The sequence below is a fragment of the Panicum hallii genome, chromosome 9, assembly GCF_002211085.1.
Source record: "Panicum hallii strain FIL2 chromosome 9, PHallii_v3.1, whole genome shotgun sequence".
In the NCBI taxonomy this organism is placed as follows: domain Eukaryota; kingdom Viridiplantae; phylum Streptophyta; class Magnoliopsida; order Poales; family Poaceae; genus Panicum; species Panicum hallii.
In genome coordinates, this window is record NC_038050.1 from 13963062 (window position 1) to 14103886 (window position 140825).

The 140825-nt window shown below is 47.0% G+C and overlaps 11 protein-coding genes and 1 pseudogene across 26 annotated transcripts; 6 read left to right on the forward strand and 6 right to left on the reverse strand.

Moving 5' to 3' along the window:
• Positions 1-1078: 1078 nt before the first annotated feature.
• LOC112874105 lies at positions 1079-4111 on the reverse strand. The gene is made up of 6 exons (XM_025937279.1): positions 3974-4111; positions 3838-3893; positions 3330-3643; positions 2649-3295; positions 1580-2547; positions 1079-1500 (listed from the first exon to the last, which is right to left on the reverse strand). The coding sequence occupies exons 2-5, from the start codon at positions 3861-3863 to the stop codon at positions 2383-2385; spliced, it is 1152 nt and encodes a 383-aa protein (XP_025793064.1). The 5' UTR covers positions 3864-3893; positions 3974-4111; the 3' UTR covers positions 1079-1500; positions 1580-2382.
• Positions 4112-19702: 15591 nt separating this feature from the next.
• Positions 19703-22699, forward strand: LOC112874102. Of its 2 annotated transcripts, none has more exons than XM_025937276.1 (3): positions 19703-19841; positions 20037-21351; positions 22432-22699. In XM_025937276.1, exons 2-3 carry the CDS (start codon positions 20407-20409, stop codon positions 22465-22467), a joined length of 981 nt encoding a protein of 326 aa, XP_025793061.1. In that variant the 5' UTR covers positions 19703-19841; positions 20037-20406; the 3' UTR covers positions 22468-22699. The 2 variants fall into 2 exon arrangements, with proteins under 2 accessions (XP_025793061.1, XP_025793062.1); XM_025937277.1 differs by having other exon boundaries at positions 20046-21351.
• Positions 22700-23440: 741 nt separating this feature from the next.
• Positions 23441-26769, forward strand: LOC112874099 (pentatricopeptide repeat-containing protein At1g09820-like). 11 transcript variants are annotated; one of them, XR_003224889.1, is made up of 4 exons: positions 23441-25327; positions 25605-25727; positions 25867-25950; positions 26120-26769. XR_003224889.1 is itself a non-coding variant. In XM_025937271.1 (2 exons), exon 1 carries the CDS (start codon positions 23588-23590, stop codon positions 25322-25324), a length of 1737 nt encoding a protein of 578 aa, XP_025793056.1. In that variant the 5' UTR covers positions 23441-23587; the 3' UTR covers positions 25325-25327; positions 25605-26769. The 11 variants fall into 11 exon arrangements, 2 of the variants coding, with proteins under 2 accessions (XP_025793056.1, XP_025793058.1); XR_003224888.1 differs by having other exon boundaries at positions 23441-25727; positions 26088-26769; XR_003224887.1 differs by having other exon boundaries at positions 23441-25727.
• Positions 26770-28829: 2060 nt separating this feature from the next.
• On the reverse strand, positions 28830-29786 carry LOC112875520. Its single transcript, XM_025939396.1, has one exon. It carries the CDS (start codon positions 29640-29642, stop codon positions 29082-29084), a length of 561 nt encoding a protein of 186 aa, XP_025795181.1. The 5' UTR covers positions 29643-29786; the 3' UTR covers positions 28830-29081.
• A 3093-nt stretch (positions 29787-32879) lies between these two features.
• On the reverse strand, positions 32880-34525 carry LOC112875501 (mitochondrial import inner membrane translocase subunit Tim9). Its single transcript, XM_025939377.1, has 2 exons — positions 34353-34525; positions 32880-33323 (listed from the first exon to the last, which is right to left on the reverse strand). The coding sequence occupies exons 1-2, from the start codon at positions 34445-34447 to the stop codon at positions 33137-33139; spliced, it is 282 nt and encodes a 93-aa protein (XP_025795162.1). The 5' UTR covers positions 34448-34525; the 3' UTR covers positions 32880-33136.
• Positions 34526-43169: 8644 nt separating this feature from the next.
• Positions 43170-51802, reverse strand: LOC112877933 (cytokinin dehydrogenase 3). Its single transcript, XM_025942310.1, has 7 exons — positions 51671-51802; positions 50329-50426; positions 46360-50233; positions 46104-46231; positions 45745-46005; positions 45405-45667; positions 43170-43850 (listed from the first exon to the last, which is right to left on the reverse strand). Exons 3-7 carry the CDS (start codon positions 46931-46933, stop codon positions 43505-43507), a joined length of 1572 nt encoding a protein of 523 aa, XP_025798095.1. The 5' UTR covers positions 46934-50233; positions 50329-50426; positions 51671-51802; the 3' UTR covers positions 43170-43504.
• Positions 51803-51935: 133 nt separating this feature from the next.
• On the reverse strand, positions 51936-66939 carry LOC112877932 (cold-responsive protein kinase 1-like). Its single transcript, XM_025942309.1, has 9 exons — positions 65993-66939; positions 65201-65326; positions 64002-64129; positions 63684-63897; positions 63345-63369; positions 58150-58356; positions 57922-58072; positions 57186-57493; positions 51936-52071 (listed from the first exon to the last, which is right to left on the reverse strand). The coding sequence occupies exons 1-9, from the start codon at positions 66768-66770 to the stop codon at positions 52044-52046; spliced, it is 1965 nt and encodes a 654-aa protein (XP_025798094.1). The 5' UTR covers positions 66771-66939; the 3' UTR covers positions 51936-52043.
• A 10329-nt stretch (positions 66940-77268) lies between these two features.
• On the reverse strand, positions 77269-86151 carry LOC112876941 (cold-responsive protein kinase 1-like). 4 transcript variants are annotated; one of them, XM_025941121.1, is made up of 8 exons: positions 85222-86151; positions 83283-83408; positions 82996-83120; positions 82602-82815; positions 82069-82300; positions 81841-81991; positions 81106-81413; positions 77269-78300 (listed from the first exon to the last, which is right to left on the reverse strand). In XM_025941121.1, the coding sequence occupies exons 1-8, from the start codon at positions 86060-86062 to the stop codon at positions 78144-78146; spliced, it is 2154 nt and encodes a 717-aa protein (XP_025796906.1). In that variant the 5' UTR covers positions 86063-86151; the 3' UTR covers positions 77269-78143. The 4 variants fall into 4 exon arrangements, with proteins under 4 accessions (XP_025796906.1, XP_025796905.1, XP_025796907.1 ...); XM_025941120.1 differs by having other exon boundaries at positions 77272-78300; positions 82996-83123; positions 85222-86150; XM_025941122.1 differs by lacking the exon at positions 77269-78300 and adding an exon at positions 80148-80993 and having other exon boundaries at positions 82996-83123; positions 85222-86149.
• An 11602-nt stretch (positions 86152-97753) lies between these two features.
• On the forward strand, positions 97754-100899 carry LOC112877924. Of its 2 annotated transcripts, none has more exons than XM_025942297.1 (3): positions 97754-97933; positions 98428-98943; positions 100049-100899. In XM_025942297.1, exons 2-3 carry the CDS (start codon positions 98476-98478, stop codon positions 100601-100603), a joined length of 1023 nt encoding a protein of 340 aa, XP_025798082.1. In that variant the 5' UTR covers positions 97754-97933; positions 98428-98475; the 3' UTR covers positions 100604-100899. The 2 variants fall into 2 exon arrangements, with proteins under 2 accessions (XP_025798082.1, XP_025798081.1); XM_025942296.1 differs by having other exon boundaries at positions 97755-97933; positions 98349-98943.
• Positions 100900-114052: 13153 nt separating this feature from the next.
• On the forward strand, positions 114053-118993 carry LOC112872823 (annotated as a pseudogene).
• A 3508-nt stretch (positions 118994-122501) lies between these two features.
• LOC112877434 (nascent polypeptide-associated complex subunit beta-like) lies at positions 122502-125605 on the forward strand. Its single transcript, XM_025941747.1, has 6 exons — positions 122502-122644; positions 123769-123836; positions 124215-124363; positions 124458-124514; positions 124762-124800; positions 125250-125605. Exons 2-6 carry the CDS (start codon positions 123769-123771, stop codon positions 125432-125434), a joined length of 498 nt encoding a protein of 165 aa, XP_025797532.1. The 5' UTR covers positions 122502-122644; the 3' UTR covers positions 125435-125605.
• A 3202-nt stretch (positions 125606-128807) lies between these two features.
• LOC112877493 lies at positions 128808-134407 on the forward strand. Its single transcript, XM_025941810.1, has 6 exons — positions 128808-130141; positions 132562-132617; positions 132728-132961; positions 133081-133369; positions 133476-133672; positions 133778-134407. Exons 1-6 carry the CDS (start codon positions 128963-128965, stop codon positions 133929-133931), a joined length of 2109 nt encoding a protein of 702 aa, XP_025797595.1. The 5' UTR covers positions 128808-128962; the 3' UTR covers positions 133932-134407.
• Positions 134408-140825: the final 6418 nt, after the last annotated feature.

Consider the following 140825-nt stretch of genomic DNA (forward strand, 5'->3'; position numbering starts at 1 on the left):
TCAAGATCTAGGGTCAGGGAATAGGAAGTAGTACCTACGCAGCCGGAGCCTGGAGCCGGAGAGCGACGAGAGAGCAACGCCATGACGGCGAGACGGCAAAGACGACCGCCAACGAAGGAGACATGGCAACTGGGCATCAGAGGATGAGGCGGGGTCACGAGGAGCCGAGGCGAGGAGTCGAGGTTGAGGATGAGAGGAGAGGAGAGGAGGATAGTTGTCCAGATACAGCAGCAGAGATCTCACCGGAGCCAGGGATCACTCACCGAAGACGGTGGTGGAGACGAGAAGGCGGCGGTGGAGGAGGAGTCGAGGAAAGAGGCGAGGAGAGAAGAAATGAGAGGCTATAGGGTTTGGGCGGCCGCCGGCCGGCGGGGTGCCGGATTTTATATAGGCCCCCCGCTCCCCCAACCGTTGGGCTGCCGGGCCGGCCTGCTAACTTCGTGCCAGGCCGGGCCGCCCGGCGTGCTGGGGTGGCGGTCACGCCCGGGCACGGGCACGATGGCCACCGTGCCAGGCCGTGCTAGAAAAACGTGCTTCGGGTCGGGCTGTCGAGCTGCGGACCATCTGGAAATCTATAGTTACGGTTGCTTCTTGCCCGCTCTAAGCTTACACCAGAGCACCAACAAAATCGTTCGACCTTTCATAAAAAAACAGAATCGTTCGATTACCACACTTCCGCGAACACGCAGCATTTATTTCACTGCGAGGCGAGGTTACGACAGCACAACCATACAATCAAGCTAAGCAACAACTAAACCCCAACACATACACGAGAACGCTTATTAAAAGGCAAAATTGGATCCATACCATCAAAAGAACCAACCTTTAGATATATACCATCAAAAGATCCCACTATAGATTTATACCATTAAACGAAGACACTTCTTGGCAGCCTACCATTTTTGTTAACTCCCAAGTTAACTGTGACCATTGTACCCTTACTAAGAAAAGGACTGTATGGCTACAATCAATCTCTGATTCCAGCAGTAATACAATGGCCCTTCAACCCCCATTTTTGCAGCATTAAGGCAGGATGTAAGAGAACATAAATTTCAGCACGATGTAACACAAGATTCCAGCACATATAACACAACTCTGTTGTCATTTTAGTACCATAATTGCATCAAGAAACAAGTTGTGACAAGATCACAATAGAAGTACCACAATCTGGCATAGTGTTGCATAGCGGTAAAATAGCTATACCACATAGAGTTGCACAAAAGCCCCCACTTGCACGGCCATGCTCACAAAATAGAGAATGCCAAGTAATTCACTCACAAAATAGAGAATGACAGCTAATAAATCTAGCAAATAATGAGCCTTCGATTAATTCCTCCAGGGGAGATGGATGTCATCCTCCTTGTTGTAGGACATGGGCTGGTTGGAGAAAGAGAAGACATGCTTCTTGTTGTTACACCTGGACTGGATATCACTTTTGGATCAGCGGCATTTTGGGATGGCTCAGCATCAACTACTTCAACAACTTCAGATTTGGATTTCCTATGTGGCACACCATGTGTTAGGCAGAGAAAATGTAGCATTATATATGGATGAATATGAATGAGGCATCAAGTATTACCTTTGCTTTTTTGGTTTTTTGGACGCGGTGGCGGAAGCTCTTGTTCTAATTCAGCTTGAGTAGCATTGCAACCTTTTTCTATGTGTCCAAACTGAAAGCACCTTTTGCATTGATATGGGCCTCTTTTCCCTGCCTCTCCACTAGCCTTTATTCTTTTCTTCCTTGGTCTACCAGGAGGCTTTTCCAACTTTGGAGGAATCATTTTAAACCCAGGGTTAAATTTTGGCCAATGACTCTTGTCACCCATTGGAGTGACCACAAACTGATAAGCTGCTTTGAACCTCTCTACGGAATAGTAGTCATCTACAAAGTTCTCAATGTTAAGTTTTTCTAGTTTCCCAAACAGAGCTATTGCATGAGTGCATGGTTTTCCAGAAATCTGCCATAATCCACATCCACATGTTCTTTTCTCAATGTCAACAGGAACTCTCCAATTCTTCCCTTCTTCGTTATTCCTGATATCTCAGCTGACATTGCACCAGTCCTCAAGATTTCATAATGCAGCCCTCGGCTCTTCATGTTTAACTCATGTAACACACTCGCCAGGATACGCCCTTCCATTCTATTAGCTATCTCTTGCCTTGTGTAAATTTTCTCTGTGATCTTCTCCCTAATCTTATCCATCAGATCAGCAACCGGAAGGTCCTTGTAATCTTTAATCCAATTGTTGAAGCATTCTGAAATATTGTTGTTCGCATGATCAACCTTGCATTCTTTAGAGAATTTAGATCTGCTCCATTTCAGCTTGTGATGCCTATCTAAAAAGGGAATTGCTTTAGGACTAGCTGCTGCAATTTTCTCCATTAGTGTTTCTCCAATCTCTTTTGTAACTTCTTTGCACCCAAAGTAGGATCCTCTTTTACAACATCTTTCACCTTTTGAGATATCCAAGCTATGGAAGCCTCTCGTCCCTTCATCTTGCTTGTGCTGGAACAAGTGTGCACATCCAATTCTGAGAGTTTGACCACCTAAAAAATAAAAGTAACAAAAGCTAGTAAAAAATTGCATTTCTCCATGAACAAATTGATAGTTAGAAGCAATATGGAAGTTAAAAAGAACGAGGAATAACCATGAATGTGTTGCCACCATGTAGTTTCTTTGCAAATACTCTCCAATCACAACTTTCATCTGCACACCTTGTCCTGTACCTTTCTTTGTCACTATGTTCAATCCTAGTCTCAAATTCATTTCTGATGGCATACTGTCTGATAGTATGGACAAAAGCATTCTTGTCTGCAAATGTATCTCCCTCCTTAATGACTGGATTCTCTTTATCATGTGATGTGTTAGACACAATAAAATCATCAAGCACAGTAGCCTCATCATCAGGAACAACTTCAGTATCAAAGTCTCTGATTTCTGGAACAGGCATTGCCCTCTTTCTTTTCTGCACCTGAACTGTAAGGTTTTCGACTGGATCAATAACTACATGATCAACATTTTTAAAATACCTCCACTCCTCATCTACTCCAGCAGGCTCATCTCCATTAGGATCGTACCCAATAGTGATGAAGTGGTCCTTCTCTTCCTCATCGACCATTGGTGGCCCTCCAGTTGTTTCCCCGTATTCAGGTACTTCTGACCATGCAAATTCTACATCTAGTACCTCCAAATTATTGTTCATTGCAGCAGGCATAACCTCATCTCCCATGTTCAGTGCAATAGGTATCTCCTCCTCTCCTATGCTCATTGCTGCAGGCATCTCCCCTCCTCCTATGTTCATTGCTGCAGGCATCTCCCCCCTCTCTAACATTGTGCTCACGTCTACCCACTACCATGAGCAACTTCACTACTCTAGATGTCCTTAACAAGTCAAGAAACTGCGCATCTGAAACCAACTTGCATGTCAAACTACCCTCTGTTAGAACCCAGAAATTTGCCTGTTGGTCACTTCCACATTTAAATTCTGAATTAATATCTTTCTCCAGGTCAATGATCGAGTATTCTTCTGAATCAACAATGAATCTTACTAGCCTGCCCCGATTATACTCCTTTCTACTATCCCGCACGGTGAAGTAAGAATTAACAGTGATCTCTAATCTACACGCACTCCTTGGATCAATCCTGCGACAGCAGCAATGAAAAATACAAGAAACCGAAGACATATGTAAGAACCAATCGACAACAATTCCAGGTCCTAGTCCACTCATTTACTCCCTCCACAAGGCCATGTTCGATCCCCTCCCCACAAAATAGCAAACTAGGTATGAATTGCAAATCAAATTGCGAAGATTCAGAACAAAGGAAAAGATTATTACCCCGTGGGAACTTCAGCAGGATCCATTCGGCTCAATTTTGGATTGATTGCCCAGCACTGTGAGACGGAGAGGAAAACCCTAGGGTTGAGAACCAAGAAAGAAAGGGAGAAACAAGAGAAAGATGGGGGATACGCACTGTGGAGGGGAGGACGGAGGAGGCGACCACTGCCGGGGGAGCGCGCCGCTGGGGAGAGGCGCCGCCGGGGAGGTCGCCGGTCGCCTGCCCCTTCGTGCGGGGGCGAGTCGATGAGAGGCCGAGTGTTTTTGTCGGGCTGCTGTGCGTTGCTTTGTTTTTGATAGAAGGGCAAAGCTGTAACTTCGTAACAATGTATTGGCATGTAAAAAAAAGAGTAACGATGAATGTAACGGAAAAGCAAAATAGCTATATCGTTCAATTTTTTGATGCTATATATCTATTATAGAACCTTTTGACGGTATATATCTAAAATTTGGTTCTTTTAATGCTATAGATCCAATTTTACCTTATTAAAAATACACACATACACGAGCGAGAAAACCAAACGAAGAAAACAGAGGGAGAGGAGGTACAGACACATTCACCACTAGCGGCCGAACGATGCATTATTACACGAATGCCTACCTGCTAACATCAGCAACAGAGAGAGAGAGAGGAGGGACTCGACCAAACAAGGGTGATCCAGCACTGGGCCAAGTGCTTCATTATACTTCTTGCTGGTCTTCTCGTCTTTCTTTTTCTTTTTCTTCTTGTTGTCTACATGGTTCGTGACGTTAACGATCACTTCTGAATCCCATGAAGGAGAAGAGACCACAGTCCGTTCCGACAAGCATACAAAAATAAAATAAGTTGTAGTTTAGAGACGAGTCCTCCTACCACCACGCGCTCTTTACTCTTCAGTTAGGCGCATGTTATAGTCCGCAAAGAAGTCGTAGGAGAACTCGGTTGCAACGAAAGTAGCAATACCTTTTGTTAAGATGTTGAGAATGAATACACCCTAAAAAAACAGATGCTATGAGAATACAAGTGATACTCTACTGAGGCTTGCTCCCTGCTAGACACGTACCTTCGCTTTCGCCCTTCTCCGATTCACCTCCCTTCTCTGCACCTTTCCTCCTTCCCCATCCATCCTTCCCTTCCTACCAGAGGAGTAGCGCACGGTGCAGATCTTGGAGTGGGGAGTAGTGGAGGCTGGAGAGTGATAGCACGACAGCATTCAGCTGATATCCTTTTTATAGCCTGGACCACCTTGGTGCGCCGTACAACACCGTACAATAATTGATCCTCCTTCCCCACCAGTTCAGCCGCTGGGGCTGGGTAGTTGGATTGGAAGAAGCTCTTACAGGCTTAACTGACGGCGAGAAGGACAGTTTGGTTGGTTATGCAAAACTTTGATGGTGATTTTAAGGTAATGGTGAGCTTGGTTTAAGAAGGTGATGGCAGTGATAGAGAAGGAATAGGGGAAAACATGAGAACGGATTTAAGTCCTTATGTAGTACTACTTGAGAGGATGAAGAAAAATGGAACATAGTATAGAAGTGGATGTTTAGATTAGTTGTCCCTGTGAGCAGTATTAGCTTCAATCACCATGCTCCATTCTCTTCCAATTATGGCTGTTAGAACTTAGAACAATGGTACTACGCCTCAGGTTCATTTTTTGAATGACGTTCCATGATACAGGAGCGTAGAGCAGACAAATAGTGATTAGAAAAATATCAGTATAGGGGAGAGCAGAGCTAGGTTGCGGCTAAACCATTCACTAAGGTGCATATGGAGAAAGTTTCTAAAAGAACTTATTCAAATACAAGTTTGTGCCTTGTGATGGATTACTAATTTTTCTAAAAGGACAGTTTGAATTGAGATGTTATACGACTTCCGTTTTAGATATAACTTAGGGTATGAGAGTACCTAATATGGTGATGAACCAGTTACACCTTCTATACGGTTGGGATCCAATCTTTTGTCACAGGGCAAATTTTGCTTTGGAACATTCTTCAAAAGTAGCTTTTGCCACAAACCACTAAAATTACGTGTCTTTGCCAAAAGATACTATAAAACATGAATAATTTGCTATGGGACACTATCGCTATTATTATACTTTACTTTAATGAAAAGCTATGTGAAATACTACTTTACCCTTGCTTCCTTGTCTGCCGACAATGGAACTCATCAACGGAAAAAACAAATCGGCCGGCTCAATAGCGGCAGCCGCGAAGCTCCTTCTCGGCCACACGCATGCCCGCTCGATTCCAGCGGCAGGGCTCGCTCCAGAATGCCGCAGCCCACGGCGCCTGATATCGAAGGCGCGCGGCGCACGAGGCACTCGATCCCGGCAACGACGGCGGCCCTCCAAGCGCTTGGCCTACTGAAGCGTCCCCCCATCAGGGAAGACTTAAAAGTGTTAATTTATCAGTTCAAGGAGGCTGATAACACTTTTATTACATCAGATGGTACATCACCGTACAACTCTACGCGGTAATGGGCAGTGAAGCGCCACTATCGCGAGGATTACAACCAGAACCCACACAACTACACTAGCTACGAACAAAGGGTCATCAGAGTCTTGCGCCATGCGGAATCCAACGGTGGCCTCAACCACAGGCAAGACTGGGTGCAGGACGAAACCCTACTCGTTGTCTTCGGGGATGTAGTCTGGGTCTTCCACTGTAAAAGTAAGAGAGGGGTGAGTACAAACGTACTCAGCAAGTCCAATCACACCCACGGAGGGGGGTATAACAGTAATCATATGCACAGGACAATCCAAGGATAGGTTATGGTTCATTTGTGAAAAACTCAACTGTATGCAAGGGTTCGTTTAAAAACGATTTCCAAAACGAGTTTTCTGGCACCAAAAACACACGATGTTGATCCACACAGGATCCAAGTTTTAAACTGCTACCGGACTCCCCGTCCGCCGTAGCACACGGCACAACTGCCGGACACTTTCCAAACAACTCACACCGGCTTAACCATTCCCAGAGAGAAACACTAGTTATGTGACCACACCATAACTTGCCCAATACCGTGGGCACGGCTATTCGAATAGATTTTAACTCTGCAGAGGTGTGCAACTTTACCCACAGGTGGGGTACCACAGCACGAACACCTTAGTGCCGGTGCAGATCCCAACAAAGCCATTACCCACCTTAGCTAGACCTGACTGGCCATCACGGGATCCATCAAGGGGTCATTCGACCTATCTCCGAGGTTTAACCGGGGCATAAGTCACACAGAGCTTATCCCTTCTCCTTGATCACCCGTTGCTCTCAGCTCTCCTGATGGCTATCAGGCCAACTAGTGGGATTTATGCTAAGCCGTTGCCCATACAACGGTCAAGTGGTTCGCACGACAAGAAGCTAGGTGAGATGTCACATCAACTCGGTCCTTAGGGGTGACAAGATGGATATCTTCCTTCCTCGCTCAACCACACAGGTACGAGCACACCAACGGCAATTCACACAGAAATGCCATCCATCCCGTCTAACTCACTTTTCAAAACCACATTTTATCCCTTCCCACACACACACATTTTCTTTATAAAATCAGGTGGTCAAAGTATGGTTGTCTCAAGCAAGGGTGGCTATCCTACCATGTTTTCAACACGCAAAACCATGCAATTTTATAAAACAGGCCACTGGGTTGTGTTTATAAAAACTAGGACAGAAACATGCATCAAAGGGCGGGATTGAACTTGCCATCGTCAAACTCTTGCGGGAGATCCTGATCGTAGCACTGTCCCTCAGGCTCGGGGTCACGGAACTGGTCCTCGTTCGCTTGGTCACAGTCGGGACCTCCCTCGTTCACTCCGTGTCCTACGACGCAAACAAACAGGCACACAATCAAGCACAAGAACTAAAAGCTTTTATCGTCGAGCTTGAATCGGAAATAATTTAGTTACGGAGGTAGGGTTAATATTTTTGGGTGGTTTCTTAATGGCATAGCTAAAACTATACTAGAAACGGAGTGGTAAAGTTTTGGGTCAATCGGAGGTCGTTTCGCACATAAAATGACACGCTAAAGGTGGTTTCAGGGCTTAAACGGGGGTCCAGGGGCTTGGTCGTAATTATCTAAAGAGGGCAGGGGTTTATTTGCGAACCCTAGAAATATCCAGAGTATGCAAAAAGGGTGACAGGCGTAATTGGGTTTACGTAATAAAGGACTTGGTTTGAAATATCAAAAAGAGTAAGGTTTATTTAGTAAAAAGGAGTAACTAAGTGAGGGGGGGTTTCTTTGGGGTAATACAGGAAAAGGGGAGGGGGCTTTGGGCAAAAGCCCTCCTTCTTCCTCCTCTTGCCAGAGGAAAACAGAGAGGAGGAAGGGAGCTCGGCGCCGGCCCCAATCCGGCGGCCGAGGCCCGGGGCGGTTCGGGCGCATGGGGGAAAAGGGAGAGGGGGCCAAGGGGACTTGATTCCCCCGCTCACCTTGAGCCGAGGTGGAGCGAGGGGGCCGGGCGACGGTGGCTTGCGGCGGCTGGTGGTGCGGCTCGGGCGGCCGGGATGGGGGCGCGGGGAGAGGCAGGTGGCGGCGGTGGGAGTTGTGGGGGAGACGAGGGATGGCGCAGGGCCGATTTATAGGCCGGGGAAAGCAACGGAGAGGCCGGGGTAGGTGGAAGCCGGCGAGCGGCGCGGGGCGGCACTAATGGCGCTCGGCTGCGGGCTTTCGTCGCGACGCGGTGGTGCAGGACGGCGGCGGTGTGCGGCAGCAGCGTGCGGCGCGGCCAATCGACGGGCGGTGCGGCACGCGCGGGGGTAGGCGCACGCGGGCGCCGTGCGGCGCGGCGGGCGATGCGGCGTCGCGGCGCCGAGCGCGGGCGTGTGCGCGCACGGCACGCGTGGCGCGGGCCAGGGGCGAGGCGCGGCGCGGCGTGGCGCGCAGCTACGCGGCGCGTGCGCGCGTGCGGCACGGCCAGGCGGGGCCAGCGCACAGCGGCGCTCGGGCGCTCGGGAGCAGAGGCAGGGGAAAGAGAGAAGAGGGAAGGGAAAAGGAAGAAGAAAGGAAAAAGAAAGGGAAAAGGAAAAGGGAAGAAAGAAAAGAGAGAGAGATTGGAAGAAGAGAAAAGGAAGAAATGGGAGGGAGAGAAAGGAGAGAGAGGGGGAAGGGCGTGTCGGCGCCGGTCGCGGCGGCGACCGCGGCCGGTCGGCCACGCGCGCGCGGGGGTTCGCGCGCGGCACGAGGAGCGCCGGCGCAATTTGCGGCAGCGGTCGCGGCCGGTCGGCCACGCGCGCGGTATTCGCGCGAGGAGAGAAAGAAAGGGAAGGGAGTCGCGTCTGCGTTAATCACGGCGGACGGTCGCGCGTGGGCGGGCGATGCGGAACGGAACAGTACTCCGGTTAGGGTTAGGGTTTTGACGTCGAACCGTTTTTACGAATTACTCTAGCGCATGATTTTATTAAGTGAATTTTCAGGGCGTCACAAACCTACCCCACTTAAATGAATCTCGTCCTCGAGATTCGGCTGGCTCCTAAACAGATGGGGAAATTCTTTCTTTAGAGCCTCCTCGCGTTCCCAGGTGGCTTCCTCTTCTCCGTGTCTGCTCCATTGAACTCTGCATATCCGTACTTCGGAGTTTCGTGTCCTCCTAGTGACAGTGTCCAGGATTTTGACCGGTACTTCCTGGTACCGCAGATCCGGTTGTAGGTCTATTGTTTCCACCGGCACGTGTTCTCCCTCGGGTACTCTCAAACACCTTCTTAATTGCGAGACATGAAATACTGGGTGTATATCCGACATTTCTTCTGGTAACTCCAGTTGGTACGCTACTGCCCCGACTTTCTTCAGAACTTGATATGGCCCAATATATCGAGGGGCTAATTTTCCTTGTACCTGAAATCTTCGTGTCCCTCGAATGGGTGAAACTTTGAGATAGACAAATTCTCCCGGATTAAAACTTATTTCTCGCCTTCTCTTATCTGCATAGCTCTTTTGTCGGGATTGAGCCGCCTTCAACTTCTCGCGGATTTCCGCTACTTTTTCCTCTGCCTCTTTTATGAGTGCGGGTCCAACTAGGGTACGTTCTCCAACTTCCGACCACATCAAGGGAGTTTTGCACTTTCTTCCATAGAGAGCTTCGAATGGTGACATGCCCAAGCTGGCTTGGTAGCTATTATTGTATGAAAATTCTGCATAAGGCAGACTCTGCTCCCAATCCTGTCCATAGGTCAGGACGCATGCTCTCAGCATATCTTCCACAATCTGATTCACCCCTTTCGGTTTGACCATCCGTCTGCGGGTGATATGCGGAGCTGAAATCTAACTTAGTGCCCATGGCTTTATGCAGGCTTTTCCAAAACCTAGATGTAAATTGGGTCCCTCTATCCGAGACAATCCTGCTAGGCACTCCGTGTAACTTTACTATGTCTTCTACATAAAGCTTTGCTAACTTTTCCCCGCCGTAAGTGGTTCGTACGGGTATGAAATGTGCCGATTTAGTGAGTCGATCCACTATTACCCATATGGAATCGTGTCCTTTCCGTGTTCTGGGCAGTCCCACTACAAAGTCCATTCCTATTTCATCCCATTTCCAGACCGGGATAGGCAAGGGTTGCAATAATCCTGCCGGCTTTTGATGTTCGGCCTTGATCTTTTGGCAGGTATCACAATGTGCCACAAATCGTGCAATATCCGCTTTCATTCCATTCCACCAGTACTTTTGCCTTATGTCCATATACATTTTGGTGGATCCTGGGTGGATGGAGTAGGCCGAGTTATGGGCTTCGTCCATAATTTTCTGCCGGAAGTCTCCATTCTGGGGTACACAAATCCTATTCTCGTACCATAATGTTCCCTTATCGTCCACCCTAAAACCTGGTGCTTTGTTTTCTCCAGTTTGCTTGCAGACCTTTACTAACTCCTGATCCGAGCTCTGAGCCTCTCTAATTCTATCCTCTAGGGTTGATTGGACACTTAGTACATGGCTGGAACCCCGAGGAACAATGTGCACATTTAATCGTGCCATTTCCTCGCGCAGGTTGTCGTCCTTGGGTCCATAAGTCTTCCGGCTTAGGGCGTCGGCCACCACATTCGCTTTTCCGGGGTGATAATGGATTTCCAAATTATAGTCCTTGACTAACTCTAACCACCTTCTTTGTCTTAGGTTCAAATCTGGCTGGGTGAAGATATACTTCAGACTCTTATGGTCAGTGTAAATCTCACACTTATTCCCGATCAAGTAATGCCTCCAAATCTTGAGGGCATGCACTACGGCTGCTAATTCCAAGTCATGGGTCGGATAGTTCTGCTCGTGGGTCCGGAGTTGACGGGAAGCATATGCAACGACTTTCCCATCTTGCATCAGCACACACCCTAATCCTTGTCGGGATGCATCACAATAAATGACAAAATCCCGATGGATGTCCGGTAAGGTCAGCACTGGGGCGGTCGTCAGCCTTTGTTTCAACTCTTGAAAACTTCTTTCACAACTTTCTGTCCAGGCGAACTTCCTCTCTTTCTTAAGAAGTTCCGTCATGGGTCGGGCTATTTTGGAGAATCCCTCAATAAATCTCCGATAGTACCCAGCTAATCCAAGGAAGCTCCTGATTTCACTAACGTTAGTTGGCTGCTGCCAATTGGAAACGGCTTCGACCTTCTCTGGGTCCACTGCTACGCCTTCCGCGGTCAGGATGTGACCAAGGAAAGCCACTCTTTCCAGCCAGAATTCACACTTGCTAAACTTGGCATATAGCCTATGTGCCCTCAGCTTTTCCAATACTACCCGCAGGTGTTGCTCATGTTCCTGAATACTCTTGGAGTAGATAAGTATGTCGTCGATAAAGACCACGACAAACTTATCTAGCTCGTCCATGAATATCTTATTCATGAGGTTCATAAAATAGGCAGGGGCATTGGTTAGCCCAAAGGACATTACGGTGAACTCAAATTGTCCGTAGCGGGTGACAAAAGCTGTCTTAGGTATGTCACTTTCCCTAATCTTGAGCTGAAAATATCCTGACCTCAGGTCGATCTTAGAAAAGTACTTGGCTCCTTTTAGCTGATCGAAAAGGTCATCAATCCTGGGGAGAGGGTACTTATTCTTAATGGTAACCTCATTCAGTGCCCGGTAATCTACACACAACCTCATAGATCCATCTTTCTTTCTGACAAACAGAACCGGGGCTCCCCACGGCGACGAGCTTGGTCTGATGAAGCCGATCCGTTGTAGTTCTTCTAGTTGCTTCTTTAATTCTGTCAATTCCGAGGCTGCCATTCTGTAGGGTCTTTTGGCTATAGGGGAGGTTCCAGGGATGAGGTCAATGACGAATTCTATATCCCTATCCGGTGGCATACCGGGAAGCTCTTCTGGGAATACGTCTGGGTATTCGTTTACTACCGGGACTTCTTTTAAGGTTTGGCTTCCATGCTAAACACCATTGGGTCAAACTTACTATCGCGGGTATGACAGATCACTTGTATTCCTTCGGGGTTTGTTAGGTGTACCACCTTGTCGGTACATCCTATGAGACCATTGTGCCGGCTTAACCAGTCCATTCCAAGGATTACGTCTATTCCCCCAGACTTAAGTACTACCAAATCTGCTAGAAATTCTACCCCACTTAAATTGATCCTTACCCATGGACAGCCTAATCGACAATTGATGTCGCCCCCAGGCGTCCGGGTTAATAGGGGTGTTTTTAATAGTACTGTGGGTATTTTGTGTCTCTCTACAAAGCTTGAGGATATGAATGAGTGCGATGCTCCAGAATCAAATAGTACTATTGCCAGAACTGAGTTGACTAGATACTCACCGAGCACTACTCCCTGAGCTTCTTGAGCCTCCTGCGCAATAATGTGGTTGACGCGGGCTCGTCCAAACGATTGCTGGGGCTGCTTTGCCTGCTGGCTGTTGTCGTTGTTGCAGACAGGCACTCGGTTGGCGCCGGTCAAGGATGGTCTGGGTCCATTTGCCGAGTTGGAGAAAGCTGATGTGGCCGGTTTGTTCTTGGCATAAGGGCAATTGGCGATGTAATGCCCTATTTCACGGCAGTTGAAACAGGCCCTAACATTGTTGTTGTCGGGGGCGACCTGGCTTGCATTGCTCTGCGGGGCCCTCGTGGTATTCTGGCTCCTGGGCGGGGCCTGTGGTCCTGTCACTTGAGACTGAGTTCTATACTGCATCGGGGCCTGAGATCCTGGTGCAGTGTAGTTGGAGTTCCTCGGCTTCTGGTAGCGGTCTTGTTGGCGGGCCTTACTCTCCAGGAATTTGCGTTTGTTCTCCTTCCGTTCTTCGGCTTTGGCCCTTTCCGTAAGGATAGCCTTGTTCATCAAGGTGTTGAAGTCAGGGTAAATCTGAGGGGTGAGTAGGGTTCGGAGCTCTGGGCTTAGCCCCTTCTTGAACATGTCTTGTTTCTTGTCGTCGTCGTTCACTTCCTCCGGTGCATAACGGGCCAACTCAATGAACCGGTGGGTGTACTCTTCAACCGTCATGCTTCCTTGTTGCAGTGCGCGGAACTCATCCGCCTTGCGCTTCATGGTGGCCGAAGGAATGTGATAGCGGCGGAACTCCCTCATGAATTCCTCCCAAGTGATAGTAGAGGCATCTTCGGCCGCGGCACAATAATTTTCCCACCAGGATAATGCTGTTCCGGTGAGTTGGTGGGCTGCCAGAAGAACCTTGTCTCTGTCCTGGCATTCGAACGGCTCGAGCTTCCTCTGAATCACTCGTAGCCAGTCGTCTGCATCCAAAGGGTTGCATGATCCAGCAAAGGTGGGCGGCTTGGTCCTCAGAAAGGCTGTCAGCTTGTCGTTCATGTTCTGCCCTCGGGGTTGCCGGTTAACGAGGGCATTGGCCAGCGTCTCCAGTATGAGGGTCTGGTTGTGGATTATCTGCGCTAAGTCTCCGAGGGGTGGGGGTGGTGGCAGTTGCTCTCCTTCTTGATTTTCCCCTCGGTTCTGGCTTACTTCCTGTTCTGCCTGAGGGGGATTTCGTCCAGCAGGCTGTGCTCCGGCACCAGCGGCTGCGGGGTTCCGGCCACGGGAGGCCCTCGTGACGCTCCGAGGAACCATCTGTTGACCGGGTAGAGTGGGGTTACTATTATGTGATGTTTGAGTTGTTTAATTCGTATATAAGGCAGAATCTACCTCCTGCCAGTAATTATATAGCACGTAGCACACAACAAAACAGCACACAACATTACAAACAACAAGCACATGCAACTTTATTACTGCAACGGGGTACAGCTGGTAAGGCTAGGTCTCGTACCACTCGTCCGGGATCAGGCACGATTTAAACAAAAACGGCTGGGGACACATCACTAGGGTGGCGTCGATCATTCTACTCGCGGGGCAGGCCTTCTTCTGGGGCGGCGAGCGTGAGTGATCCTTGCTCGTCGTCCTCTGGATTTCCATTGGTCGAGGGTTGCGCTGCAGCGTCTCTCTCGACGGCGGCAGCAGAGCTTTCAGGGTTCTCGGGTGGTGCTGGTGTGCTTCCAAAGAGCGTTCCCCATCCTATGACGGGTGTCCCGAGTAAAACATGGTCTTCTCCAATTGCCGGGACTGGCGTTCCGCTTCGGGTCCAATCTTGCATACGCCGGTCTCGAGCTTGCCTGAGGCTCTCTTGGGCTACGGCTTCGCTGCTAACCGCGGCTGCGGCTCTTGCCTCAGCATGGGCGGCTCGGATCTGCTGCAGTCTTACTGCGAGCTCTGCTTGCTCGGCTCGATGGGTCTGCTCCCTCAGAAGGTTGGCTTGCTCATCAAAAAGTTGGTCCAGGGCGGCTAGGTAAGTAGCCACTTGGTACAGGGGGCCTTCTTCGTGGCGGCGTCGTTCCAGGTTTCTCATGCGTGCTTCCCAAACTGGGGTTCTGATGGCCGGCGGGAAGAACTTTGCTGGTGTGGGGGCGAGGTGTTCTTCAAAAATCCGGCACAAATAACGGAGCGTTTTCCTGATGGCCAAGGGATAGGTGTCCTGGTGTCGAAACCCCGTGGCAGTCACTCGCCAAGGCTGGATGTCGGGGTAGCGGTTGCTCCTGGCAATGATCAGGATCACCCTGCAGCGGAGGGTACCATGGTGCTCGTACTCTCGGCTGTAGTACCTTGGGCGCTCCGTAACGCCAAGGTCTTCCAGGGTGTTGATCAAAAGGCTGGGGAATCCAGGTGCAGCTTGGCAGTCGCCCTGGGTCCATCCTTCCTCAGCCATCTGAAACAGAAACAGGGTAAACAATCTGGTACAGGTGCAAAAGGGAGTAGATGTTATTTATTATTACAACAAGGGTGGTACAGTTTTCATGGATACGTGATCATTAGGGTAGGGTTCCAGCTCAGGGTGCTAATCCTATCATGGGGATTCTTCCTCGGTCCTGATAGAGCGCTTCTTTATTGGAAGGAACCGATCCATCTCGTTTTCGGTCTGCGTACCCTTATCCCAATGGGTCTCCATGGGCTCTTCTTCTTCTTCTTCTTCTTCTATCCATCCACCTATTCCGTTGCGACTCTCGTACTCTTGCATCTGGGCTTGGAGGGCTGCTAAGGAATATTCGGCGCTTGCGGCTCTGGTTCGTTGCTCCTCCAGCTCCTGGGTTATCTTTTCAATCCCATGGATTAGCTGCTTCAGTTGTGCCACCTGTTCGCGGTAGAGTGCATCCAAGCCAGTGAGGTAGATGGACAGGTGGGAAACCGTGTCTTCCAGGTCTTCTTCTTCTCGTCCAAGTCCCCTCATTCGGGCAATCCAAGTGCGCCCTCTTCCCTCAGCGGGTGGGAAAAATCCCATAGGAGTCCGCTGAAGGTGGTGCCTGTAGAGCACACGCAGTCGTCGCAAGGCTTTACGAGCGGCCTTTCGATAGGTGTCGGGGAAGCGGAAACCAGTGGTGGAGACGAACCAAGGGTCCACATCAGGGTAGCGGGTGCTTTTCTCCACAAAAACCATTACGTCGCACCGAAGGGTGCCTCCGGCGATGTACTCACGGTAGGCATACTCCGGTGGTTCCATAATCCCCGACGCGTTCCAGGCTGAGCAATAGCAACTTGGGGAGGCCGGGCTCTGCGTGGCAGATTCCGCTAACCCATCCGTTGCCAGCCATCTGGAACAAGGCAAAGACCAGTGGTGAGTGTTTGTGCAGAAAATTTCTGAATCGGGACAAGTTCTAGGGCCTGAAAAGGGGTCTCGCTCCTAGGGTCACGTCCTACGGCCAACCTACGGCTCTGATACCACCTGAAGCGTCCCCCCATCAGGGAAGACTTAAAAGTGTTGATTTATCAGTCCCAGGAGGCTGATAACACTTTTATTACATCAGATGGTACATCACCGTACAACTCTACGCGGTAATGGGCAGTGAAGCGCCACTATCGCGAGGATTACAACCAGAACCCACACAACTACACTAGCTACGAACAAAGGGTCATCAGAGTCTTGCGCCATGCGGAATCCAACGGTGGCCTCAACCACAGGCAAGACTGGGTGCAGGACGAAACCCTACTCGTTGTCTTCGGGGATGTAGTCTGGGTCTTCCACTGTAAAAGTAAGAGAGGGGTGAGTACAAACGTACTCAGCAAGTCCAATCACACCCACGGAGGGGGGTATAACAGTAATCATATGCACAGGACAATCCAAGGATAGGTTATGGTTCATTTGTGAAAAACTCAACTGTATGCAAGGGTTCGTTTAAAAACGATTTCCAAAACGAGTTTTCTGGCACCAAAAACACACGATGTTGATCCACACAGGATCCAAGTTTTAAACTGCTACCGGACTCCCCGTCCGCCGTAGCACACGGCACAACTGCCGGACACTTTCCAAACAACTCACACCGGCTTAACCATTCCCAGAGAGAAACACTAGTTATGTGACCACACCATAACTTGCCCAATACCGTGGGCACGGCTATTCGAATAGATTTTAACTCTGCAGAGGTGTGCAACTTTACCCACAGGTGGGGTACCACAGCACGAACACCTTAGTGCCGGTGCAGATCCCAACAAAGCCATTACCCACCTTAGCTAGACCTGACTGGCCATCACGGGATCCATCAAGGGGTCATTCGACCTATCTCCGAGGTTTAACCGGGGCATAAGTCACACAGAGCTTATCCCTTCTCCTTGATCACCCGTTGCTCTCAGCTCTCCTGATGGCTATCAGGCCAACTAGTGGGATTTATGCTAAGCCGTTGCCCATACAACGGTCAAGTGGTTCGCACGACAAGAAGCTAGGTGAGATGTCACATCAACTCGGTCCTTAGGGGTGACAAGATGGATATCTTCCTTCCTCGCTCAACCACACAGGTACGAGCACACCAACGGCAATTCACACAGAAATGCCATCCATCCCGTCTAACTCACTTTTCAAAACCACATTTTATCCCTTCCCACACACACACATTTTCTTTATAAAATCAGGTGGTCAAAGTATGGTTGTCTCAAGCAAGGGTGGCTATCCTACCATGTTTTCAACACGCAAAACCATGCAATTTTATAAAACAGGCCACTGGGTTGTGTTTATAAAAACTAGGACAGAAACATGCATCAAAGGGCGGGATTGAACTTGCCATCGTCAAACTCTTGCGGGAGATCCTGATCGTAGCACTGTCCCTCAGGCTCGGGGTCGCGGAACTGGTCCTCGTTCGCTTGGTCACAGTCGGGACCTCCCTCGTTCACTCCGTGTCCTACGACGCAAACAAACAGGCACACAATCAAGCACAAGAACTAAAAGCTTTTATCGTCGAGCTTGAATCGGAAATAATTTAGTTACGGAGGTAGGGTTAATATTTTTGGGTGGTTTCTTAATGGCATAGCTAAAACTATACTAGAAACGGAGTGGTAAAGTTTTGGGTCAATCGGAGGTCGTTTCGCACATAAAATGACACGCTAAAGGTGGTTTCAGGGCTTAAACGGGGGTCCAGGGGCTTGGTCGTAATTATCTAAAGAGGGCAGGGGTTTATTTGCGAACCCTAGAAATATCCAGAGTATGCAAAAAGGGTGACAGGCGTAATTGGGTTTACGTAATAAAGGACTTGGTTTGAAATATCAAAAAGAGTAAGGTTTATTTAGTAAAAAGGAGTAACTAAGTGAGGGGGGGTTTCTTTGGGGTAATACAGGAAAAGGGGAGGGGGCTTTGGGCAAAAGCCCTCCTTCTTCCTCCTCTTGCCAGAGGAAAACAGAGAGGAGGAAGGGAGCTCGGCGCCGGCCCCAATCCGGCGGCCGAGGCCCGGGGCGGTTCGGGCGCATGGGGGAAAAGGGAGAGGGGGCCAAGGGGACTTGATTCCCCCGCTCACCTTGAGCCGAGGTGGAGCGAGGGGGCCGGGCGACGGTGGCTTGCGGCGGCTGGTGGTGCGGCTCGGGCGGCCGGCGATGGGGGCGCGGGGAGAGGCAGGTGGCGGCGGTGGGAGTTGTGGGGGAGACGAGGGATGGCGCAGGGCCGATTTATAGGCCGGGGAAAGCAACGGAGAGGCCGGGGTAGGTGGAAGCCGGCGAGCGGCGCGGGGCGGCACTAATGGCGCTCGGCTGCGGGCTTTCGTCGCGATGCGGTGGTGCAGGACGGCGGCGGTGTGCGGCAGCAGCGTGCGGCGCGGCCAATCGACGGGCGGTGCGGCACGCGCGGGGGTAGGCGCACGCGGGCGCCGTGCGGCGCGGCGGGCGATGCGGCGTCGCGGCGCCGAGCGCGGGCGTGTGCGCGCACGGCACGCGTGGCGCGGGCCAGGGGCGAGGCGCGGCGCGGCGTGGCGCGCAGCTACGCGGCGCGTGCGCGCGTGCGGCACGGCCAGGCGGGGCCAGCGCACAGCGGCGCTCGGGCGCTCGGGAGCAGAGGCAGGGGAAAGAGAGAAGAGGGAAGGGAAAAGGAAGAAGAAAGGAAAAAGAAAGGGAAAAGGAAAAGGGAAGAAAGAAAAGAGAGAGAGATTGGAAGAAGAGAAAAGGAAGAAATGGGAGGGAGAGAAAGGAGAGAGAGGGGGAAGGGCGTGTCGGCGCCGGTCGCGGCGGCGACCGCGGCCGGTCGGCCACGCGCGCGCGGGGGTTCGCGCGCGGCACGAGGAGCGCCGGCGCAATTTGCGGCAGCGGTCGCGGCCGGTCGGCCACGCGCGCGGTATTCGCGCGAGGAGAGAAAGAAAGGGAAGGGAGTCGCGTCTGCGTTAATCACGGCGGACGGTCGCGCGTGGGCGGGCGATGCGGAACGGAACAGTACTCTGGTTAGGGTTAGGGTTTTGACGTCGAACCGTTTTTACGAATTACTCTAGCGCATGATTTTATTAAGTGAATTTTCAGGGCGTCACACCTACACGCCCCCTTACCCTCCCACGCTGATGGCTCGCCGGCGCAAGCCCACCTCACGGCTTCCTCTCCAGGAAAGGGGATGGAGGAGTCGGCGAGCGTGGAGAAGCTGGGCCATGGCTAGCAATGGTGGCGCCAGCGTAGGAAAGGCTGGGGTGGCCTTGCAGGCGGCGCGGGGTGGGTAGCAGCGCGACTTGTTGGCTCGGCCATGACGCACGGCGTGCAGGCAGCTCGGAGCTCGCCAGGGAATTGAAGGGGGCGTTGGCCAACGCGACCGATGGTGCTGCATCGGAGTCGCGCGGTTCCGAAAAGAGGGGAAGCGCTCGGAGGTCGGAGCTTGAGTGAATGAGAGAGGGAGGGAAGCGGCACTTGGCCGGAGGAATGGAAGATCGAGAGAGGAGGTGGAGGAGTCGACGAGCGGCGGCCGGCGGGCGGGGAACAGCGGGAGCGGTCGAGCAAAGGACGGGCATCAGTAACATGAAGAGGCAGGGGGTATATTTTGAAATAAACCTGACACGTTCAGCTAGGATAGTTTGTTACTTCCTTTTATTTTGTTTCTGTTATGAGCCCGATCCATGGGCGCGTCCTGTACGTTCGATGTGTGCATGTTCACACGGGGATTTCGTCAAGGGAGCGAGTTGCGCGGCACATTTTGGAGCTGGGGGATGGCGCCGCGCGCGCGTCGTGGCCACTGGCCTGCATGTTCTTAGCTTCCATAAATAGAGATCAACAACAGAAAAGCCGTGATTTTTGGCAGCACCAATTTTCCACTGTCTTCGCGTGCGTGTGTTTCTGGAGCTCCGTCGTCTTCCTCGACGCCGGCGAACTATCCAACTCTGGCGTGAGTTGGAGCAGTATACTTGTTCCTTATCAATATTTTATGATCTATCTAAGTAGAAAATATTATTATATTTGTTATAGTGTCCTACAGCAAATTGATATGCTTGAAGAGTGTCTTCTAGCAAAGATATAATTTTTTAGTAGCCTGTAGCCAAAACCTGAAGAGTGTCACACGGCTAATTTTGCCTTACTCAAGTCAATGCAGATCAGAGCCCACCGCCGGACGAACACGCGCAGGCTCCTCTAGCGCCAATCCCCAAACGTTGCGCGGCAAGAGAGGATTAGCAGCTGCGGGCGGCGTCACGGCAGCAGGGTAGGGCGGGCGGCGGACCTCGGTTGGTTCCCTTCCCGGGAGGCGCCCCTCCGCAGTCCCCTCCAACTCAAGCTGCTCTGCTCCGCGCACAGCACTGAGCGGCGCCGGCGTGGCGGCGCCGAGGGTTAGCTATTACCTCAGGAACCCATTGGTCTCTAGCGTCTGGGCACACCTATTAACTACTCGTAGTTGAGGAGCCAGCAGAAGGGCCTCAAGAGGACAGTACCAGCTCGCACGCAAGGTGTTTGTGGGAATGCTCCTCCGGCAGCTGCATCTCCAAGCGCGGCGGCAGTGCGCACCCCACCCGCCTCTGGAGCTTCCCAGCCTCCTTTACCTCTTCCGCTCGCTGTCCATCTTACCTCCTGAAGCCTCGACTATGCTGCCGCGCCGGTCTCCACCTGTGCGAGTCCAGCTGCCGCAAGGCTCGCCTTGCTCAAGTTCTGGCCCCCTTGGCTCCGGCTTTCGCATCGACGTGGTCGACTCCGACCAATGGCCCGCGTCCCTGGGATTCTTGGCGGAGCCTGTACGCGGCAGCGAGTTCACAGATGACTTTCAGCAACACGAAGGTGATGAGGTACATGATTCGGATGATGAGATCGATGACATGAGGCACCGAAAGAAGCTGTTCTACAAGCTGGACAGGGGCTCGCGGGAGTTTGAGGAGAATAACGTGCCCTTGCGTCGCAGCAGAAAGAGGGAGAAAGCCAACGCCAAGAACTCAAAGGAATGCAAGAATGTGGAGCCCATAAAGTCTGTTTCTGCCAATGTTCCAAAGCTGAAGGCAAAACGTGCAGCACGCGAGGACGACATGGTTGAGGTGAAGCGGGAACGGGTGCCAACGTTCAACCAGATGACTGATCCTTACCATCACCCTTTTTGCCTTGATATACATGTCACCAAAGGGTCAGTGCGTGCTTGCTTCGTGCACCGAGTGACCAGCAGGGTGGTGGCTGTTGCACACTCCATATCAAAAGATATGAAGTTTGATCTGGGTTCAAGGAAGGGTAAGGGTATGAAGGCCTGTGCGGCTGTTGGCGCAGTGCTTGCGAAGCGTGCCTTAGAGGATGATATTCACAATGCAGTGTATACACCAAGGAAAGGGGATAGGGTTGAAGGAAAAATTGAGGTTGTGTTGCATGCAATAATTGATAATGGGGTTGATGTGAAGGTGAAACTGAAGCAAAGAAAGCTGATAAAGGTATTCCATAATTGCTTATTGTTGCGCTTATTTTATATGGTGTTGAACTTGAGTAGAGGCTGCTGTGAGTTTCTCTAATAATTATTTTTTCTGTCAGATGTTACATATAGGTATAGTGTATTGCAGTACTTTAAAAGACTCTTTGCTGATGCTCATGAGTGTTACTCTACACAACTGAAATTTGGACCAAGCTGGGGTTAGACCATGAAAATGCAAAAATGAACAGAAGCAGTTCCATAGTGAAATAGTTCCATGTTTTTGTGGAACTGCATCGAAATATTTGTTTATATGCTTTTGTGTTATAGATCCGTTTTCTATTTTTCTGTAATAAAATACATTCAGCTTTGCTAAATAGAAGAAAAAGGGCAAAGCTTAGATGCCGGCAGTATTTTGACACTGGTAATTATTGCTTTGGCTAAAATTACAATAAGCTATCATGAAGTAAACTTTTCAATGGTGAATAGAATTGGCCTTTAATCTATATCATGAACATCCACCTCAGTTTATCTTTTTTTATTTTATTTTGACGTGAACACCTGAATTTTATCTTGTAAAACTATCTCATGTATTTGTCTTCGTGGCTATCAAAGTCTGGGCCCTCGTCGTCTTTTGTATTTCGGCAAACTTCCATTAGGGAAGTTTGCAGCATGACAGTAGAAAGCCTGCAAAACTCTTGCCAACCTGTATAGAGCGTGGGCTTCTGAGTGGTGCCACCTTCAAACTTATTTATAACCTGTCTGCTGCTTTTCTGCTCAAGCTTTTGGAACAAAAGACATTTTAGTTTAATTGTTGCTAAGTTTACAAGTTAACTATGACGTACCATATTGAGAAGCAAAAATCTTCAGAATGCTGTTCTAGTAAACCAATTTCTCTTGTCTTCATCCAACATTGCAGTGCTGAGGTCTTTGGTTTTCAGTACATTACACTGCTCACATGGTCAGCTACAACTTTAAAGCAACAGACAAATACCAATCTGTCCCTTTGCAGTGGGAGTCATCAATGTTACAATTGCTATGGCACGGCCACCACTAAAAACCCACAATACTTGATCTCACTGTTTTCTCATACCTTTACTTGCAGAATACACTGGTGGTGCAGCAAGATCAGCCCCCCTGAAAGCTCAACAATTGTTCTGCACCATGAGCCCAAATGCTTCAAAATTCATGAATTTTATCTAGAAAACTGATGACTGAAAGAGGAACAGGCAGCTGATGGAAATGCGTGCAGTTCTCCTAGATGGCCCTAACGTTCTTGTTCCATGTACCCACAAATCACCTGCTTCAGTGCTTCACAAACTCAACATTCAGCCTGTGCTACACACATAAACTGAGCATGGTTAAAGTCTGCAGTATGTACTGAAGGGTTATGATTGCCACTTGTGCCAGTTTGTTGCTGACGACTCAAGCTCCTGTGCGTAATTCATATCCCTGAATTGGTGCACGCAACTTACAGCATGTATGGGCAGTTGAGCACTCACAGCCACAGTTATAGCGCTACTTGTGCAGTGGAAACAAGCCTCTGCTTGTGCCCGAGAATCAGAAATGTTAACTGTCAAGTGCCATCATAATTCCCCTTCGAAAAAGTGCCATCAGAAAGACAGAATCTTGCCTGCACTGCACTTGTGTTCTTCAGATTGCTTCCGTCTCAATGATGGCGCAGCCTTCAACACGCTTCACAATAAGCACAGCACGGTGCCATTGCGATGCTATGTGATGTCCACATTGGTGTTTCTGATGGCCATTTGTGCCAAGTCCGTTGCTGCTCACCAAAAGCTTGAGCTGTGTAATTTTGGCTCCTGAACTGATGCACAGAACACGAAAGCACGCATAGTCTTGCTTCTGGAACGAAAAGCAAAAACTCTTGAATCGTTTACGGCTTTGTGTAAAATGTTTGCTTTTTTTCTTTTGAAAAACTTAAATGCTTGCTTCCTTTTCTTTTCTTTTCCTTTTTTTTTGGAAATGTTTACTTCTTCTGTTGTGGCGATAACGATAGCGAACCTATCTGCCTCTCTGCAGTTCGTCTTGCTGGCCGGGGCCCGCCAGGCGCCTCGCCTCCGTCCGCACGGGCCGAACGCTCCGTTTCTTTGTGTTCTCCCCCGCTTCGGCGATCGCCGCCTCCATCTCCACCCACCCTGCTGGAGAGCCTTCGCCTCCCCTCCACGCGGACGGGGTGAAATCGAGCAAATCCACCCAGCCCCCCGTGTGCAAATCCCTCCCAAAACCCCTCTTCGCCCCCCATGCCGCTCGCCACGCTGCTCGCCCACCTCGCGGCCGGCCGCTTCGGCCGCGTGGTGGAGCTCACGGGCGGCGGCGCGTCCACCGCGGCGGCCGCGCACCGCGCCCTGCACCTCCTCCTCCGGACCGCGCCGCTGCCCCCTCTCCCGCACCTCGTCTCCCTCGCGCGGTGGTCGCGGGCCCACTTCCGCGCGCCGCTCCCGCTCCCGCTCCACGCCCTCCTCCTCGCCCGCCTCGCCTCCCGCGGCGGCGGCGGACACTACTCGCTCCTCCGCGCCGAGCTCGACGCCCTCGCGGCCGCGCGTCTCCACTCCCCGGCCTCCATCCTCCGCGCCCTCCCCGCCTCGTCCCCCTCCGCGCCGCTCATCGCCGACATGCTCGTCCTCGCGCTCGCCCGGGACCCCCAGCCGCTGGCCGCATACGAGGCATTCCTCCTCGCGGGCGCCGAATACCCGCGCCACCGCCCCTCGGCCTTCACCGTCAACGCCCTGCTGGCCGCCCTCGTCCGCGCCGACCGGGTCGACCTCGCCGAGAGGGCGTTCAGGGCGGCGCTGCGGCGGCGCGTGTCGCCGGACCTGATCACCTTCAACACCGTCATCTCCGGGCTCTGCAAGACCGGTCAGCTCCGCAAGGCCGGCGACGTCGTCAAGGACATCAGGGGGTGGGGGCTGGCGCCCTCGGTGGTCACGTACAACACTCTCATCGACGGGTACTTCAAGTCCCGCCGAGCGGGGAAGATGTACCATGTTGATGTGCTGTTGAAAGAGATGATCGATGCCGGCCTTTCTCTGAATGTGGTTACATTCAATGTGCTGATTAATGGGTATTGTAAGGAATCCAACATTATAGCTGCAGTGAAGGTCTTCGAGGAGATGAAGCAGCACGGGATTGCCGCGAATGTAGTGACATACAGTTCACTTGTTTCCGGGCTCTGCAGTGAGGGGAAGGTGGAGGAAGGCGTGAAGCTGGTGAAAGAGATGGAGGATCTGGGGTTGGCATGCCCTGTGGCTATCCTGAACTGTGTGCTGAATGGGTTTTGCAAGAATGGCATGATGGTGGAAGCTGAGGACTGGATTGGTGGTATGGCACAGGGTGACATGAAACCCAATGTGGTTACTTACAATGCCTTGGTCCATGGATACTGCCATCTTGGAAAGATGGAGGAGGCGGTGGCGGTGAAGGAGGCAATGTCAGGGAAAGGGATTAGTCCAAATGTTAGAACATATAATTGCTTGTTAGCAGGGTTTACCAGTAGTAGGGATTGGAGCAGTGTTTCAGGCCTTCTAGATGAGATGAAGGAGAAAGGCGTGAAAGCAGATGTTGTCACTTATAATGTGCTTATTGGTGCACTTTGTTGCAAAGGTGAGGTCTGGAAAGCAGTAAAGCTCTTGGATGAGATGTTAGAAGTTGGTTTGGAGCCAAAACATCTGACCTACAATACCATTATAAAAGGGTTTTGTGAGAAGGGGAACTTTAAGGCTGCCCATGAAATTAGGAGTAGGATGAACAAATGTAAGAAACTGGCGAATGTGGCCACATACAATGTGTTTCTCAAGTACTTCTGCAAGATGGGGAAGATGGAGGAGGCTAATGAGCTCCTGAATGAAATGTTGGAGAAAGATCTAGTTCCAAATAGGGTCACTTATGAAATAATCAATGCAGGCATGGTAGAAAAAGGCTTTGTGCCTGATATAAGAGGATTTGCAGCAGATATTTCTAAGAGCTTGACATCTTCCTGAAAGGTATGTTCTTGCAGTGTAGTAATATAGTTTGTTAGAACTTGTTGTAATGTAGGTGTGACGTGTGACTCTGATTTCTGCTAGGTCATGTTTGCCTCGTCTAGGTTTGGGTTTGATTATGATTACTTCTTGAGATAGGAGTTGCAATCCTTATTTCCTTTTTTTTCTCAAATGTGCAATCCTTATTTCTGCTAGGTCATTTTGCCTTGTTTAGATTGGATGTGGAATTGTGATTCCCTGTTGGAGCTTGGGATAGCAATATCAATCCTTATTTCTGCAGGTCATGTTTTGCCATGTCTAGGCTGTATGTGATCATTTCATTTGTCTGAGGTGTAATGTGGGAGCAAATCTGTCCATTAGGCAGCTCAGTTGCCAATCAATCATCCTCTCCAACGACCATATGGTTAGTTAACTGTTATGAGTCCACCAATGTCTATGTGTGCATGAGTATTAGTATAGAAAGATTTGCTCAGCTAGTATTTATATTGCCATATCATAATATAATTTATTTGAGATGTTCAAGTACTATTTCTAAACATCAGACAGAATGCTGAGAACGTGAGGATTGGATGCAAGCATTTCTCCTACTTCATTTACAGACCTGTGGATCTGAGAATGGCAGCCCAGTATGTCTCCTGGTCACTATGCTTCTTAGTTACCAGTTTACCACAAGATTTGCATTGTTAAGTTTCTAAGAATAGTGACATTACAAGTGTATAACTGCTGCATCTTGGTTACTGACCTATTTTGTTTGGTTTACAAGGGACATGAATAATCTGCTGAAATTATTCTCAGGTGCTGGGTTAAAGTCTAGAAGATTGATCATGTTTTGAGGACTGGAGATGAAGGCATTTAAAAGACCATCTGCCATTTCTTTTCACTGGGTACTGCAAAGCTGCATGTTTATGTTCATCAGTAAAGAACATTTTGCTTATCATCGTATCAAGGCTGGCACACCCCTTTCTGTTGATTGTTACAATGTGGGTCAGTCGATGGCAATCTCATGAGAAAATGGGGTACTGGAGAGTGCCTTGTGGTTATCATCATCAAAATCCAACTCCTGCGGTTGCTTGATCAAATGTCACGTGATTGATTATTCCATGTTCAAGGCAATAATCTTCATGAGAAATGGAGCTTTTGACAATTCCTTTGAGAAAGTTACCACTGGTATTGCAGTATCTGTCATGTAAGTAGACCCATCCCAGCAGTATGACGATTGACGCCTCATGAATTAGATGTTTTGAAGGGTTTATTCCGACTTCAGCTTCACCTGTTTTGCGCAAATCGAGGTACTGAAGCGTGAACTCGTTTTGTAAGCCCGTCCTAAAATGAACTAAAAGCTGGATGAAGCTAGTTTTTTTGCTTCACCGGCTTTGGCTTCACTAGTGAAGCCGTTTTGAGAGGAATCCTCCCAAACGGCCCCTCCTAAGCAAGCCCTTTGTACAGTCCTGGCTTATGTACTTTACTATGGGTGTGTTCGTTTCACAGGGTCTAAATTTTAGAGGGGTTACATCAAAGAGAATCTTATCATTTAGAAGTATTAAATAAAGTCTAATTATAAAACTAATTGCAGAACCCCAGGTCTAATTCGCGAGACGAATCTAATGAGGTATATTAGACCATGATTAGCGGATAATTACTGTAGCATCACTGTGGCAAATTATGGATTAATTAGGCTCATTAAATTTGTCTCGCGAATTAGCACCCATCTGTGTAAAAAGTTTTATAAACAGATTTTATTTAATACTTCTAAATGATAAGATTCTCTTTGATGTGACGGGGTCTAAACTTTAGAGGGAGGAAACGAACACACCCTATGTGTGCTATAGTTGTCGATTGACAGATACTGTGATGAGCATCTGATCTTTTACGATTTGACTGTACAAGAAAAATATACTTGTGACAATAGAGTTAAATTTTGATCATCTACTGCTCTTTGTGTATTTCTTTTGGCGAAAAATATGTTTTGACAAAGCATGGTCTTGTTCTACATCACGAGTTCAAAATTTGAAGCTGTACTCTTTTCTATGATCATGGCTTGGGTGCTACTCAATTCAAGGGGGTGTCAAACAGAAACAGCTCGGTTTGTTTAGTAGGCTGCGGTGCCACTGCGGAAATGCAGCTAGTCCATGGAGCCTGTTTTACTGTCGTTGCCAATTGAGCTGGCTTTAAGAAATTTGCTGAGGAGCACACATGAACGTGAGCTAGCGACCACAGGTAACTCTTGCGCAGAACACTAGTAATTTACCTGCAATGCAACTCTTGGTTTCGATTCGTGTTTGCCGATTACTGAGGAATATGACTTAAAGCTGTTGACTCTACTATGCCCAGTCGCAATCATGTGCTTGCTATTTTCAGCACTAACGAATCTTCCAACCGTACAGCGTCAGATCCAGAGTGCTTATTTCGTACACACCTCTGAGTCCAACAGCAGGGACAACGACCAACCAGAAAATGAATCACGGCCAAGCATCCAAAATAAACTTTTTTCTAAAACAATATGATAATGTACCTGATAGGCACATCTTACTGCCAATTTGTCATTCATAGACCGTCTAGTTCAGAACAAACAAGCTGGATGCAGCCAGGGGCAATCAATAAGATCAAATTGAACTCAGAAGTTAAGTAACTACTAGCTAACAGTAATATCTCCTGAACAATTATACAAAGTAGATGACCCAAGTAGTTACATTACCATCATAAGGTATCCATTTTAAGCGACAGACAAGCACATAACACTCAATAAGCCAAAGCAAATCAAATCCAGCCACAACCTAATAGTATCAATCCACATTGCCAAAATGATAATCAGTTATAAAACTACAGCAGTAGCAGTTGAAGTGACTATCATCTGCACATTTCAATACTAATTCAGATTAATCTGTCTTATGCAGAGATTTTAAGCTCATGACCCTAAGCAATACATATACGAATGTTAGGTCATGCAAATTAACATGCAAGTACATGCCCTGTTTTGAACATGGTGGCAATGCTATAACCGGCACCTTACTACTCGCTCCATTACAAAATATAGTTGGTTTTAAATTTTTTTTAGGTTCATAGATTTTGATACGCACCGAGACATACATTATATCTAGATGCATAGCAAATAGCCAAATACTGTGAATCTAGAAAATCCAAAACGGAACGAAAGGAGTATTAGACAAACACCAACAAATATTCACAAATCACAACGAGGTGCACACAGAAACCATTAGATAGCTGGTGCCAATACCATTTAGCAAAAGAAATTGATCATCAACACATTTCATAACTACCTGTCAGCTAGTGCAACCGCTAGCACTTCAGTCCAAATAACCATTAATTCACATAGAAGCAAAGAATAATAGGCCAACTAAAATGATCCTCGAATGGCTGATCAAACATGCCATGGTGTATCAGGGAAGAGCAGTAATTAAAACGTCTTGAATTGGGACACAAATCTGTCAAAAATAAATAACCACAACCATGCTATCGAAGCTGGGCCACAATACATGAGACAGCAGAACAAAGAACATTGTTTCCGAAGAACATTTCGCAATGCATAACATTGATTGATAAGTCCATCAGAAACAAGCACAATTCATAGCTTAGGCGCGCTTCAGGAGCGTATTCACAAGGAGGGCAAACCCCTAGTACTTCCAACCACACATCACATACAGACATTACGAATCACTCAACTCATAATTATATGGTCATAGATCATCCCACTGCACGAATTTGCCTTCCCTCCCGGGAGCACCACCAAACCCTACCCCTAGTTCTTACCGCCGTCGTGGACCTCGAGCTCCTGGATGACGACGTAGCCGACCTTCTTAGGGCTCTCGGTGTCGGACGCCTCGTCCCCGTCGTCGTAGAGCTCTTCGTACGGGGAGGCCGCGGCGGCGCCGGCGACCATGGACCAGACGAGGTACACGGACGCGGCGGTGAGCGCGCCGCAGGCGACGCCGAAGAGGAGCCCAACGACGACCACGAGGATGTCCCTGGCGCGCTCCTGGGGCCCGGCGGCCGCCGCGTGGGCGGGGTGCGGGAGCTCGGGGCGGCGGATCTGGACGTTGGCGGGGATGGAGTGGAGGTGGGGGTGGTTGCGGTGGCCGTGGCGGAGGTGCGGGCCGAGGCGGCGGACGCGGAACACGGTGACGACCGTGGCGACGTGGGGGACGCCGCGGTAGTGGTGGGCGGCGCCGTCGCCGTCGCTGGGGTTGGGGTTGGGGTCGGCCGGGAAGGCGACGAGGAAGGTGCGGCACGGGCGCGCGTCGGCGGCGAGGAGGGACGCGGCGGCGACGGCGAGCAGCAGCAGGAGGCGGCGAGCGGCCATGGCGGGCAGGCGGCGGCGGAGAGCCTGATTCGTGTCCGGGGAAAGGGAAGGTTCGCTCGGAGAAAATGGAGCTCGCAGTCGACTCTTCAGCCGGGGTGCGAGGGGAATCCGAGGGGGACGGACTTTTTGCAGTGTAGCCCCTTGTTTGCTCCGCACTGTCCGATTTAGGCTTACGGTTAAGACGTGGAGTCCGCTGTCTGCACACCTAGCGAGTCTTTTTTCTCGAGATATAATCCATGAGTCTTTCTTTGAAAGTTAATATATACATAAACGGCAGCACTATTTTAAATCTTAGAAGGAGCGGCTATTCTACAGCTAACAATCAAATTATTTATTAAATTAACTAAAAGTTACTGAATTTAATTATTGTATTACTGAATCGTCAAAAGATCTTAATAAATATTTACTAGTTATTACTAAAAATTTATTAATTAGTAAGATGTAGCTACACCTTAAGTTTAGTATAGCACATGGATATACACGAAATTGCATTTGGAGAAACATTAGCATACTACTCTAAGAAGACTTTTTTACAAAAAAATATAAACTACACAACAATTTTTATGAATATATACGCACCCAATCTTAACTACGTGAGTACGTTCGAAAGATTCGGTAAATCCTGAAATGAACAAAGCTACCATGTATGTCTTGTATTATCGATACACACATCGCCAACAATAATATTATTAAATCATAAATAAGTCTGAAAAAACCTAGCAAGCAACAGAACCTAAGTGGCGGGTTCCGCTATAAAAAAAACTAACCAATTTAGTAGTGCGCACGCTCAATCTAATATTCATGTTTAAATCTCTAAGATGAAAATTAGTAAATGAATTGTAAGATATTGGATATATGTGCAATTAAGTTGTACTTGAGTGGTTATACTCAAAAGCATATCGGAGCTCTAAAATGACAATTAAGTTCTTGCGTTAAATAAGTTCCAAGTAATTCCTCTGGCTCGATTTCTCAGGGTGCGTTCGTTTCCTGGGTCTAAAGTTTAGAGGGGTCACATCAAAGAGAATCTTGTCATTTAGAAGTATTAAATAAAATCTAATTATAAAACTAATTGTAGAATCCCAGTGCTAATTCGCGAGACGAATCTAATGAGGTATATTAGTCCATGATTAGCGGATGATTACTGTAGCATCACTGTGGCAAATTATGGATTAATTAGGCTCATTAAATTTATCTCGCGAATTAGCACCCAGCTGTGCAAAAAATTTTATAAACAGATTTTATTTAATACTTCTAAATAGTAAGATTTTTTTACGTGATGGGTCTAAACTTAGAGACTAGGAAACGAACAGCCCCTCACTCATGGCTTTTCTACCTACACTGTACATTGGTTCTTGCGTTTGTACTCTTGTTCATTCGGGGCTTGACTGGAACACGGGCCCACGCGGACACGCCGCACCGACAATCTCCAGGCCGCAATTGTTGGGCACCGAGGCACGTGGCCACGAAGCCATGCGCCCAGGCCCCATGCCCGTTCATTTTGGATTAGACCCGATCATCCGTCGGACCAGGTCGGGTTTAGGTTCGGGTCGGGTAAAACCTGATTTAATTTTTAGGTCGGGTGGGGTCGGGTTGGGTTGGATTTTTTCGGATTTTAGGTTAAAAATTTTGGCCCAAGCCCGGCCCATACATTGGTCAGTTCAAATGTTGAATGAGCCTTTAAGCGGATCTTTGTGGGCTTTACAGATGAATTCCTTAACCAACTTCCGGTAGGTATATAGGAGCCCCGCAGCAAGGCCCGGGCTGGAGCGGAGATTTTATAAGCAAGGGTCTGCTAGCAGGCAGGCAGCAGCCGTCTTCAGTCTTCACAGGGAGAGCCACGACGTCGCGCACTCACTCATCCTCTCGCCGGTGAGGAAAAGCGAGGGTAAAGATGTCACTGCGGTGTGAGATCATGTACTCGGGACAGTGGACACGCCTTCCCGTCGAACGAACGTGCATCCGAGTGTGCAGTGCTCGTAAAATTAGTAAGCCAAGTTATCCACCCATCAGCTAACTACAGCTCCTCACCAGATCAGAGCTTGGACCGACGAAGTAAGCCTGCTGCTCTCGTTGCTGAATGCTGATGCTCTCTCATATGCAAATTGAAATGGTGGGGTATATGAAGGCGATCGCCTCTTTCTAGCTAGCTGGTCGGTGCCGTGCGACAGTGCTTGCTTTCTGTTTCGTGCTCCCTCTCTTTTCTTTTCTGTGTAAGCGCCCGATCGCATGCTAGAAATGCCACGGCGGACGCTCCCGGGGCGGTGCACGAAACGCCACGGCGGGAAGCACGCACGCCGGCCGGGCAGGAACAGCACCGCAGTACTCATTCTGGTTCAGAACGGACACGTAGGACGAACAAGCAGAGGGTTCAGAGAAGACAGACGAACGAACAGCAGGCGGGGATCGGAGGGGGTTCGGGTTCCCAGTTTGCTTTCATCTCCGGTCCGACGATGCCTGCTCGCCAGCCGTGTTAACCGACGCAACAACCCAACACGCTACAGGCCTCCCTCCGGCTTTCTCCTCAGAATGCTCCAGCGCTCGTTGCTCACGTTTCTTCAGCTGATGCGGTGATGCCGGGACATGAACACGCCCCTGGCTGCGATTTCCACCCCGAAGCTGCTGGTACGAGACCCACCCACAGTTAGCATTCCTTTTTTCCGGCCTTCAGGTTGGAAATGAGATGTTGATCCTTGGTGTTATTGTTTCAGTCGAAGAGATGGATGGATATCTCTAGTTTTCATGCTGCGGTGAGTAATGTGGTCTGCACTGCGGTGCGTGGACTACAGTCCTGGCTCACGCCTACTTGGACGGCAGCACACCAGGTGCTGGGCACAAGGTGGCCAACAGGCCAAGCTTCAAACAGTTTAACCATGACATGCCAAAGGTGACCACGTCCAAACCATTGTGAACATCCAATGGCAACTGGGCTGGGCAGCTTGGTCTAAGCCATTGGCAGCGTGATCTCTGATGGTCAGAAACTTATACCGCCCCAGAACGCAATACATGTTCCGGATCCTGCTTTTGGTCTTTCAAATTCCAATCCCAAGCGCATCAGTTCATGACATGATGAGCTCATGTGCATGGTCTTCTTTGCTGTGAAAGAAGGTAGATGTTTTGAGAGGGCAAGAAGAAAGATGCCTCTGCAGATCTTGCACCATGCTGTCTATACGACAAACAGTACCTGATATAGCAACGACAATATGCACTTCTGTGGCTCAAAATCTGCTGATTCAAGAATGAAACGAGAATCCAAACTCTTCCCGGCAGCTATCAGGTATCAATGGATACAGCATTAACCACAATATGGAGAATGTACCGTTGGATACAATGATTCTAGGTAATTTTATTCAATGTCATACCCAGCAGTTGGTTCAAGAGGCAACCTTACCGACTTGCATATCTCAAGGAGTGCTAAAATCTTTTTAGGATTACAAATCGATGCTGACAAAATCCCCAAGGTTAGGAACTTGGCAAGGGCAACAAAACCAGAATGTTTAGTCAGGTGTGGCCACACCCTGGTTAAGCTCAGCAAATCTCATGCCAACCCTCATGGAGTGCTTCAGAAACTTCTCAGCGCAGCGGCGGACACATGACTCCTCTTGCTTGTCCAGGGTCTTGCGGCGGAATGTGTCCACGCAGTCCGTGAAGCATCTCTCCACCAGGGAATTGTACATTCTCAGACTGCAGAGTGATAGAGCAAAGATGTGAGGGTTCTAGATATGCAGTTTCACAGATGCAAAAGGTAAAGGATTCAATGAGCTACCCACGAGTTTTGGGTTAGACAAAAGCGTAAAAAATATGTGGAAACACCACTTCAAATTAAAGTCAAGTATTACATAATTTGCAGATACATTACTACAATAGAGGACCATTAATTAATTTAACAGGGAAATATTATTCTGTTCCATCATCACATCCTTATTTCTCCACACTTTCGAGTAACCTCACACTATCACACCTAGGACTAGCCACGAGCAGCAATATAACACCAACACTTGCATTTCTGCCTCCAGCATCTACACCTTGAACAAAGTTTATCCCTTTCCAGGTATCTAAAATGCTGTAAACTAGAATTAATCAATGAGCAATTCTAATGCAACAGCCGTGAATTATCCAGAAGGATGACATACTCTTACCCAATAGGACTATAAAACAATCCATGCTCTATCAAAACTATAAAAATACAGGAACCTACAATTATGACAGTTTTGGATATAGCCTGAAACCAGGGACCAGCAAATTCTAGTTACCACCAGAAAGGCTAGCCAGCAGTTAAATTTTTCAAGGCTAGAAACACTGGGTTCTAGTTCACCTGATAGTTTGGCAGCTTCTGAATACAACCAAGGACTAACTAATAACCTTCCGTTTCCCAACCACGATTTTCTGCTCCTATACCACTCGGACAAACTAAACTATTTATCACTGACGTCAGCAGCCAAACGCTAGGAAATCCGAGCCTGACTCGCTAAACTTATACTAATCGGCATGATTTGGGACGTACAAGGTGCAAAATCCCAAATCCAGAGGATACCCACAATCAAAACCCTTCTATCCCAGACAACGATGCACTGCACAAGCAATCCAATCACCATTTCTCGGAAACTAACGGCAATACCACAGAAATCAATTTGTTACGGTTTTTCCAAAATTACGCTTCCAAACCAACAACCGGTGTCACCAGAGAGAGGGGCATGGGCATGGTCCTCGAACCTGTCACGGATCTGGATCTGCTCGATCATGACGGCCATGCGCATCTTGTCCTCCTCGGGGAGGCCGTCCAGGTCGCCGAGCATGCTCTTGTCCATGGCCGCCGCCGCCGCCGCCCGAGGAAGAGGAGAGCTAGGTTTTGGAGCCTTGGGGAGGAATGGGAGAGAAGACAGGACCCTATCCCGGAAAGAAGCGAAGCAAATATGTCGCATGGCCCATTGCGGCCCACATCTCTGTCCCGTCGTCCAATCGTGCTCGTCCACGACGGGGGACTGGGCTGGGCTCCGGAAACTGTAGAGCGGGCCAAGATTTGTTCTTCTTTGTGCGCCGCCGCGCGCAGCCGCCCCCCGCCGCCCGACCCCACACCCCCCCCCCCCCCCCGGGGGCCGCGCCGCCGCCGCCTGGGGAATCAGGGAATGGATGTTGGGCGCTGCTGGGAGTAACGCGCGTGACTGCGCGCGGCTCCATGGCAGCAGAAGGCCTACTGCGGCACGTGCAGGGGCCCACGGCCCATGTAAACGGAGATAAGCAGCCCATATGCAGTTCATTTTTTTAAAAAAATAGTTTACCAACTGAGCATTTAAATTAAATACTAATTGTAGTATTATGCTGATTCTAGTAAAATCTTTAAAATAAGATTAAAATTTAATATATTTGGATGATTTTCTAGTTAGAATAATTTGAGGGTGAACGGTTCCTTGAGTGGAACAATTGTTCCAACTTCAAAAACTAAAAATTGTTCTGGAAACAATGTTTCAAAAAGCTGCTGTAAATAAAAGGAAAAATCTATTTTACTCCCCTTAATAATTCACTTTATCCGGTTAACCCCCTATACAAAATTTAGACTCAAACTACTACCGCAAACTAATTGGTTCAATCTACCCCTAATAAGAATTCTATTTTTTATTTCTCCACTTACAAGTGGAATTTGAACTTTAAATTTTGCAATGTAACTTATAATATGATGCCCTATGCTAAAAAATATATTATAATTTTCTATAAATATTTTTCATGCAGAATTATATTTTGTGATAATTTTCGTACTAAATATTTCCAAATTATGAAAATAACCATAAAAAAATTTAATATATTTTTTAACATATGACATGTTCTCTATCCACTCATAAAATTTTAACTTAAAATTTAATTCGTACGCGAAGAAAAAAAGAGAAATATTATTAAAGAGTAGATTGGACTAATTGGAATAGTTGATGGAGTAAATTGAGTCTAAATTTTATTCAAGAGGTTAAGTGGGCAAAGTGAATGGTTGCAGGGAGTCAAATAGATTTTTTCCGAAACATACAAATTTTCTATTAAAAAATAAATTATTTAAAAAATAAATAAAATGTTTGAAATAATAATTGTTCTAGAACAGAATACACTAGAACCAAATAAAATGGTTCCAGAAAAAAAATCATCTAAATATAGTGTGATCTAGTTTTGGAGATCTCATTATAAGAAATATAATAGTGAAATTGGAATTTAATTTGGATCATTAGTTTGCTAGTTTTTTATTTAAACCAATACTTACACGAAGTTCCATGCACGACAGGCTCCTGGCTGCTGGCTTGGTGCATGCGCGTCAGGCTCCTGGACCGCTAGCTTTCCGTGCGCGTGCGTCGTGCGTTGGGTCTTGTGTGATGAAACGAATGCCAGTCGCGCGCGCGACCTGTATTATTCCCGATGGATGTCTCTTACCAGTTACCAGTTACCAGGGACGAAGTAAATTAAATTTTGAGAAGTATGAATATCAATAACTTTTAAGTGTTTTATTTTAATTCTAAAATACGAAGTTCATGCGTGATGTACTTTCAGTCAACTACGTTTTTGACAAAAGCATGGACAACTTTTCAAAAGATTGGGTATTGATAATTTAAATATATTGTAGTTTTGTGTCATTATGTTCCAAACATCAAGATTTTTATGAGAAAGAATACCCTTTTTCTAAGAAATTATCGCCTCCGATGTCAAGTATAAGTTGGTTAAGACACTAACTTGTTTCCAACGTGACACTCTGAGCAATAGCATCTATATGAATACATTGTTTTAAGTAAAAATAGTCACACGGGACGAAACATTTAGTATCAACTCGTTGTGCCATCTATGCAAGCTTTTACACATCTACTGATAGTTCAAACTTAATATAGACTTATTTCAATAGGTTGTACAATAACACAACAAAGCGAACTAAGTGTAAGTTAGCTAATTTGGTTCATTAATGTGAAACTTACCTACATATGGGTCCTAGTCTTAAGATCCGGTATGCATGCTCTTATTTTTCTAATTTATTTTACAAATTAATGATATTAATTATTTTTTTCAGTGGTTGCCAATATTCATGGCGATAGCAAGACTCTCAGCGATAGTTTTATCAATTTTAAGATCTGTTGGGCTGCTTTTTTTCCAAGACATGGTAGGGCGGTAGCAAATTACTGTGGTATGTAAACTACACATCGAGAAAATAAAAAAACGAAAAAAAGGATCCTAGGGTTAATCTATTTCTGCTAGGTGAACGGAAAAATACGAATGCCACCATCTATGGCAGTGGCGTGCGCAGTGGCGGAGGACGTGGCAAAATCAAGGTATGGCTCAACTTATGGCTGAGTGCTACGGTAGAAATTTGACACCGCAATATATAGCAAATGATATCATGAAAGTCGAAACATGTACAACAAAAATAGAAAATACCTTATCATTAGTCATCATGATCACCATACATTGAGACTTGAGAGCCAAATGTCATATATAGATTAAAACCTGAGAAAAAATAAAAAAACTTAATAATGACATATTTGAGTAAAGAATGTTAAACAAGTGAAATAAGAATGTACCTCTAGTTACGTCTAGGTCTAGGAGATCTAGGCAATTGCATTTGTCTAGTTTTCTTATTTTGAAATACCTTTTTAATTTGTTGAAGATCAAGTCCTTTGAATATTTCTCTTTCTATGTAGCACACCATCAAGTCATTCAACCATCCATCGGCCATCTTGTTGCGCAATTCAGTCTTAATAATTTTCATAGCCGAGAAGGCCGTTTCAACCGTTGCGGTTGCCACTGGTAACAACAATGCCAACTCAATGAGACGATAGACCAATGGAAACACAATATGTCTCTCAAGTTGAACCATTGTTTTTGATAGACTCGCAAGATCATAACAAGCCTTGAATTCTTCAACTCTTCGCACATGAATAATAAAAGTTCTTAGTTGATCTTTTATAATCTTGCGGTCATCAAAAGAGAAATCCTCATGATAGATATCTGCAATCCGAGCAAGCTTCTCCACATCAAACTTAGAGAATGAATTTCTTGGATCAAGGCAAGCAAAACATACAAGCAACTCTGAAGATAACTCATTAAAGCGATGATCAAACTCTGTGGTGATAGAATCTATAGCAGCATAGAAGGTATCCACACGATAAAAATATTCTTGAGTGATATTATTTCTCCCACCTTTCCTTGATCGGCCAAACCGTGGCACAGCATCACACATATTTGGTATTGGGATATCATTTGCAAGGCAAAATGCTTTAGTTTCTTCCAACAATGGCTCCCAACCCTCACTTCTCAAATTAATCAAACGTGTTCTCACATCCACAACCAACGACATAGCTTGGACAACATTTTGATCCTTCCTCTGCAAGAGAAGAGAGAGCTCATTTGTGATACGAAGGATTTGCAACATCATCTTCATCATAAACACAAAGCTGAAACACTCCATTTTTCCAACAAAGCCACCTGCACCAGATGGATTGCGCTCATCTTGATGCACAATTTCTAAAACTTCTATTACTGAATCCCGTATTGATTCAATATGAAGCAAAGTCTTATAACGAGATCCCCATCTTGTATCTCCGGGTCTTGACAATGTTGTTGCTTGTTGTTGGCCTCTCCCTGATGAAATTTCTCCACTCTCCAACTTAGATAAGAGATTCAAGCGATGCTTATGCAACAATAAATCCTTCCTTTTGCAAGAAGCACTAGTGCTATTCACAATCAATGTTACATACTCAAAGAAATCATCAAAGGATGAGCAACATTTTGAGACAGCAACAACTACTAATTGCAATTGATGAGCAAAGCAATGGATATAGAAAGCATATGGATTCTCATCTCGAATTAATTTTTGAAGACCATTAAATTCACCTCTTATATTAGAAGCACCATCATACCCCTGCCCTCGAAGTTTTGCAACAACTAATCCATGATCACTTAACATCTCAACTAATGCTTTCTTCAATGACTCTGATGTTGTGTCCTTCACATGCTTGATACCCAAAAATCTTTCTATTACTTCTCCTTTTTTGTTGACAAATCTCACAACTATAGCCATTTGTTCTTTGACTGATATATCACGGGATTCATCAACAAGAACGGAGAATAGATTTCTTTTTTTATTACCTGTGTGACTGCTTCAGCACAACAGTTTGCAAGTTCTTTTTGAATCGTTCCGGAAGTCATTTTGGCATTTTTCGGACACAACTCATCAAAAACTTTTCTAACCTCCTCATTTCTTTGTTTGTACCAATCAAGAAATTCTAAAAAATTGCCCTTATTTAAGGAAGTGTTAGTCTCATCATGCCCCCGAAATGGTTCACCTTGCAATGCAAGATAACTTACAATATCTAAGGAAGTTTCCAACCGGGTCTTATATTTGACCAATGCATCTTGACTGTAACTTGACATTCTATAACTTACACTTGACCTTTGGTTACGAAAATCATGGAATGCTGTTGTTGCAATATTATATATGCTATTAGGCCCACCAACATGTTTTGGAAATGCCGTGTACACATTCCTCTACTGTGAGAAGCCAACTTTTGTAAATGCATCATGACAAAACTTCTCCTCCATCCGATCATGTTTGAAAAGATAACAATAAAAGCAATAAGCTTTATTCTTCTCCAAACTATATTCCAACCAACTATAATTTCTAAACCAATATTTTTGAAAACTCCTCTTATCATATGATTGTGGAAATATATGACCAATTGGTTGAGTCGGACCTTTAGCTATGAAAGCTCTTCTAACTTCATCTCTAATATTAGGTGCAAAACGATCAATCGGAATACGAAGTCCCGGATCAGAAATAATGTGATCCGGGTTGAATTCAGTTATACCTTCCATTTCTTCACCATTAATTTCTTCATCATTGCCTTGATCATGTGCATTTTCTTCGATATTATCCTCTTCAACATCAACATGTACATCCTCTTCAACTTGTGCAAGTGGAGGAGCAATGTTTTCTTCCACTTCTTTAGATTCGTGATAAACACCACTACCATGAGTGCTTGGTCCACTAGCATGGGTGCTTGGTCCACCTTGACTACTGGAAGTAAAATAGCTGTAAATCCCTGTAATCAAACAACAATATGTATTAGACATTACAGCAAATCCGAAATCAAACTCATGGAATCAACAATTGCTGTCAAATGGCAAATATACCTCTGGTTCTTTGCCCAATTCCCCTCCCCCTACCCCTCCCCCTCCCCTGGTTCTGGTTGTTTCCGGACATGGGAACGGCCAAACGGGGGATTGCTGTCAGTCTGTCACTGCTGGATTCAAGAACCAAAGCCAGATAGGAAATGCATATCAGAGCATATGGTAAGTTTTCCTCTGGAAACCAAAATCATTTTTGAAATGAGAAATGACCTGGCACGGGCGGCGGCGGCCTGGCGCCCTGGCGCGGTGGCGGCGTGCGTGCGGGCGCACGGGCGCACGCGCGCGCGGCGGCCTGGCGGCTGGCGGCATGCGGGCCTGGCGCGTGGCTGCGTGGGCGCGTCAGCGCGTGGCGGCGTGCGGCCTGGGGGCCTGGCGCCTGGCGGTGGCGGGTGGCGGCCTGGCGCCCTGGCGCGTGGGCGCGTCCGCGGGTGGCGCAGCCGCGCAGGGGCGGCAGCGGCCTGGCCACGGGCGGCGGCGGCCTGGCGCCCTGCGGCGTGCGGGCGGACGGGGGCACTGCCGCACGGGCGACGGCGGCCTGGGCGGCTGGGCGCGTGGCGCGGTGGTGGCGTGCGGGACTGCGGGCGGATGGCGGCGTGCGGGGTGCGGCCGTGCGGGCGACGGGGGCGGCGTGCGACTGTGCGAGCAGGTAAGACCTAATTGCTATCCTTCTTGGGCTGGGCCAAGATATTGCCCAAGCAATACCGGGCCACATTGGGCGCGCCCATGGGCGTGCGTAGTGCGTTTTGAAAAAAAAAATACCGCCCACAAGGCCACAACATAGCAAATTGTGCATGCAACGGGCCGTAGCCCGTACTACAGCAGCCCACTCTATCTCTGCATGCATGGATCAGTGAGGCAGCAGCTGGCGCGAAGCCAGGTTAGGTGGCTAGGCTACCGTATGAATGCAAGATGGTAGGATTGGGCCCGAGCGACACAGGTCCTGACGCGGATCAGTGAGGCAGCAGCTCGCGCGAAGATCTTGCCGGCGGTGACGATGGCGAGGAGGCCGACCGCTTCCGGGGTTTGGCGTGGCGGCGCGGTAGCCGAGCCCAGCGTAGGGCGGCGATGCGCATGGAGTGCAGGTTGGAGGTGGTGCGGTCTCACGGGCAGCGGCAACGACAGGCCATTGGTGGGTGGGACAGGCCGCGTCCGAGGAGCGGCAGGGGTGACAGCTGGTGGTGGAAACACTGCCTGCTAGATGCTGCCTCGGCCGGACTCGCGCAGCAGCACACGTGGCGGTGATCGTCTGTGCTGTGACCGCCGGCGTCCCGTCCGTGCTGGTGCTGGATGCTCGGTGCTCCAGTATCCAACCATGGCACAGCAGACTCGCAGATTGTCCAGTGGATGCAAAACTAACCTGCAAACCCAGTGTCAACCTAGGCAACCCACCAAATACGAAGATTCGATCTTTACAAGTGTGCGCAAGTTAAAGGAGTGGACAAAACGCAAGCACCAATCAAATAATATTCCAGCTGCAGCTTTTTTACACTGCCAAACATATGGAACATACATTGTCTATTCAATTCGCTCGAGACACGACCGACGCTATCGCGCAGGATTCACCAGGCGCAGCCGATGCGCTGCCCCCTCGCCCTCCAGTCCTCACTGCCGCCCCCACTTGGGCGGAATAAGTTTCGGGCAAGGAAACGAAACACGAGATCTTCCAAGGTGCGGCCTCGATCTCAAGAGCATCTCCGCTGCCCGCCGTCCCCCGCCGCTTTTCGATTACTCTCTCCCTGCCCCTGCCGCTCCTGTCCATTCTCGTTTCGAGAACAGCAGCCGCTAGCGTCGCTAGGCAAAGCCCCCCTCTTTCCCCCCTCCTGCGCCGCGCCGCTTGCTTTACGGATCTCGCATCCCTTTCGAAATCCATCCATGAAGATCTTAGCGTCGAGCGTAGCCCGGGCAAAAGGCTACGAGTAATTAAGTCTCACGAGGTGAGATTAAACAAATCGAGGAAGGGGCAAGGTTAAGGAGGGAACTGCAGCTCGGGCAGCGCAAAGAGCTCAATTAGGCTAATCACAGTGGAGTTTTATATCCTTTTTTTAAGAATACCACATCAGTTTTAGGGATGAATGAAATACTATGCCTCAATGGAGAGTTTCATTTCACTGTTTACAAAACTAACCAGTGTAATTAAATGCTAGTTGATCTAGCGTGGTACGTGATCCCCTATGAAACAACGGCGGTCACAGTGGTCGTTTTTCCAACATCTCGGAAACGAGTTAGCAAAGTGTCGTATGGATGAAATTGATTTATTCTCTTCCCTCATTAAATCAGTGCCAAATCATCAGAAATGCTGATGTGTCATGATAATTAATGCCACGAAACTCGTCATGAAACCTCAATTGTGATTAGTCTTAGAGGATTAGGCTTTGATTAGAATTAGACGCTAGGTGATGGAAAGGCTGGGGGGGTTGGGATTTGTCGTACTAGCTTCCGTAGGGAGAAGAATTTGGGGGGTGTTTTTGTATGCACCACGCAGTGCTACGTGTTGATCGGCCCTGACGCCCTGGATCGAGTGCCCCGATCCGCTGTGATCATGTTGGATTGTTGCAAAGTTGGATGCTTCCGCTGAAGTCAAGCGGTTTTTTAAAGGGCGAGGAATGATGCAGTTAGAACTAACCGGATTGTATTTTGTAGTCTTGTACTATATGAATATATGGTCTATGGAGCGTATTATTTTTTAGGTAGAGTTATGTACCACATGTTCCTAGCGCATAGGGAAAGTCCGCAAGTAAGGTGGTTACTGGTTGCTTTTTAGAATTCTTTTTTAGAAGAAACGAGGATGCGAGACCTATGCATCTTTGCATTAAAATGGTTATGACAAGTTCAAACATGAAATTTAAAACTAGTACAAGTTTTTCCTTCAAAAAAACAAGTGAAAGAAGGAAAACAACACTGGCTGCAGGTCAAAATGTAGGCAGAAAACTAGAGACTCAATCCAACGCGTATCTCTACTTCTCATCCTGAAAAAACGAAACTAATTTTCATATGCTAGAATAACTTTTATAGAATTCTCTATGGTTCGAATGATTGAAATGGCATCTTTTTAAGAAAAAATCTGCATTTTTTCAACTGATAATCTGGAAGTTCACATTACGATGCATTATGCGGATATAAACCGCGGTCTACATAGCTTTTTGGCAGAGTTTGATAACTAAAACATGGCAACATGGGTGTGGAAAATTACTGAAAATCCAACAACCAACCATGTCATCAAAGATGCTGATTTTGATGACCGGGGCCGTAGGGCTGGTTAGCCACAAATCATATTGTCACCATTTCTCCAAAAAGAAGATCACTGACACAAAGCGCTGTCCCAGGTACAAGTGCAAAGAATTTCTGTGTCTAGAAACGAAAGTGAGAACAAGTGAACAACAGTAAGTCAATAATAACCCTACAGCAAGTGAACAACAGTAAGTCAATAATAACCCTACTAATGGCCACATCGAACAAGGAATACAGATCGAATAGAATCACTATCTCTATCCCTAGAGCGCTTGTGCTTCCTCAGCCTGTACAAAGTTCCAAAATTCCCTGTGATATTCACCACCGGGTCCTCTCAAACTCAAAGTGCCCCCCAACCCCCACAGAATAACCCAACCGGTGCCTCAAAATGCCGAGGAAACTCAAGAGAAGATCCAGAAAAAGAAAGAACAAGATCGCATCGTCCTAGTCAGCTGCCTATATCCCTTGTTCACTTTCTGCCGGCTAAGCTAGCTCCCAAACGCAGCATTGTCGTCTCTCCTGGGGAATATGCCCTGGCCCGGCCCCAGGATGCGTAGCGGGTCGAACCGGTTCTTGCGCTCCGCGAACCGCTCCCACCGCCGCCCAAAGTGCTGGTGCCAACCGGACGGAGTCGGGTGGTGAGCCAAGTACTGTTTGGCACCGAGGTGTACTCCGGCGGTGTAGGCGATGCGGCGGTGGCGGCGGAGGAGCTCTTGGAGGCAGTGGTGGGAGCAGCCACCTTCAGGGTTTGCGGACCTGAGGATGCCCACCACGTACATCACCCGGTCCGTGGATCCGGAATCTGGTAGCACGACCGATGTGTTGGTGTCCCACCTGTCGGAAGGATAACAGAGCAACAATTAAACCATAATACTTCAGACCTACCCAGACATCATGAGTTTAAAATAGGAAGAGAAAATTATACAGCTGACCTTCTGCAGTTCAGTGTATCCTGACTTTAGTTTTAGTGTTTTCTGGAGAGAGGTCTACGTTGGGGCTATAAACTAGTCCGGTGCAATGAACATGGATCTTGGGTCACACCTTCGATCTTTTGTTAAACATTTATCAGCTCAGAGTTGACACTGGGATGCAATCTAGCATATTTAAACACTTCTGCAGGTGCTTGTCTACTCTTTTTTTTTGGGGGGGGGGGGGTGGGGTGGGGAAGATGAACATTAACAAATATTTGCATTTGGGGTCAATGAAATCATGGAAACCTTTTTTTTTTGGGGTAGCACACAGAACTTGGGCCTTTAAAAATGTGAGCAACGTTTTGCATCTTCCGAAAAGAATAGCCTGTACTAAGTCAAATATAGGTTTCTGATGTTCCACCTGGACACATGTAACTATTTATCGTGCAACTCGGGATAAGCAAATCTTATCTTCACATAAACAATACACAAACAAAGCTCCTTTTAATTGAAGTCAAGAATCAAGATTTCAAAAGATCAGCTGCTATGTTTATATATTTCCCTATTGCTACCGAATAGTTCAAGGTTTCACTTAATAAAAGAAGATGCCACTGATTGAGCTGAGCTATAATCGCAGTTGAATCATACAATGCTGATGACAGATGTGATCCTATTTGAGGGACTACACATAAAAGCCTGTTATAATCACTCCTAGAAATGCAAGGATCGGCTAGTATGAAGTCACTATAGCTGTGGACTTTGTAACAAAAATATTGTGGGCATATGCAGAACTTTCAACAAAAAGGTACCGATGCAGTAAATAGCTGATCTCATATTCTCATTCTTGTGTCCAATCTGTTCTGGAAGCAAGGCTGCAGCATGTCTGCAATACTGCATGCCTCAGCAAAAGGAAAGTGAAAGGTGGATGGAGTGCCTCTACACCCAACCCACAGCAACTTTTATTTATTACCACAAGAACAGAGTTGGGACCAGCAAGGGGAATACTGATGAATAACTTTAGATCTTAAGTGGGGTACTGCAAAACGATACATCAGACTACATTTATGAAACTATGTTCTCTTCCTGAGAACCTTGCAGAGCTGAATAGAGCGAGAAGGCAAATGATAAATGCCATTCCAAAGAAGACCACAAATGGTGCCCCCACATTGAAATATGGCCATTGCTGGTTGTAGAAAAAATAGCAGTAAGCAAAAAGGAATTACCCCTAGTGCACGATGAGCCCACGCTGATCACTTTTCTTCTTTATCTAAAATAACGTTACTACTATAGCACAAGGACGCAACTTGTTTGGATAAGGCAAAGAAATATTTGTCCAACTTGGACTTCTTGGAAGGTAATGAAGTGATCACAAAAGAGGGATTAATTAATAGATAGCTTTTTCACAAATAATGGTTTCATGAAAGCAGGTGTATCTTGATGAATGCATATTTTTTTTGTTATTAATGGTGATGCTTACTTGTCTATGAGGAGTGGGTAGATGAGGATCAGGCCCTCAAAGCTATCTGGTGAAACGTTGTCCATGAGCAGGTCCCTGAAGTCATTGATCCCCGCCTTTGGCACAAACATGTTGAGCCATGGGTGGTGTACCTCCCACAGCCCGATGCTCCTTAGGCTCATCTCTTCCATCCTGACCCGATTGAGAAAATCGAAGTAGGACACCTCCACACTGTACAACTGGGACACCATGTGGCTCATCTGCCTTGAGATAACTTCCACAACCTGAAAAGAATGCCCATTAAGAATATCCCTAATCCTTGACAAGTTCCAAAAAACGAAATAATAATTTTAGCGCTTACCTGTTCCACATTAGTGTTCTTGTGCTGGTAATCATGGACTGCAAACTCTATGCAGTAGTAAATGTTAGGGCTGTTCTTGGTGCCAAAATCTGGGTTGAAGTCCACATTTGCAGGGAAGGCGATGGAGGAGCTGTGAAGGGATTGTTCATTCAAGACTATGAAACCTTCCACATAGTCCACCAAATCCGGCATGGATACCAGCAACTCCTGGTCCTTGGTGAAGATGCTGAAATCATCATAAAAGGCTCTCACCCACTTCACCTAAACTTATTCGAAAATTGTTCAGTTATTGTACAGAGCTGATGAAATAATAATATGATATACCAAGATGTTCAGGACAGTTGTAAGAAGCAGCATACTTTCTGTGGAGCTTCCTGCAGCAGGATCCTGGCCCTAGTTATGATGCCAAACTGGCCAAGACCTCCCAGAACTGCATTGAACAAATCCGCATCCTTGCTGGGTGAGCATGTCACAATCTCCCCTCGTCCTGTGAAACAGAGAGTTACAGAAAATCTACTGCCCATCAGTTAAAAAGAGGTTGGCCAAGAAAGACACAGCCAAAAAGGCAAAATAAGATCTTATCTTTTTGTTTGATTCATCATGCATGTATCTCACCTGTGACTACCTCCAGCTGTAGAACATTACTAATCTGAGGCCCGTGCTTAAATGTCTGCCCACTGATGCCAGCATTGGACAGCGTTCCGCCAACGGTGAGATAGAGGTAGTCAGTCCATGACCTTGGAGCTAGCCCAAGCTTCAAGCTCTGCTCCAGGAGGTCTATCCACATAACCCCACCACTCACATCAGCATACGAAATTTCTCCTTCTCCTCCTTTGTAGAATTCTATCTCGGCAGGCAAAGAGCTCATCTCCACTACAATGCCATCTAGAGCCTGGGCCTGGCCATGAATGGAGTGACCTGCTCCCCTGGCCGCCACCGTGACCTTGCTCAGAGACGAGCCAGATAGGAAGCTGAGAAGTAGGGAGATATCCCTTGAGGACTGGGGCTTCAGCACTGCGGCTGGAGAGTGGAAAAGTATCCTACCGAAATCGCTGGACGCAGTGGTGGTGGTGGGGAGCAGGTTCAAGGGGCCGAAGTCCATGGGACTCTGTATGAACTTGTATGGAGAGCAGAGGGAGAGAATGAGGATGAGCAGGCTAACTCTTGTGCAGAGCATGGCAACCTCCATGGCGTGAGCAATTCCTGGAGCTGCTTCTTGTAATACGGAGGGTAGTAAAAGCAGAGGGGTTGTGTATTATCTTGGTGCGTCACCACAATGTGTAGGATTGCGATGGCGGTCGGCGAAGCGATCAGAGCATCATATTGCTTTGTTCTTGTCTTTTGGGCAAAGGTGAGGGATGAAGAAAAATGAGGGCAGGGAAGAGGGTTCTTAAAGGAGCAGGAGAAGGCAATCACTGATCAGCCGATGAGGTGGTGATTTGAGGTTTTGAAAGGGGTTTCATGAAGAGGAGATAAAAGGAAGCACTAAAAGACTAAAAGCAGAAGCTGTCACATACCCAAAAAAAGGCCACCATGTGATCCTCAGCCCTCTGTCTCTCTCCCCTCGACCCCTGTGACAAAGAATGCCTGAGGCAGCGGAGCTCTCTCTCTCGCTCTCTCTCTCTCTCTCTGAGCTCTGAAGTAGGCAAGCAGCTGAAACAAATTGGCACAATATAAATGAGGGTAGAGTAGAGAAGAGGACAAGCCCGAGGCTCCCCTGCCAAATAAAAGGAAGCAAAGACAATACAGACCACACTAGTAGTCACTGCACTCTCTTTTCTGTTTCGGAAGACCGTCCTCAATGGAGGTCCATGTGATCAGCTGTCACCTGTCTCTCTCTCAGTCTCTCTCCCTATCTCTCTCCCCCCCTCCCTAGCAGCTCTAAAGAATGGAGCTCAACGGGAAGAAAAAAACCTCAAACATGTATTCAACAATATTAATATCCACTTATCACGCATATAGGCAATGGAGCAAAAGATCGTTCTCAGATTTATGGACCTGGCGAACACAGAGGAAAGCAGAACCAACCATTTCTTTTTCGCAGCCCGCTGCTCTGATCCATCTGAACAGTCTTTTAAGGAGAGCCTATACCCCCCCCACCCCCCACCCCTATGGCTCCTCCTGTTGCCCTTGACCACATCCAACGCTAGCTGGGTACAATGGGGCTCAGCTCTAGATACCAAATCTTTTGCAGGGTTACAGTTGTGTAATACTGTTCTGAGGGCCCTAGAATTATTTATGTTGATTGGCCACCACTCAGGCTAAGAAGGAGCCCATGGATTGTGTGGCTGGAAACCATGAGCTCTCATGCAACTAACAGGCAAGTGCGAGGACCTACTCCATTTGTTTCAGGAACGAAAACAGAGACAAAAAAAAATCTGGACCAAAACCAAATTCCTTTTTTCTTTCTGAAGGACACCGAGACAATTAATTAAGACCTAAACAACTCAATCAATAATAAAGTATATTGAGGTCTAGCTGTTCAGAAAATAAAACGAAAACAGAAAGGTTTGCTGACCTTGGGATGACACGACAAATTTAATTGACTCATCCAAGTTCTGTTTGAATTCAACCTATAAGTTCTGTTTGAATTCAGAATAGGTTGGCTGATATTATATGTTCATAATGCATATCAATGAATTTCCTAAGCTCATAAATGATTTTATTTATTGAGCTCTAGATACTGGACAACACTAGATATTATCCATTCAATAACTAATTTTAAGATAGGTTGACATCCACATATCTGAAATCATACTCTCACATTTTATTCAAACAAATGTAGAACCAGAATATCGTTTGTTATGCTCAGGAAATGCACTTGTACTGCTGTTTGCAAAAGAAAATGTTGGGGTTTCTTTGTTTGGAAGCAATAGGACGCAAGGGAATGTAATCTAGGCAGGTCAGTACCAATGTCAAGAATAGAATCCAAGAACAGTATAGGATATCCGAAAATTTTCCACAGATGGATGCAATATCAACAGCGATATATTCCAATATACAGATGGATGCAATATCAACAAAGATATATTCCAATATGCTGCCTAGGTACACCACCACAGGCTTCAAACCACGAGATTGCACAAACACAAAGTCAGTATCTAGTGAATTGCTCCACTACAACACTAAAATTTCTTTTGTGAAATCCTTAAATAATGACATCCTTGTTACATGTTTCCGCATAAAATATGCAATGATCTCGATTTTGACATAAACCCTAATGTCTATTAGGTGGCTCAGAACAAGTTCCTTGATTGGACAGGCATATGAAAATATGAAATGGGGTTGCATCGCTCTGCAATATACCTTAAAACTCACAAACAGGAACCAAATATAACCTGCAACGCTAACTGAAAACTCAAAGAAACAAATAAAACAATAAACCCACAAGCCTCACGACATCCATATCCTAATGACAAAACTTTTGGCCTCTGCACGAGCATGGTCAGGGGATGCCATCATGCAATAACAAAATGCCTCATTTGCTGATCCAGTGGAGAGTACACAGTGTGATCTTGGCCAAGATTTGAGACCGATTCAGAATCACTTTCCTACTCCAATCCATGAGCTCGTCCTTGTGGGAAAAGAGGGAAAAGGTGGGCCACTAAGTCTTTCCTAGATCTCCCTTTTCCTCCCCACTTGCAAGAGCCCGATGACCTCATGAGATCCCCTCTGCCATTGATGAACGCAAATCTGTATGGAAAAGAGCAGGCACACCCTTTCCACTGAGCCCCCCCTTTTGTTTTTGGAACTACTTGGTATTGGGGGGATGGAAAGCCATGGCCTGGCTGGGCCCAATGAGATTCGGGCTTTATAGCCTCACGACACTCACCGAGCACATTATCTTATATATGGCTGGTAGAGTACAGTGGTGGTCCTGACCTATTTCGGCTCTATAGGTTTTTATGCCAAGAAAGAACAATCCTTGCTCTGTTTCTCCTCCCTCCAGTCCTCCACAGTGGGCAGTGTGCACCACTCACCGATGCAATTTGGTTTTGATAAGGGACAAATTTATTGATTCTCCAAGAAATTGGTGGTCAAAGATTTACTCTCCATATGTAAATGTGTGTCATGTCTAAACTTTGACAGCTAGTATGAGCAAATATATTTCAATGGACCAAGTGAAACTAATACTAATATGTTTCACACAGAAATATTTTTTATTTTTGTAATATTTTGATAGTGTTTACCAACATCCCGTGGAGGAAATTTTGCAATTAATGTTGTATTCTGGAGACAGTGGCATGTTCAGAATACAGAAAGTTTTCTGTTTATATGCCAAGGTAGGGATAATCCTTCAAGGCATATGATATACTTCTACCACGCTGTTTATGAAGATAAAAAAACATGTGCTTTGGGCTTTCTTAGCAGGCAAAAACACGGCAGGAAACTATGCTTGAAAAACAGACATCATTGTGGGCTGTAAATGGATCAAACCTGTTTATGTCCTTTTGCAATGCATTTGGGCTGGGGCATCTGCCAAGGAACTCTAAAAAAAAGACATCATATGAATGATAAGTACAAATGGACTGGAACTATATTATGAAATGGAAATATGTAACAGTCTGATAAACAGCTCCGTACCTGAAGTCCATCCAAATTTCCAAATGCAGATGATTTCGCTGTCAGAGCATAAGTTTTGGACAGATCCTTATATCATACCTCATAAGGAAGCAAATTCCCTGGCAAAGATGTGCCAATGATGTCACAGAAAAGTAGGCATACGATTTCTCAATTTTAGTGATCGGTAAGTTATGGGACCATCACAGAACTACTCGGGAATAGGAACACAAAGGGGCACATAAAGTTGGGAAAAAGGCGCTTTTGCCTTGTGATGACTGGAGTTGATCAGCATGCAAATCTTAGAATCAGATCAGTTAGAAAAGTTGTGTTAGCGGCGATTGCATTTACTAAAGCTAATTGCAGATCAGAACACACATCTGCCATATGCTATATATCTAATCAGGAAAGAAAGTTCCCCTTTATTTCCTATAGGTATTCTGAAACAGAGGATAGGGCAAATCCCTTTCCATGCAAGCACAACTCCTAGACATGTACAGAGCAGAACAACAATTACAGAGATGGTGCAGTTCCAAATGGCCACGCTTCTTTTGGCGACATGTTCACCACTTGCATGATTAAACAACAGATGCTGTCGCATACTTAATCTGATGGTCCTGTCCTCTCTTATTAGCTTTTGATTTATTCATTTAGGATTAGTTGGCGTCTTATCATGCTTAGCTGTATGTGTTTCCTCTATTTCCTTTTCATGTTTGGACACTTCTCAGCATACCAATTTGTCCAGGCTTTACATTCTCATAGGAAACGAGCCATCCAGACTTTACCAATCAAGCTAGAGCCACCATTTTTCTGGAACACAAGAGCCACCCTTGTTTCTTGCATGCTGTTTTCTCACTAAATTATTTGATATTTGTTTATCCCCCCTTAAACTGAAAGGTCAGTCTTTGGGGCACTGCTAATAATGCACACTAAAATATTGACAGGATACATGTTGTTCTCAACCATGCATGTTGCAGAGTGTAGCATATTACTACACTTACACGCTCGTGTCCTTGCTCTTATAAAGCACACAAAGTACAAAGACAGAAGAAAGACAAAGATTGTCTTCAGATGGACATGGAATGGCTGTTTTCAACTGTTTTTAAACCATATTCTGGAGCATAAACTAGTTGTTACCTTCTCAGACTAAATTCATAAACAATGAGTGCTAGAAGGCAATGCATAGTTTGTTTCCATCGCATATATGATATGAAACACTTTGAACTAATTTGTAGCATGGTACACTTGTTGTACTTGATTGACTTTATGATGCCAACCTGTGATTACAAGCTTAGCACAGGGTTGTCTTGAATAAAGGTTCTATCATGGTCATATCATATCTTAAATATTGCAACTGATAGCTTACTCTGAAAGTAAAGGCAACATGTGAAGGCTCCAGTCTCCGTGGCTTATTATAAGCAGAACTGCTAGCACATAGGAACATCGTAATTGATCCAATCTCAGATGTAAATACCAGCAAGTAGTAGTAACAGTAAAGTCTGAAATCTAAAAAAAGATACATTACTCTAAAGGTGTATATTTAATTAGAACTACCATTTCTTAAGCATAAAAGCTACTGTAACATAGGATGCCTTATACCTATAACTGTTCTAGTTTACCTCCTGTTAATATTCCATATCATAGATGATAGATAATCCAGTGTGCGGCTCAGCTAAACTCCTTACGCATGACTCTGTGCCAGACTGCCATGCCCCAGCTTGGTCACCTCAAATTACTGATCACCAAAATGAGCAATTTCTTTCTATGCTGCATGAGGACGAGAACATCAGAAACACATGCTGAGAATCTGCATTGTCAGAAACTGTCAGATCTGTATGTAAGATAAGAACGGATCTTGTAGAGAGAGAAGTACATTATGCCCCTTTGTCCCAGCTTATCTTCCATGTACATTCTCTATAAGTTGTATTTTCCAGTAAAAGAAAATTCAGATCAAAAGCTGTTCCAATCAGCCTAAATTTAAGTAATCTGGTTTCAACATCACAGTGCAAATCATTCAGCTTCCTGCGTGCACAAACAATTATGTGGAGGTGCTGCAATATGATCCTAAATTTTTATCTGCATATGCAAGATTGGAACAAAAGGGCAGAAAAATCGGTTGCAAAAGAAATTTGTTCGGTGAGATCTTAATATTATTGCACAAAAGAGCCATGTGATCAGTAACTAACAGGTCCCAGGTGATCAGCCCTGCATGAGCATCACCAATCATTGTGGTCCAGGTTGCTGTCAAATACTTACTAGTGGCCAATTCTTATGCAAGCATTACTTCAGCGCCCCAAACCTGTCACCTATGGTGGTAGTGATGTCTGATAACTCACTACGATCTTCCTAGATTACTAATTCACTTACAGTCAAGTGAATAGTGTCGGGAAACATTGAGATATTAATTGATAACATGTTTCCCTTCTTTTCAAAAACATATGCTCTTTGTTTTAGGAAAGCTCCCTGCGGAGTGCTTTTTCTATCCAAAATTAAAGAGATAACGATGATATCTTACTGTTACTAACTGGGGGCTCCTTTTGGAGTCTCCATATTAATCCTCACCAGATGCAATAGAAAAATATATAGGTCCTAGAAATTCTCACAAAAATCAGAAACATCCAGCCATTGATCCGGCAGACTCTAATCATCATAACCATTTGATCTATTATGTTTTTTAAAAAACTGCTCAGTCTGCCATTATGAAAATAGTCTAAAGAAACCCCCTAATATTCATCTAAATTACCCACCTATGCTAGTATAAAGAAAAAATAATCTAAAGTAACTCACCCGCTACCCCCAGCCCACCCAACTCACATCTGCCATTATTAAAACTAACCTAAAGCAATCCCTAAATCTGCTTGGAAATTAACCACACACGTCATTATAGAAAAGTATCTCAAAGTACACCAATATATGATTCTAAATTACATATTTAAATTACATATTCCTTCCATTGGTGACATAGAAAATACTAACTTAAGGTATACAGGCATTATGTGTGTATCACCACAAAGACCATGTATACACATATAGGAGAAGCGGTGAGAACACCGAATTCCATGTTAAACACATAGCTCAAACTAAACACATGTCAAACACATGGAGGTGTGATGCAAAGTGAAAAAAAATATGAATGTGTATGAAAAAGTGTATAGAGTAATAGCTAACTAAAGTCAATCACAACCGGATAAAGATAAGTATGTATCTATATGAGTATTGCTCTAGAATATTTAATATATGAGAGAGAGAGAGAGCAAGCTAAGCAGTTTTGATTATTAGCTATGGGCCCTAGTTGTTTCATGAATTCTAGTACTTGTGTCTCTCAAAATTACTAACCAATTAAACAGGTAGTCTTACTCTTACATGTCCATCTTTTGGCCTCATTCATTCAAGTTCAAGGGCAAACCTTGGAAATCATTTCGCTGTCCACTTATTTCAAGTGAAAATATCTATAATATGCATCTTTCTGTTACAAGTGCATACTATACTATCTCTACAGAACTCAAGGGTCTAAAATGCATGCTTGAAATAAGATAATAGAAGCAGGAATCATATGCACGTTCATTAACTCCGGTGTATTCAAGCTGAGTATATGGAAGATAAGTACAAAATTCCAAAACTTGGTTGCAGTAGCTGAGTGGTTATGCTCAATTTCTCTTGGCTTGGTTTGCACAATAAACCGAACTAGGATTGCTGGATTCAGCACAAAAAGAGGAAACAGATAGCTCAGAAGCAACTCAAAAGAATCAGCAAGTCTGCCTGAACTATATCCTACCAAACTATCCAAGAAGTAACTACTGTTCCTTATGTTTGACTAGAATTGATGTCCGAGCTGTTGGCAAGGCAGTTTGCACTTCATAGTATTGAGTTGCTTGCACCAACCAATTCAACCCAAAAGCTTAAGCTAGGGAGGGTGAGGGGGGCAATTCACTTATACTCCAATACTCCCCCTCACGTGCAGGCTTCCTTAGGCCTCAAACGTGGAAAATAGGAGTCGGCTGCAATTATTTTATTTAATTGCGGCTGCCAGGATTCGAACTCGAGACCTCTAGCCTTGATACCATATTGAATTGCATGCACCAACCAATTCAACCCAAAAGCTTAAGCTAATGGGGAGAGGTGGGCAATTCACTTATACTCCAATACATAGTATGATTAACAGAATGGCCACTAAATAAAAAATACAGATAGACCTAGTTCAAAGCAGAGCTTTGGTGTTAATATGTGGCATCATGCTGGGTAAACAGACGTGAAGGACAGGCAAGTTGAGCAAAAAAACCTTTTAGAACTTGTTTTGCTATGTAGCACCAGAATTTGCCTATTAAACTTTACCTAGAAATTCACCTAATAGCAAATGCCGAGACTATCAAAGGAGTCAAAATTTTCAAATGTGTTCCATATACTATATGTGGGGAGCATTTTAATTCGTGGTACTTCAAAAGAACAATGAGTCAATAATAAATCATAAACAATAGATAGCAATATAGCGACATTCCACTACACAACCTTGTCATGAGATTAACTACCAGATCAGTTGCGTATTTTCTCGAGAATACAAAAGAGAAACATATCATTCGTTAAGAAAAAAACAAAAGGCCAGCAAAACTAGGAAAGATGATAGGCTCAATCAGATTATCTTAACTTTGACCAATGATATTTTATGAATGCTTGGATCGACCATATGACTAGATTCATCGTGAAAGGTAGTAAAGTGCTTCATAATACTAGTAGTTTTTGTTATTAAGTAATGCTCTTGAGGCTGTCAAAGTTTGTCCAAAGCAGCACTTGTGACTGGACAGAGTATGTGCCAACTGTAATACAGATACATTTTAATCTGTGATACATCATCTTCAGAAATGCAAAACATGCAATAGAAGGTAAAGCACTATAAACAATATGTTTTCCAATACAAAGAACCTAGAAAAGTATATAACAGCAGGTTAAGTTCCATATCTCGGTACCCCAAGATTTACAACATAGACTGTCTAAATGACAGGCAAGACAACACTCTCATCTGAAATTATAGATCAGAACAAGAGTGAGCTTAAGTTTATTCCTCAACAACCTAGTACAAAACTAGAATAAAAACCGAGCTTTCAATCATTGTGGTTGCAGTATCCTCTTTCCTATAATGTTCAACAGGAGATTCCACATATGTTGCTGTTTTATATCTCAAATAAGAATGGGATTTGTAGAATAGATCAGAATAAATTGCGTTGTAGTTGTCTTATGCTGCAATTTGTTTTATACAATAGAAGGGAATTAGTACGAGAGCTGGTGATCTGTCCACATCAAAGCTACAATGTGAAAACAGCCACGGTTGACGAATTGTCTCTATCAAGCAACAATGTAAAACCAATTATATTGATGTGCGACAAGTTGGACGGAGCCATCCGATTATTGTCTTTTTGTTGTCCGGTAAAGTCAGCTTATGTGGCATCCACTAATGCATGGAAGCAAACAAGATAAGTGAACTAATCCATAGTGTTACACCATTTTTCAGGATAAAATATGGCATGATAGATTATAAGGGGTCAACAGACATCCACCAGTACATATAAAAAAAAATATCCTTGCTAAATGTGTGATCTTCAGGACAAGCAATTTATTCTGAATATGCTAATAAATAAAGGCTTACTTAGATGTCAGGATAATTTCATCAATCAGTTCATAGGATGCATCGTTTTCAACATTCAGACAAATCCTAAATATGCATACAAAGTGTGATTCATGCCAATGAGAGTCACTCAGAGTCTCTGTGAGACCAACATAACCTATCTATTAGTTTTCTCAGCTGACCTCCTGCTTTGCTGTTTCCATTTTCAGGTCTCGGCATACCCACCCTAATTTATTAGGAACAATACTGTTCCATTTTCCCAAACAAATTACAGTAATAGTGTTATGTTTAATGTTTGCCAATTCAAGAAACAAGATATGATGTTATCTGGGCATATATTTCTGGCATTTAAACTGGATTTTATAACGCAATACATTATGAGAAAAAAAACGATTACTTCAGAGTTGAAAGCACAGCTTACTTTCTGGTAGCCAACAAGACACAAATGAAAACTTAACTGCATAATATACATTTGCCTAGGCTGGTGAATAATCCCCAAGGGCTTCCTGAAGGTATAGGATAGGGCTGTAGATAAAAGGCGCAGTTTTCTTATAGACTTTTCTTTGTAAATTTTAACACAGAAAGGGCTTGTCAGAATCAGGAGAACTGAACTATAATGAACCCCACAAAAGGGTGCCCTTGTAAAAGGGAAGATGTACATTTAAGATAGGAAGGACTTGCGTCATGGAGGTACAGGGTTCCAATCAGCCTTCTCATACATAAGAAATATGGATAAGCTGCCGAGAAATTCCCTTCCCCAGACACCAGAATGTGCATTTCTGCCAGGTGGATAAGTTTCAGATGTTCATTTGCCTTTTTCTAACTAGTTGAGCAGCTCACTGAACCAATTACAAGGCTGTTTTCAGTGTACTGCAACTCAGAACTCAGAATTCATTTTACAGCGTATGGGCTATGATAACTTAAGTACTTAACTAGATGTCAATACACTTTGTAATTCTTGCTAAAATGTGGTTGCTACAATGCAGACAACTGGGACACACATAATACTCTCAGATAGACAACAATTTATAGAAAGCACATAAATAAAACATGCATGTGAGCCACATACTCATATGGATATAGTTACATCTTACAGGAACAAAAGGTGGCATTTCAAAGGATTTACACCTTCTCATCTATACTGACACACCACCACTCCTTGCTATATAGATATATATCATATATATATATATATATATATATGTACAGATACAAATGTTGTGGTTACATAAAAAGAAGTAAATTCGTATACAACACTTTTTACCTGGCTGAAAACTGAGAAACTGATATAGTGGCCTTGGAGGCAGAAGATGAACTAGAAGATGATGTTTCGCCTCGCACTCTACTTGTTGCATCAATAAAAGTGGGCCTTGTGGGCTGGAGCTCTGGATCATTTCTCGTCAACAACAACACAACTACTTCTGACATCATTGGCCTTGCAGCAACGGTAGATTGAGTGCAGAGAAGAGCTATCTCCATGATTTTTTTTACCTCTTCTGGCTTATATTCTTCTGGATTTAGTGATTCGTCCACCAAGGCCATTAGGTTGTCACTTTCATATAGCTTCCAGGCCTGTGCAACCACAGGGGATGATTAAAAGGGCATCTAGCATCATTAAGTGTCGGTACATAACAACAAATTAGTACATCTGATACATGATGGTCGTAGAACCATGAGCAATACTGCTATGGCTTTTTTTTGTTAAATAAGAAAAAAATAACTGGTCAAATTATCCAGGCCAGATCCTTATGAAGACTAATAATAAACACTACGATATGCAGTGCTGGAATTTCGTTCATTGGCTATTAAATCTTCAGAATAATGCATATAGTGAAACCCAACAAAGGAATGCTCATTTCACACAGCTAGGAAAAAATTAAAATAAAATTATAAGCATAGATTACAGATTTATAAAATTGTGCATGAAAAACAAGAGATGACAGCAATATGGGGTAACGTATGCACCAATAAGAGGGAAGTTTTAGAACAATGATGGATACCCATTCGAGCAGGTACTGTGTTTCAGGCTCAAGCCGTGTATCATTGCTCTTCCGACCACTTAATATTTCCAAAACAACAACACCGAAGCTGTATGTGTCAACCTTCTCTGACAGTTGGCCATGGATTGCATATTCTGGAGCAGTGTAGCCCCTGTTCAATAGAAAAAATATAATTAAAAATAACTCAAGTGCCAATACCTAATGATATATTTGCTTGTTTAAACTTACAATGTTCCTGCGAATTTTGTGCTCAAATGACTATGATCATCAGGAAGGAGCCTCGCCAAGCCAAAATCAGCAATTTTTGCCTGAAACTCATCATCAAGAAGAACATTGCTAGATTTAATATCACGGTGTATGATACAGACATGAAACTCCTGATGAAGATAGGCAAGACCACGAGCCATGCCAACAATGATGTTAAATCGCTGCCTCAGCTGTGGCAGAACCAACCTGAATTATACCGGCTCAAGTACGCGAGTCCAATCCTGAGGGCTCCAACGTGCTTCAAACGGTATAATCCCTTGGCCTGTCGGGTAACGTCCCGATAAACCACCGATACACAGGATCAAATAAGGCTACCTCACACGAAGGTGAGTCCAGAGATACATTCACCATCACATTTTACATCACAGGGAATTACATTACAAGGGTTTCCAAAAGAGGTACGATAATTTAAATTCAGAGAAAAGATTACAAATTGTTAAAAACTATGGTTATTAGCAGCGGAAAACATACGCGATGATTACCATACGACGTTAAGACGAATGTAATGTCATGCTAAGCCCGAGCACGACATCGCTCGATATCACCAGTGCTGGCCGGGGACGGGTCCCATTCCACGGACCAACCTTCTGGGAGAGCACAGGGCCAAGGCAAGGGAAGAGTAGGGTCTTCAAGACATCATCTGCAAAACATATAACTAGCAAGGCTGAGTATACTAATACTCAGCAAGGCTTACCCGGGATTGGGTATACTTAGCCCATAACTAGACTTATGAGAGCTTATAATGGTTCTGGGTTTAGTTTCAGCTGAAAAGCAACAAAGAGTAGATCCTTAACTTCAAGTTTTAGCTTTCAGATTCTAGTTAATTATCCATACTAGGTAGGCACCTATAACTAAGCAAGCATGGTATAATCTTTGGTCAAACATCATCTTTGGTAACCATAATATTGCTCTTGTTACTCTATGTGGAAAAGGGGATAAGCAGTCTCATTTCATCGTGAGAGGCGGACGATTCCTGAATCGAAATTCAACCTTGCAAGGTAAACCTAACTCACACGCTTGGAACACCACAGGGTCGTTCCGAAGCAACCGTTTACCTTTCATTCCGACTCGTGGATCAGATCCACCACAAGCGACTGCAGGAACATACGCACACCCAATGTGTGCAGGACATACGTCTGTAGCGCGACTACAAAACCCGTATTCCTGGTTGCCCTTGCAACACGTATTTCCCCAGTCGAACCAAGTAACCAAAAGAACCAAATACATGTGGTGGGAGGTATGTCCACTCCTCGGGCCGATTGGCTACTAGGCTTACCGCTTACCCATAACTCACGGTATGTGGCTAGTACTTTCAAACACTTAACCCGCACTTCCACACACTGCGACCTTATCAGATTCATCAACACAGACGGGGTATCATCTCAACCATGATACCGCACAGAACTCCCGTCCGGCATCCTTATAGTGATAACAGGAATGTAATCATTACGACTCCTATATCGCGCGAGTGACAGGAAATCACCCGACTTCTACCGGCCTTATTAGCAGAGCATCTAGTCGATATGACCTCAAGTGCAATACATTGGTTCCTAGGATTTATGCATCTAGGGTTTCAAGCAATTCCTAAGAACTTAATGCATAGAATACGTAAATAGATATAGATTGCAGTGTAATAAAATAGTAGGTTATGTCCGGGGCTTGCCTTTACTGGTGGGTCTGAAGTCAGTAAGTCAACATCTTCCGAACTTTGGTTCGGGGCTTCAGTTAATCCCTTGGTGACGTTCACTTGATCTTTAGGAACATCCTTCGTAGACTCCGGGGGAAATCTCGTAGGTACCGTTGCCGAAGTAGTCGTATCTACATGTAATGCAACATTACATTCAAGCGTGCACTCAAAACTATTTTACTTCACAACAAAGTTGTAATCCAACACTCATATAACACACTATTCACATAACAACTAAAAGATCTGAACTAAACCTAGACAAAGCTTTAGGGGAACAACTAACTAGAATCGGCTACTCGTTGAAGATTACAACAGAGCCGATTGGAAACAAAGGGGGTTTAGCTGATTGATGTGCTTAGGTCGTGCCTAACAGAGGTGTGTCTAATGCGCGATCTTATTGATCTAGGGTTGTGTACTTTGGTTTGTGTAGCCGATTGATAGGTGCACCGGTTTCCTGATTGATCGATAAAAGCATCGATTACTTCAGCAGAGGGAGGATTCCTAAAGCAGTTGGTGTCTTAACTGAGATGTGCTTAAGTGTTATTTTAGGTAACTAAGTGTGGTTATATCGACTCGAGTACGTCAGCACAACTATTGAGTGACGTACAGTCGATGGGAGTGTGATTGAGGATACATGACTGATAGATATAGATAGACGATCTCTCAGTCGATAAATCGGCTCATAGAGATGTGTGGAATGGAGATAGGAAAACTAAGATTGATCGGCCGTGTTTGACCGACATGGAAAAGCAACCAAAATCGGCTTGGGTCAGCCGATGGCAAGAAGCATCGATTGACAGCGGATACATAGAAACATTCTAGGTTTAAGGAAAACGGATGCTAAGTGGTTGGGTTGATAACTTGATACTGAAGCATATCTGTCGAAACGTATTAGCTAAGCAAAAGATGCACACGGACTAATAAGGATCTATATATGACAAGGAACTTAAGGAAGCAACAAACAAAACGAGGATAACGTCTTAACGGTAAGGATATGAGCACTTCGTAGGAAAGGATTAACTAGATATCGCATATCTCTACTTAAGACCTAACTTCTATAGCTTACTCTTTAGTTATAACATAAGCATACAATATAAAGCATAATATAACATTCATTCCCTAATATTTGACCTAGACCACACATCAAAGACTTTCACTTAAGATCACAACATAAAACTTATAGGTTTTGACTTAGGGTTTCAAACGAAACTGATTTTACATTTTTATGAACTTCCTATGAAAATCTATGAAATGTAGAAGTTCATCGATTTGAAATAAAGAAAGTTCTGGAAATTTTACAGAAAACACCCTAGAACTATCTAAAACAAAACAATCAAGTCCCTGGTCCGGGAAAACAAATAACTGGAAGATAATGATGATATTCCGGTGAAGGAATCGCCGGCACTAAGAAGATCTAGTAAAACAGGACAAACCTTGGGTAGCTTTGGTTATGAAAGAGAATACGCGGAAAGTGAATTCCCGCGGTGAACCAAATTGGCGACGAGAAGAGCTCGACGGTGACGAAGAGTAGTAGTTGCTGGATGTCGTGGATCATGGGACAAGACGATGGAGCCGGATGGGTTCGCTATATCGACTTCTCCACGAACCCTATGGTTTTCCCGCTCACGGGGTAAACTTCCTCTTCTCACGCACATGCGATGCCAAAGCCTGGTCGACCGAACACCTCTGCTCGCCCAAGAAGAAACCTTCGCTGACCTGACTGCTCCGGTGCGTGCACTGCCGGCATACTTGCACAACCATTCGCAAGGCTGCCGCTCCCTGTCTGCTTCCACACCATCGGCCTCCAATTTGCTTGCGCGTAGTTTGCTGCTTGCATACGCACGCGCCTGCAGAAACGAGCCAAGTCGACCACTGGCAGAACACTTCGCTCGCTTCCGCGGACGTGCTAGTCCAAATCCGTTCGGACCTTCGCCTTTGCTTCGTCGCCTTTCCTCCGGCTCGCCTTGCCATAACTGCCCCTCCGCCTCCTCAAGGATGAAGGGAGCTTGCCGTGCGTGGCTCCTTCGAGCTCGTCGCATCCGGTTACCGCCTCTGCTCCACTACTCCTCCCTCCGACTTGCCTCGCCAAACTCGTAGCCGCATCACTATCTATGGCCTCCGCCGTGTCACATCTGCACACGACCGAGTCGCGCGCATCCTTGACTCGCTCCCACTTCGCAGGCTCAGCTTCACTTCTCCCGCGGCTAGCATTTCGTCGAACACCTTGGCTGCGTTCTCGGTACGGTCATCGCGTTCCCACATCTCGCGAATGACCCCAAGAGTTGCTTAGACGCGGCCGTGCTACTCCTCCGGATTCACCATGCCCGGCCATCCCGCGCCTTTCCAATGCTGCCTGTACGCCTAGCTCTCAGCACCGCACCTGTACACGCTACTGCTCCACTCCTGCACCACCGTGCAGTTGCTCTTCCGCTTCCTGCGGCGCGCCGACGCACCTCTCGCGCGCGCTCCGCCTCTGCGCACATGCTGCGCGCCTGCGCGCGCTCGCCTGCACTGCTAACTTCCGCTCGGGCGTTCCACCGCGCACGCGCTGCTCCACCCGCGCGCACGCAATTTCCCTGCACCTCGTCGCCGGTTGCTCCTGTTCCAGCGCTTGCCGCGCGCCTGCGCAGCTTGCTGCCTGCTGTGGCTGCCGCTCTGCCCTTGCACGCGCCGCCCGTTCGGCTTGCTCCACGCCCAGCGCCTGCTGCCGCGCCAGGAGCCGCGCCCGCTGGCCTGCGCCGCGCAGCGCCCGCGCCAACGCGCCTTCGCTCGCTCCTGAGCCTGCCACTCAGCGCTGCCCGCACGCCTGGCTGCTGCCGCTCGGGCTCGCCTACGCGCCGCGCCAAGCTGTCGCCTGGGCCCGCTCACTCTGGCTCCAGTCGCTTGCACCACCAGCGCCTCCCGCGCGCCACGCGCTGCTTGGGGCCGCCGGCCTCCGCGCCGCTTGCGCGCTGCCTGCGCCCAGCCCCGCGCACTGCCGCCGCCCGCTTCAGCGCTTCGCTTGCTGCTGCAGCTCGCCCCGCGAGCCACTCTGCCACTCGGGCCTGCCTGTTTGAGCTGAGGAGAGAGAGGGGAGAAAGAGGCAGAGAACACGAGATGCGGCTGCCAGTGGAGAAAGGGAAGAAAGAGACGGCAGGGAACAGATAAGGCAGAGGGAGAAGAAAAACAGAGAAGGAAGGGAATTGGAACTTCCCAAGGACTGAAGCGCAAAATTAGAAAATTGCAGGGACCTATTTGTAAAGTAAAATTTTCCATCAATCAAAAACCCGAATGAAGAAATACCCAAAACAAAAGTTGGAGAGTTTTTCAAACTCTACAACATTGCTTTAGGGCCCAAGTTCAAAAACTCAAAACTTATATTTTTACACGTGAATCTTTGTACAAAAGTCGGATTTGAATTGTTTTTATCCTAGAAATGTAATTCATAAAATTTTAGGATCTAAATGCAAGCATTCATGACACGTCATGCCAGTTGAGGGTTCCACGTTGCTCACCTGTGACGCAAAAATGAGACATTGCATAAAGCGCATGTCAGTAATGTTATGTTAGCCAATTGACTCTACTTGGACTATCAGCAAAGCAATTCTCAAAATAGACCCAAGAAATTGGAGTGGATTTACTCTAGCTATAGATGTCGACGTGGAATTCAGCTAAAACTAATGGAACCGTCAAGCATAATCAAATGGGCAGTAACACATGCATCAATAAAAAGAATTTTCTCATCATGTCATCAAGTGATCTGAAAAAACCTAAGAAAATAAAGTACCAAGCATTAAATCACTGAGAATCATAGGTTTGAGTAATATACCGAAGAGGAACTTGTCCAGGCTACCATTTGCCATGTATTCATAAACAAGTAGGAACTCAGAACCCTTCCGAGAACAACCAAGAAGCCGGACAAGATTCCGATGATGAACATTGCTGATCAACTTCACCTCACTTTCAAAATCAGCTTTGGCCCTGCTAGTTTCCATAACAACCAACCTTTTTACTGCAACTGTTTTTCCATTTTTCAGCACACCCTGTCAGAACGAAAAGCACTGCTTGTAATATTTTTTTATTTCTAAGTTTTCTTGTTCCACAATCAGAAAATTAATGTAGAAGATTTGTTAGGTGACCAGTATACCTTGTATACATCTCCAAAACCTCCTTCTCCAAGTTTACTTTTCTCATTGAAATTATTGGTTGCAGCCTTAAGATCACGATAGTAGAAACTTGTTGGACCTTGTAATTCTGTTGCTCCAAGTATATCTCCTAAAAAAATTTTAGAGTCAGACAAGGAAAAATGCCAGAAAAAAATATAGTGTTTGATCGTTTTCCATTTGATTCTTTGCAGACAAATGTAATTAAAAATACAGAGATAAAACTTTTTTTTCCTTTTTAAACACAGGCTTGATTATACTTATGGATGTAAAACAAATATGAATGGATCATTGATAAACTCCATGACATATCTTTTCAAAAAAAAAGATAAACTCCAAGACATTTTATGCATAATAGATTGGAAACTACAGAAATCTGCAAGGTGCTAAGCTGTTGCGAGCAAAACATGGTAATGTCAATATTATAGTTAACTAAGATTAGTTTATTAATTTTGGTTTTGGTTTTACTGTGGTTCTATAATAGCAGCAAACAGTAAAGTGTAAGACATTGCTCAAGTCAATACAAAATGAAGCACAAAACAACTGAAGAATCAGAGTTTGCAAACAAAAGTGACCAATAATTTTGCTTCAGGGAGAAAATTTAAATTATGGAGGCTATGAAAACATGTCTACATATAGATATGTAAAGAAGAATAATCTGTTTCTATCCGTTATTGTAATAAACCAACTTCTTAAGCCACTATCTTTCATAAGATATGAATAGCCAACCAAGTTTAGTTGGCAAGTCTACCCATATAAACAGAAGGCTTGGCAATCCCACATTCCCAATACCATTGAAGATCATGTGACGCATGCCAATATCAATACTAGGATCATGATTTTCATGGCGTCGCCTAGGCGACAAGGCGCTCCCCTTGTTTTGGGCTAAGGCGTCGCCTTAGCCCACCTAGACGTCGCCTTAGCCCGCCTAGGCGGCTGGGCAGTGGTGACTCGCCACGCCTCGCCTTACCGCCATAAGAACCATGACTAGGATTGACAATCATTGGCGATAAAGCTAAACATGCTGCATGCAACACAGAGCGACAGGGGCATAGTATTGGGAAGCGTTCTCATGAAAGGAACTTTTGGCATGTGATGGTTTACTTGATTACCCCATAAGAGAATTTCATGACAAAAGGTTGAAATACTGAGTCTGATAAATGCTAAACTTCAGAACATTTACCTCTCCGAGGCTTTAGCTTTCTAGACCGGTGTATCAATAAGATTGTCAACAGCCCAACAAGAAACAGGAAGGCTACCCCTCCCAGAATGCCTCCTATGATGGCTCCTTTCCGGCTTGATTTCTTCCCTGCAAGCAATCATGCATTCAGAATTCAAAAAATTATTTCATTGATTCAGTTTGGGGACCTTGTCGTTACTTTCTATTCGAATCCTCATTACAAATTAACTTCAAGAAAAACACTCCCTTAAGCAAATAAACTGATCATAACTTGCTGAAAAATTGGAGGACACCAAACATCTCCTGACATTGGATTTCCTGAAATGTACAAATGTACGACAAAGAAAATCCAAGAGTACTGAAATAGAGTGCTGCTACTCCTATAAGCCCCATCACCAAAAAATTTAGACATGCACCACATCCACCATTATGACCAATCTGGATTAGGTGTCTAATTGATGTATATTTTTATTCGGGATGAAATACTCATTCAACAAAAGCAGTACAATTGATTTCAATAAGTAATCTACTGAATTGTTAATGTCAGAGTAGCAAATTTTGAACGAGAATGTAGATCAGCAATGACTCATTGGGAAATGGTTGCTTAATCCATAATGGTCGTGTAGTGAGAAACGTGGGGGGCACAAGCCACATGGCACGGTCTAACACTAAACTACAAAAACTTGTCGAAGTACTCCTACTTCACGCAGCAGCCATCATCCACAACATGGAAGCCTTCGTTAACAACCGAAGCAAAAACATGCAAACATAAGATCGTAACAAAGGTGGACTCACCGGAACGCAAGTATACGGCGAGGTCCACGGTCGCGTTCGCGGGGAAGAACGGCCTATCGGAGTATCTCATGAAGCAGCCGGCGTCCACGGCACGTCCATCGGAGTTGGGCGGGCACCCGTCGATGTTCCCCGCCGCCACCTTGAGGCACTGCGCGCAGCCGCCCTCCCCGACCGTCTCCACGCACTGCGCCGCCGCATACACGCCGCCCCTCGCGGCCGCCGCGGCGAACCCCGGGGCGCGAGGCACGGCCGCCGCGAGGTCGGCCACCAGCGCCCGCGCCGCGTCCGCGAAGCCGCCGGCGCCCACGGCGGACCCGTTGCAGACCTGCGTGTTGCCCGGGAGCGTGGACTGGTCGAAGAAGGCGGCGCTCTCGTAGCGGAGCACGCAGCCGTCGAGGATGGCGCGCCCGCCGTTGGCGGCGCCGCACCCGGCGCGGAGGCGCGCGGCGGCGGCGTCGAAGCAGGCGACGCAGTCGCGGCCCGCGACGTAGGGGCGGCACTGCGCCATGGCGAACGCCGGGGCGGCGGCGCGCGGCTCCGCGGCGGTGGCGAAGCCGCCGACGCCGCCGGCCCCCGCGGCGGAGAGGTTGGTGCGGAGGCCGGCGAACGTGGAGTTGAGGGCGGCGAGGAAGGCGCTCGCGGGCGTGGCGTTGTACTGGCTGCACCCCAGGTTGAGCAGCGTGGCCTGCGGGTCGGCGAAGGTGACGGGGGCCCACGCGGAGGCGGCTACCAGGGCTAGAGCCTGCAGGAACAGGAAGCGAGCCATGCGGCGGCGCATCGAGGTCTGGGGGAGCGGTGGTAATGCACGGGGAGGGGAGGAGATGAGGCGAGAAGGCACCGTCGCCGTTGAGGTTTGGGGTTTGGCCCGCCGCGCGCGGCGAGGCGAGGCGAGGCGAGGCGCGGGCGTGGCGTTGTGGGGTACTGCTAGTGATGGGGATTGGGTTGTGTGGAGGTGTGCTGCGGAAGGAGTTGCTGATCCCAGGTGATTGGTTCGAGGTGGTTTAAATAACGGAGGGCCAGATGGTGGGGACACGGCATATCCTGCGTTCCAGCTGCAGGTCGCCGTGGAATTCTTCTGTTGTCGCTTCTGAGCAGATACTCTCCAGGTCCCGCTGCAAATTTGAATAGCGTGCATAGGATAATTTCTGAAGCCCTCAACTATAAGGCTCGCTTAAAATTTCTGAGTTCGAAAATGAACTTCGCTCCTGTTCAGTGACAGCCTGAGCCTAGGGATGACAACGAGGCATCCTCGCGGCACAATGCTAATGATGTATGTACTATGTAGTATATTAGTCCCTCTTTTTTAAGAAATAAAACGTACTAAAATTTCAATCATAAAATTCCTCTTTTGTCAATGCCGTATATGAAATGATACAAATCGACCGGTATAGCTTTTATACACTGGACATTGCGTGGTCATCTATAGTTAATCGATTGAGGCGGAGTAAATATGTCTGTCTCCACATCAACTTATCTCTCCATCACCGTCCACAACCGGTCCAGATGTTCCCTTCTCTCTCTTCGTTTCTTTCTTCTTGCTCTGTTTCTTCCTCGCGCAGCCACCCACACCCCGACGCCTGACCTCGACCCCGCCACCAGCGCCTCCCTCTGGGGAGTTGACCTTGCTGTTTATAGAACTCGCGGGCTCGTCGGGTGTGGCACGGGTAGTCAACGTTGATAATGCATACTGCCTTAAAGTCGTCTGGAGTTAAGTCAGGAATGCAGGCATTATTTTGACATAATTAAGGACGGCGAGACGACGGACGGGGCAATAATCTCGGCCTATCATTGGCCCAACTCATGGCAAACATAAAACTTTGGGTGTGGATCTAGATCGTTGACGCGCGGGGGAGGCGGCATGTGGAACCGACCGATCCGAGGGCATGCCCAGGCGGCCCAGCGCAGGGCGCGAGAGCGACGCGGCACACCACCATGGGAACGTGCAAACAAAATCCCCGTGGGCGAACAGAGCGACGCGGGACCTGGGAGAGATTAGAGACTGTTTAGCCGCCGGTCCCCCGCCCGTCTCCGCCGCCCGGTCTCCCTCGCTGGCGCGGACTGCACGTACGGTTGCGCTTGCGCTGCTGTGCCGAGGAAACTCTATTCACACGCTTGCATTCGGTGGGTGACTGCACGAATGGCCGAGACCGAGACGAGACCCCAGGTGCTCATCAGAAGTCTGCTCCTCCACGTTGCACGTTCATGCTTTGTGCGTTGTGGCTTTGACGCAACAATAGTGTATTGTTTCTGGATATCATCAGTAGTAACATGGTCGCGTAACAAACCGGAACGTTTGAAATAAAGCCGTTTGGCAGGGAGAGTTTGAAAGTGCGTGCCTGGTTCCCTTCACGAATACGGGGCTACCGCGCCTACCTGGGCACCAGTCGAGCTTCTTGAAAAGTTGCAAAGCATGCACACAGGTAGAAAGAGGACTATCTGACTGGCTTTGTTAATAAGGTTGACCGTGTGCACAGTCGTACAAGTAATGACTGTTTTCCAAACCCGTGCGCTTCCACGCCAAACGAAACAACAATGATCCCTGGACACTTCTACAGCAGCATGGCATTTTGCTTGAATATAACTTCGGTGCTAAGGAGATGTATATTGTAGCCGTCTAACAGACGGTCTCATGCAACGAGACGTTATTCTGAGACGACTGAACAAACAACCTCTATAATAGGTTGTCGCTTTTATTGTCTCGTAGTACTACCATATTCCTTAATTTGTGGAATAAAAAAAGAACTATTATAAGTAGTATGACAATAACAACTCGTACAATAGGGAGTAAGTGGTCTTATAGTCCTTAATTTTAACCTACGAGGCCACTAGTACACCGGTTGGGAAATCTCTACCATCCCAGTTTCCCAACCGGGACCGCCAATCCGGGACTAAAGGCCCGGGCCTTTAGTCCCGGGTCTAGCAACCAGGACTAAACAAGCCCTTTAGTTCCGGTTAGTAAAGAGGCTCTCAGCCGCGGCGAGGCAGGGACCCTCCCGGTTGGTGTTATCAAGCGGGACTACATGTTCTTTTTTTTCTATATTCCTTTCCATTCATTTCTTTTTTATTTCAGTTATATTTTTATATTTGAAATTACTTAGCATTTTATAGTATTACTATACGTTCCTACACGCTATACATTCCTACAATGCGCGCTTGTTCGAGCTGAGTATGAAATCCACTGACTGACACACACACACACACATATACATAGCAATTGGGATTCACCGCTAAAGTGCAACAAAGTGAAACATGCATAGATATATACATACAAAGTGCCAAAAGTTTTATATGACATCTATGCTATATTTACTACTTCTATCAAGAATGTGTCCATCATAGTCAAATTCACCATCTGATTTGGCGACTTGCTCATATATTAATCCTGCTGTGGTTTCTTGAATCGCCAAAACTCTTTCTTGTGGAAGGAGCTTATTCCGCATCCTATGGATCTATAAAAAGTGAAAAATACTAATTATGATAATTTTTAAAATTAGTTGAAACATTGCAAAATGTTGTTTATTACTTACTTCCGCTTTCCAAGAAGTATATGTCTTGTAAGGATCTACAAGAGTGTGAATGTTCTCGCAAACATAGTATGCACATAAATTATTGCTCTGTGCTTGCCTCAAATATTTTAAGACAAAAGAAGTTATCAGGTATCCATATGAATATATAATAAAATAAATAAAATGTGCAAAGCAGCATCCAGTACGTACCGGAAAGTCTGTCTTCAATCTAAGTTCGCCTGCGAAATTACGTGGTTCTTTTTCACTTAACTTTTTCCAAACCCTGTGCATGACCAAGAACGAATAAATATATTTATTGCTAAGCACATGTAAGAAATTCTCATAATTAATAATTATCTTTTCAACAAGTTGGTCATGTCTTAATAAAGTTCAGGCTTTTTCTTCAACGAGTCCGTAACAATCGCTAAGCGTATGTCAAGAATTATGTTAATTAGTATCTAGTGATTTTTGCAAGATTATACATAGCCACTTTTTGTTAGGGTTAGAAAAATTTAATTATACAAAAGTAAAAAGTAAAAGGGTTACACGGCAGAAAACACTCACTGAAAGTTGTAAGGAAAACACTATATTCTGCTTGTAATGCTGAATTGATAAGAGCTTGTATAAGTTATGAAATGTTTCTTGAGGGTTGTCTTTTAGAGTAACAGAATTCACAACCACTGGGTTGACGTAGCCCAAGTGAAAGTAGTCATTCTTCCTACAAGTTTGAATCTCCATTGTACATGATACAAAAGAAACAAGGAATCTATAAATTGAGGACATGTATTAAGATTCACTAATTATGTAAATGAAAATTGAAGAACACCACTTACAGAAGCCAGGTGCTGATGAAACTGATGTCGAGGGCGTCTTGATGGTATAGTTGGTATAATTCTTCAAAATATAACCACATCACATCCTCGCAACGAAAGTAATCTTCATATTTAATCCGTACACCCAGCATGCAGTCATTACGGCTAGACGCGAGCATGTAGTAATCATATAGCCTGCGCATTTGCGTTGGAAGCACAAGCACAACTTCTGGGGGAACAAGCCTCTTGCGAGACTCATATTTCCATCTAGAAACTCCGGGGGTGTGTTTCAATTTCATCATGCCCTACAACCTAAGCCTCCGAGAGACGAGAGGTGCCCAGAAAAGCAATTAGCCCTTGTTGTTATATTGGTAGCATGACGAGCGGTTCAATTAATTGCTTCTTTTGGGCTCCGAGCTGTGGAACATCAGACGACCCAGCAGATTTCTTCTTCTTCTCATATGATTTGGTAATTGAGCGGACGTAGTCTGATGGTGGAATGAATTTCCTCCTATTTGTATCGGTCATTTTTAAGAAAAAAGATGAATCTGCTGGATTTATGGGTACCTTCTTCTCTAGCTTCTTTGGTTTGAAGTGCGTGTCAACCGCTTTCTTAGCTTCCTCACAGCATTCCTCATAAGTTTTCTCCCACGGTAGCTTAGCACGATCCTTAGCTTTCTTCTTCATCTGCTCCTCCTCCTTTGGAGGCTCTTTAACTAATGATTGTTTCTTCGACGATTGCTTTTGCTTCTTTGCCGGCGGCGGAGGAGGCGAAGGAGGAGACCACTGCCTAGGAGGTGACTAAGGAGAAGCCGGATGCCCAGGAGATGAAGCGGGTGACCGTGGACTCATGGTAGGTGCCCTTGAAGGAGAATATTGTGGTGCAGGTGACGGAGACGGTGGACTCGTGCTGTGTGCCCTTGGAGGAGGTTGCGGAGATGCTAGCCTTGATGCCTGATCAGTAGGCTTGAGGAGGATGTTGCGCTTCTCCCACAGATCCAACCATGAATGGCCTATGCTAGTGTCATCTCCCCATCACCTCCAGAAATGTCGAGCTCGAGCGTCTCAAAATCCTAGCACACCTCCTCCACACCTACTTTAGCGTATCCAACAGGAATCGGTTGTCCATGATAGACATCTCCTGGTTGGGTTGGTGCAACAGTAATATAGCCAACCGTGAAGATTATGCCCTTGTGTTTACTTTGCAGTGCATAAGGTATCCGTTGAGTGATATCATCTACAGGATAGCGCTGCTGGCCAGTTTCAACTCAACATGGAGCTCCGTGGAAGCACAACTATTTCTTTGCTGAGACACATTAGTTTCGTTGACATTAGTCACCGAAGTGGTTGTGATTGCTGCTGCTAACTCATTGCTATGGCAACTTGTCGTTTCACTTCATCCACCATTCTAGCATCGTTAGATAACAACTATTCTTTGAGCCTTCTCAAGCGCGCTTGCTCCTCGTTCTTTCTTCTTTGTCAGCTTCTGTAAGAGTCGATGTACTGGCTGAACCCATATTTCCACGGAATCACGCCTTTGCCTCGTGTTTGACCCGGATGTTCTGGATTCTCAAGGGCATAAGTCAGCCCATCTTTTTCTGTATCAGGTTGAAATATTCCCTAGGCAACTGTTTCTATGGCCTCCTGTAGTCTAATGGCTGCTCGCTGAATTCTTTCTCTAAAAATGCACTCGCCATTCTCTGGGTTCAAGGTTCCGCCATGACCATAAAACCAGTTCCTTTAACGTTCAGGCCAGTTGATGTTTGCAGGTGTGATACCTCTAGCAAGCAAATCTTACTCCATCTTCTCCTATTTCGGGATTGCGACCTTGTAGCCACCTTGCCCTAGAGTGTGGTGATATTTTTTATTTGATGCATTTTCTTTGTTCCTTTGCACCCACTGAATACCAAGCTCCGAACACTTATATGCCACAAATACATCCCAGTGGTCCTTCTGTTTTTCAAGTGCTCATGTAAATGTTCGTGTTTTCCCTTACTTGATATAATCCTTAACCAAATTCTTCTTGAAATCTTCCTGAAGGTCGAGTCCTCAACTAATTCTTTAGACTCTGGTGGAAGTGTGAAATTATTCTTAATTCACGCCAAAGCTTTTCCTTATCTCTTTGAGGCACCGCTACACTTTGCTCATTTGTATTATTAGATTTCCACAACCTAAAGCTGATTGGGATATGGTCCCTCACAAGACGTCCACATTCTCTTATGTATTTCCCTGCAGCATTGGCGGGAGTCATGGATTTGCCAGCATGTGCCACTTCTGTGATAATGTATCGCCCTTCCAATTTTCTGGTCGGGCCTCGTTTGCCTCTTTTATGCTTCTCCGATGCCAAGGGCTACAAATAAAAGACATTATTATTCATGCTCAATAATAGTCATTGTCTATATTGTTTCGTATATATACATATAGAAAAATGAAATGTTACATATATACACATTCTCTGTTTGTTGATCAGCACCATCATCGGATTGCTCAATCCCGTCACCAGCTTCTTCTTCTTCGACATGATGATGAGCATCAGCACCGGCTTCTTCTTCTTCGATATTACCATCGGCAATCATGTTAATTAGGAACTGATTACCAACTTCATCCTCTCTCATGTCCATCTTAACTAGTAATAGAATACAAATAAAAAAATCAAGAATTTATGTAAAATAATTACACTAAGTAACTACACAATTTCTAAGGATTTCTATGTAATTAATAATAGACTTCTCTAGGGTTAGTTATATAAAATAATGCTAAGGATCAGCCCTATAAAAATTTTCTAAGAACTTATACGTAAGTAACTATAGACTTCATAGTTAGCTATGGAAAATAACGCTAAGGATCAGGCCTATACAATTTCTAAGGACCTATACATAAACATAAGTAACAATAGACTTCAGTGTTACTAATGTAAAATAACACTAGATCAGCCGTATACAATTTTTAAGGACTTATACATGAAATTTCTAGAAATATACACTAAATTAAATACACATGAAATTTTCAAGAATTTAATATAGTCAGTGACGTCCCTATCAATTTTCTACAAATTAATCTAGTCACAATAGCCACTATACAAATTTTCTAGAAAATTTTCTAGTCATTAAAGTAAATACACAAATTTCTAGAGTTTTTTCTAGTCATTAAAGTCACTATGCAATATACATAATATTTTCAAGAACTATGTCTAGTCACCAAAGTAACTAAATTTTTAATATACAAATATCTAGAAATTTTCTAGAAATGTATATTTCCGTAGAGATGTCGGCGTGCGAGGCCGACCAGGGGACGAAGGCGGGGGTGCCGGTGTGGATCGGACATTGGAGCGCGAGGCCAAGCACGGGGGGCAAGGCGCCAGTGGTGGCGAGGAATGGACATCAACGTCGGCGCGCGAGGGACTACATAAATGAAAATTTCCTAGTTAGTTAAATTTTCATACACATACACATATACTGCACACATCATACATACACATGCATACCCACACACCATGCATATATACACAAACCATACACACACCTCAATTTTTTTTAAAAAAAACACATACAAAACTCACACACACGACCCACACAGGCCCACTCACACACCCACGCACACAGACACAATGAACACACACTGCCGGCGACGACGACGGCCGGCGATGATGTGTGCCGGTGCGCTTGCCAGGGGTGGCACGGCACGTATGGGGTTGAGGGAGGCCGGGCCGGGGGGCGGTGCGCACGTGGATGCGTCACGGTGGATCGGATCGACGACGGCCGCCGCGCCGCCGGCGCTTAGGACGACGAGGTGAGAGGGCCGGGGCGCACCGCTGCAGGGCGCGGAGGGACGGCGATCGGCCGTGCGGGTGCTCGAGCACGGTGCAGATCGAGGATGGCGATGGTGGCGCGGGCGCTCGGGCATGGGGGACACCGACGGAGGAGGTCGGGGGGCCGCCGGGGCTGCGGTGCAGTGGAGGCGCTGGCGGAGGCGCGTGGCGAGGAGAAGGAGGCGGAGGCACCGGCACGGCGGACATATAGACGGGCCAAGATCGAGAATGGAGAAGGGACAAGGGGAGGCCAGGATATATAAGGGGCGACCTTTAGTCCCGGGTGTTGGCTAGAACCGGGACTAACATTTAGTCCTGGTTCTAGCCAACACCCGGGACTAAAGGGATTTTTCATTATATTTTTTATTTTGACCATGCAAATATGGATTAGCTAAATAAAATGTTTGAAATTATTGCTTTTCGACAGAAAATGAGTTTTGTCACCACATTAACGTTAAAAATGAGTTTTCTTAACATTATTGCCGATAATAAGCCTGTTTATGGAGTCCATGAGTTTTTGCCTTGTTTTGATCACTATAATAAATAATAAAGTGTGTGTGTGAGTGTGAGTGTGTGTGTGTGAGAGAGAGTGTGTGTAGTGTTAGTGTGTGTATGTTAGTATAAGTTTGATGAAATAAATCTAGATATCCAAAAATTATCTAAAAATTATATTTGAACATGAAAATTAGTAGAAAACTAGGAAATTTATAAAACACAACAACAAGGCTGAAGTACGTATAATTGAAATATATAAATTGTTCATCAGATATTTATAAAATGATACTACATTAAAGATCAGCATTTACTGGTACGGTAATTGACTTCCTCTTCATATATGTTCCTTGATTATGATTGCAGCATGGAGCATCCTCATTGGCTAGCAGGATGCATGGATCACCATTCAGCGCGAAAGAAGGAATCTCAACAAACTTATTATAATCCTCTGACAGGTTTGTCTTGTCCTCGACTCCAATGATGTTTCTTTTTCCTGAAAGAACTATATGCCGCTTTGGCTCACCCGTTTACTTGTTTATCCCCTACTTTGGCTTGCTGGACATGTCCTTTATGTAGAAAACCTAAGCGACATCCTGGGCTAGGACGAATGGCTCATCTCTGTACCCAAGATTGTTGAGGTCCACTATTGTCATCCCGTACTAATCTTTTGTTACCCCTTCTCCAGTCAGCTTCACCCATTGGTACCGACATAGAGGTATCTTCAAAATGGGTCCATAATCCAGTTCTCATATCTCTTCTATGTAACCATAATATGTCTCCTTTTACCATTGTTGTCTGTGGCATCCATACGGACACCGCTATTTTGGTTGGTGCTCCTTTTATCTTGGACTCTGGTGTAAAATGTGTTCCCATTTATTTCATACCCTTGGAATGTTAGGTTACTCCAAGATGATCCCCTAGCCAACCACGCCAGCTGTTCTGGTATATCCATGTTATGCATTAGATGCTTTCGCAAACAACTGGCGAAAGAATCCATGTGTCGACGTGTAATCTAGGCCTCAGACTATTCTGGGAATTCAGAGCACAGAATCTTCTTATGTTCCTCGATGTACGGATCCATTAAGGAGGATTGTTGAAGAACCATGTAATGTGCTTTTTTGAATGAGAAATCATCCGTACAGATATATGCTTTCTTTCCTAGTGTGCCTTTTCCACGTATTCTCCCCTCATACCGCGATCCAGGAACCCTAATCGGTTTAAGATCATCAATAAAGTCAACACAAAACTCAATAACCTCCTCTGTTCCATAGCCAATAGCGATGCTTCCTTCAGGACGAGCACGATCAGGAATATATTTCTTTAGTACGGCCATGAACCTTTCAAAAAGGAACATATTGTGCAGGAATACAGGTCCGAGAATATTGATCTCTTTGACAAGGTGAACTAGGATATGTGTCATAATTTTGAAGAATGATGGTGAAAATATCAACGCAAAGCCAACTAGATATTGTAACACATTGTTCTGCAGCTTTATAAGATTGTCTGCATCAATTACCTTCTAAGAAATTGCGTTGAGGAAAGCACACTGCTTTATGATGGTTAATCGAACATTCTCCAGCAGAATCCCACGCAACGCAACTGGAAGAAGTTGAGTCATAAGCACGTGACAATCATGAGACTTTAGGTTTGTGAATTTTTTTCTCTAGTATATTTAGGATTCCTTTTATGTTCAAGGAGTATCTAGATGGGACCTTGATACTGCTCAAGCACTCGAATATGCTTTCCTTCTCTTCTTTGCTAAGAGTATAGCTGGTAGGACTTAAGTAGTGCCGTCCATTTTCTCTCATTTCTGGATGTAGGCCATCTCGTTCTTCCATATGTTGCAATTCCTGTTGTGCTTTAGTGTATCTTTTGTCTTCCCGTACACTCCTAGGAATCCTATCGGGTTGACGCAAAGATTCTTCGTGATGTGCATCATATCAATTGAATTGCAAACATCTAAGACTTTCCAATATGGTAGCTCCTAAAAAATAGACTTCTTCCATATGGGCGCCATTCTGTTTTCGCTCGGAACAGATTGGCTATCAGGTTCCTTGCCAAATACTACTTCTATATCCTTTACCATATCAAAGACTTGCATACCACTTAGCTTTGTACAGTGGTCTGCTTGCCCTTTGAAATGCTTGCCTCTCCTTCGTACCTGATGTTTGATGGGAAGAAACGACGATGACCCCTATATACAACCTTTTGCAGCGAGTCAAGTATACACTATCAGTTTCATCTAAGCAGCGTGTGTAGACTCTATATCGTTTGCTCATTTATCCTGACAGGTTACTAAGAGCAGATCAGTCATTAATGGTTACGAATAACAAGGCTCATAGGTTAAAGTTCTTCTATCCCACATCTGTACACCTTCTTCGTGTCATTAATGGTTACGAATAACAAGGCTCATAGGTTAAAGTTCTTCTATCCCACATCCGTACACCTTCTTCGTACCACAGCAATAAAAGTTTTTCGACCAGTGGTCTTAGGTACATATCAATATCATTACCAGGTTGCTTTGGGCTCGGGATAAGCACTGGCATCATGATGAATTTTTGCATCATGCAGAGCCATGGTGTTAGATTGTATATACATAGAGTCACAGGCCAAGTTGTGGCTACTGCTCATTTCACCGAAAAGATTCATGCCATCTGTACTCAAAGCAAACCTTATGTTTCTCGCATCTAGTGCAAAGTCTAGGTAAGTTCTATCTATTTTTCTCCGCTGGAATCCATCAGCCGGCTGTCTCAACATTGTGTCTTGCTTTCATTCTTTTTTGTGCCATCGCATCAACTTAGCATGATCTTTGTTCCTAAATAGCCGCTTCAAATGTGGTATTATAGGAGAGTACCACATGACCTTGGTAGGAACTCTCTTCCTAGGACGCTCCCCCTCGACTTCTCCAAGGTTGTTTCTCCTGATCTTATACCTCAATGCACCGCTTATGGGGCATGCATCCAAATTCTCGTACTCATCACCGTGGTACAAGATATAGTCATTAGGACATGCGTGTACCTTCTATATCTTCAAACCTAGAGGGCAAACAAGTTGTTTTGCTTCATATGTTGTGGTAGGCAACTTGTTATCCTTATGAAGAATTTTTTTTTAAAGTTTCAGTAATTCACCAAATCCCTTGTCAGATACACCATGCGTTGCCTTCCATTGTAGTAACTCTAGAGTGATGCCAAGCTTCTTCAAACCATCTACGCATATTGGGTACAACAACCTGCGGTGGTCCGCTAACATCTGCCGAAACTTCATCCATTCAGTCTCACTTTCACAATTTTCACATGCATCGCGCAGTGCCTGCCCAAGATCGTCCGTGGAATCATCACCTGCCGCCTCTCCTTCAGGCTCTTCCATTGCAGCATCATCATCTAAGGCACCAAATCCAGCGTGGTTAGGAAAGTTGCCGACAAAAACTTCTTCTTCATTATCCTCCATTATAACCCCTTTCTCTCCATGGCTGGTCCAACAAATGTAATTGGATATGAAACCATTAGCAAAAATATGGCTGTGAAGGGTCCTTAAAGAGGAGTAACCCTTCTTGTTCTGGGAATGGATGCACGGGCAACACATGAAACCTTTCTGCTTGTTTGTCTCGGCCACATCCAAAAAATAATGGAGTCCATCAATGAACTTCTTGGAACGTCGGTCAGCATTGTACATCCATTGTTAGTCCATCTGCATTGCACAATATGATATTTTACATAACATGAAAAATTAAACAATATGATTAATTAAAACATCTAAAATATCAATTTTTATTACAAGTATCAAATAAATGCAATAAATTAATAAATTCTTATAATTACAATAACATGAATAATTAAAAGGTTCAAAATATCCATCACATAATATCAATAATAATTAAAAGGTCTACATGATCCATTACGTAACATGATTAGTTAAAAAGTCTAAAATACCGAATAAGCTACATGCTAATACAAATTACTCATGAGATCTATTGACTGATGCCTCATGAACCGCTACGCCAACTCTGGATACTGAACGGTCAATTTCTACCATCCTCGACACTTCATGCCTTAATTTATGTCGAGCCATCAACTCGCGATCATCATCCGTACCATGCAACTCGACATCATATTCACGCTCAAATTTGTGACTTGCATTTTCAAGAGCGAGGCAATGAAATGCTTTCTTAATCCAACAACGAATACGACCACTAACAAGTCCAAGGTACCCTTCAGTCCGGTATGCTTCAAATGATTGCATACTGGCGCCCGAGCGGACGTACGACGCTCCAATGCATCATGTTGCAAAGCCATTTCTATGGATTAAACATTAATTATTCATCATGTTGGGTAAAGCACTCAACTACAATATTTTTAAAAATGAAACTGATCTCACTACACTTATCAAATAAATGTAAAAAATTGAACAAATTTTTAGAGGCGAACACTAAGTATTTTGACACTCTTCAGTTTGAAGCGAACACTCATTGTCCCACGCCATATGGGATGCAATCAAGGTTCACAACTTTGTTTCAGACTCTATATGTAAAAACCATCGAGAAGAAAAAAAATCTTTGTTTAGGAACAAGTATCTGTCATTAACCTCGACCATGCGGTGATGACACTACCATTCGGGGCCAATATTGATATCCGCGGCACGGTGCGGCGCAGGGACATGATGAAGGTGTACGGCTTTGGTCCGAATGGTGGCATCCTTACCTCGCTCAAAGATGAGAATTTTTTCATTGGGACCAAGGCCGTACTCTTTCATCACGTTCTTATACCGCACCGTGTCGCGAATATCATCTTAGCCCCGAATTGCAATATCATCACCACATGATCAAGGTTAATGACAGATACATATTCCGAAATAAAGATTTTTTTTACTTCTCGGCGGTTTCAATGTAAACATGAATAAATACATCATTAGAGTGTCAAAGTAATTCATTCATAGTATAATATCAAGTATACATTTTTTATCACTTTCAATAATTATTCAATTTGACATTTCACATTGCACATAAACATTCAATTTGAAATTTCACATTCACAATTTTCACATTCAAATTTACATATGGTCGTATATACATACTCTCATTCTAGAAATAAAAAGTACTACTACACTCATTTTCATATCCATATTTTTTTTCTAAATAGTATTTCTCTCTCTATGTATATACTCCCATTCCAAAAAATAATATTCTACTCTATGCAAACCTTAAGTAATTTGAGCTCAAATGGTGTATAAATAAAAAAAAACTCCAACATTTTTCCCAATCTAAAAACCCTCAAAATCTCTATTTCTAAACCATGAAATGAGCTATAATAGCAATGAAAGATGAGATGATGAAGTTTCTAACCTTTAAACCGTTGGATGGATGGAGGATTCAAAAGTCTTCACAAATCATGGAGAAAATTGGCATGACCTCCCTCACCCAGAGAGCCAAGAATATGAAGAACACGAATGGAGGAATGACTCGGGCAGGGGAGGAAGATGGGGATAAAAGAGGCTGGGAAATTTAGTCCCGGTTGGAGCCACCAACCAGAACTAAAAGTCCCTCATTTATCCCGGTTGGTGGCTCCGGCTGGATAAATATCTCAGTCTTTTCAGCTTGCAGCTCTGGCGCATGGAATTTACACCTCGCACACACGCTTTCTACCGGCACAGGAACAGCTAGGTTGTCTTTGCCAAGCACTACAGAATGTGGCTCTCCGGCCACAGGTAGGTGATGGTCGATGACTGCGGGGATGTCTCACCTCCATTACCACCGCTGGACTTTACAAAGCCCGGTCGCCTCAGCTACCACCAGACAACTTAGCTCCTCTCATCTGGAACAACTTCGCCACATCACAAGCCAAGCAATTCCTTTGGCTGGTCCATCGGGAGACGCTACCGGCCCGTGCTCTCCTCTTCCGTCGGCACATCACCAACTCTGATACTGCTGCCTCTTGTGGCCTGCCGGAAGACCACCAGCATATCTTCTCCTGCCCAAGAACTATTCAGGTTTGGTCCATGTTGTGGCCTCTGCACCTCCTTCACACATTTGCAGGTGGCAGACTTATGGACCCATCAGGTGTTCCGTGATGACACTCGGTCCAATCTACGGTTATTACGTGAATCCTTTGGAACACTTGGAAGGCGAGGAATCGGAAGGCCTTCGACAATCTGGAGACCACGGCGCGTGGTGTGCTTCATGACATGACCAACGATCTGGGTTTGTGGCTGTTTCGAGCTAAGAACCCCTATGTAAAGCTGCTCTTCGCAGCTGGTGTGATAGATTCGATCATGTAATAGGGTGATTCATCTACTAGCTCTCACTTTCTCTTACCTTCGCAAATCCCCTGTATGCAAACACTTGCATGAGTAATACATGTTCAGGCGATTTGCCTGCCGTAGGTCCTCTAAAAAAAAGTACTCATCACTTATTGGTATATCTTAGTTCTGTACCATATATGCATAGATACAAAAATTCTTGTTACATAATGAAGGGAAGTCATACAGAACGCTTTTTACCTGCCTGAAACCTGTGAAACTGATACAGTAGCCTTGGAGGCAGAAGACGAACTGGAGGTGGATGTTTCACCTCTCACTCTACTTGTTGCGTCAATAAAAGTGGGCCTTGTGGGCTGGAGCTCCGGATCATTTCTTGTCAACAACAACACAACCACTTCTGACATCATTGGCCTTGCAGCAACGGCTGATTGAGTGCAGAGAAGGGCTATCTCCATGATTCTTTTTACTTCATCCGGCTTATATTCTTCCGGATCTAGTGATTCGTCCACCAATGCGAGTAAGTTGTCACTTTCATATAGCTTCCAGACCTGTGCAACCACATAGTCCATAGGGGATGATCAAAAAGGCATCTAGACACCATTAGTGGTGATACAATACGATCATATGAAACATGAGCAATACTTTTAAGCCCTTTTTGTCAAGGGAAAAAAATAACTGGTCAAAGTATCCAAGCTAGATCTTGACAAAGATTAATAGAAAACATAAGATCAGGTTATGTTTTTTGTGCTGGTATTTTGTCAGTGACAGTGTCTGTAAAATCTTCAGAATGATGTATATAGCGAAAATCCATCAAATGTGTTTCTGCCTCACATAGTTTAGTAAGAAATAAAAAATGAGACGATAAAGCACAGATTACATAAGTACAAAGCTGTAGATGAAAAATATGCGGACATGATTGTAATATGGCTAATGCATCCGCCAAGAGAAGTAAAGTTTGAGAAGAAAGCTGGATACCCATTCAAGTAGGTACTGCGTTTCAGGATCGAGCTTTGTATCATTACTCTTACGACCACTCAATATTTCCAAAACGACAACACCAAAGCTGTAAGTGTCAACCTTCTCTGATAATTGACCATGAATTGCATACTCCGGAGCAGTGTAGCCCCTGCTCATAGAAAAATAAATTATAAAAATAAGTCGTGTACTTGTTACCCAATGAAATACTTGCATGTTTGTACTTACAATGTTCCTGCAAATTTTGTGCTCAAATGACTATGATCATCAGGTAGGAGCCTTGCCAAACCAAAATCGGCAATTTTGGGCTGAAAGTCATCATCAAGAAGAACATTGCTAGATTTAATGTCCCGGTGTATTATACAAACATGAAACTCTTGATGAAGATATGCAAGACCACGTGCCATGCCAACAATAATGTTAAATCGCTGCTTCCAATTGAGGGTTCCACGTCTCTCGCCTGTAATGCAAAAAGGAGGCCATTGCACAGAGTGCATGTCAGTACTGTAATGCTAGCCACTGAACTTCGCTTGGAATGTCAATCCCTCTCAAAATGTATACAAAATTGGAGTTTCTTTACTCTTTTGAAAGGGGTGGAGACAGCATTCAGCTAAAATTAATGAAAACCATCTAGCACAATCAAATGGGCAGTACCATATGCATCAACAAAATGGATTTTCTCAACCTGTCTATGAAGTTCTTTGAAAACTTTAAAAGATAAAATATTAAATATGTGAGAAACATATACTAGAGTAACATACCAAAGAGGAACTTGTCCAGGCTACCATTTGCCATGTATTCATAAACAAGTAGGAACTCAGAGGCCTTCCGAGAGCAACCAAGAAGCCGGACAAGATTCCGGTGATGAACATTGCTGATTAACTTCACCTCACTTTCAAAATCCGCTTTGGCCCTGCTAGTGTCCATTACAATCAACCTTTTTACTGCAACTGTTTTCCCATTTTTCAGCAAACCCTGTCAGAAAAGCGATACCCCCTTTTTAAAACAAAAGGTGTTGCTTATAAGAGATAATGTTTTCTTAGTCCTAAGTTTACTGGTTGTGGCCGCTTCAAAAAAGTTTACTAGTTCTGTAAAGTTGCATGCTGTTCGCAGATTTATATCGTTAGAAGATTTAACGCTAGATGATCACCATACCTTATAGACATCTCCAAAACCTCCTTCTCCGAGTTTGCTTTTCTCGTTGAAATTATTGGTTGCAGCCTTAAGATCGTGATAGTAGAAACTTGTTGGACCTTGTAATTCTGTTGCTCCAAGTATATCTCCTAAATGAAAATACAATCAGACAAGGAAATGCAGAAGCAAAATAGTTGTTGATCATTTCATGACAACGACATGAATATCTGACAACACATCTCATCATTCGAACATTAGCCAAGAATAATAACATTATTTTAGTTTGATTAATGCTTCATAACATTTACCTCTCCGAGGCCTCAGGTTTCTAGACCACCGGATCAATAAGAAAGTCAATAGCCCAATAAAAATAAGGAAGGCTACACCTCCCATAATGCCTGCTATGATGGCTCCTTTCCGACTTGATTTTTTCCCTGCAAGCAATCATGCATTGAGAGTTCTGAACTGAAAACAAAATCATTGGCTCCATTTGGGGAACTTCTCATTACTTTCTATCTGAATCCTTGGTACAAACTAACTTCAAACAAAACCGCTCCCTTAAGCAAATAAACTGATCATAATTTGCTGAAAAATTAGAACAAACCATAAATCTCTCCTGACAATAATTAGATTTCCTGAATGTACAAATGTTCGCCCTTTAACAGTTCCTTTCTTGCTTGATTATATTTCACTGCAAGCGAATCATGCACTGGGAACTCTGAACTGAAAATAAACCTTGAACTGGAGATGTAGTATCCCCTCGGCTCTGTTATTGTGAAACTTATTGTTACTTTCTATCTGAATCCGCAATACAAGCTAAGTTCAAGGAAAACAACTCCCTGAAGCGAATGAATTGATTATAACTTTTTGGAAGGTTAAAAGACACCAAAAATCGTTTGAAACATTCCATTTCCTGAACTGTATGAAGGTATCAATTAGTTTATACTTTTACTCTGAGATGAAATAACTCCATAAAGAAAGCAATACAGTTTTTTTCTAGAGGTGTTTTGCTGAATTTTAATGACAGAATAGACTAAAGAACTAAGACAGAATAACAAATTTTAAACAAGAATGTAAGGGCATCCTTTGTTACTTGCCAAACTTTGCCACATCACACCTTAAGCACGCCATAATTTCTTAGGAGTATTTCTGGTTTATTCCACAATGGTGGTGGCTCACTAGACTTTCTTAGCTCTATATATATTCGACATGTCAACTTAGTGTCATTTTATTGCGAAACTTCACCACAAGTTTGGTGGCTGATTTGTCCGCTGCACTTTCTCTAACTGTAGTTGTGGCTAAGTTCCTAAGTCAGATGCCAACCGAGTGCGCCCTGAATTCGCAATGAACCATTAGGAACATTGAGGCCAAAAGGGAAAAGCTAGAGGCCACATCAGTGAATTGGAGGGTCTCCTGAACTGATTATTGCGGTGCCGGCATCATCACGCTAGAGACTTTGACGGCGGCGGCGGTATGAGATACAGTGGTGGTGTGAGTGTGGTAGGGGACAATGACGTCATCGGCTAGGATGGAAGGCTGGAAGCTTAAGTAGAGAGAAAAAGAGCAACATATGAATATGACGAGCACTGTTCCACCATTTGGGGGAAGGGTTCCCTTTACCAAGCAATGTTTTTCTTTCTGATTTAGACATACTCCCTCCATTTTAATTTATATGTCGTTTTAAGTTTTTATATAGTTTTTATTACTTATTTAGATATGGTGTATATTTATATGCATAGTAAAAACTATATATCTAGAAATATCAAAACCTATAACTTAGAACGAAGGGAGTAGATTTTAATGTATTTGAATTGCGTAACGGCGGTGTAGTTTGTCAAACCTGTGAATCAAGAGTTTGAGTCAGGGGCGAAGCTGAAGCTGTCGGGGTCGCCGGACCCCAATAAAATTTGTCGAATTCAGTGGAAAGATATTGTTTAACACTGTTCATCTATGCATTTGATCCTGTAATTGATGGAACCGACCCGATGGTTTCATTTTCTAGCTTCGCCCTTGTTTTGAGTGGCTCGTTGTTCGATCCCGTCTTTAATAAGTAAGCATGGAAGTGGTTAAACAAGCTAGAAAAACACACAAATACATGATACGTAGGTAGCAGATCCTCGGACGTACGTAAAATCATTGGTGACTTCGTCACTTGCGTGTGGGCCTATCCGTCGTGGTCCCGTATGTCAGCAGGCACTGTACTCTGACTTTACCTCACGACCCGTGCAATAGCAAAGGTGAACTCACCAGAGCGCAAGTACGCGGCGAGGTCCACGGTTGCATTCGCCGGGAAGAACGGTTTATGGGAGTATCTCATGAAGCAGCCGGCGTCCACGGCACGGCCATCGGAGTTGGGCGGGCACCCGTCGATGTTCCCCACCGCCACCTTGAGGCACTGCGCGCAGCCACCCTCCCCGACCGTCTCCACGCACTGCGCCGCCGCGTACACGCCGCCCCTTGCGGCCGCCGCGGCGAACCCCGGGACGCGAGGCACGGCCGCCGCGAGGTCGGCCACCAGAGCCCGCGCCGCGTCGGCGAAGCCGCCGACGCCCACGGCGGACCCGTTGCAGAGCTGTGTGTTTCCCGGGAGCGTGGCCTGGTCGAAGAAGGCCGCGCTCTCGTAGCGGATCACGCAGCCGTCGAATATGACACGGGCGCCGTTGGCGGCGCCGCACGAACCGCGGAGGCGCGCGGCGGCCGTGTCGAAGCAGGCGACGCAGTCTCGGCCCACGACGTACGGGCGGCACTGCGCCATCGCAAACGCCGGGGCGGCGGCGCGCGGCTCCGCTGCGGTGGCGAAGCCGCCGCCAGCTGAGAGGTTGGCGCGCAGGTCGGCAAATGTGGAGTTGAGGGCGAGGAGGAAGGCGGACGCGGGCGTGGCGTTGTACGTGCTGCAACCCAGGTTGAGCTGCGTGGCCTGCGGGTCCCCAAGGGCGGCCGGGGTCAGCCACGCGGAGGCAACCACCACCAGCGCTAGAGCCGGTAAGAGCATGAAGTGAGCCATGCCGTGCCCCTGCATTGCCACCGGCGGTGGTCGAGGAGGCGAGACGTCGTCTTTGATATGTTTGGTGGAGGAGACGACGCGCATGGGTCCTAGGTATTGGGTTGGATTTGCAAATAGGGAAGTTTGCTGTGGAAGGAGAAGGTGATTGAGGAGATATTTGGTGGTGCAGTGTATTGTTGTCCGTTGTGTCTGATTGGAGAGCGGGTTGCATGAAATAGTTCCATCCTAGTTTTTAGGATAAAATGACTCCATCGTAATTTTCAAAAAAAGGATGGTTCCACTTTAAAATCTTAGGCTCGCTGTCACTGTCACATTCCATGTGGATGGTTGTGTTTCACATCCCAATTTTAACAAATAGAATGGTTCTATTTTAAAATCTTGGGCTCGTTGTCACTGTCACATTCCAAATGGATGGCTATGTTTCACCATTTTTACAGGGTGAGTTTGTTTAGCATCTAGAGGAATTAATATTCTTCTATAAGAGCCAATTTGTCACACCTCATTATCAATTAAACACATGAAAAAATGGGATGGGATTATTCTATCCCTTCACATCGACAACCAAACACTACCTCGCGGTGTTGCCTCTTGTTGGTGTATGTTCTGCAGGCATGGCTACAAATTTTAGAACACCAGGATAATCCTAACTGTCGGTACATACGGACAGAGGTATCTCCTGCTAGGGTGTCCAGACCCTTAGCGCGTCACTGCCGCTCACAGGTAAGGGCGCGATATGCACAGGCTGTGCACATCGCGCCCTTACCTGTGAGTGCCTGTGCACATCGCGCCCTTACCTGTGAGCGGCAGTGACGCGCTAAGGGTCTGGACACCCTAGCAGTAGGTACCCTGTCCGTATGTACCGACACTAACCCATAATGTCTATAGAAGGTTTTTTTTACTTGCCCACCACCGCGACGCTCCTCAGGAGCGGAATAGGCGGAACTCAACCCTAGCGCCGCCACCCCCTCCTCCCGGTCCCTCACGTCTTGCCGCCGCCGGAGCTGCCTGTCGGAAGTCCGTGCGGCGGCGGGGCCGAGTCATCCGTTGGGGGGCTGTATCGGCCGGATCTGGGCGGCCCCCTTCCGCCATCGTCTCAGGTCGCTCGGGGCCGCCGACGCCGCTGTGCTGCTCGTCGGGGTTTGCGTGCGCGGAGCGGAGCGCCCACGCGGCCATGGAGGCCTTGTCGTGCGGCACGCAGAGGCGGCCGACCTCCTTGAGGTTGCGGGCTGCGTGGAGGCCACCCGGGGCGCAGCGACGACGACAGTGGAGGCCGCCCGGGGCGCGGCAACGGAGGAGGTGGTGGCCGCACGGGGGCGTGAGGTGGCGCGGTGTGGCACCAGGTGGCGGCCAGGAGTAGCGCGTGGCTGCATGAGGCAGCCACGAGCTGCGCCGCGCGGAGGTAGCTGGCGCACCCGACGACGGCGGTGGCTGCGCGTGGTCCATGGCGGTTGGGCCTGCGAGGACCATGGTGGCGGCTCACAGGCAGCCCGGAGTAGAGGCTACGGTGCCACTGTGCGAGGACGGCGGAGGTGGCGGCGCGCCCGCGTGCAGACGAGCAGGTGGCGCACGGGCCAGGCGAGACGCCACAGCGGGAGGGCTCTCTGCTTCGCTCGTTCGGATGGTGGGCAAGCACCGGCGAAAGCCATGTCGGATCTGACGGCAAGACGACGGCGACGCCCTTGGGCGCCGTTTACCTCCTTGGAGGCGTTGTCATGGTGCCTTCCCACTCTGGCCAGCTGCAGGGGTGCGTCGGCTACGCTGTGGTGGTGTGGCTGGTGGCAGTTTGCTTCGGTGAATGCCAGTGATTGCATGGTGGCTTGGATGGCAGTAACCAAGCAAGGGTGTCACTGGCACCATGGTGGTGGGACTGGAGGCACCTAGCTGCTTTATGTGCTGCAGGTCGTTGAGCTTGGCTGGAGGCGATGGCTATGAAAGGAAAGCTCGTGTCGATGACCCAATCTGACCGAGCGGATTATTTTTCTAGTGAGCCTCGTGTCGATGTCCCAATCTGACCGGGCGTGGTAGCCCAACGCCGAGCAAGGAGAACACAAGATTATGAGTTGTGTCTCTGGAAGCTTTACGTCCGGGCATGCGGTGCAGCTGGGATTCCGGTGGTGGCAAGACGAAGGTGAAGTCAATGGAGTGGCTCAGAGGTACATTGTCCCCCTCCCCCCCCCCCCGATGGCTGCCCGGATCCTCGGAGAGTCCAGCTATGGGAGAGGCGAGGCCCCCGTACGCTTTAAGGTAGTGTGTCCGAGGAGTGGTGTGCGATGGTGGATGTGGCAAGGCCCCCACGCGTCTGAGTTGCTTTGGAGGTCCAGGATCCGGTGCGGTGTTTGGGGTGTAAGGTGCAGCGGTGGTACTTCGATGCGGGGTCCTGCATGAAGGTGGCCTCTTTGGTGTAGTGCGGTGGGTTACTCTTCTAACTTCTGCCAATGGGAGGCCGTGGTTGGGAGATCAACGATCGTGTGTGCGCGACTTGAAGATGTCGGCAGCATGGTGGAGGAGTTGTCATAGCTACATAGCTTGCAGCAGACTGCGGCGGCCAGTCCTGCATGGCAGCGGCTAGTTGGCGGGGTACATCATCGGTGATGACGGCGCTTGTGATGAGGGCTACTTGTCGGCTTTCTCTCGGGTTTTATGGTGGTGCGGTGCTGTGTGGGGTTTTGAGTGGAGTCGAGTTGAGTTATGCAGCCGGGTTGATGTCCCAATCCAACTCGCCGGTGTTATTGTTCTGATTGTCGTTGTACCCAGTCTGGGCGTATTCTTCTTTTTAATATAATAAAGTCGGCAACTCTCCTGCCTGATTTGTTTTAAAAAAATATATCTATGGAAAGTATGCACACGTTATTAATTGGAGCCGGAACCGAATAGTTTACTCACGCTCTCATTGCAATAAACTGCAACTAATAGGGGTGCCTAAGTCATTTTGCTTCCTCACTGTCCAAAAAAAGTTCAACAATTATATTCTTTTTTTGTGTGTGGTTTGGGGTGGGCGTGGGGGAGCATATTATTGGAGATTGCTTACTTTTTTGTTTTCACGAGACTTTAAAGTTGAAATGTGTATGACTTTTTGAAGAAAAAACCAACGCATGTGGAGCACATAAAAGCAGGTTTGCATCCTCCAAAGGATGGACACCTACTCGCGAGGTAAACTAGTTATTTCTTTTGCAACGATTTTGGACTTTTGTCTAACAGTGGACGTGATCGAACTTAGTGAAACGAGTGGTGTAGTCAATATGGGACAATGGCCGTCGTTTTCCAGTAGTGGTTGATCCTAGTCATGATAGAGAAGCATAAGCACAATATTGAGCATGAATAGGACAACTGCAATGGCACGGCAATCTTGACTTGCAGTCAGTCTAATAGATTCTTCATTGGTCGTGCTTTTAAAACGACGACGACGGAATGGATGGATCCCAGTATCGATAGCGAGACATCAGCGCATTATTGATAGCACAAATGCAACACATAACCGAAATGTCACGGCATCGCCGTGTGTTGACCTCACTCCTACCGGTCTAAGAGGACACGACATGCGTCATACTAGTAACGACAAGAGGCATGAGCACATCATTGTTGTTGCTAGCTGTGGACTCAATAAAAAACCTAGAAAGCATGTTCTTTTCAGTGCTAGTAAACAAGATGGGACCCGTGAAAGGCCCTTAAATTGGCTGATGACTTGTAGAAACGGTCGTGCAACGGTGAGCCAGCGGACTTGGGAGAGCACTCACACCAACGTTACTTGTGGTAGAAAGATGACCAAGTTGCAGCGAACTAGCACTGGCCGCGTACCGACGACTAGTCCGTGATAATACTGCAATACCGTACGTGTTGCCGTGCCTAGAACGGATGAAGCGAGGTGCAACAGTAGTCATAAAACGTGTCCTTTTTGTTCTTTATCCTCTGCACCCTTGATTCCTCGTCCCGGACAAGACCCAACCCATCGTTTGTCTCTGACAAACTCTAAGCCAGAATGAGGAGCTTGATCAGTGTCGTTGAGGGATAGATTGGATCGAGAGTCAAAAGGTTCAAGGTCCGACGAGCCTGTCTTTTAATCCCCAGGCATGGAAGAATGGTTGAAGAGGTAGGTTGGTCCGACGGTTAGTTGATAGGCAAGGTAACGGAGGGCATTGCTCATCGGGGTGACGAAGGATGGCCAGTGGGTAATGACCGGACCGAGGCCAGGCTCGCTCACGCCCGGCCCAGCAGGAGACGATAGCGACGCGGCACCACCCCGCGAGTAGGAGACGAAATTACCAAACCCCGTGGATAAACAGAGCGTCGACGCGTCGTGGGAGGATATGACGCCTTGACTACTAGGCGCTCGAGGACGAAGCGGCTCCGGTCGAGATCGAGCTGCATGTACCAATAAGGAAATTGTCTTCGAGCATCAGCGTGTGCCTGGCCGCCTGGGTGCGCACGCACCAAACAAAAGGCCCATAGACCCAGGTGCTCGTAAAAGTCTGCTTAAACCACACTGATGCCTAATCCGTTGTGACTTTGACGGAATAATTGTTGTATAGTTGTTGACGTTAAAATTTTGCAAGTATATTTATAGAAGGTGGCGTTTTAAAGAATCCGACGGAGAGTCCTAGGAGAAGCCGACGAAGGATCCTGGAGAAGACAAATGGCGCGTTCCGGTCAATGCCATCAGAAGGTTTAGTCAAAGATGACATAGATCTGGTCAAAGATGATGAAGACCACAGTACCAATCAGACTAGGATGATGATGTCAGCAAAAAATTCTGCAAGAGTCGGATTTTCTTTTAAAAGCTTTGTAAATATAATGATGTTTATTTCTTTTTCGTCAAGTTTTAGCATATTGTAATCAACTAGAAGTATTTAGTTTTAGAGTATAAGGGCAAGTAAATTATTACACGTCAGCGGTCTTATATATTATCTCATGCAGTTTTATGTAGGATTTTGGATGACGTGGAGGAAAGAGAACGAGGTGGTTGCTTCAACCGTTTCATAAGTTAAAATAAAGGACTATATGAGACCGCTTACTCACCGTTGTTCGGGTTCTTGTTGTCATACTACTCATAATATATTTTTTATTCTACAAATTAAGGGATATAGTGCTACTTTGAGATAATAAAAAAGATAACCTATTGTACATATTGCATGTTAAGTCGTATCAAGATGACATATCATTGCATGAGACCGCCTATTAGACGGTTCGAATGTACTTGCCCTAAATAGTTGCAGTCAGGGTCTGTACGAATAATCATCAATTAATATAATTTTTCTCAGCTCATCGACAAAAACCCTAGAAGTAACAGATGCGTTGCTGGTTTAGTGATTAGATTTTATTCTCTTATCAATTACAAGCTAAGTCAAATTGACGGGCACACACCAAACCTCAATAGCAGGACCTGCAGTGGAGATAAGCAGAGCTCCCAGACCTTAGCGTGTCGTGTTCCGCAAGATTTACCGTACGATTTTTACAGCAACAATAGTATAGCAAGGTACTAGCAATATATATATATATATATATATATATATATATATAGTTTGGTAAAAAAACCAAAATGTTTGAAAGTCGAGAATTCGAAAACGTCCAGCTTCCTTCATAAATATACTACATACCTCGATTTCAGACAAGTTGCTTATAAAGTTGTGGAGCACGATCCTGTTTCAAGGACGACAGAAATTATCTGACCCATCTTATTTAGGTTGCATTACTACAGAATATGGATTTAGTAACACCAATTTGTGTTACTATAGGTCAATAAAAATGTTACTGTGTTTCCTAATAACACATCTTGTTAGTATTTCTATTTCTAATGTTACTATAGTCTGGTCTATTAGAACACAAGATATATGTTCTTTTATATGAAAAAAAGTGCTACTATTTTGTAACACAATTACTTATGTACTGAATCATTTATCAAGTGTTACAATAATTGTCTGTGTAACATATATTTTTAGCTCTAGTAACACTTCCACTTTGTGGTAGAGCATATAGTTTTGAACAATAAAACATATGGTCCGTAACACATATCTTACCTATTGTAACATATTCAGAATTTAAAATAAATATTTATTTTACACTTGTATGTGGCATATAATGTTGGCACAGAATTTCAGAATTTCAGAATCAACATACCATGTTCCAGCCCCATGCTTGTGCTTCCACCGAATAAAAAATAGGAAATAATTTGGTGGAGACGGTATGCAACGAGTGTTCCGTGCATATCGTCCCTGAATTTTTTTTAGAAAATGGATAAAATTCGACCTTTTGCATCATCCGATGCATACGGCCATTGTCAATTATTACATCATCATGCCAAAGATATAATTAGAAAAATATAAGGTAAATTGCTCTAAGATTATATGATAACTTCTATCATTCACGTACCGTCCCTGGATGAGCTACGCGTGGACGCCCCTTCCATCCGACGTCTGCCAAGATCCATACCATGTTCCAGACCCATGCTTGCGCTCCCACGTTTGGAGGAGGTTTAACTAACAGAGGGCCTAACTGCGGGGACACGGCATATCCAAGGTCGCCGTGGAATTCCTCCTCTTGTCGCTTCTGGGCAGATACTCTCCAGATCCCGCTGCAAATTTGATCATCTCAATCCCTCTTGTGGTAAAGAAAACATTGGAGCATTGTCTTTGCGGTACAATTGACAAATGATTGGTACGGCTAGACATTTTTGCATGATCACTTATGATTGTCTAGTTATTGACACGGCATCTATCTTTGTTGCCATGAACTGAAAGTGCATCAGCATGCTGTTCCTTGGCCCTAAGGTTTTGACTCTTAGGAATGCGGAGCAACGAGTAAAAAAATGAAGGACAAAAAAAAGTGCAGCAGTTAAGAAAAAGCGAGCACAGCGCATGCTTGGCATGGCAAATAAAATGGAGCAACTGATGGGATAGTTTATTATTATATTAATAAGGGAGTGTTAAAAAAGCCACCATATTTCTCGAGAGAGTCTAGAAATTCTGACACTAATAGAAAATAGAAGGATTTGAACCGTTGGATTTTATAAAGATCTAGCGGTCTAGATTAATAATTCAAGAGTCTATATCAAATACAACTAATAAATAGTTATTTTTGAATTTAAAAGATAAAGAAAATTAGGACAGTCCATGCCGACTGCGATTAGTAAATAGCTAAATTCGGAATTAGAAAAATAAAAAAATTAGGACTTAACCAAAGAGTCCATTTCGAATACAATGGAATACAATTAGTAAATAACTAAATTAGAAATTATAAAAATAATATAATTAGCATTAGAATTAGCACTTGATAAAAAAGAGTTACTATTAGCAAAATAGCTAAATTCGAAACTAATATTTAGTCACTTTTAGTAAATACCTAAAAGATGTATTTCTATATGAAGCATTCATTTTTCTTCTAAATCATTATCCAAAAATACACCAAATAATATAATAAATAAAAATAAAGATTGCACCTGTGTCTGGAGCATAACCATTAGGATAAAACAATTACAAAGATACAACTAAACAAATTATTTGCATTCAATTTTTTAAGTAAAAATCTAAAAGTTTGGAGAAAAAAACTAGGTACCCACGCGATTTACGCTGAGCACCTTGCTAGCACTACTACAGATATAACTATCCCCAACACCTCATCACCGCCGGTTAAACTCAAACCGGCGGTGATAGACTTTCACCGCCGGTTTGTGTGTAGTGGCCGTTGGAGCCGGCGGTGAAAGTTCGGATCACAGCCGGTTTGAGATACGAACCGGTGGTGAAAGTTCAAATAACAATCAGCGCCGGTTCATATTACGATATGGAGGTGATGACAACTTTCACCACCGGTTCGTATATTATGCCCCATCTATTTTTAAATTTAAAACATAAACATTCGCAGAAAAAATTTATAACTTTTTATATAAAATTGAATGAATATAAACTTTATATCAAAATTATTGATCTCGACGAGATTTAAAACTTTGTAGTTGACAATTTGTTCATTTGAAATTATTTATATACGTAAATATCTAATATAAATTATTAGACCAAATAGACGACCTTTAATTGAAAAAAGATCAACATCAAAGTTGTAATGCTCGATGAGATCTATACTTTGCAGTTGACAATATTTTTATTTGAGATAGTCTTTCCATCTAAAAGTTTAATATAAGATTTAGAAAAGTTAGTATAAATGAACAATATCTAATCATTTGGCACAAGTGACTGTGTAGTGTAGTGGTAAGAAGGGGTCATGTGATGCATGAGGTTGTGGGTTTGAACCATGGGTGATGCACATTTCAAAAAAATGCCATCATTATATATTTTTTTACGGAGTTTTTAAAAAGTATATCACCGCCGATTTGTCGCTCAAACTGGCGGTGATACCTAGTCATCACCACCGGGTCGTGGTTTAAACCGGCGGTGATGACCAAGTTTCACCGCCGGTTCGTGAATCTGGCGGTGATGACCGACCCCATCATCTCCGACTTAAATTCAGTGCCCACCAAAACCAGTGGTGATGGCTATTTTGAACCGGCGGTGATAGGGGCGCTGGAGTAGCGTAGTTTTACATAGTAGACGGATCCAATGATTGCGAAGTGAGATGCGACCGACCATATATACCCTTTCAAGTTTCAACGCATTTTCCAAGCCAAAAGTCCAAAAACCACAACGCACAGTTTTCAGTCGTTAGATCATGCTAGCGCGTGTCGGCGTGTGCATGCGCATCCTCCCTTATTTTTGGACAGTGTACCGTGTTTGCGTGCTGATCCGCTTCATGACATGATGCCCACACTCGGTGCGCCAAAGCCTTTGCTCGTCGAGGCCGCACGTCGTCCTTTGCCCCAGCGGCGAGGCTGGTGGCCTTGTGTGCGGTTGACAAACAGGCTCTCGCGGCGGCTATGAGGGGGGAGGACTTGACCTCGCTGTTTATAGAAACTCGCGGCCGGCCGGCCTCGTCGGATGCTGCCGGCCAAGATGGCGAGATGACAACTGGGGCAATAATCTCGGCCGATTATTGGCCGAACTCACGTACGCACAACATCCAAGAAACGCTCGGAATTTTTGTGGAAATCTAGCTCCTTGACGATGACGCGCGGTGGACGATCACACGAGAGCGACGCGCGCAGCACGCCACCCTGCTGCTGGGAGCGTGCAAACAAAATCCCCGTGGGTGAAGAGCAAAACGGCAGCCCGATCATGTAGCCGCCTCGACTAGCTCGGGATAGGACGCGACAGCGGCTCCGGTGGTTTCCCTCGCAGGCGCGGAATGAAACCCCAGGTGCTCAGAAGTCTGCTTAAAAAATACTACTACTCCACACTTGCATGCTGGGTGACCAGATTGGGATAAGATTGAGTGAAGTCTGGGATGGGGTGAGTGTTAAACTTACCTTCAGAAGAACTTTCTCTGAAAGTATGATGCAAAGATGGTATGAGCTGGAGGATGTGGTGAAGAGTGTTAGTTTTAGTGATGAGGGAGATGCTTGGGTGTGGCAATATGAGAGCAAGGGTGTGTATTCTACACAATCCCTCTATGTTTTTATTAATTTTAAAGGAGTACAGCCAGTGTACATCCCTGCTCTGTGGAAGGTGATTGTCCCGCCCAGAATTCAAATTTTACTTTGGCTGATGTCAAATAACAAGCTTCTAACAGTAGATAACCTGGCAAAAAGAGGGATAGTGAAACCTGAAGAGTGCCAATTCTGCTGTGAAAAAGAAACTATCCACCATATCTTTTTTGATTGTGTGGTTGCAAAAAAGATCTGGTCCTATGTGGAAAATTTTAGTAATGTTAATGTGTGCTGTTACCTGGACATGGCCAGTAAATGGGCTTGTGGAAAAAATTTCAGAACTTTTAGCAGCATCTCTGCAGGAGTTTGTTGGGCATATGGTTAACAAGAAATGACATGATCTTTCGTGGGTCATCTTGGCAGGATATAAAGTTGGTCGTATGAAGAATCTGGAAGCTGATGCTAACTTGGCGGCCAATTTTCTCGGGAGAGATGGATGGCGATATCAACCGCTGGTGCAGCTTCATGGAGGAGGTCCTCAAGACCCCAATGGCGATCGCCTCTTCGTAAAGAAGATCAAAATGGGGACGGTGAACTGGAATGCCTGAATCCAGTCTTCAACAAACTGCTGTTCTGTCGCCTGTTTTGTTTCTACGGTTGTCTCCCAGTCTCGTTTTTTCCTGGACCTGTTTCCGCTGCGGCTGCAGCCTGGTAGTTTCTCTGTATGTAGGGCTATTAGGCTCCCAGTCTCCCTGGTTAAAACAAGCCGCTTGCCTCCTGGTTTGCGCCTGTGCTGAACAATGTTGTACCGTTACGCTTTGTTTTTCATAATGGGAAATGGAGCCGGGCATTTTTGCCTGTTCCTCTAAAAAACTTGCAGGCTGGGTGGTTGGATGTGCTAAAACAGGTTGCTAAAGTTATCCCTAGATATGCTAATGGGATTAAACATAGGCTAATAACAACTAATCAAGAGCTAATAAGCTCTAGAATAAGATTTTTTTAAATGGAACAATTTGTTATAATCTTAGCATTATTAACCTTATTGGTTTAAATATCATCACGACATAATTAAATTTTACATGATAATATCTCGTTCAAAATTATTTTAAATAAAATTTTGACCTCAAGCACTTTTTAACACTTTCATACATGTCACCCATCCCTCCTTCCTTAAAAAAATCTCCCAGACATCCTTCACGGTGCTGATTGTCATAATCTTGATTTTAGCAATTACGAGGGTGCCCACTATATGATTTAAACCTGCTGATCTGCTGAGCATTCACAGTTCACCCATATCAGTAAATAGGGTTATTAGAAAAGCTCAAGACTCACGAGCTCTGGCTTGCTAAAAACTCAATTTAAGCTAAGCTACACTTGAAATCAAACCAAGCTTGGACCTAACCTGGAGCTCCAACGATCCAAGATTGAGGTATTTGATGAAGCTCGAGTATTTCAATTTTGCATGGCATGTGCATGCACCCTTCTATCTTTATTAATTAAATTTCCAACCATCGAAAGTTAAAATAGTATAGCTCGAGGCTAAGTCTTGCAATAGCTAGCGAGGTACTGAATTGCACAATCTTAATAAGGTACAAAATAATACTTTCTCTGTTCTTTTTTTTTTATTTTGATAGTTCTATTTTATCTTGGTACAATGATCAAGAAAAAGAACCTTGCTTATCATCTCATTAATCACTATTCCTCATTTTCGATGTTATCATATACATATACTAATCTTTCTCAAGAGAAGCTCTGCATGGAAATCAAACGACCATCGATACTATGACTAAGATGTCAACTTAAATGGAGCTATCAAAAGAGAATAATTTAATTTTGAAAATAAGACTATTAAAAAAATAGATAGAATAAAGCTAAATATCCATATATGCTTATCTTTCTATTTATTTATCGAATTAAATGCGTCTTTTAGGTCAATCTTAATGCATAGTTTTATTTGCACTATTATGAAGATTGTGAACTTGTTAACTGAATCTGATGAGCGTTATGGGGATGAAATTTCTCTTACATCCCATAAAACTCTTCTTTCTCTCTCATCGTAATGACCCTACCATATTAAAAAATTTACTTTTATAATATAACAATTAATACTTATGAAACTTCTACTAAAACTAGTCTTATACATACTTCTTCTTATCTATCATTAATACTGATCCTTATCTATCATCCATACTAATACTGTGAAGTCGTTCTTGATCCCCATTTCAGGTTCAGATCGAACCCTTATACATACTTCTTCTTATCTATCATTAATACTGATCCTTATCTATCATTAATACTGAACCTCGGCTCGCGACATTGACAGCCCTCCCGCTCAGGGCTTCATCTCCTCCCTCTGTTTCTTAAACCTTTCCCTTCTCTCGGACTCTCTCCTCCCTTGCTCTTCCTTCCCTGGCGGCGACGACTGGGCGAGCGGCGGTGCCGTTTGTCCTGTCTTCGCCCAGCCCTTTGCCGGCGACGAGCGCGTCCTCCAGGTATGCCCGCCCCTTCTCTTTCCTTCTGCTGTGCGAGATGAAGCATCCCAAACCCTAACAAAACTATTTGTATTCGGATCTGAATCCAGTTACAATATATTACCTACTAACTTCGATCTCGTTTGCAAGAATTATCGGGTGTACATGTGTACACTCATGTCCTATGCTGGGTCCGCCCCGCCCCTGTGCTACAGTATAAAAATTCATGTTTAGATCTTGCTAAATTACATTACGAGGATTCAAAAAAAATCTTCCTTTTTTAGACATCATAACTAAATCAAGTTATTTGGTCATCATGGGAGAGATGCCATAGGTATCAGGAAGACAATTGATTCAGTGTTTTTGACTCTGATTTACATAATGGAGGAACCTGGATTCATAAGTAATCATTCTCTATTTCTTTTGCTGTGTGCAGGTGGCTGATGGTTTTCCATCATTGTTAACAGTTTGCAAGACAAAGTCCTTGATTTGGTCTTAGTAGTTTCATTTTGCAGTTGGATCTCATTGATTGTGCTGTGCATACATTCGATTGATCTCAGAACATGGCACAAGCATGTACTGTTTTGCATGCTGAGAATAAACGCAGTCTCCCAGCATGGATGCTGAAAGCAAGCTCAGTTAATGAAACGCCAAAGACCAAAGATCAGAATAAGCAGGCATTGGAATCCAATGTGAAAATAGGGCTTGTGGATCCGACCAATCCTATCAAAAGGAAGACGGGAAGGCGGTTAAAAAATGTCGATTCAGATGGTGCTTGTGAACTGGTAGGTTTGCAGCGATGCGAGGGTAGAGAAAAGGCCAGAAGAAAGAGCAAGGGTGCTGTCCAAGATGAAGTTGAAGAAATTAGGGATGTAATGATTAAGAAAGGAAGAAAAGCGAGTGAAGGACCTGCACCTAACAATAACAAGAAGCGGAAACTGGAGAATATCAAATCAGAAGCATCATCACCAGTATCAATTGGTGATGACATAGAGCTTACTGTGGAGGACCTTGTGAGCATAGCTAAAGAGGTAAACAGTAATTAATTTGATACTAATTCATACTTACAACCTTATGGGTGTTGTTATGTAATGACTCTCTTTGATTTGGCTAAAATACAATTGCTATTTAACATATTTGATCCTGTTGTTCGAGACTTCTAGTGAAGGGTCTCTGATTTAATGTTTATCACTGGTAATGTCAATATGCATTTGATTATTGACCTAGGATGACAGTTGCGGTCACAAGAAAATTGTTTTACTCAAGCCTTGAAGTGCTTAACAAGTACCTAATGTTGCCCATAACTAATTCTTGATTTTTCTCTACCTAAGAATGAAGCTAGTTTTATTGTAAAGAATGGCAAGTTGAAGGAGCTTATACAGCTCCTTCCAGGAAGGTTGAATGGTTGATGGGATCATTGGAAATTTTTCCTGTTATATCGTATTCATGGAGGAAATAGCAGCACATTTGATGCATATCAGAAATGGATAAAGTTGTGGTCTGGTTGCATTTGACTTATGAAGGTGACCCAATCTGTCTAGCATCTTACAACATTTTTGTATGCAACTCTCAGCCACAAGTTTTAAATGCACTCGTAGTCTTAGCATTAGTCCAGGGACATGGCTTGAAGTGACATAATATGGCCTTTCTAACTTACTCTTCAAGAACTGAAATCTTAAAAATTTGATATACTTAAAATGTTAATGACATAATTTATTAGGTGATAGAACTTTGTGCTCAATAGTTTACCCGATTTTGCTCCACTTTTCATCTCCATTTATGTCTTATATATTGGGAATCATGATGGAAGTTTGATTGGAATGTTTGAAGAACTTGGCACATTTATCTAGCACCATTTGTGCATGACACAAGTATCTGCAGACTGCAATTGTAGCAAAACTTATATTTTTCAGTTTTGTTCTAAACTCCTAATAGAGTCTTAGCATAATATGACCTTTCTAACTTATTTGCAAACCTGAAGCTTATGTTGGTCGCAGACTTTGCACAGGATTTTCGTAGGAGACTTCCACTTATCATCTCCATTTACATAGCTATCCTCAATTGGGTATCCTGATGGAATTTTAGTTTGAAGAACTCTGCACATTGACCATATACTGATACACTTTCATTTTACAGTATGTAAATGCTGATAAACAGAAGCAGCATGAACTTGAAGCCAAGAAGACTGCCAGATGCAAAGAACATTCTCCATGTCCAACAATTTTCACTGAAGCAGATACTGGAATATCGGTAGTCAATGCTCCACCAATGAAGGAATTGTTGCAGTGCACAACAGCCACAAGAAATACAAGATCAAGCGAGCATATAGGAGACGAGAGCAAGAGCCATCAAGAGCTGAAATGTCCGTCAAGCTTCTTAACAACAGAAGATGTTGCTCAGGATATGCTAAACCTGTTTCTCGGTCCTCTATGGAGTAAACCTGCAGGCTATGCAAAAAAAACCGAGCCTATAGAATCAATAAATAGGCCTACAAATAATCATGTGCCAGAGGAGACAGACTGGCATAGCGGAGTGCCAACGCAGGAGGAGCCAGTGAAGAAATCCATACCGCCTGCGACTACAAATCTTGTGCCAGAGGAGAAAGACTGGCGTAGCGAACTACCGAAGCTGGGGGAACCTGTAACAAAGAAAAAGAGCAGCTTGAGAGATAAGGTGGCCTTGTTTCTTTGACATGAGATGAGCATTGAAGGGTAGATTCTTTATTCTTATCAGTTATGAGACTGCATCAGGTGGTTCTGAGCGTGTACATTGCCTGTAAATATGCCTGTTCACAGGATTTTTTTTTCGCATGTAATTATATTCTTTGGTTAATAAGCTGGCTTCTCGAAATGTAAGCCCGCCCTTGTGGGTGTGTATTTGCTCTTCTACAGTTCTGGTGGTGTTAGATGGTATTCTTATGTGAGAATAAAGGATGTTCAGTGTATTTTCAGTTGGTTGGAGTATGTCGAAGTATCAACTTGTGCCCATGCCCCAGCATGCATCTACCTTTGTAACATCTCATTTAATCATATCATGTTCCAGCCTTCAGTTCGAAGATCTTACTGTACAGAATGAGCCTCATGCCTTCATCCTTATGAAACTTCATCAAGAAGAATTTGGCTGGGTTCAAGCTCAAGCATATGCTGTGGTTGTATTGCTCGAGCTGGTAAACAGAAGCAACCTGAACTCGAAAGTACGAGTTCCGAACAAGTACGAGACCAAACGAGCAAAGAGAAGGTGAAAACAAGAGCCAGAACAAATAGTCACCAAGGCTCGAAAGTCGAAACAGCAGGAGCCTAATCGAACGGACAAACCAAACTCTCACGGCAAAGTGCAGGGGTGAACTTGTAGCCGCTGCGATCACCAGATGGTACGGATCCCAAGCGGTAAATGGTCTCCACTGCTGGTGTGCTGGTGTCGTAGTAGCCCAGCACCCTCCCAGTGCTGAGCAGGATCCTTCCATCCTCGGGGTCTACGGCCAGAGCCGTCATCTCGGGCGACGAGTACTCCGGCGAGAATCTCTCGAGCTCAATGTGATACTCCAGGGACCGCATGGCCTTGTCCTTCATTGCCCACACCTCGATCGAGTTCGCATCTCGGTTCGACCGTGCTGCGCGAAGTTCGCCCCGGAGCTCAAGGACGGACACTGTACGCTCACCGCCGTCGTCCACGAGGTCGCCGCACGGAGGACCGTTCAGGACCTCGAACGATGCCATGAGGACGTCGAATGCCATGATTTCGCACCTCGGAGATCTCGGTTCCGCCTTGGAGTCTGCTATCCAGTAGAGCCTGCCGTTCGCGAACACCGGCGGCGCCGCACCGTCCACCCACCTTGGTGGCGGTGAGTCGACAGTGTACCATGAGTAATCGCCGACGTACCGGACCTTGCACTCCGAGTGGTTCTCCCCGTATGCGAGACGAACCAGCATGTGCTTCTTCGCCACCGAGTCGTACCCCAGCCCAATGTGGCCGGCGCCGACGAAGACGCCATTCACCGTGCTCGACATTATGCATTGGTACGAGCCGGTGATCGGGTTGCAGACGTAGTGTCTGCCACCGCAGCTCACAAGGTTGAGGCCGTGGCAGGGATTGGAACAAAAGGCTATTGAACGATCACCCGTCAATGGCGGCGGATATGACATGCCGGTCAAAGTCTACAGGGCCAGAACTCGCCATGGAAGAGGCTGTTGTTCATGAACATGATCCGGGGCTCCTGGAAGCGTGCAGCCGGGCGAACAGGCCCGTCTGGATCATGGCGCGCATGTCCCTGCTCACGAGGTTGAGCCACGCGACGTCTCGAGCCAAGAGGCTCTTTAGGATCTCCGACCAGACACTAGCTGACGGTGAGGAGAAGACGACCTCCTCGCTCGTGCGGCCGATGGGCATGGCGCTCTCCTCGAGCAGGCCGACCCGGAGGAAGCGGCTGCCGCTGCACTTGCCGATGACCCCCTCGTCCGGTGAGAACACAACCTGAGGCCGGCTGCTGCAGTGTCCGCTGGCGGCTTTGGATACCAATGTTGGGGAATTAAGCCTTATGCGTAGGTAGCATCTAGGATGGATCACACTAGTTATAGAGTGCGGCTACACTAGTATTACTGCCTGCGAGTAGCCCGTGGACCAAGGTCCTATCTCCTTGTAACTTGCGCCCGATCTTGTATCCGGCACCACTTCATTATACCCTATCCCCTTGGGACATAGGGATACAGTCGTAGCCCAAGTGCAAACAACCTCAAAGGTGTGTATGTTCATCCCGTCCCTGCTTAGACAAACTACTCGGTTGTGTCTGAGAAACCACTTGGTAGGAGGCAGATTTCCAACAATTGGTATCAGAGTCTAGGTTAAGTATCCTTTGGATCAATATCTCCATCCATGAAATCCGTTAAGTCAAGGCATGGCTCGAGGGAGAGCAAGAAGCCGGTCGAGGGCGAAGAAGGTCTCCTTGGGAAGGAGGACCTAACGCCCAAGGACCAGCGGCAAGAAGACCTAAAGCGGCAGGTGAAGAAGGAGAAGAAGCCGGTCGGGCATGAAACCCTCGGGGGCTACACCATGATCGACTACCTATCTGTGTACATCTCTCGACGGGCATGAAACCCTCTAGAGCTACACTTCGCCGACTACTTATCCGTGTACGACTCTCAATGGGCATTGAAACCCTCCAGAGCTACACTTCGTCGACTATTTTTTGCGCAACGCACATTCATTCTGTCGCAATGTCGACTACTTTTGCGCACTGCACATCCTCTTTGTCACATGACGACTACTTTCTGCTCGTTGTCTCATTTTAACGGTCGCTAATGTACTCGAGTAGCAAATGCCTTAATCCATGAAAAACCTCGAGTCTCCAGTCATGACCTAAGCGACCCGTCCTGTATGAGCGAAGGCTAGAGACCTAAGCGACTCGTACATGATATGAGCGAAGGCTATAGACCTAAGCGATTTGTACATGCTATGGGCGAAGGCTAAACTGGGACCAGGTGAACGTAAAGGGTGGACTACTCGGGAGATTTAAATGGCCTAAAAAAGAGCTCGACACAGTAATTTTTACACCGAATAAATTTTGGTGTTTTCACATTATTACTGAGTACTACTCGGTATCTTCGCATTATGCTACATAATATATGCATTGTCTTTTTTCAGATCAAGCTTCGGCAACAACCCTCCAAACAGCACGGCATGCCATCACAGTTCCGCTAGTTTCCAGGCTCGGGGGGTGGGCGATGCACACTACTCGACATGGCTCCTTCGGCTCTCCTGGCTCGTAAGCTCGGGGGCTGGACGCCGCAAAACTACTCGAAGACGACTTATATGAAGACTGAGAGTGCAGAAGAAACCCTAAGTCACCGCGCGGTTAAATAAACCAGCGGGAGGCTCAATTTCACTGTGCAGAAGGCGAAGAGTTTTTCTCGGAATTTCAGAGTAACACCAATACCACGATTCTTGGATCCTTTTTCCGAACCTAAGGGTTTTGGATTCAATGCTCGGGGGCTGCAGGATACGTGTCATCGACTATTTATTTTTTAAATATATTCGAAGAGTAAGAAAGAAGATTCAAGACTAATGTGACCCTCAGCCTGATTCTTCGATTCAACCTAAGGCTCGGGGTTACTCCATATGGAGTGCAATTTTCCATCGCACCCCATACAAAAGAAGACTTGAAACTATTCGGGGCATGTGCACCTCATAGCCTCGATGCAACCAAGGAAGTACTCGAAGAAGACCTTCAAGATAGAGTTTCAGAAGAAGCCGAAGACTACTTCAAAAGTACTCGAAATGCCTGCAGTACTCGGCTATGAAGAGCTCAGGGGCTTGTCACAGATAGATCCCCTGGGTACCGCATGGAAGCTACCTGTGAGGAAAACGAAGTCTGATTCCTACTAGGATTCCACTGTAATCCTATTAGGACTCATACTTTATAATCCTACTAGGACTCATACCTTGTAATTCTACTAGGACTCCTACCTTGGAATCCTACTACGAATCCCGTTCCCTGAGATATATAAAGGAGGGCAGGGATACCTAGATAGGCGGAGAACCAACAGAGAGCAGCCAACAGGCAACTCGACACCCATGCGTAGGGCGCAATATACAACACCCCAAAACAGGACGTAGGGTATTACGCTACTCTAGCGGCCCGAACCTGTCTAAATTTGTGTCTTGTATCCTTGCGTTCACTTTCAAGTTCCAGATCCGGCGATTCCTCACCAAATAATCACCTACCTTAGGGTATCCCTAGGTAGGCCAACGGTAAAAACACCGACACCAACTACACCCACTGGAGCCTGGTCATGAAGGTGATGCTCCAAGCCCACATCCTCTGGGATGCCATCGAGTATGGTGACTGGGACTTCCAGGAAGATTGCATGGCCAGAGAGGTCCTTATCCTCTTAGTGCCGCCCGAGATGGTGCCACGGTGGCCAAGAAGAAGTCAGCTGCAGAAGCATGGGATGCCATCAAGACGATGTGCGTCGGCAGCGACAAAGTCCAAAAGGGCAGGGCTCAGCAGCTGCGGAGGTAATTTGAAGCCATGATGTGTCGCAGCGGCGAGAAGGTGGACGACTTTGTTTTGTGCCTGTCCAACCTCGTCATCAACCTGGAGGAGCTGGGTGAGGAGATGGAGGAGCATAGAGTAGTGGAGAAGCTCCTACGGTCGGTTCCACCTCGGTTCGACCATCTGGTGATGTCCATCGAGACACTGCTGGACATCTCCTCCCTCTCACTAGAAGAGGTGACTAGGCGCTTGAAGGCACAAGAGGACCGCATGGACCGCGCCGACTCAAATCGCGACTCGGGCAAGCTATTGTATGCTGATGCGCTAGGTCGGCAAGATCGTTAGTCGGGCGAGGGTCCATCCAGGTCTGGAGGCAAGAGGAGTCAATGGCGACGCCCGCCGGCTCCAAAGAAGAAAGAAGTCGACGGCAGTGAGGTGAGGAAGCCACCGCGATGACACCTGTCACAACTGTAGCCGTGCTGGCCATTGGGCACGTGAGTGCAACCAACCCAAGCAGGGGCAAGCGCACCTGGCCCAGGCGGAAGAAGAGCCGTGCCTATTCATGGCACAAGTCTGCGTGGAAAATCACTCGGAGGAGCCGCAAAACGAGTTGTTTTCCATGCAGGAACTTGAAGAAGTAGTCGAGACGGTCGACTGCGTGGAAAACCACTCGGAGGAGCTGCAAACCGAGTTGTTTTCTGTACAGTAAGTCGAAGGAGTAGTCAAGACGGTCAAGAAGGCGGCTGATGAGCACTCAGGCGACCACGGGATCAGCCGCAAGCCTGCTCCCCTACCTGCGACGGCGGTTGCAACGACGACCTACATCGAGGAGCCTCGGGCTCAAGTCTACCTCGGCACGGGTCGGATGATGAGTTGATGGAAGGGTGGTACCTGGACACAGGGGCCACCAACCACATGATAGGGTGGTGCGACGTCTTCTCCCACCTCGATCGGGGCATGCGCGGCTCGATCAAGTTCGGTGACGGGTCAATCGTGGCCATCTAGGGATGTGGCACTGTCATTTTCTCTGGGAGGAACGGGGAACACAAGGCTCTAGATGGGGGCTACTACATCCTGAAGCTGCGCAACTCCATCATCTCAGTCGGGCAACTCGACGAGATCGGATCCAAGATTCACATCGAGGATGTTGTCTTGCGGATCCGTGATCGTGAGAGCCGGCTGCTAGCAAGGGTTCCCCACAGCGGGAACAGGCTGTATGTGCTGCAACTGGAGGTCGCGAGGCCGGTATGCCTCACCGCATGTTGTGGCGATGATGCCTGGCGGTGGCATGATCGGTTCGAGCACGTCAACTTTGGCGTTTTGAAGCAGCTGGGACGGAAGAGCATGGTGCGCGGGCTGCCGCAGCTCTATGCAATGTCTGCATCACCACCAAGCACCGGTGTGCCCCCTTCCCCAAGTAGGCCAAGTACAGGGCGGACAAGCCGCTCGAGCTCGTACATGGCGACTTATGCGGCCCCATCACGCCGGCGACTCCAAGAGGTCAGCGCTACATTCTGCTGCTGGTAGATGACGCCACAAGGTACATGTGCACGACTTTCCTTGCAAAGAAAAGCAGTGTACCGGAGTCCATCAAGAAGATCTAGGCGGCTGCTGAGAACAAGTGCGAGAGGAAGCTAAGGGTGTTCCGCACTGATAATGGCGGCGAGTTTACATCGGCGTCCTTCGCCGAGTACTTTGCTAACCAAGATGTGGAGCGGCACCACTCTACACCCCACACGCCCCAGCAGAACGGTGAGGTGGAGTGGCACAACCAGTTGGTGGTGGCTATGGCGTGTGCCCTGCTGAAGCAGAGGGGCATGCTGGCCATCTACTGGGCAGAGGTGGTGAGCACGTGTGACGCCCTAGAAATTCACCCAAATAAATCACGCGCTAGAGTGCTTCATTTAAAAGTCATACGTCGTCAAAACTCTAACCCTAACCCTTTTGGACCGACAGCGGACCTGACCGCTGTCCCATCCCGCACTGCTCGGCGGCCGACGACACGCGCGACCGCCTTTTTCGCAATCAACGCCGGCGCGATTCCTTCCTCCTCGCGCAGTGCGCTCCCCCGCGCGTGGCCGACCGGCCGCGGTCGCCGCCGCGACCGGCGCCGACACTCTCTCCTTTCTCTTTTCTTTCCCTTCTATTTCTTTTTTTTCCTCCCTTTTTCCTCTCTTTCTTTTCTTCCTTTCTTCTTTTTCCCTCCTCTCTTCTCCTCCCTTCTCTCCTCTGCTCCCGAGCGCCGCCCAGCTCCTGAGCACCGGCTGCCCCCCCTGGCCCGCGCCACGCCGGCTGCCCGCGCCTACGCGCGCGCACGCGCGTGCACCGCGTGCCGCGCCGCCCGCCGTGCCGCCCGTCGTGTCGCGCGCACGGCCGAGCCGTGGCGACGCTCCGCCCGCCGCTGCCGCACCCCGCCTCGCCGCCCGCGCCGCCCCTGTGCGCACAGCACCCGGCCCCTCCCCACGCGCTTGACGCCGCCTTGACGCCCGCGCCCCGTCGCACGCCGCGTCACGACGAAAGCCTACGGCCGAGCGCCATTAGTGGCGCCCCGCGCCGCTCGCCGGCCTCCACCTACCTCCGGCCTCTCCACCGCCGTTCCCCGCCTATAAATAGGCCCTCGCGCAGCCCCTCGTTCCCCCACAGCTCCCACCGCCGCCTCCTGCCTCTCCCCGCGCCCCCATCGCCGCCCGCCCGTGCCGCACCACCCGTCGCCGCCACCTCCCGCCGCCCGGCCTCCACGCGCCACCCCGGCCCTAGGTGAGGCCAGGGATCGAACCCCCTTCTCCCCCTCTCCCTTTTCCCCCGATTCCTAGCCGCGATTAGGCCCTAGGCCGCCGGATTAGGCCGGCGCCGAGCTCCCCTCCCCTCTCCTCTGTTTCCTGTGAGGGGAGGAGGAAGAAGGTGGCCCCTTTTGCGCAAAACCCCCTGGCCTCCCCTGTATTTCCCCAAAGAAAACCCCCCTCTCTAGGAACACCCTTATCCACCCATTCTTTGCAAAAGAAACCTCGCCCTTTTTAATATTTCAAATTGAGCCCTCCAATACACGAACCTAGACACGCATGACACCTTTTAGCATGTCCGAGTATTTTTTTTTAGGTTCGCGAAAAGTTCCTTACCCCCCTCCGGGTAATTACAAACGAGTCCCCGGGACCCCGTTTAGCCCTAAAACCCCCTTCGCCTCGTCATTTTATGTGCGAAACGATCTCCGATCGACCCGAAACTTTACCACGCCCTTTCTAGTATAGTCCTAGCCATGCCATTAAGAAACCACCCAAAATATTACCCCTATCTCCATAACTAAATTATTTCCGATTCAAGCTCAACGATAAAAGCTTTTAGTTCTTGCGCTTGATTGTGTGTCTGTTTGTTTGCGTCGTAGGACACGGAGTGAACGAGGAAGGTCCCGACTGTGACCAAGCGAACGAGGACCAGTTCTGCGACCCCGAACCCGAGGGACAGTGCTTCGATCAGGACCTCCCGCAAGGGTTTGACGATGGCAAGTTCAACTCCACTCTTTGATGCATGTTTCTGTCCTAGTTTTTATAAACACAACCCAGAGGCCTATTTTATAAAATTGCATGGTTTTGTGTGCCGAAAACATGGTAGGATAGCCACCCCTACTTGTGATAACCATACCTTGACCACCTGGTTTTGCAAAGAAAGTGTGTGTACGTGTGGGAAGGGATAAAGTGTGGTTTTGAAAAGTGAGTTAGACGGGATGGATGGCATTCCTGTGTGAATTGCCGTTGGTGTGCTCGTACCTGTGTGGTTGAGCGTGGAGGGGAGATATCCATCTTGTCACCCCTAAGGACCGAGTTGATGTGTCATCTCACCTAGCTTCCTGTCGTGCAAACCACTTGACCGTTGTATGGGCGACGGCTTGGCCTAACCCCACTAGTTAGTCTGATAGCCATCAGGAGAGCTGGGAGCAACGGGTGATCAAGGAGATGGGATAAGCTCTGCGTGACTTATGCCCCGGTTAAACCTCGGTGATAGGTCGAATGACCCCTTGATAGATCCCGTGGTGGCTAGTCAGGTCTAGCTAAGGTGGGTAAGGGCTTTGATGGGATCTGCACCGGCACTAAGGTGTTCGTGCTGTGGTACCCCACCTGTGGGTAAAGTTGCACACCTCTGCAGAGTTGAAAATCTATTCGAATAGCCGTGCCCACGGTATTGGGCAAGTTATGGTGTGGTCACATAACTAGTGTTTCTCTCTGGGAATGGTTGGGCTAGCGTGAGTTGTTTGGAAGGTGTCCGGCAGTTGTGCCATGTGCTACGGCGGACGGGGAGTCCGGTAGAAGTTTTAAACTTGGATCCTGTATGGATCAACATTACGTGCTTCTTGGTGTTTAAAAACTAGTTTTGAAAATATTTATAATCGAACCTTTGCATATAACCGAGTTTTCCACAAACAAACCCTAACCGTACCCTTGGATTGTCCTTTGCATTAATTTCTGTTATACCCCCTCCGTGGGTGTGATTGGACTTGCTGAGTACGTTTGTACTCACCCCATTCCTATTTTTACAGTGGAAGACCCAGACTACGTCCCCGAAGACAACGAGTAGGGTTTCGTCCTGCACCCAGTCTTGCCTGTGGTTGAGGCCACCGTTGGATTCCGCATGGCGTAAGACTCTGATGATCCTCTTTTCGTAACTAGTGTAGTAGTGTGGGTTTTAGTTGTAATCCTCGCGATAGTGGCGCTTCTTTGCCCATTACCGCGAAGAGTTGTACGGTGATGTACCATCTGTTGTAATAAAAGTGTTATCAGCCTCCTGGGACTGATAAATTCACACTTTTAAGTCTTCCCTGATGGGGGGACGCTTCAGTACGGCGGTGTTCCTCCTCAACCGCTCGCACACTCGGGCCCTGTCCGACAAGACGCCATATTAGGCGTGGCATGGAAGCAAGCCGGCAGTCCAGTTCTTGCGCACCTTTGGGTGCCTAGCGTACATGAAGGAACTCGGGCACCACGGCAAGCTTGAAGATCGATCGACTCCAGGCATCTTCATCGGCTACAAGGAAGGAGTCAAGGCCTACCAGGTGCTGGATCCGGTGACACAGCGTGTGCGCACAGCGCACGACGTTGTGTTTGATGAAGATCACGGCTGGAGCTGGTCGCAGGAGGAAGATGGCAACACCGGGTGTAACTCCGACTTCATCATCGAGTACCTAGTGGAAGCTGCGGTGGATGTGGAGGAGTCTGCGCCAAGTTGGGGGGGAGATCCGACCCCCTCGAGTGCTTCTCCGACCCCCACGACCCCTCCTTGTATGTCTCCGAGTACTTCGAGCTCTACTTTGAGTACTTCTGGGGGTGAGGTGACCCCCACGACTCCTTCCCCGACTCCTACTGCGACTGGTGCGACTCCGAGTACTTTGGAGGGCGTTCCGGGTAGTTCTGAAGGCTATTCCAAGTGCCGATTCGCCTGCAAACGCTGCTCCAAGTCCTTCCCCGACCTACGGCAACAACGACTCGCGCCTCGACAACGACCACGATGATGCTCCATTGCGCTATTGCACAATGGAAGACTTGCTCAGTGAGCCGTACCCAGGCCTTGAGCAAGTAGAGTTCGAGGAGGCGGAGTTGACGCTCACCAGCATGGGGGAGCCATGCTCCTTTGCTGAAGCAGAGCGGGAGAAAGCCTGGTGGGCGGCAATACGCGATGAAATCAACTCGGTTGAGCGCAACAAGACTTGGGAGCTGGTCAAACTCCCAGCTGGGCACCAGGCCATTGGGCTAAAGTGGGTGTTCAAGCTGAAGCGCGACGAGGCGGGAGAGGTGATCAAGCACAAGACACGATTGGTGGCGCCCGACTTTGTTCAGCAGGCCGGCGTCGATTTTGATGAGGTCTATGCACCTGTGGCTCGTATGGAGTCGGTACGAGTGCTTCTGGCCCTTGCAGCTTAGGAGGGCTAGACTGTCCACCATATGGACGTCAAGTCAGCCTTCCTGAATGGAGATCTGAAGGAGGAGGTCTACGTCAAGCAGCCCCCAAGGGTTCGTCATCCCAAGGGAGGAAGGAAAGGTGCTGCGGCTGTGTAACATAGAGGCGCCGCGGGCCTGGAACATGAAGCTTGAATCGACACTCAAAGCACTCGAGTTCAAGCAGAGCGCGCACGAGCACGCCATCTACAGGTGGGATGGTGGCAAGCACGGGGAACCATTGCTGGTTGGTGTCTACGTCGACGATCTGGTGATCACCGGGTCATTTGAGCAGGTCATTGACAAGTTCAAGGAGGAGATGAAGGGTCAATTCTAGATGAGTGATCTCAGAGTTCTCTCCTTCTACCTTAGCATTGAGGTGCATCAGTAGAGTGGGCACATCACTGTGAGCCAAGCACAGCACGCCGCCCAAGTTGTGAGGATTGGCAGGATGGAGGGGTGCCACCCTGCCCAGACGCCAATGGAGGAAAGGCTTCGCCTGAGCCGCGACAGCCCCGCTCCAGAAGCCGACTCCACCGAGTACCGGCGACTAGTCGGAAGTCTCCGGTATCTCCTCCACACGCGACCAGATCTGGCCTTTGCGGTTGGGTTTGCGAGTCATTTCATGGAGAGGCTGACTGAAGAGCACATGAAGGTGGTGAAGCGCATCCTCCACTACGTCGACAGCACACTCGACTACGGTATGCGCTACGAAAAGTCAACCGAAATAACTCGGTTGGCTGGCTACAGCGACAGCGACCACGCCGGCGATGACGACAATCGCAAGAGCACCAGCGGCAACCTCTTCTACCTTGGAAAGTGCCTGGTGAGTTGGCAATCGCTCAAGCAACATGTGGTGGCTCTGTCATCATGTGAAGCAGAGTACGTTGCAGCCACCACGGCAGCAACTCAAGCGGTTTGGCTCGCGAGACTACTAGGTGAGCTCGTGGGGAAGAAGGCTGAACGCGTGGAGCTCATGATGGACAGCAAGTTGGCACTGGCACTGAGCGAGAATCCCGTCTTCCACGAATGAAGCAAGCATATCGAGTTGAGATACCACTTCATTCGCGACTGCATTGAGAAGGGATTCATCGACGCCGACTACATCAACACCAAGGATCAGCTCGCTAACATTCTAACGAAGGCACTCAGGCGAGTGAAGTTTCAGGAGCTGCGATCCAGGATCGGGATGATCCAAGCTCCCTCGAGCAAGGCACACAAGGCTTAGGGGAGAATTGTTGGGGAATTAACCCTTCTGTGTAGGCAGTATCTAGGATGGATCACACTAGTCGTAGAGTGCGGCCACACTAGTACTACTGCTTGCATGCAGCCCGTGGACGAAGGTTCTATCTCCTTATAACTTGCGCGCGGTCCTATATCCGGCGCCACTTCATTGTCCTGTCTACCAGTTTTGTGTTTCTATATGAGTTCAAACAAATGGGTGTGATACATGTTAAGATTAAATCATTTTTTTTCTTGATTCACTTGTATGGGCTATAGGCTTGACCATTGTTATGTGCTGTGATAGTTGACGAATTGAGTCTTTTCAGTCTCAACAAAATGGAGCAAGAACATTGGAAGGTAGTCACCATTTTTCCATTTGGAAACTTGTTAGTGTAGATCATGTTATTCTTCTGGAGGAAAGATAGCGGTGCCTTGCTTGGGGCCGATAGGCTAATTGCACTGTTGTTATTCTCTCTTTTTGAAAAACACATTACCGTAATGTTGTTCTGTTCTTCGCAAAATACCAGTGTGTAATTTGGGAATCACCTTTTCATCAATAATCACATTGTTGAGCTGGTGCTGTTCATTATTGCAGCTGTGAGAGGTTATATGACTGCTGCAGCGGGAAGAAACAGCCTATGGCAACCAATTTCCGTTTGCATAAAAGGCGAACTAATTGTTTGCATATACTCAGTTATGCTTACAGTTGCCATCTTCCAACGCTTTTTTCATCTTTTATATTAGTAAATTCACCACTGGCTCAGCAAGATCTTGAACCACCGGTCTGTTTACACTTTTACAACCTCTGGAGGTGGGGATCAGTGCAACACTAACATCACCAGCAGGGTATAGTTGGCCAAATGGATGGCCCGAAATATGGCCCGGAAAAGCACGGCCTGGCACGATTGCTATAGTGTCCGAGCCAGCACAGTACAATCGAGTGGGCCGTGCCTAGGCCATCGCTCCCCGTAGTGCCTGCCCAGGCACGGCCCAACTAAGAATTAGATCCAATAACGTCACGATACCTGGTCCAGTAGCTTCCCACCATCCCATACAAAATTCAACATTCTCCTTCTAAACCCTAACTTTTACTCCTGCGCCGCCCATCTGTCGCCGCCGCACCTTCCCTCCCGATCCTATGGCAGTACCCGCCTCTCGTGCGTCCCCTCCCCTACCTCCTCGACGCGCCACCGCCCCTACCTTGCCTCACGTGCAGGCCTGCGATAGCGCGGCGGCGCCCTGCCCCTCCTGCATCCCCGCCCCCACCATCCTCCAATCTGGCGCTCAACCTCCCGCTCGACCTCTCCACTCGCCGGCCGCGGCTCCAGCCTCCCGCTATCTCTCCGCTTGCCAACCGCCGCTCTAGCTCTCGGTCCCTCCGCTCCGCCGGCCGCCACTCCAACCTCCCACGCGGCCTTTCCGCCCCTCCGGCCGCCGCTCCAACTTCCCGACGGCTGCCGTCCTGCTCTGCTCTATCCGATCCGGCCTCCACTGGCTAGCAGGCCGCCATGGGCCATCGGGCTCGCCGACCCCGCCCGGCCCAATTAGATGGCTATCGTGCCGTGCCTGGGCCAGTGGTGCGGCACGTCGGGCAGCCCGGCCCAGCCTGTTTACATGGCCGTGCCAAATCGGGCTGTGCCGTAATCGGGCCATGCCGAAATGGGCCCGTGCCATGCTGGGCCGGGCGGCCCATTTGGCCATCCCACTCTCCATTCGTGCGCGAATTCGCGCCTGGGAGCGCTGCTACGTCGCCCCCTGCCACAGCCGTTGGATCGCGGCGATCCGGCCGTCCGTAGGGAGGCAGCCAGGCGCGGAAATTTTCAAAAAAGTCCTCCAACTTTAACGAAATCAACCTGCTGGCCCAGGAGGCCCTCCGTGCACAGTAAACACGCTCGTAATTTTCACTCACAGACCCCTCTCGTAAAAAATATTTCAACACGAAGAAGAGAAAATTCGGAATTCATGGTAAAATTTGCAGAAAACCGCCCGCCGCAGCTTTTGTGAAAACACCCTTCTCGCCCCCGTTCCAGCCGCGGTTCGAGCCCCCGATGTGCTCACCGTCTGGTCTGCCTCGTCGGCGCTGGCGGCGACAGGGCCGCCGCCGCCGTCCGCGTGATCGATCCGGCCACCGGAGCCGCGACCGACGTCGTCGCCGCCGCACCTGAGGACGCCGCGCCGGCGCACAACGTTCCGTGGACCCGCCCGCCGTCGCACGTGTTCGGGCACGTCCCCGCGACGGGGGAGTACAAGGTGCTCCGCATCTCCGCCGCGAGGGTGGAGGCGGCCGGGCCTGCGTCCACGGCGGCGCCGCTCACCAATGGTGAACGGCGAGCGGTGGTCGTGTTCAAGGACTTCCCGGCGGAGAAGGCGGACGAGGTCATGCGCCTGGCCGCCGGCGCGCGCGGGCGGTCCCCGCCCCCGCCCCGCGCGACGACCTGCCCATCGCCAGGAAGGCGTCGCTGCAACGGTTCCTGGCCAAGCGCAAGGACCGCCTCGTCGAGCGCGCGCCCTACGCCCGCCCGTACCCGTCGGACGAGGCCGAGAAGAAGAAGCCGGCTGCCTGGCGCTCGGGCTCGGGAGCGCGAACGCGGACCGCCTCACCATCGCGCTGGGATTTGGAGCTCGCCGGGTTGCTGGCTTGCTGCAACATGTTGGGGATCGATTAGTAGTGATTTAATTGGGCAGGGTTCCTGGGGTTGGAATCGGATTGGATTGGACCGAAACTGAGCCAGAGCATTTGCTCATGCTCTTACAGGGACGGTCTCGCGGCCGGCGCAGGCCCCCTCGGCGCCCGTCGCGGCGGCGACCTACAAGAGCAAGGCGGTCGCGCGGGGCGTCGTGCACTTCCTGCTACTGCCGCCGCCACGCCACTGGTGAATATTCTCGCCTATCCCGCCTACCAGCGCACGGCAGCCCACTATCCTCCGCGGCCCGCTCTGCTCCTCCGGCGGCGCCGGTGGCCGCCAGTCTGCCCGCGCACCTGAGCCTAGCAGAGCTGAACGGCTACCTAGCCGCGGTGCACCACGACTACCCGGGCGGCTGCATCGACATGTGGCTGCTGATGGACCTGGAGCAGGGGACGTGGTCGACGGTGCCAACGCCGCCGCCCTCTACGACCTTGCGAGCACCTACATGAATCTACAACCTCTCCTGGAATGGGAGCGTCTCCCTGGAAGGTGGTGTTGTGGCGCTGCTTGATATGGAGTTTGCCAACGGAGAGTTCACCGAGTCTCAGAAGAAGATCATGGCAAATGAGCGGCTTGCCGAGTTAGCTTTGACTGATCCCAAAAGAGTTAATAGATATGCATCCATTTCTTCAAATAGTGAGTAAGTTGTTCTCTTTTGCTGAAATTAAGCATTCTGATTGGTGAAAGTTGTCAGGATTCTTGCAAATCGACAGTAAGTGGCAATGCCAAAGGAGCGCAAGATGAGGTACATTGAGTAGCTTGAGCACAAGTTGCAAGTATTGCAGACAGAGACTACGACACTATTGGCACATTTGACAATGTTGCATTGCAGGTTTGCTCTGTAGAGCTGGTGGGGATTAAGTTTTGGGTATCATTTTTATGGTTAAGACCAAGTTATCTTGTTATGCTTGTCTACTTACTGTGTACATGGTTGCTCCTCCTTCACCCATGCGACACAGCTACAATGTTAGGCGAGGACTTTTGTGCTTGCTTTGCGAAGTGACCAAAGCTTTTTTAATGCTTTGCAGAAATAACAGAACTGGTTTGAGTTGTTTATGGCTTGCTCACCAAGAGGAGGGACCTCATATATGGATTAATTCAGAAGTTATTTTTTTATGGCGCAGCTCAGTTTGTCTAGAGGTTCCTATCGGTGATATAAAATACCTCTCTAAGCATTAAGGGAAAAAATAATATTTGCTATACTTTACTTATATGACCACTCATAAATTCTTACCCTGTTAAGTATTCTAGCTAAATTTAATTGCCATCATTTTATTAATCCTCCACATATTTGAAGGTGACAGTTGCGTGTAATTTTTCTCAGTGTCACTGTCTACCTTGGCAAACAGGCAACAGAACCTGACAATATTTTGGTTTGAAAGCTCTGCATGTGAAAATGTTGAGTGCTTATATGTTACACATATCATGTACAAAGTGACAAACTGCAGGTACAGAGATGTATCTTTTAGTTTATTCTCTGTCGTCCAATTTTTTTTATTGAATGACAGTATCAATTGACCCTTATTGATAGTATTTTAGTTAATTTTTTAACAAGAAAATTATCTTTCAGCAAATGAATAGGGGAATAGTTCATCCTAACAGTTCACTCCAGACATGAGCAGCACTCATGATCCAACTCACGGTTACCAGAGAAGAGGAGATGTCTGTGCTGTCAGTGTTTGCTTCTTTGCCATCACATCTGTTTCTTTCAATTATGGGCCTCATTATATTAATCCTTCAGGTAGCATTGTGGGAATTGGTTCTATATATTGATTAGGTTCTTTATTTATGATTTCCTCTTTCAAATGTGGCAAATAGTGAAAGGTAGAAATTGGAATGGTGTCTAGCTTATATCAATATTTGAATATATCTGACTTGCATGGGTTTTTAATCAACTAATTTGGTGATTTCTTCTGCATTGTTTGGTTAGGGGAATATTTGAATATATTCCTAACATGAGCAGCAAATGAATAGGGGAATAGTTCATCCTAACAGTTCACTCCAGACATGAGCAGCACTCATGATCCAACTCACGGTTACCAGAGAAGAGGAGATGTCTGTGCTGTCAGTGTTTGCTTCTTTGCCATCACATCTGTTTCTTTCAATTATGGGCCTCATTATATTAATCCTTCAGGTAGCATTGTGGGAATTGGTTCTATATATTGATTAGGTTCTTTATTTATGATTTCCTCTTTCAAATGTGGCAAATAGTGAAAGGTAGAAATTGGAATGGTGTCTAGCTTATATCAATATTTGAATGTATCTGACTTGCATGGGTTTTTAATCAACTAATTTGGTGATTTCTTCTGCATTGTTTGGTTCTGATATATATTATGTACAGAGATGTTTTCATCGACAATCTTAAATTTCCATGTTTGAATTCTGCATTTTTTTTCACCTCTAGTGACATGTGTTTCATTTCATCCTTTTGAACAATATGGTAATTTACTTGATTATTTATTTCATTCCGTAGCAATGCATATCTTCACAGAAGTGCTACTCAGTAAGTATAAAAGAGTATAATTTATGCTTGCTGGTACAAGTGTTCCGTTGTTCGCTTATCTGTATTTTTGTTGGGCATAATTCTGCATTGGTCATGCATGTGGAAAAGCCTCAATGGATCTGGCAATGCAGTCTAGGGATATCTCAATCCTTCTGCTCTTCTTCTGAATAAACATTGCCAAACCTGTTGGAGGCTATCATGTGGAAACAGTTTAGGCTAGGTTTGGTTACTACAGGGTTTATTATAAGTCCCGTCACATCGGATGTTTGGATGCTAATTAGGAGTATTAAACATAGATTAATGACAAAAAAATTCCATAACCTCTAGGCTTTTTTGGGAGACGAATCTATTAAGCCTAATTAGTCCATGATTAGCCCATGTGATGCTACAGTAAATATGTGCTGATTATGGATTAAGTAGGCTTAATAGATTCGTCTCGCGAATAAGCCCTAGGCTTATGCAGTTAGTTTTATAATTAGCTTATGTTGGTATCGAAATATTCGATGCGACAGGGCTTATTATAAGCACGTGGAATCCAAACAGCCCCTTAGTATCATAAAGCTACATCACTAAGAGGGCTTCTGGAGCGATATATTTAGTCATTCACCTTTTATGAATTACTCATTATATAACACCCAAGTAGCCTAGATTCCAGGCTTCATATTCTCTAAAATTCATTTTGTGTATAGCAGATGCATGTACATTGCATAGATACGCTGATTCATCACATGAATAACATCATTATGCATCTGTGAGAATCATCTGTACTTTTTTCTTTGAAATGGAGAATCATCTGTACTTTATGCCTGCCTTTTTACAACCTGCATGCTAACTAGTGCTAATATATATTAATATCTCAGTAAGAATAAATGTATCAAAAATCAAGATTATGCAGTAGAGCATGGTTTGCCTATTCTGAAAAATGTACTTTTCCCGAAGATAAAGGGACTCAATTGCTGTTTGCAAGAGCTTAGGAGTTCTATAGATGTGGTAACTCCTTATACTTGCCTTTGGAAAATTTCACCTCTTTATTCTAGCATTTGCGGACAATTAGTTGAGCTGATGTGTCCTGAATTGAATACTAGCATCTGTTAGCTTATTAGAAGTTTACATCTTACTCTGGACCGTGGATTCTTCTGTCCAAGTGGGCAGTAAAATTCACTGTTAGTTGGACCAGCTGGCTGATTTGCCCTCGAACTCTGTTCATGGTAGTTGCGAAGCTGGTTGTGCGAATAGTTCGCAACATGTTGCTGCAAAGATTTTTCCCATTTGGTTGCATGACTTGTATGTTGCCGATTGATGCAGTTTATGGCATCAATTCTTCTGAAGTCCACATCCATATCGACAGCATCCAAGTCTCTTGACATACTAACAGAAGACAAATGGTTGGCTGGCTGATCGAGTGGTTCCCACTAGAGGACGAGCTTCTGTCCAATTTTTCACACAATAGGCCACTTCCCGAATGAAGGGACTGGAGGGGATCTGTCAGGCACTCAAGTGCCTTGCGAATTTCATAGCAATGGTTAGTGTTATGGGCATCCTAGTGCATACCTGCTCCTGTTTTAATCCGTGTCGTTCAAGGTTTTCGTAGCGTTTAGCTGTGCGTAACTTAATCATGACCTGCTACTGGAGGCTTGATTGTAGCTTGTGTTGTGGGTGAAAAAGCTGGACGTCACAACTTGTAACCAACACGTTCATGACTGTATGTGCATATGTGTTAAACGTGTATCTAATAGTCGGAATTTTGTCTCTGGCTCAGCCACCGAGTATTCTTTGCCTTGAATGTAACTTTTTGTTAGCATTCCTACCTTGGAATGGCAACGTGCAACCATTGTGAGGTCGTGGTGTTGTTTTTTAACCTTGAACATATAAGATTTATTGATGAAGATCTAAGATGAAACTATAATAATACTGGCTACCTGCGCTGATATAAGAATATAAATATTATTTAATAAAATCTATACATCTGACTAACTTTAATAATACTGATATGAGATGAAACTGTAATAATATTGAGTATCTGGAGTAGTTACCTATCAATAATAATCTAAGCTCCAAACTGAGACAAAGAAAGGATGCACCGGAGGCGCACCCCAGACTAGTCTATACAACAGGGCAGCAGCCTAGCAGGCAGGGGAACGCATCAGGCGCGCGCTCTCTCTCTCTCTCTCTGTGCGCGCGCGCGTGTGTGCGTGTGTGGATGGAATACATTTTAATAAAACGTGACCATCCCTAATCGAACGGACCAACCAAACTCCAGGAGTACTACGGGTAAGAGCCGGCGACTCGTGGTGGACGGCTGGACGCTAGGCGCCCGACGCCCGTCCAGCACCGTAAGACTGAGAAGAGGGAGCTCTAGCCCGGCGCCGGCGGCAGTGACCCAAAGGTCTCGTCGCGGACGTCGAAGGTGGTGATGGACGCGTCGTCGCAGAGGAAGTGCATGGCACCGTCCAAGAACACGGGCGCCTCGGTGTTCCAGAAGAAGCCGCCCGGCGGCGGGCCGCCAGTGCGGGGACGCGCCGAGCACGAGGACCTCGCAGCTCGCGTTCGCAGAGGCAGAACAGGCCCACGGCCTTGTACTCGCCGACCGACGCGCTGTAACCCAGGCCGTAGCAGGTGCCGGGGTTGACTCGCGCCCGGCCATCCTCCGCGGCACTCTGGTGTCGGGAGGCGGCAGGAGTGCCCCGGTGGAAGGGTTGCAGACGAAGTACCCCGCCCCGGCGGGCGGCGGCCAGCAGCGGTGGAGGGCGAGGCCGTGCAGAGGCCGCGTCACTGGGATAACGAGCGCGCCTTCCGCCAAGACGCCGGCCGCGCACGGGAGCTTCACGACCTGCCCTCCGGGCATCCAGGCGCTGAAGGAGTAGCCGGCCGGCGAGGACACCACGTCCGGGGTGAAGAACAGCTTGGGGTGATCACCGTCATCGTCGTCGGCAGGGAAGCCAGCTGCAGCGACGGCCGACAGGCCATGTAAGCACGCCGCGAGGTAGCGGAACGGCGCGGCGGCCGACGAACGAAGCGTGGCAGTGGCGGCAGGCAGCGTTGTCTCCTCGCTTGGGCGTGGCGCGGGGGACTTGCCGTCGCTGTCAGCCGCATCCGTGATCTCTGTCACGAACAATTGACTGAGGGGCTGTTTGGTTCCCGAACTAACTTTTTAGTCAGATATTTAAATACCAATTAAAAATATTTAAATATAGAATAATTATAAAACCGCTTACATAAATTGAGACTAATTCGCAAGATGAATCCATTAAATCTAATTAGTCCATTATTTGACCATATTGTGCTATAGTAAACATGTGCTAATAATAGATTAATTAGGTTTAATAGATTCGTCTTGTGAATTAGCATTAGCCTATGTAATTAGTTTTATAGTTAGATTATATTTAATCTCTCTATTTGGCATCAAATATCCTATGTGATCCGACCTAAAAATTAGTTTCTGGATTCGAACACCTCCTGAATCTGCTAAGAAACTTCCGTTTTATATCGACGATGTGTGATCGAGTTGATCTTAGTATGTATTTGGTTGGAGGGTTCAACTAGATCGGGACGAGTTCGATCCAGTTGGCCCTACGTTTGATTGCAATCCTATGTGGGTTGGGTCCAACCCGCATGGGAATATTCGGGTTGGATTGGTTCCTCCAAAGTGAAGGGACCACCCGACCCACTTGGACGGCGTTCTGCTCCGTCTCGCGAGGCAGGTGGAGCAGGGGCGAGCGGCACGTGGGGCGCGGGCGTGGCAGAAGGCGGGGCCGCAGGCAAGGACGAGGCGGTGGCCAGCGAGGAGGAGGAGTGGCACCGGCACAGGGCGTGGGATCGGCAGTGGCCGAGCACAGCGGGAGCCCGCGGCGGGCGTAGGCCAGCGCAGGGGCAGTGGCGGACGGAGGTGTGAGCAAGGGCAGCGGTGGGTGGGGCGGGAGCAGGAGCAGCGGCGGGTGGAAGCACGGCCGCGGCCGGCGCGGGTGCGGGAGGAGACGGTGCAGGTGCACTAGAGACGACACGGGTGCGGGAAGATGAGCAGGGGGCGGTGAGCTCGGGCGGAGGCGAGCGGGCCGAGCTGGGGGAAGAAAATAAGGTGTAGGGGGAAGAAAATAAAGATAACAGAGGATGACATGTGGGTCCATATATTTACTGTTGCTAACGGTGTGAAATAGACATCCACTGCATGCCTATAAATCTCTCCAACCAAATAAAGAACTGGGTTGAACCCATCCCTCTAACCAAACACTATATGGGTTGAACCCGGGTTGAAACCCAACCCAAAAACTAGGGTGGACCTAACCCATCTTTAAACCAAACACTTAGATTATGTTTCGGACTCTGACCACTTCTAATTTCTTCCTTCTGTTAGGAAGGGAATCAGATAAATATCCTCCCAATGCTACCAAAGGCCACCGAACCTAAATTTCACAAGGCCCATTAAACATGAGGCACTGGGCTTCGGACAAGAAAACCCAAACTTCCTTCTTCTCAGCCATCAATAAATACCTTTCGCCTACCAGGTTTCCACATCCTGCTTCGATTTTAAAAAAAGATCAAAAGAAAAAAACAAAATTTTCGAACTCTACCCTGGCCTCCTCCATGGAGAGCAGGGCACTTTACACTTGTTACTTTTTTGTGTTTCTGCTGCTGCATGTGATATATCCTGCGACAAGTGACATATTAGCAGAGTTGATGGATTAATCCAAAAGATCGGTGATCTAATTTGATGCTTGTTTCCCTCCTGAGCTCAGATGAAGGAATTTGTAGCGCTATCGCTGGTATTTGGCATGAAGTTAGAGAGCTTAGCTTGTCTTTTGTTTTTTTGTTTGTTCACATGTAAAACAGGAAGGCAACAAGGCTGCGCACTTGTGCGTGTATATGCCATCGGCATCTTCCCTAGTGATGTCCTGCGTTGGGGCTCTTCCGGACTTGTTAAGGGAGGCCACTAACCGGGATTGTAATGGTGTGATGCAGCAATAAAAGCTTTCTGATTTGCCCTAAAAAAGACTAAACTTAGAAATTAGCACAAATTTACAGGGGCCACAGGCCCACAGCTTGTTAGCCCGAAGTGACCACCGACCGGACCAAGACCTGAGACCGGGAGTACGAAAGCCACCGAACAGGCGAGCGACCACGCACCCGAACCCCCGAGCCGAGCACGAGCCGCCCTCCACTCCCGCTCCCGCACGCGGCAGAACCCGCGGCTCCCGTCCATCACGAATCGGGCGGTCCCGATCCCCCGCAAGGTTAAAACCCTAAACTAGAAAGGGGCTTGCAGTGGCAGCCAGCCAGCCAGCCCCCCGAGCCCTATCCTTTTCCCCTCCCCCGGGTCTCGCCCCCACTCCTATCCTCTCCTACCCCTCGCCCGCGCCGCCGCCGCAGCACCAGCAGCCGCCGCCGCCGCCGCACCTCCTCCACCGAACCAAGGTGAGCTACCTCCACCCGCAGTCCCGTGCAGTAGCGACGGTAGCGCGAGTAGCTTCCTTCCCTCCCGCGTCGGGGGGCTAGCTACGTTTCGCGCGATTTTGTTTGGCCTAGGAGCGGCTGGATCTGCACGTTTAGCCGGGTTGTGCCCGCGCGCGTTTGGACGATTTGTGTTGTAACCGCAGGCTATCGTTTGGGCTGTTTTGTTGGTTGATTCATGGTCGGAGCTAGCGGGGAGCACTAGGGCTTCGTGGTTCCCATTTTTATTAGATTTGCGGTATTGTGGTTTGGGAAAAGGTTTAGCTTGTTCCTGTTTGATTACTTGATATGATGTTTGGTAGCGGTAGGCCAGCAGCCGTGCCAGATTAGGTTGTGTTGGTCTGTGCAAGTAGTCGTTGATTGATTTTTCACACTGTGGGGAGTAATACTGTGGTAGCATTTTTGTGCTAGGTAGCAGCTGCATGGATACTTCTAGTAAATGAATAAGCAGTTAGCTCCAGAGAAGTTAGATTAAGAATGCATTTTAGCAGCGGCTCAGCAGACGCTTTCTGTCTGGCTTCCTCCGTGCAGGTGTGAAAGCTGCCTCTGCATGGCAACTGCCTTTGTATTGCTGAAATAGCTAGTATGCATGCTGTTGTTTGTTTGAACTGGTTGCAGTTACGCCATTTTTCCGTTTCTGTGTGCGGTTACTTATTTATGTCACGACACAGCGTTGTATTTAGCGAGTTTGTTTACTTCTGTGGATCTGTTATGGTATTAATTGTGTGATTATGCCTTTTCCGTTTCTGTTTGCGCGTATGTTCTCCATGACATTGTATTTTGCGCTTTCCGTTACTTATTCTGTGCACCTGAACCACGTGTTTTAGTTAGTGTGTCTGTCTGTGTGATTACTTATGTCATGATACAGCGTTGTATCTAGCAATTTTATTGACTTCTTCCGTGCACCTGTTATGGCATTAATTGCCTGATTACGCCTTTTCTGTTTCTGTTCGCGCTTATATTTTCTGTGACATTGTTTTGTGCTTTCCATTACTTCTGGGCACCTGAACTACGTGTTGTAGTTAGTGTCCCCTGTCCACATGTCTTCACTGATAGAACTATGTATGATTTATTTGTCCATCATGCAGATGAATGTTGACAAGCTCAAGAAGATGGCAGGTGCCGTGCGCACCGGTGGAAAGGGTAGCATGCGCAGGTACTTATTCTTCTCCTAGACTTATTCAAGATGATGTGTCAACAATTGTTCAGAACTCTGCTTTCTTATTATATGCACAAATAATCATGTGTGCTTGTTATTATTTCTGTAAATGCACCTGCCTTCTATCATTTCTTAGCTATGGTACTGTCAGAAGACTTGTGCAATTTAACCTGGTAATCTGATGCAATCGGAAACGATAGAGCCATTATATTATATAGTTCAAATCATGTGGTACTCATGAACTTGCTGCAAATCAGTACCTATGCATGCTGGTGCTGTCATATATACTACCCATGATGTTTTATAATTGAGCTATGCTAGCAGGCTAGGAACCTCATTGATTATATATTTATAATGAGATTCGATTGGTGGCAGGAAGAAGAAGGCAGTCCACAAGACTACAACCACAGATGACAAAAGGCTTCAGAGCACCCTGAAAAGGGTAGGAGTGAACACCATCCCTGGTATTGAAGAGGTCAACATCTTCAAGGATGATGTTGTTATTCAGTTTGTGAATCCTAAAGGTTAGATACACTAACTCTAAAACGTCAGTCCTACAAGAGTAGCGATCTAATTTCTGTTATTTTCCCTAACATTGGTTTTTTGGTTCCCCTCCAGTGCAAGCTTCTATTGGTGCTAATACATGGGTGGTCAGTGGAACTCCACAGACAAAGAGTATGTTCCTCACGTCCTGCATTATTTGATCAACCAGCTTCTGTTAATATGCACTTGATAGCCTAATATTATTCCTTCTGTTGTGTGCTGGGATGTCTTGTATTCACTGTCACATTGGCAGCTGATGCTTTGAGTTACACATGCCTTTCATCAGTTTTAATTTTGCAAGGAAAAAATTAGTTCTGAACTTCTTTGTGCTAGATTTACATGGCAGTATTCTCATGTTTGCGTATTCTTATTTGAACAGAGCTGCAAGATCTGCTTCCGTCGATTATCAATCAGCTTGGTATGTTTCTAATTACCTGTTGAATTCAAAGTTTATGTCGCTATCGACATGTCTCTTATTGTTGGCATGGTGTCTCCATCTTTTTTTACATCAATTTGAGAATTACTGAGATCTTCTATGTAATTATGACTTGTGAGCACCTTACTTACTCCCTCCATTGTCTTTTGTTAGTCCTATTTCACCTTGACACAATGACCAAGGAAAAGCAACCTTGCTTATCGTCTAATTAATGTAACACAAGGATTTTTGTTAATCCTCCAATGTCTTTGCTAGAAACTTCTTGTTACTGGGGCTATTTATTGCCATGGTCCTTATCAATAGCAAATAGGACTATCATTTGTGAATATTTGAGTTTTGGAAACAGGACTATCAAAAGAAAGAGAATGGAGGGAGTATGTTCTAGGAGCAGAACTCATTTTGGTTTACCTTTAATTTTTCCTCCAATTCAGGTCCTGACAACTTGGACAACCTGCGGAGGCTTGCGGAGCAATTCCAGAAGCAGGCCCCTGGTGCTTCAAGCGCTGAGGCTGGTGCTAGCGCAGGTGCTGCTCAGGATGACGATGATGACGTTCCTGAGCTTGTCCCTGGAGAGACATTTGAGGAGGCTGCTGAAGAGAAAAAGGAGTCGTCATAATTTTGCGTTGTGAAGGGTTTATAAGTCAAGCATTGCCATTAAAAAAGACATCCTGTTGAGAACTCTGACCTACCTTATTTGTGCCTGTGGTCCGGTTTTGTCATGTACGAGAATCTGGTCGGATGTGTTGGTGGGATTTCACATGAAGTATGCCTCCTTTTGCTACCCGTATTCTCGTTGCTCCGTGTGCTTCTGTCATGCTCGCCTCACAATTGCCCGTGTGTTCTGACTTGTGATTTGAAGTCTTGCTGATGGCCACACTTGAGCCATGGTTTCATGATTCATGGAGATGAGATGCCATACCAGAGATCATCAGTTCACCTGTCATTTATGTACCTCGGCTGCTGAAAATTTCTCTGGTTTCATGCTTCCATCCCTTATCCTTATCTGGTTCTTAGTCAAGAACCTGTTTTGAGTAGCTGCTACTCCATGTCCTGTATTCCTCTGGAACCTGTGGCGTTGGAGTTTGGCCTAGGATTCGTGCCTTGAAGTGCTGGATGCTTTAGGGCTAGCTTAGACTGCAGCCGCAGGAATAGCCAATTGCAAGACCGCCGCGCTTGATCGCAGAGGTCTCGTCGTCGAGAGGTTGGGACCATGCTGAAGATGAATCACTCAGATGGACGACCAGCGTACCAGGTGGTGGGCTGGTGGCGTTGCTGCACCCATTCCTACCTATCTGTTAGGCTCGTGTTGCCTTGAGCCCGGCCGGCCCACGTTGGCAGTTGCCACCGCCTCCTTTCCCCGGATCACTCCGTCGCCGCGGGGCTTTCCGCGGGAAAGTGGCGTGTCGTCCCGAGTTCGAGGCTGCAGAGACGGAAAGAAAACAGCAGTTCGGCCGCACCCCTTCGCCGGCAGCGGCGGCCAAGGTTGGTAGGCGGACGCGGACGGATCTTGCCATCTACTAGTACCGTGATCGTCCATGCGCCTACCATTCCAAGCGGTGACATGGTGCTGCAGGCCCGCCCGCGCTCCCGATGCCTTCTTGGCCATCGATCCGGCGGCTTCACTGCGGCCGGCCGGGCGTTTGGCGAGTTCCCTGCCCTGGGCGTAGCATGGCGACAGGCGCACGTGTGCCGATCAATTCCCTTCGCCTAACGCAACGGTGTCGCGCGCTCGGCTGCCCCCCCCCCCCCCCCCCCCCCCCCTCTCCCTCTCTCCATCGGCGTCTCCAGAGATACTCGTGTGCAGGTGCAAATAATAATCCGGTCTGGCTCATGGTCATGGGCTCACGTCGCTCGGCTATGCGTCCGTGGCTTTATGGTCTCCGACGCCATACCACGCATGTGCTCGGGCCATGCCTTGCAAGCACGAGGCGATACACTTCTCTATTAACGTTTCAGAACTCCTCTCTATAGCCCATCTGCAGCCTGCAGGCGTGCAGACGTGCTGCACTTCTTCATTCACATGCCCTGCGGATGCACGCACTGCTCGGCGAAATGGATCAGCAGAGCAGAGCAGATCAAGGGCCGGAGTTTTTTGTTTACTCCCAGGTCAACCCATGTTCCCGACGATATTTCGATCCTTAATTTGATTGATCAACCTTGTTGACGCCATCTGGCTTCTTCTCCCAATAAGATTGCTGAGCTCACCGTTCGGAATCTGCCGATGTGTCAGAGAGGAAATGTCAAACGCCCAATAGCAGCTGCGTGGAAGTCCCGGATAAAATACACGGATCGCGGAGCTGACGGTTCTCGCCGTTTGCTTGCCGACTTGTCGCTGAAACCAATCCGGCCTACGTGTGCGTGCCAATGAAAAGGAGGGTGCGGTTTCACCAATTGACGCGTTGATGTTGAAACCAGCAAGTCCAAAAACTTGAACCGTTCACGAGCACGCATAGGCACGCCCGTCCGTGAGGCATGTCCAGGCGTGTGCGAGCTTCCCTCTGCGAATTGAACCGGTCACGGCTGTCGAATTAGCGTCCAAGTCTCAGCAATGGCTTCCAAGCGAGGACGGTTGCCAGCACGGTTCGGTGATGCGGAAAAAAAAAACTCAGTGATCAGTATCGGGTCAAGCACATGAGCATGCGACGAAGCACGAGCTGAGGCACGAGCTAACGCTTCAGATAGCCAAAATGGTAGAAATGAGAACAGTTGTTTTGGTACAAGTGTCTTCACACTTCACTGATGATTAGGCGCGCGCGCTTGAAGGAGTCAGCACCGTTTCAACGGGGACCAAATGGCACAAGAAACCGGATACGGGCCCGGGTCCCGCGAGCCACGATGCGCTCTGAATCCGGCGCGGTTTGCTTATCCCTTTCCCGCAACCGCACGCATTTGTTTATCCGCTGGTGTCGGAAGGGTCGATGCTTCAGATCCTCCGGGGGAGGTGTGGGGCTGTATGCGGGGGATATGAAAGCGACCACGATCGGGGGAGCTTCAGGCCTAGGCGCTTGTCCGGCGAACACGATGCGGCAGGCCGCGGGCCAGACCGTCCCGGAGCGACCTGTTCGCTCCTAGCGTGAAAAGGACTGGGATTTTCGTGCGCAGCCAAAGCCGGGGTTCTCTTTCGTCCGGCAGGGAAACTCTGACGAAGCTGCTTGAAATCTTGACGGTTTCGATGCTATACGGGGAAAAAAAAAGATATCGTCACCTGGCCGGACCTATCGCCGTGGACATAAGGCTCCTTCGCTAGTACTAGCCTAGTGCTAGCAGTATGCTGCTACTACTACAGTGGTATGGTATGCTTGCCGGCCGTTCCTCAGCTGTAAATGTAACGGGAAATCTGACGCGTGCAAGCCGCAGGGCGTGGCTCGAGCGGCGGCCGCAAGTGGCACGCGGCGCACGGCGCACGGCGCACGGAGGAGCCTCCGTCGCGCGACTCGGAGTTTTGCCCGTACCAGGCGCCAGCTTCTGGCGACTTGAATGCCCGCAGCCATAAGTCCACCGCGCGCCACATACCCCCTGCGCATAGGGAGTCAAGCGTCAGGCGTATACAGGCCGTAGCACGAACGCCTCCAGTCCCGCCGCGTACGGCGGCGGGCCTGGCGAGACCGCGCGACCAGGAACCCGAGCCATGACGGCGCCGGCCCGACCCGGACGCGGCCGCGGCGCCCGACGCCTCCGGAAAACGAAAGGAACCAACCGAGACCGGCGCGCCGGTCACGCCCCGACCCCCGCCCGTCCCGGCCGTCGCGCGGTTCGGCACCTCGCGGTGGCCGGTGGGTGTGACTCGTCCTCGGCCTCACGCTCCAGGCCTGACCGACCGACCGGCTGAGGCCCAAGCGCTCCTCCCCCCCGTTGAACACTTCGCGGGAGCGCACGCGCGCCGGTTAGCCGGGCCCGGCGCCCCAGTGGCCTCGCACCGGCGCGCACCGCGTCCACGCCCGGACCCCGTCGTGGCGCAGCGCATCCCACGGCGGTTCTTAAACACCCCCCTGCCGCGCTCCCCCTCCTCGCCGTTGCGCTGAGACCAAATCCCAAATCCCGTTACGCAGCCAAAGAAATACCGTTCCGTTCGGGCGCCCTCTCCTCCCCGTTCGTAAACCCTGACACCGCCCCGGGAGGCGGGAGCCGAGAGGAGCGCCGCGCGATGGGAGAAGAGACCCTCGTGGCCATGCCGCTCGCGCCCCACCACCACCACGCCCGTCTCGACGCGCTCCCCCACCACGTCTCCCCCGCGCCGCAGACGCAGGCGCCGGAGCCGCCGCCGCCGCAGCAGGCGCCGGAGCCGGAGAGAACCGTTGCGGACGAGGAGGAGGAGCGGGATCGTGGCGGCGTCGTCGAGCCGCCGGCGGGAGTCCCGCGGCCGGAGACCCCGCCGCCCGCGCTCGCCGCCGAGGTGGGGGAGGACGTGTACTACGCGCGCCGGATGCTGCAGGGCGCGGTGCTGCGGCCGCCGCCGCACCTGCCGCAGCCCGAGGCGCCGCCGGGCCTGGCGCGGGCGCTCTCCGCGCCCGCGCACCCGCACGGCTACGCGGAGGAGGCAGAGGAGGCGGGAGGGAAACAGAGGCCCGTGGACCGCTCCGCCTCCGCAAACTCCGCCATCGTGGACGTGGGACGCATCGGGCGGTTCCTCCGCGACCGCCGCGACGTGCTGTCGTCGGCCTTCACCCGCCGCATCTCGTCGCTCAAGGAGCCCTCGGCGCCGGCCGCGGCCGACACCTACGGCGTGCAGGAGATCCACCTGCCCAACGTGAAGGTCACGGTGCGCCTCAAGGACACGATCGCCGCCGACGCCGCCGAGGACGACGCCGGGTACTCCTTCTCGGGCGGGCACATCAAGGGCCGGGTGAGCTTCTTCTCCCGCTCGGGCTGCCGCGACTGCGCCGCCGTGCGCGCCTTCTTCCGGCAGTCCGGCCTGCCGTACGTGGAGATCAACCTGGACGTGTTCCCGGAGCGCGAGGCCGAGCTGGCCGCCCGCGCGGGCGCCGCGGCCCGGGTGCCCCAGATCTTCCTCAACGAGAAGCTCCTGGGCGGGCTCGTCGTGCTCAACTCCCTGCGCAACAGCGGCGAGTTCGAGCGCCGCGTGCGCGACCTCGCGGGCCGGCGGTGCCCCGACTCGGCTCCCCGCGTGCCCGTGTACGGGTTCGACGACGAGGCCGGCGGCAAGGACGAGGGGGAGGACGCAGTGGTGGCCATCGTGCGGGTGCTCCGGCACCGGCTGCCGATCCAGGACAGGTTCGTCCGGGTGAAGCTCGTCAAGAACTGCTTCTCCGGCGCCGACATGGTGGACGCCATCGTGAACCATCTCGAGTGCGGCAGGAACAAGGTGAGCCCCCGTCCTAGATTGCAATTGCTGCTTCATCGTTTGACTTTTTACTCGTCGGGTGCTCCGGTGCGTGCCGCTTGCTCTTTGTTTATGCATGGATGAACAGTGGTCGTGAGCTAGTTAAGATAAGGGGCTTGGTTGGGAATAGCTGACGGGTACAGGGGGGAGAGTGTCATTTACTCCAATTAATGCGTTAGCATTAGTAATTTCTTCTATTCGGCTGCTGCCGTGCTGGGTTCGGTCATCTTGCGCTGATTGCATTTTCCGGTCGAAACCTCACTCACTGTGGGCTGTGGCTCTATTTGAATTCATTCAAACACAGCTTGTAGGTAGCATTACGATGCAGGAGTAGTACACAGAGTGCATTTACTTCCTTCTTCTTAAGACCATTAAGAGTATACAAGTAAAATGTCTGGACGGAGGGGACAATGCAGAATGGCAGTTTGGCATCATGGCCAACCAAAATTTAATCCTATCCTTTATAAGCCCAGGGCTGTTGAAATTGCAGACAAAATCGAAACTCTGGGGGTGGAAAACGGATTTGATTATAATTTGATTGAAAAAAAGGACGAGAGAGGAACCCCACGGCCGCGAGCGGATTGCGGAGAAAGCGAGGGGCCCGGACGCGAACTCGCCCAAGGATCACGTGCGGCGGGCGTGTGGGGGCGCGTTACGTGCTGCCGTGCCGAACCAACCGGTCCGCGGGTCCCCCCACCCCGATCGCCCTGCCCGCTCGGATTGGCTTCCCTTCCCGGCTTCCCGCGCCGCCGCAAGTGGTGGGCAGCAGAGGCTGAGAACGGAACGGCGCGGAGCGCGACGCCCATGGCCCACATGGCCATGGCCATGGCGTGATGACCTGTTTGATCTGTTCGGCCGGTTGGTTCGTTCCGTTGCTGCCAGCCGGGCCCCACCAGCACGAAACCGGCCCGTCCATCGCGCACGCCTTGACCGTTTCTTCTCCCACCTCGGCCCAACCATTTCCAAACCCTTTTCCGCTCGTCGCCGGTTGCGCTACCCCTACGCACCAACCAAACGGACGTGGCTAGGTGCAAGCCATCAGACCGCATCTGGCATGCTGTTTTGACTAGGAATGATCGAGGTTGATCCGGTCGTGCTTGTATGTACAAGTGAGACTAGATTGTGTGCCGACCACGTTACGAGGAGTACAGTTGCTGTCACAATGAACGATGCAACCTTCGTGAGCGCTACTACCCCTTTTCCGATTGGCCTGCGTGCTAGGAGAAGAGATTTTATTCCCGGCCCAAATCTTCTTGGTACTAGCATGATTGTTTCTCCACACTGCTTGACACAAGCTTTCAGGAAAAAAAAACGATCACGAGCACGAGCTGGGAACGTGCTGGGGGTGGTGTTTCGGCTACATAGCATTAGGAGAAAAATATTCAACTGCTGAAACAAAAGGGTGCAAAGCCTGGAACCTTATGACCTGCTCTTGAGAGTCTTAGTGGATGAACCGAAAGGTGAAAGCAGAGGCCACGGCCATCGAGTCCCTGGTGCTTAAGCACCGACCCAACAATTGATCGGGTGGGTTGCCTGGCTGCCCTAATTTTCCTCTACGAAATTTGACTTCTGCCTCGTGTTGCTGTCCCTGTCCGAGCTAGTCGCTGTCACGGTTGCATTGCAGCACCACCGGACGGATTTTCCGGCGTGCAGATGCAGGCTGTGGTGGACGAAGAACTTGTCTGGTGTAGTTTGTCTTTCGTTCTTCTTTATTATCGTGGTTTCGGATAAGAAAGAGGACCGTTGGTGCTCAGGTTGGAGGTGCTGCTCGTGTGGGTTGGTTTCGTCACCAAACTATTTTCTTGCCTGAACTACCCTGCTGCACGTTTTATCAAACCAAACGAGGCACGAAGCAGATTAACTGCTGGCCAAAAGTTTCGCCTTGGCTGAATCCTGAAATTAGGTGCAGCCAATGAGACCATCCACTGTTCTATGCACCCTAGCAACTGTCAACTGACGGTTAAGCAACTGTCGTTCGTCGGCAGGCCCTGTGGTTGAGAATAAAAATTATCTTCTCCTTGCTTGAAAAGGGTCGATTGTGCATTCCAAAAAAAAAAATCCCTAAGTCTCCCCTCTATTCATACAAAAAAAAACTCGCGAATTGAGCGTAGCTCCTTTGTGGTGGAACCTGCCCACTCGGATTACTGCGTATATTTATATGGACGAGTGTGCGTGCGTGTTTGCGAGCGTCAGCGTTTGTACCGTGCTTCTAAAAAAAACTTGCTAAAAAGGTTTAGTTGTGCGTACACTGAATATTTCTTGGTGCATGCCATATTCTCGTGCTAAATGTTGAATTTTTCGTTCAGACAAAACCATGAGTTCACGATCAAATCAGCCGCCGTTTCTACACCTTTGTTTTAAATTAGAGTGGCAACTGACAGCAAAGCAACTGTTGTTTGTAGGCAGTGGAGATAGGCAAGGAGCTCGCAAGAAAGCACTTCATCCACCACGTCTTCAGGTCAGCGCACCGTCCATCCATAGCAGTTACCAAGCATTCAGCTCGCGACATGTTCTTCCAAATTGCAATGCCATTTAGCTCACGGGTCCATGATGCCGTATTGTGTGCAGGGAGAACGACTTCGAAGACGGCAGTCAGAACCTGTACCGGTTCCTGGAGCACGACCCTGCCGTTCCCAAGTACTACAACTTCCGGGGCTCCACCAACGACGGTGAGCCCAAGCCGGCGGCCGCCGTCGGGCACAGGATGACCAAGATCATGCTCGCCATCCTGGAGGCCTACGCCTCCGACGACCGCCGCCACCTCGACTACAGCCGCATCGCCGCCAGCGAGGAGTTCAGAAGGTGGAAACGCAGCACATAATCTCGCAGCTCTGCTTGCGCTGCTCAGAAAATTCCAGGATCACGTCAGTCCGGGCAGATGTCAGTCTGTTTACTAACGATCTCTCCTTTTGGTGTGTCAGGTACGCGAACCTGGTGCAGGAGCTCCAGCGGGCGGACATGACCGCGCTCCCCGCGGAGGAGCGGCTGCCGTTCTTCCTGAACCTGCACAACGCGATGGCCATCCACGCCGTGATCCGGGTCGGCCAGCCGGGCGCCGTCGACCGGCGGCCCTTCTTCTCCGACTTCCAGTACATCGTCGGCGGGCACCCCTACTCCCTCGCGGCCATCAGGAACGGCATCCTCAGGGCCAACCGGCGGCAGCCGTACACGCTGGCCAAGCCGTTCGGCTCCAACGACAGGAGGCTCGAGGTACGCGTGCGTGCGCTTCAGTTCAGTTGCCGTCGGCGCTGCAATTCTGCAATCCTCCGTTAGGTGTAGTGCCATCAGTGATCATCGGTGCTGAACAATCGTGCAGCTCGCGCAACGGAGGGCGAATCCGCTCGTGCACTTCGCGCTGTGCGACGCGACGCGGTCGAGCCCGATCGTCCGGTTCTACACGACGCAGGGCGTGGAGCCTGAGCTCCGGCACGCTGCCAGGGAGTTCTTCCTCCACGGCGGCGTGAAGATCGACCTGGAGAGCCGGACCGTCCACCTCACCAGGATCATCAAATGGTACGGGCTCGCTCTACACTTCTCTTGTCAGGTTACCCTGTTTCAGTGCAGCTTTTGTGATTTCAAGAAGAGGTCGAGATCATGATCGAGGTTGTGTTTTTTCAGGTACACCGCTGATTTCGGGCAGGACAGGGACATTCTCCGGTGGCTCCTCAACTACCTGGACCCGACCAAAGCCGGGCTCCTGACGCACCTCCTCAACGACGGCGGCCCGATCAGCATCTCCTACATGAATTATGACTGGTCCCTGAACGTCTGAGAAAATTCATCCAAGTCTACTTGTGCGTACAGTGGTGAAGCTTGGGGGCGTGCCACGCCCACGACCCACGGTATAGTCAGAGTTGCACTCAGTCGGATTGGCAATTGGCTAATGGCCAACGGGACGAATCACTGAGCATAGATGCCAGAAGAATGTGGAGCTTGATCAGTAAAGGGAAGCCTGGACTATGTATATAGTATTGTTACTTGTGAGCTCCAATAGGGAAAGAAAAAAAAAGAGTAAATTTATGTGGGGAAATGCACTGTTTTGTTTAGGTGTTGCAATTTTCGTATTGAAGAGGTTTTTTTTTCTCGAACAAGGTTTTCTTTTTTGTTCTTTTGGTAGCTCAGTAACCTGTTGGTAGTACGTACACTTGATGCAGCAGCAAGATCGCCCGCACCTGTTTCTCCCGTGTCCGTGTGCTGCGTGAGTGCAGGTTCACGCTCAGGGACAATCTTTCAGTAGCATTCAGACAACCAGTGCTTCTGTTCTGCTCGGCAGCACAAGCGCATCATGCTATAATCTGTCGGAAAACAGGCTGAGTAAATCTGTCAGAAATTTAACGAGGTCTGATTTTTGAAGGGTTGTTTGTCTCGGGCTCACGGCTGTAACCTGAGCAAAATCGAAGTACCATAATCCTTCTCTGTCAGCTACTGAAGAGAAACAAGAATGGCTGGAGAGAACTCATCGCCACTGGCCGCCTTCAATACCGATCGATGTTCCGGGCAGCCCAGACGCAAGGACAAGGCAGCAGGAGCGCTCCGAAATAGACCGATCAACTACTGTGCAAGGCTCTTGCTCATACAGCCATGGCAGTATTGAAGGCCCAGGACTTGAGGCCTATAGTATACATGGGACAAGGGCTCATGGCATCAAGAACATGTGCGGTTGATCCGTGCATGCGTTCGCGCCAACTTGCTCAGAGCATCTCCAAGAGTACTCAATAAATACTTCCAATAACATATTTTGCGAATGAATTGGAAAAACAGTGCTCCACCGTATGGCCAATCTTGCTTCTAATTTTTTCGCACGTCCAATACCGGAGCTATGGTGAGCCAAATTTTCGCCATAGATCCGCACTCCCAAAATGTCGCACTTTTTTTTCCCCGCAGGCCGTTTTTCTTTTCACGTCACTTTTTCCGCATTTCCCCGCACGTTTTTTCCGCATCATCCTTTTTATTTTCTCCCGCACGGTATTCTGGATGGGCCCATGAGGGATGATGTGGCGGTAAACACTTTTTTTGAACTAATTTTTAGAAACGGTTTGGGGAGTGTGTGTTTTTGACTCTCAATACTTGAACTAAGGTCCTAAAATCAACTTTTTGGGAGTATTTTTTTAGTCACTCCTGGAGATGCCGTCATTGTTAGTGCCGGTCATGGCAGTTATCGCCATGGCAGCTTCTTGCTGCCCCAGTCATGGACAATTCTGCCTCATCCTTCTGCTTGCTGGTGCTGCGGTTGTATCATATGGGTCTGGGGCTGTCCGGTCGATTTGGCCGCGGGAGCTGCTGCTGTTGCGTTTTCTTCCTCCAGCAACAGTGGACGATGCGGCATCAGCAGCACCACCTCCTGAAGCGGGCGCCGCTGCTGGTAAAGTGCCAGTAGCCGTAGGCATCACCGCCATAAGCAGGCGCCACCATGGCCATGCAAGCGTCGCCTTGGCCTGGAGGTGAAGCGCGCGGCCGCTATGGAGGTCAGTCGCTCGATAGGATAAGACGTGTCACGTGTGCGAAAGTTTTTACCGGAAGGAGTAGTCGGCCTGTGCTTCCGCGCTAAGATAAGACAGCAGGGCATATTTATCTTTTTCCATAGAATAATAGGTGCAGTGTCTCCTAATAAAGAGGTGTAGTTTTATAATATCTTCTAACAAAATTAAAGATACTTTTGATGGTGTCCAGTAGCAAATTTTACCTTTTAAAAAACTAGTAGAGACCCACGTGCCAGGCACGTGTATTGAAAATCTATTAAATAGAAATTTTATATTTATAGAAAGTCTAGTAAATAGTAATTTTATATTTTATAGTAAAGATGTTCATGTGGTGAGGATATATTTTTAAGAGAAACTTTATAAATAAGAATATAGTATTGATAATTTAGTATCACACAGATTAAAAATATCCGGTAATAAAAAACTTAACCCATACTATAATTATTTATATTCAACAATTTAGCACATACTTTTAAAAGATCTATTCATATATAAAAATACTTAATACAATGAACAATAACAAAGAAACTTTGTAGCATTGAATTGAAATAAAGAAAAACATTCATGATCCATGTATGTCTCCCATATATGCCAACATATACATTATTAACTTTTATTAATGATTACATAATAATTATTTAAGCATTAATTATAGTGTTAATTAAGTTTCCGTAGTTGTTGTTATATTCATAGACATCAATCATCCTCATTGTAAGAGTAATCAGCAATCAAAGAACACATATTTCAAATATGGCCAGAGCAAGCAAATCCAATGGAAAGCAACATTAATTTTGTATCCCTACCATTACAGGGGTTTTTCTCTTTATAGTAAGAAGAAAAGTCCAATTTATTGCATACATGCTATTGTAACCCTCTATCAAAAAGAAACAGTTAAAGGAAAGCTAAATTCCCGTACGTTGGTACAGGAAAAATAAATGTGTTGCATAATGCTATTGCAATTTAGATTTATTTTACATGGTTACACGAATTTAATTAACTTGTTACAATCTATCTTTTAAAAAAAATATTTATCATCTATTCTCGTGCTATAATTTCTATTTACGATCTTGCCCCCAAATCTGATCATCAACATTTACATCCTTTATTGGCTTGGAATGTTGCCTTATCATTGAGTTAATCAAGCATTAAAACATTAAAAAAAGTTAACATTATCAATCCATACGGCAAATTTGCACATAAAAGGCTAACTGTCAACAAAACCGTTTCAATATATGTTTCAATATAAGAGGTGATTCTTGTTGTCATGAAAACAAAATCATGATCATAAAGCAAGAGTAGGCTATCAATTCTCTTAATTGAATTCTATTATGCACGCATAATGGAACGTGGACCATGGAAGCAGGCATTTTGCCTTCCCTGACCAGCAATCAGGTCCTGCAAGATTGCTAATAAAAATATCTCTGGTATAAAACTAAATTTTATATGAAAAAAGCAATGCTAATATCTCTCAGACGGTATAAAAGGCCAATCATATCTTACATATTTATGATTTAACTGCATCAAGCTATAGTAAATAAGAAAACTTAATATAAACAAGACAAATGCACCAACCAAAAAGTAATGCTAGAACCAAGCTTACAAGCAAAGATAAAATATCTGGAATCTACTTGAAAATCTGTAAAATCATCTTATACTCACAAAAACTTAGGATATCAACGGAAAAGCACTTTTAAGAATTAGTCAGTTTGCCATAAACACTAAGTAATCCATTGAAGGTCCGAGAAGAAAAAGAAAGGAGCCTCCAGCTTCACGAAGGCGTGGATCACCATCACCGCATCTGCCTTCTTTGCCAATGGTGCGGCCGCATCCACCTGGGATGGGGTGGGTGGGTGGCAGTCATCGGCTCGTCCAGGATTGGGATGTGGGTGGATGTAAAATCTCAACCTGAAATCCATTACGAGAAGGAAGAGGAAGGAGACTGCACCTGACTGGTAGAGTTTTAGCAGGGAGGGGGCAATTCATGGCGGCGGTCCCTCCGTGCAGTGCTAGGAATCTCCTCCGCTTGGGATGGAGCCACCACCGTGTCTCCTCCGTTCGAAATGGGGCTGTTGTCGTTGCGTCTGCTTTAGCGGAGAGGCCGAGGAGAACGGGGTAGGGAGAACGGGGAGCGCCGGCGACGATGACTAGGGAAACATGGACGATGTGGGACGCCGGTGACCTAAGACATGATTTCAACACCCTGATAAACAGCACCTCCTGCCTAACCAACAACATAAAACTGCTATCACAACAAACATTGCAACATGAATAGGAGGCGACCTTGGCGTTGGATGCGACATCCTGTTGCTCTTGTGGCAGCAAATGCGTGGTGCAGCTTTAGCCCCCTTTAGATCGGCAGAGAGGTGCTGCCTTGGAAGAAGAAATCAAATGATAGCAGCTTCTTGGTGCGGCAACGGCAATAATAGGGTGAATAATTAACCCTAGAGGTGTGTGGCTTTATAGCTGTGGTGATGAAAGGCAGGGAGATATCATGATTTTGGAAAGGCTTCCTGCGGCAATCAGACCATCTGCAATTAGCCTCTTAATTGATTGCTAGGGATATCTTAATTTAGTATGGAAAAAATTTATACTTCTCCATTTATACTACTCTATTTCTATTTGTCCGTATGATTGATTCATAGGTAAGGAAAGAAATATTCATAAGTCAAATTTGTGCATAAGGAAAGAAATATACGCGATCAATTTTCTCCTTAATTGTGTGCGTCTTGATGTTGGAATTAGCCCCTTGATTGATTGATTGATAGGGATATCTTAATTTATTTAGTATTTAAAGAATTTATACTGCTTAATTTATGTCCCTCCATTTATACTACTTATTTTCAATTTGTGCATAAGGAAAGAAATATGGGGATCAATTTTCTTCAATAATTGTGCGCGTGAGGGTGCTCCATGCGGTGGGTCACCGTATGGGTATGTAGAAGAATTTAGTGACAGAAGTTTTAGCTTTTGGGTGAAATTAGTTTCCTTCTATCGAAAAAGGTCTCCAACCTCCTTCTTCAAACATCTAGAGCTGGCAAGTGGGACCTCTATAAAAAATACATAGGCCTAATCTTGATGAGAAAGAATTTTAATTGTTTCAACTTATATAGTATGGATTAATTGCAGTCGTGAGTGCTGCCAATAAACCCCATCTTTTAGGAGTGCCAAACTCCATTGATTACAGTAATCTGTTTCTTAATTAAAATAAAACTAAAAGCCCACGGCTCATCTCTAGCCCTGTCCCTCCGAATCTTGCAGGCTCTCTCCACCTTCCTCCGCGCAGGTCCAGACATTCCCATCTCCATTGCTTCCAATTTCTCGCCGTCGGGCGTGCAGATTGGCAGCAGGGCGGATCGAGGATTTTTTTTGAAAAAAGGTTAAAAAAATTAAATTCGAAAAAGGGGTGCCGATTTGGAAAATTTCAAAAAATAGGTACCTCCTGCCCGATCAACGGGTGGGAGGCATGGGGCCGGAGACCTCCCGCCCATCTAATGGTGGGAAGTGCCAAATCTTTTCCTAGGCCCCTTCCGAGGGCCTCTTCACGAATAAGAAACTTTTCTTATTCGCGAAGAGGCCCCTAAGGCATCCCGCCCGCCCAACGGGCGGGAGGTGCCCACTTTCTTATTTTTTGTTCGAATTTATATTTTACAAACTATTTAAAATTCATACTTTTTTTAAATACAAGATTTATTCGCTATTCTCTTTTGTATACATAAAAAATTTTAGTTCAATTTTACGAAGAAGATTACGGTATCTAAAACTCGTATGTAGATGGTTAAGCGATAACGTTTTGCAACGTAGAATCCAAATATTAGGATAGTACGATACATCAAGCCATTAAAAATAAAATAGTATGATACAAAAAACAATTTAAATAAACAGAATCCACTGAATCAGAAGTATCTACTCCGTTTGTCCCGGTCCTCGCGCTCTCTTGGTCCTCCCCCCTAGTCCTAGGCCGTCGGTGTATGTGCCCCTCTGAGTACGTGAGTGCATCTGGAGCACGGTGAGGACGAGGCGGAGGAGGCGCCGGCGTGAACGGGTCATCCTGGGACTATGGAGGTGGAGCGTCATACGTCTGGGAGGGGCCAATGATGTCTGACCTGGCGCCGCCACCCTCCAACTCCGACAAACTGATGGAGCCGCTGTTCCAGTTCGGCACACCGAACAGACCACCATGTGCAGGAGCTTCCATCGACCATGCATGCTGAGTATAGCCCTGAGAATACGGAGCAGCTGGCGTTGAACCCGACGAGAGAGATGTTCCTGGAGCATAGGCGCCAAACGTCTGAGGCTCCATTCTTGCAGGAGGAGACCCCATTGCTGTCGAGTGCATGACTATAAAAACAAACGAAATTAGTTGTGTAAATCAAAGTTGATTGAAATGACAATTATAAAGGACTTACAGCTCGAACTGGCGGCAGTACCGCTGGACGCTGTGTGCGGTGCTGCAGAGGTCGATGGGCCAGCTGTGTACACGTGGGCAGACGCATGAGATGAACTGGAGGCCCCCACGTCGTCTGTGCTGCAACACGTCAGTGCATGTAACGCTCGCGTCAAGTTCTTATGAATCCAACAAAAGCTCTCTTTGTACTATGCCTCCGGTACACGTACTCCACGGTCAAACAACGTGATCTGAGATGCAGCTTCGACCTCCGCGCAGTTGATCAGATCGATCTGCATGAGGAATGGGAAGCAGAGTAATATTGTTATCGATTTTTTTTTAAAAAAGATTTAATAATTGAAGTTGCGAAAGACGTACCGCGCCCCGCTGCACCTAATCACGGTACAAGGGATACGTGTCCGAGATGGTCGGCGGGTGCTGATGCTCCACGTCATCAATACGTGAAAGAGTGATGTACGGACGCGTGCGAGTGAGATACCAGCGGAGGTATGCGCCGTAAGACGCCTCTGTGTGTGGCTGCGGCTCGTCCCACACATCGTCAGGTGCATCTAGCCACCCTCCTACATACTCCTGCAGCTTGACAACCCAGTTGACTTCGTTGGCATGATATCCCCTGTGCGAATATCTGTTGCAAATATTTGGAAGACAATATTATTTCATGATAACGGTTATATAATTAATAGAAAACGAGTTATCACAAACTTAGTCGTGTACGCTGCGCGGCATGGCCTAGAACGCTCGGGGTAGGAGAGGGAAGTGCTAGCATCGCCCGAATTGCCTC

Coding starts and splice junctions, on each gene's coding strand:
- LOC112874105 (XM_025937279.1), bottom strand. CDS start 3,863: ATGGATCCTGCTGAAGTTCCCACGGG. Junction 3,644..3,837: donor CCTGCTGAAGTTCCCACGGG/GTAATAATCTTT, acceptor CTGCTGTCGCAG/GATTGATCCAAGGAGTGCGT. Junction 3,296..3,329: donor GGGTAGACGTGAGCACAATG/TTAGAGAGGGGG, acceptor CAGCAATGAACA/TAGGAGGAGGGGAGATGCCT.
- LOC112877493 (XM_025941810.1), top strand. CDS start 128,963: ATGGGAGAAGAGACCCTCGTGGCCATGCCGCTCGCGCCCCACCACCAC. Junction 132,618..132,727: donor TTCATCCACCACGTCTTCAG/GTCAGCGCACCG, acceptor TATTGTGTGCAG/GGAGAACGACTTCGAAGACG. Junction 132,962..133,080: donor GCCAGCGAGGAGTTCAGAAG/GTGGAAACGCAG, acceptor TTGGTGTGTCAG/GTACGCGAACCTGGTGCAGG.
- LOC112877933 (XM_025942310.1), bottom strand. CDS start 46,933: ATGGAGGTTGCCATGCTCTGCACAAGAGTTAGCCTGCTCATCCTCATT. Junction 46,006..46,103: donor TGCAGGAAGCTCCACAGAAA/GTATGCTGCTTC, acceptor GAATAAGTTTAG/GTGAAGTGGGTGAGAGCCTT. Junction 43,851..45,404: donor TACCCACTCCTCATAGACAA/GTAAGCATCACC, acceptor TCCTTCCGACAG/GTGGGACACCAACACATCGG.
- LOC112874099 (XM_025937271.1), top strand. CDS start 23,588: ATGCCGCTCGCCACGCTGCTCGCCCACCTCGCGGCCGGCCGCTTCGGC.
- LOC112874102 (XM_025937276.1), top strand. CDS start 20,407: ATGCTCCTCCGGCAGCTGCATCTCCAAGCGCGGCGGCAGTGCGCACCC. Junction 21,352..22,431: donor AGCAAAGAAAGCTGATAAAG/GTATTCCATAAT, acceptor CTTTACTTGCAG/AATACACTGGTGGTGCAGCA.
- LOC112877924 (XM_025942297.1), top strand. CDS start 98,476: ATGGCACAAGCATGTACTGTTTTGCATGCTGAGAATAAACGCAGTCTC. Junction 98,944..100,048: donor TTGTGAGCATAGCTAAAGAG/GTAAACAGTAAT, acceptor TTCATTTTACAG/TATGTAAATGCTGATAAACA.
- LOC112877932 (XM_025942309.1), bottom strand. CDS start 66,770: ATGCGCCGCCGCATGGCTCGCTTCCTGTTCCTGCAGGCTCTAGCCCTG. Junction 64,130..65,200: donor AAAGCTAAAGCCTCGGAGAG/GTAAATGTTCTG, acceptor AAATTTTTTTAG/GAGATATACTTGGAGCAACA. Junction 58,357..63,344: donor CAACGTGGAACCCTCAACTG/GCATGACGTGTC, acceptor TCTGCCACAGCT/GAGGCAGCGATTTAACATCA.
- LOC112875520 (XM_025939396.1), bottom strand. CDS start 29,642: ATGGCCGCTCGCCGCCTCCTGCTGCTGCTCGCCGTCGCCGCCGCGTCC.
- LOC112876941 (XM_025941120.1), bottom strand. CDS start 86,062: ATGCGCGTCGTCTCCTCCACCAAACATATCAAAGACGACGTCTCGCCT. Junction 83,124..83,282: donor AAACCTGAGGCCTCGGAGAG/GTAAATGTTATG, acceptor ATTTTCATTTAG/GAGATATACTTGGAGCAACA. Junction 78,301..81,105: donor GTTTCACAGGTTTCAGGCAG/GTAAAAAGCGTT, acceptor TGTGCAATGCAG/ATGGACTAACAATGGATGTA.
- LOC112875501 (XM_025939377.1), bottom strand. CDS start 34,447: ATGGACAAGAGCATGCTCGGCGACCTGGACGGCCTCCCCGAGGAGGAC. Junction 33,324..34,352: donor CAGATCCAGATCCGTGACAG/GTTCGAGGACCA, acceptor ATCACTCTGCAG/TCTGAGAATGTACAATTCCC.
- LOC112877434 (XM_025941747.1), top strand. CDS start 123,769: ATGAATGTTGACAAGCTCAAGAAGATGGCAGGTGCCGTGCGCACCGGT. Junction 124,364..124,457: donor TCAGTTTGTGAATCCTAAAG/GTTAGATACACT, acceptor GTTCCCCTCCAG/TGCAAGCTTCTATTGGTGCT. Junction 124,801..125,249: donor GTCGATTATCAATCAGCTTG/GTATGTTTCTAA, acceptor CCTCCAATTCAG/GTCCTGACAACTTGGACAAC.